The 121896-nt window shown below is 40.7% G+C and overlaps 2 protein-coding genes across 15 annotated transcripts; one reads left to right on the forward strand and one right to left on the reverse strand.

Annotated features, from left to right (window-relative positions):
• Positions 1 to 30996: 30996 nt before the first annotated feature.
• On the reverse strand, positions 30997 to 38954 carry LOC141941666 (uncharacterized). The gene is made up of 3 exons (XM_074864635.1): positions 37488 to 38954; positions 33198 to 33332; positions 30997 to 31939 (listed from the first exon to the last, which is right to left on the reverse strand). The coding sequence occupies exon 1, from the start codon at positions 38952 to 38954 to the stop codon at positions 37989 to 37991; it is 966 nt and encodes a 321-aa protein (XP_074720736.1). The 3' UTR covers positions 30997 to 31939; positions 33198 to 33332; positions 37488 to 37988.
• Positions 38955 to 39035: 81 nt separating this feature from the next.
• MAP4K3 (mitogen-activated protein kinase kinase kinase kinase 3) lies at positions 39036 to 121197 on the forward strand. 14 transcript variants are annotated; one of them, XM_074864200.1, is made up of 34 exons: positions 39036 to 39289; positions 49401 to 49458; positions 52567 to 52657; positions 58069 to 58133; positions 60419 to 60474; positions 64199 to 64246; positions 66333 to 66375; positions 67012 to 67084; positions 69049 to 69180; positions 69483 to 69545; positions 69629 to 69710; positions 69812 to 69922; positions 72541 to 72616; positions 73621 to 73679; positions 76347 to 76409; positions 85955 to 86013; positions 87196 to 87234; positions 87536 to 87589; positions 91290 to 91332; positions 92344 to 92506; positions 93504 to 93613; positions 95383 to 95424; positions 98447 to 98531; positions 100555 to 100634; positions 103307 to 103367; positions 103454 to 103571; positions 106178 to 106236; positions 108740 to 108843; positions 109616 to 109787; positions 112335 to 112403; positions 112516 to 112608; positions 114851 to 114921; positions 117580 to 117635; positions 119707 to 121197. In XM_074864200.1, the coding sequence occupies exons 1-34, from the start codon at positions 39179 to 39181 to the stop codon at positions 119792 to 119794; spliced, it is 2697 nt and encodes an 898-aa protein (XP_074720301.1). In that variant the 5' UTR covers positions 39036 to 39178; the 3' UTR covers positions 119795 to 121197. The 14 variants fall into 14 exon arrangements, 11 of the variants coding, with proteins under 11 accessions (XP_074720301.1, XP_074720294.1, XP_074720295.1 ...); XM_074864193.1 differs by lacking the exon at positions 119707 to 121197 and adding an exon at positions 117780 to 119700; XM_074864194.1 differs by lacking the exon at positions 119707 to 121197 and adding an exon at positions 117780 to 119700 and having other exon boundaries at positions 103460 to 103571.
• Positions 121198 to 121896: the final 699 nt, after the last annotated feature.

Here is a 121896-nt window from a genome sequence, read left to right on the forward strand (position 1 = left end):
AACTCCTTGCTTTGGAACCCAGAAAAAGTGAGTCAAATTTGGTTGCAGTTCATCATAGGCTCTTCTTTACCGAGAAATGAAACCTTTCTGAGCCTGAAAGGTAGGAAGTTTGGAATAGAGATCAGTGTTTGGAATAATGACCAAGTAAAAGAGCAGTGAAAAGGTAATCACTCTGTGGTGAGCTACTTGTGTTTACTTTTTGGTGACTTCAGTTCCTCTAGCTGAGGTTATGTGAAGGTCTCTTCTCATTTGTATGTACTGAAGACCAACGAAATGGCTCAGCTAGTAGAGGACATGGAAACCCCTTCTCTGTGCAGAGGAGTTCTGTGTCATGCAGTTTATAGGGGGGGGAAGAAACACGATCTGGTATGACTTCCCTCACTTCAGAACTGCAGATGAAAGCAGCACTGCTTAACACATCGTGTGGCTTTTTGGAACGCCACTGGCTCTACATGCCAGCGAGTGTACATACAACTTCTTCCCTTCTGCATCAGTTCAGAGATGTGGGGAATATAAGAAAATCTGCTACTGTGAAGTGGCAAGTATTATTACTCTTCATCTGCTCCACTAAAAGTACTGTCACCTCTGTGGCCTTCTGGTGGAGTGTAGAATAGCAGTGAGTCATGATCATAAAAAAAGTTGGGACTTCCATTAACTTGGGAGGTAGATCCTGATGTGAAGGACTAAATTCATTCTTCCATGACAGACAGCAAAGCAGCTTAATAGAGTATAGGGAAACTTCCAGTCATTGATAATTAATAAGGGGAAACTATGAAGGTATTGAGTAAGTGTACTCCCTCTCCTGTCCAAAGGTAGGTAGTCTTTGTACATGAAATACGTCTAAGTTCTGTGTGCCCAGTTTGTTCACAGTTGGACTGTACAAGAAGAGGTTGTTTCAGGTGATGATAGTTTCTAATTCTGCCTGTTTTACACACCTAAGTGGATGTGCACAGGTAATTTAGATATGTTGAAAGTAAACTCCTTACTGCCTTGTCAATTAGAATTCTTCATTCACTTTTAATAAGTGTCTGTACTTTTAACTGCACTGATGAAGAGAGGAGGTAAAAGTCATAAATCTTCCACTATTGCTGACACAGAGCAGGGAAACTTAATATCTATTGCTTATTTAAGATGAAACCTGTTGGAAGTTACATCTTATCTTTTAAAAAAAATAGTGCTTACTATTGCTATTTCTGAGAAAATGTAAAATAGATGTAAATAAATATTATTAAAAATAACAAAACATAGGCTAGTTAATAAAAAGTTAGGGACAAAGCCCCTGAATACATAATGAAAGTACACGTGTTTTTTGAGCCTTCAGCCATTTAAAAAAAAATGTTAGGTGCTGCCACCTTCTTGCATGTCAGCCCTCCTGCATTGCTTTTCCCTCTCCTGCTGCATACTCACACTGTTTTGCTGTTCTTCCCTCCACTTCCCTGCCTGTACATGAACATGGCTGCTCTAGAAATTGCTCCCATGTCCTCTGCCATGTGCAGCCATAACGCCAGTAAGGGTCCGGTGCTCTTGTAGGTAGTATCTTGCATGGTAGAAACCCATGCGTTTGTTTCTGTTTCATCTTTTTCCCATGCTATAGCTGTTCGTGTTTGCAATGTCCTGTGCTCATTTGTCTGAAGGGTTTTGAAGGAAAATGCTCCCTTGTTCTGTCCATGTAGGACATAAATAAAACAGTGCTTTCATTTTAGTATGTTTCTAGAGGTTGGGATTTAGGAGAGGTAGTTGATTTGGGGAGAAAGGAAGGAGAAATGAATAAATAATCAGAAGTTAAGAACAGCCTTGTGAGAGGATGGATGTAAGCAAGGGTGCAGGGGAATCTCTGGTGGGGAGGTGAGCAGTGAATGTACCTCAACGTTTTCAGCAGTTTAGGGGCATGTCAGGTACCTCTTAAGCTGACTATTAAAGAAAGGCTTTCTTGCTCCTGGGTTAGAAAGAAAAATGTGTGATGGGATGATCAACAGGCATTGCTTCAGCCCAGGAAGGAGCCGACTTGGTTCCTGTGCTTTCCCATAAGCCTGAACTCAGGCAGACACCAGCTACATGATCCTTAGCCTGCAAGCTGCTTATCCTCCCCACTTGCACACTCTGGGGCAAGACTTTCCAGTGTGGTGTGGGTGTGGGCGTGAGCATTTTCTCAACTCAGGAAAAAAGGATAGGAGTTTTTATTGAACTGTGTGGAGGCTGATGGTCCTCCCCTAGCTACTCTGTAGACCACCAATGAGATCCAGGGGAGACATGACTAAGAGTAAATCCAAATATTAGAGGCGAAAAAAATAAGATGGCATGTTTGTAGCAACAACTGGCATAGCCTCTGTGGATCGAGGAACAAAGGGCAGTCCCCTAAGTCTGGGACTGGAGCATTTATTGTGCTACTTCAGGGCTCTTCTTACAAAGGAGTCCTTGAGCTGTCTACAGCCTTGCAGTAGGGAGAGGGAATAGTGGAGGCTTGGCAGTGAGCTGAATTTTGGGTAGAGATCAGAGCAAGAACTTTTATCAGGAATGTTATGGGAAGTCTCTCACCTCTCGCTGAGCATAGTTAAATGCCTTATGAGAGTTGAGTGGACAAAGATTTTTAAGGGCAGGAAGCAACTTTGACGTTATTCTGGTGTTAGCGTCTATATCTTAAACAGCATGTTTAAAACCAGTAATGATAAATGGAGCCTGCCTGAAATAAGAAATAAGAAATAACGTATTTGAAATAAGTTCAGCCTACTGAAATTTGAAATGTACGTGTAGGTTTGTGCTGCTTTGTTGGATGCTTGCTGCAAAAGAAACCCATGTAGGTGCAGGTAAATGTCTCTCCGAGAACTGAAGATCACTTTTTCCTCTAAATTATGCTCCATTTCACCACCACTCAAAGCAAAGATAAAAAAATATAAGTGGGTGTAAAAGAGAAATCCAGAATTGTGATAAAGTTGGTAACATCAGGTATAAAACATTGCTCTCTTGGCCTTGAACAGACACACTTTGAAGCAGGAATACGGCATTTTCTGTAATGTGTTCCAGTCTCAAGAGGAGATACCTAGGAATGGTGAAATTCCATGGCTGTGTAAAATTTAAATTAACACACACACCAGCTATTAATTTTGGCCTCTGTGTTCATATACTTAAAAGAAAAAGCTTTTCAAAGTGGCCTTTGGGCAACTATATATTGCAATAACGTCATAAGGCAAGGCAGCTGGCTTGCAGGAACCAAAGAAGGCAGGAGAGCATAAAAGAGGAAGTTACCAGCAGAGAAAGCAAGATGCTTTCATGGCTGTCTTTGTGAACTATGTTATGTCAATTTGTCTGTTAGATTTCTCTTCCTTAATATAACACTTAATGAACCCTTCCGAATCTTTGCGGCAAGCATAAGTAATTCAGAATCTGGGCACCACAGGGATGTGGGAGGTCTCTGAGTCACCTTTGTAAGCATCAGTGCATATCTCCCTCCTGAATGTTGCAAATGCTCCCTGGATGCCAGCCAATTACTCCTCCTCTCTTAAGGTTTGCTAATAGCTCCCTTCTTCCAAAAAGCTGCAGAGCATTGCATGGCATTGTCTGGCTTCACTAAAGTTCTTCTCCTCTGGGTTGCACAGGGAAATATTACACTTGCTTTGCTGGAGGGGAAAACAGGAGGCCAGTGAGATTTAACTGGTCAGAGGTGTTGTTGAAAGGTGACGTGCAGCCAGACAAACCCCAGTATTTCATCTCTTGAGTAGTGTTGCCCTCTTCTGATCTATGAAGAGATATCAAGTTTTGGACATGGAGAATTTGTGGTTTGATGGTCACAGTGCCATCTCACTGGGCACACCAAGACTGCATGGCTCTCGGCCAGGTTAAACAAGGCCTTCCAGACTTCAGTTCAATGTCAGGAAGACTGATACTCTCCTGGCAGTGCAGAAATTATTCTGGAAGATTGCATTGGGTTAAAGATTGAGTCCCTTGCACCTGTTAATGCAGCATGGATGTGGCAGAGTGGAGGGCGTGCATGTCCGCAGACCAACCACAGCCTTTTTCTCTGGCTGAGTGCTTACGCCTGGAGCTGTAATTAGGTTTTCTCAGTCTAACTCTGTTCTCTGGGTACTGATGGTTCCTTACAGCCTGATACAGTGCCTCCTCCAGCTCTGACTATGCCTGATTGCTCAGGTGAGACAGGGTAATTTTTTATAGCTTTGCTATAATAAAACACTTGCACATGTTTAACTTTTTTACTGAAAACGTGTTTAACATGTTTTACTGAACTTGTGATTATAAAGGAAATGTACAGTAAAGCAATTAAATAAGCAATAAATTAAAGCACAATACATTTATACATAGTATTTCAAAGGGCTCAGATGACTATCAGATCCAAACACATTAAGACTTTAAAACAATATTAATATTCAAAGTATATCCATGCTTCTGCTTATTATTGCAACATACTTCAAGCCTCCAGCAATGTACATTTTTGGTTACAGTTGCCGTATACGCACAAGACCAATGAAGTGCTTGAGCAATTGTCCCATTGAGAAGAGCACTACACAAGACAGGCATGAACGATGTGCTGGAAGCTTCCTGGGGAATATGGGTTTTACCTGTAAATTGAATTGACTCTCTGAACAACAAATTGAAAGTGCTAGCATGCTTTCTGAAGTACATGTGTGACACCCTCAGCGGGAACGAGTCTCCATGTCACTTACTTAACTCTGTAGTTTCACAAATGTTTTAGGTTAGTGATGCCTAAAGAAATGCGCTACCTTTCTCTGGCCATTTGTTCCTGTGTGCATCTCATGCTACCCTTGAGCCAATGCAAAGCACTCAGTGAACCAGCCAGGGAAACTGATTGAACTTAACACTAATTCAGCAAACACACACAAAAGAGCGCTAGGTGTAATTCTCTTTGGTTTCCCTGGTCATGTTCACCGTGCAGATGCGCTGGCACCAGAAAGACACCAGCACAGGGGAGGGACACAGTGCCTGGGAGCAGGACTATTTATCTAGGCAGTAGTACTGTTAAAGACACCAGTTAAAAATGTGAGAAACTGTGGACTAAGGTATTGTTTATTAAGATTTATGTTAAGCTCAATGTAAAATTAGACGACAGAAATCACTCATGCAAACAACCACCGGACGCCGCCTGTGTGAGATAAGATAACTGTAATCGCTCACACAAACTGAACCAGATACTGCTCATGCAAGATAACCGCCAGATTTACAAGAAACAGGACAAGACAGCCCCATATAAGGATATATGAGTGAAAGGTCAACTATGAGACAAAGAGGGAAGACTTCTTACTTCAGCCTCAACAAATACCAGGAGGCAGGAAACGACCCCCCTAACAACAACTGAAGCGTGCGCGGAGTACCTCCACTACCTCATGAGCACGGAAGTAAAGATGTATAAAAAGGGGACTGTTTGAACTACTCAGGACGGCAGTTGGCGGAGCGCAGACTCCCCTGTCGTCCAGCGCTGTCTTTGCTCATATTCTATTTGCTATAATTAATAAAGAGTAAATTATAGTCCATTGTGGTCTCAATTTATAACAATTCCTGGTGCCGTGACTCGGATAAGGAACGGTGGGCTTCTGTCCTCCGGGGAGGCGCCCCGCGGCAATCCGCGGCCCCGCGACTGACAGCCTACCTCAACCTTACCGACGAACCTAAATTCTAGAATAGTGAGCAAAGGAGAAACCGGTAAAACCCCATAAAATTCTGTGCACGGGAGTCCGGACGAAGACGCAGGACACGTAAGTATATTGCGAATTTGCTCGCAGGTTTGCCGTTCGGGCGGGGCTGGGTTTCCTGGAATATAAGGAATGAGAGGTTCGATATACTGAACCAAGCGAGTGTGGACTCTTAAGTACTGCGTTTCCCATCTCCCGCGAGGGATTGGGCCAGGAACAAGGGGAGTGAGTGAGTGTATGTTTGTGGATATTCCAGAAGATGGGGGCGAAGGGCAGCAAGCCTTCGACTCCCATGGGAAGGGTACACACTGTACCTAAGAAAACCCCTTTGGCATATGTCTTAGACAATTGGAGATATTTCCCTGGAACCCTAGGGAAAGATAAGCAGAAAATGATAGAATACTGTACTAAGATATGGGGAGGGAAGAAGATTTCTAAAAATACCTTTTGGCCAGTCTATGGGTCAGAAGAAGATTGGGTAAGACAGCAATTAAACCTCTGGGTCAATAATAAAAAACCCCTTAACCCGGAGGAGAGTCAGTATGCGGAAGTATGGATAAAAAGACCGGGAGCTAAACTTTACCCACTGAATGAAGTAAAAACTAAACAAAAGAAAAAGCAGGAAGAGTTAGACGAAACCCTTCTAACCCCCCCTCCTTACATTCCTCCTCCTGCTCCCGTAGCCCCTCCCGAGGTCCCCAGAGCTCCCACTCCCCCACCGGAGTCGGAACAAGGGTCTTCCCCTCCTCCTAGACGCATGACTAGAAGTCAAAAAGGGGCAGCTCAGATGTATCCTCTAAGGGAAATGCCCATGGGGGGACCTCAGCCTATGATTGGATATATTTCTGTACCCTTAAACTCGGCTGACCTATGAGATTTTAAAAGAACTGAGATGGGAAACTTGATTGAGGACCCACTTGGAGTGGCAGAAAGATTAGATCAATTTTTGGGACCAAACCTTTATACTTGGGATGAGATGCAATCTATCCTTGGTCAATTATTTACTACCGAGGAAAGAGATATGATTAGACGAGCAGGAATGAGACTGTGGGATGTTCAGCATGCCCAGGGACCCCAAGCAGATATCAAATGGCCACTCCAAAGACCTAACTGGGATAATCAGGATCCGGTGCATAGAACTCATATGCAAGATCTAAGAACTATAGTAATTCAGGGGATTAGAGAAGCAGTACCCCGTGGCCAGAATATCAATAAAGCATTTAATGAAATGCAAAAGAAAGATGAGAGCCCTACTGAGTGGCTCTAACGACTGAGGAAAGTCCTTCAACTATACTCCGGGGTAAATCCAGACGACCCTTTAGGGCAAGCGCTCCTAAAAACTCAGTTTGTAGCAAAATCATGGGAAGATATCAGAAAGAAGATTGAAAAGCTAGAAGACTGGCAAAATAGAGGGTTGGATGAATTATTGAGGGAAGCTCAGAAAGTCTGCGTAAGGCGGGAAGAAGAGAGCAGCAAGCGACAAATAAAAATGATGGTAGCAGCTGTCAGAGAGGATCGCAACGGGCGGACTGGTGAACACAGATCTGCTGGAATAAAACAAGGGAACGCAGTAGTAAAGAAAGAACAGAGATGTTGTTTTTACTGTGGAAAGAAGGGACACATAAAGAAGAATTGCAGAGAAAGGATCAGGGATGAGGAAATATTGAAAGCAGAATAGGAGAGTCAGGGGCTCTATATTTTAGGGGACCAGAGTCATCATGAGCCCTTGATAAAGTTAAAAATAGGTCCCCATAAACAAGAGTTCACCTTTTTAGTAGACACAGGGGCTGAGAAATCGACTATTAGGCAAATACCTGAGGGATGTAAAGCTTCCCCTGAAAAAGTACAAGTAATAGGGGCAAAAGGAGAACCCTTTAAAGTAAGCAAAATCAAAAATGTGATATTCGAAACTGAAAATAAATTTGGAATGGGTGAACTCTTGCTCGTCCCTGAAGCAGAATTTAATCTGTTGGGACGGGATTTAATTGTTGAACTACAATTAGAAATCAAAGTAGAAAATCAAGAGCTAACAGTGTCTGCTTATCCCTTGACCGTGGATGATCAAAAACAAATCAACCCCGATGTCTGGTACTCTCCGGATACAATAAGTAAATTAGAAATCCCACCGATTAAAATTCAAATTTCCGAACCCCACATACCTGTAAGGGTAAAGCAATATCCTATATCCTTAGAAGGACGGAGGGGATTAAAACCAGAAATTGATCGATTGTTAACACAAGGAATCTTAGAACCTTGTATGTCACCCTTTAACACTCCTATTTTGCCTGTAAGGAAGCCAAATGGAAAATATCGGCTTGTACATGACTTAAGGGAAATAAACAAAAGAACTATCACCCGGTTCCCTGTAGTAGCAAATCCATACACACTGTTAAGCAAGCTAGGACCCCATAACTCCTGGTATAGTGTGGCTGATTTAAAAGATGCCTTTTGGGCCTGTCCATTGGCAGAAGAATGCCGTGATTATTTTGCCTTTGAATGGGAAGACATAGAGACAGGCCGAAGGCAACAATTGAGATGGACCGTGCTCCCCCAAGGGTTCACTGAGTCCCCTAATCTGTTTGGACAGGCCCTGGAAGAACTCTTAAAAGAATACCAGGTACAAACGGGAAACGTGCTGTTACAGTATGTAGATGATCTGCTCATAGCAGGGAACAATAAGGAGGATGTAAGAAAAGAAAGCATTCGACTCCTAAACTTTCTTGCACAAAAGGGACTACGGGTATCACAAGAAAAGTTACAATTTGTGGAGGAAAAAGTGAAATATTTGGGACATTATTTGTTTAATGGCAAAAAAATATTGGACCCAGAGCGCATTAAAGGAATTCTAGAATTACCTATGCCTGTCACTAAGAGGCAAATTCGGCAGGCATTAGGGCTATTTGGGTATTGTAGACAATGGATAGAGAACTACAGCTTTAAAGTTAAATTTTTATACGAACAATTGTCTAAAGACAAAATACTCAAGTGGACCCCTCGGGATCAAGAGCAGTTTGCTAATCTCAAAAGGGAGCTAAGTCAAGCACCGGTTTTAAGCCTCCCAGATTTAAAGCGGCCATTCCATTTATTCGTTAACATACATGAAGGAACGGCATTCGGAGTATTAACTCAGGAATGGGCCGGACAAAAGAAGCCGGTGGCATACTTATCGAAGCTGTTGGATCCTGTGAGCAGGGGTTGGCCAAGTTGTTTACAAATCATTGTCGCTGCTGCCTTATTACTTGAGGAAACGAATCGCATTACCTTTAATGGAGAAGTTGTCTTATATGCACCTCATAACATCAGGGGAGTGTTACAACAAAAAGCGGAAAAATGTACTAAAGGAAATTGTTAAACTCATGCAACCACACAATATTGAATATAGAAAATATGTTGATATAAACACTCTAGATATACGAATTAAGTATAATAATTTGAACTGCAATTGTTATCCATTTGCTTGTTCCAAGTGTATGGTATGCCAGGATAAATGGTGGACTCACTGTGAATGTGGATACCCTTCAATAGGGGTTTGCACACAGTGTTGGAAAATCCAAAGAACTCTCACTGAGTGGAAATCAAAGCAATTAGAGTCTAAACAAGAAATTATTTAAGAATCCCATGAGTGGTGGGAAATTTTTACCAAAGGAATAAACCCTCAATATTATTGTTACTATTCCAACGAACCAATCCCCTTTGTAACTGAAATCTTGGCTATAAAGTGTAAAAAGGGAAGTACAAACTGTGCCTTGCCTCATCCCATTAGTTAAAGCTGTAAAGTGGGAAGCCTATATAAACAGGCAGAAAGCCCGAAACAGCTGTTCTCCTGAAGAATTCCCTTGCTGCCGAGAAGATGGTACACCCCGTGGCTCGAAGCAACCGAGTCGACGGGCGAGGCAGAGGAGGAACAAACTGTGGAGAAAAGAATCAGAACAATGGGACACAAAAGCAACAATGGCTAAACTTCCCCAGGGATGATAAAAATATACTTAAATTGGCAAAATTGACAGACACCTTTTTTTCTGGTGTACTGCTATTTTTGTTATTGATAATAACCCAAGCAAATGGAAACCCCCATGAACCAATGCTCTGGAAACTATATAACTTACAGGAATCTAGAATAATACAAAATCAGACCTCTCCGGGAAATTGGAATTTTACTGTCCAATTAGTCTCAATGATTCCGGTCGATATCCAAAGAGGCTGGGAGGCGACGGAAGCCAACTCCAAAGCCTTCTATGTGTGTCCAGCTTCCAATCCTGGAAAGAGTTATTGCAACTATCCAGGCCATTTTTATTGCGGTTATTGGGGTTGCGAGACAATAGCCTCAGACTGGCCAACAAAAGGAGACAAATATATAAGTATCACTTGGGGACCTCCAGGTTGCATTCCACCACAACATGGATCTGACGGCTCCGGGGTCTGGGGATCCGTAAGGGGGGTGAAATCATCTCCATCAGAATGCGACAGAATAGAAATTGAAGTTAAACAACCAGAAGATGACACATGGTTAATTGGCCGTACCTGGGGAATTAGATATTGGGAACCTGGAGCAGATAGAGGAAGCTTTTTCAAAATAATAAAAGAAAGGATACCCCACGATCCTTTACCAGTAGGACCAAATCCGGTCCTGAATCCACCCACTTTCTCTAAAAAAAAGGTTGTCCCCGTGAACATCGCAACCCCCTCCCCAGACTCCTTCTTGAAAACAGCTAATGGTACCATGACTGAATTCTCCTTATCCAGGGATTTAAAGTTTTTAGAATCCAAAGACCCTTTATGGAATCTAATGCAAGCCTCTTATCGTACCCTTAATGAAAGCAAACCAAATTTAACTGAAGAATGCTGGTTATGTTATAATATTAGACCACCATATTTTGAGGCAATTGGAAAACCAGGAAGGATTCGATGGTCTAATGGTTGAAACCCACAAGAATGTCCATGGGATGGCCGGAGGAATCATACGCAAGGAATTACTATTCAATTAGTAACGGGTCAAGGAAAATGTATAGGTACAGTGCCCGAAAAGTATCAGCCTTTATGCAACCGAACAGTCACTAATACCAATATAGAGAAACACAAAAATCAAAAGGACAAATGAGCTATCCCGACACCAGGAGCTAAATGGGTTTGTTCAGACATCGGAATAATGCCTTGTCTATCTCTAAACGTGTTTGATCAATCTCAGTTTTGCGTGCAGGTAATTATTGTTCCTCGTCTAATCTATCACACCTCGGAAGAAATATTGCATCACTTTGAGGGAGACCGGAATAGACAAAAACGAGAACCAATTACAGCGGTAACCCTAGCTACACTACTGATAGCGGGTGGAGTTGGAGCAGACACAGGTATAGCCTCTCTAGTACAAGGTCAGGAATTACAAAGTTTGCAAATGGCTGTAGATGAGGATTTAGCGAAAATAGAACAATCTATCCAAAATTTAATCACTTCAGTAAAGTCTTTATCAAAAGTAGTACTACAAAATAGAAGAGGATTAGACCTATTATTTTTGAAGGAAGGAGGGTTATGTGTAGCTCTCAGTGAAGAACGTTGTTCTTTTGCTGACCATACGGGAGTCGTCCAAGACACCATGTCTGAACTTCGGAAAAGGTTAGACCAACGTAGAAAGGATTGTGAAGCGGGCAGGTCATGGTATGAAAACTGGTTTAATGTTTCACCTTGGCTAACCACTTTGTTGTCGGCTTTAGCAGGACCGCTTATTATGTTGATCCTGGGACTTATATTTGGGCCTTGTATATTACGCTATATTTTTCATTTTATTAAAGAACGGTTTGACACAGCTAAATTGCTTATTTTAAGCTCGAGAGTAGAATATGAAAGTGTATCTAATAATGAAGATGAAAATTATTGTGAATGTATTATGCCACGCGAAAATCATTATTGTGAGTGCTATAATAAATGTCAAAATTGTGAAAAAGAAATTGTTTACAAGAATGAAGATGAAAGTAGCACCTAATAAACAATAGGTTAAAAAGAAAAAGGGGGGATTGTGAGAAACTGTGGACTAAGGTATTGTTTATTAAGATTTATGTTAAGCTCAATGTAAAATTAGACGACAGAAATCACTCATGCAAACAACCACCGGACGCCGCCTGTGTGAGATAAGATAACTGTAATCGCTCACACAAACTGAACCAGATACTGCTCATGCAAGATAACCGCCAGATTTACAAGAAACAGGACAAGACAGCCCCATATAAGGATATATGAGTGAAAGGTCAACTATGAGACAAAGAGGGAAGACTTCTTACTTCAGCCTCAACAAATACCAGGAGGCAGGAAACGACTCCCCCTAACAACAACTGAAGCATGCGCGGAGTCCCTCCACTACCTCATGAGCACGGAAGTAAAGATGTATAAAAAGGGGACTGTTTGAACTACTCAGGACGGCAGTTGGCGGAGCGCAGACTCCCCTGTCGTCCAGCGCTGTCTTTGCTCATATTCTACTTGCTATAATTAATAAAGAGTAAATTATAGTCCATTGTGGTCTCAATTTATAACAAAAAGATCTTGTGGAACTACAGGGTTCCACTTTTTGATTTTCATTAATGCCATGCTCCACCTTCCTCCATGGAGACTCCATAGGACACAAAAGGATGGTAGAGTTTGAATCACTTGGCGTTAAGTCCACTATGATACCAGAATCACTGATGCGTCCAAGAGAAAATTCACCCAATTCCTTCAGTGAAGAAGGTGGGCTTAGAGAACAGGCATCTTGAGCTCTGAAGGTGTTCTGAATGACCTGCTCCACATCTAGGCCATATAGCCCTACATCAGTCTGGATGACCTGTTCCACCATCATATTGCTGATTTTCTCCTCCTCCTGGGAAGAAGTTAGTTTTTCACCCAGAATATTTTCAAGAGAACTGGAAGGAGGTTGATCACTCAACTCAGAGGTTGTGGTGGTCAAACTCTCTTCAGATGAATCAGTCCTGTTAGCTGTGTCCTCACTAAGAAGCAGCCCACTATCTGCCACCTCCTCCAGAGCTTGGTCCTCTGTGATGAGGCTGTCTGGCATTGTGGCACACAATGCTAACAGATTCCCCTCTGAGTCACACGTGTACTCCAGGCACTGTTCATCTCTCACAGAGCGGTTCTGAGCCATCCCCATGCTCTGCAGCAAAACTTCCAGTTTCTTGTTTTCAATACTTATGTCTTGGAAGTATTTCTGAATTTTTTTTGTCTTGCTCAGCCAAGCTGCTTTTCATGCTTTCAATAACTTGCTTGAGTTCTTCCATTTCCCTTCTTGCTTCCAAGAAGGCCAGCTCCACCTCCACATGATTATACTCTTCTTCAATCCAGTCTTCCTTCATCCATCCCAGCTGAGCCTTGAGCTCTTCTATTTCTGTCTCCCTGTAGCAAAGTAAAAATGTAACACTTCTGCTGACTGATCAGTTAAAGAGTCAGCGTGAGGCTCCACCACACTGGAATGGCCACACTGCATAGATGCTCCAAGAAGGAAGCCAATTCCTCCATGCACCATTTGCTGCCACCTCTGAGAGAGCTGGCAGAGATGCAACCAGCTGTCGAGACACACCATCTGATCACTATCTGGAGTCTCTGACCTCGCCACACAGCCAGCAGCCTTGTGGGCTGTGCCGTGATCCTAGACATTTTGAGGTACAAGTAGTGGCCTCTAGGTCAGGTCCAACCAGTACAGTGCTTAACATCTTGCCTACTGCCTTGCCCTGGAGGGAATGGGGGACGGCTGCCTGGATACATCCCCCATGTCTGCCAGCAGCTCAGTATGTGCAGCCAGAGTCAACACAGGCTGCAGGCAGCAGGATGACTCAGGACTGCAGGCACCCAGCTTGCTTTGTGCCCACCCAGCCCCTTTGTGCCCTAGCTGAGGCTCGTCTCAGCTTAAGTAGACCACATCATAATCAGATATTGCTATCGAAAGCATTTTTAGGAAGCAAGGCTTAATAACAGCCTCTCCCTGACCTGCCTGACTTGGGGCTGTCCCGATCCAATGTTGGGGGAGGTTTTGATACGATCCCAAGAGCAAGATTAAGACACAAACGAGGTCAAATGCCATATACCCGAAACAGGTTTTTTATTATTAAAGAAGTGAAGAGGGGTAGCGATAGGACAGAATGGAAGGAAAAGGCAGAAATAAAGCAAGGATGCGGGATAGGGCTGCAAGAATAGTCACCACCGTGGATCCAGCGACGTCCCGTTGGTCCTCAGTCTTCAGTTCTTCGGTGCTGGGTGCACACGCATCAAGCTTCAGTGGTAGATGCACACAGAGAAAATTTTCTGCCGTCTTTTTAAGTTCATCGGATCGGCTGATTAACATATCTGCTCGCCTTTAGTTTTTTTTCTCTGGTCCAACAGGTTTTGTTGCATCTGGCTTCAGGGCAGGAACCTTTGCCTCTTATCAGTTCATTAGCAATGCATGCGTGGTGTCTGGCCTACACAGTAGGGCCACAAATGGCTACAGGATGGGGCCAACTCAGTACACTCTGCCCCTTTGAGGCTTGTCTAAGGAGTCCCGATAATGCAACCACAAAGAAGTGGGGGGGTGCATCCGTCAATACAGTCCCGCTTCTCTTGGTGACATCCCCAGACCAATTCACAGGCCACAGCAGCTTCTCTTGGAGGTTTGCACAGACACAAGCAAGCTTTGAGACAGTCATAAGACATTTCAGTCTCTCACAGGGTCATAGCACTGGGAAGGGCTGCCGATCTACGCACTGCCAATAAGAGTTAGCAGAGCTTGAAAACAGAACCACCTCGAAGGCTGACCTTTCTGAGAGTATGAATTGCATCCAAGAGCAGGTACTGAGTCTGCAAAGCATGACTTAACCTGTCTGGCCCCAATTCTGGTAACAGCTACACACAAGCTTAACACTGAGCACAGGAGACTACTTATGCTTAAAATTAGGCATGTGGCTATAACAGGATCATCAAGAACATTTTAAAAATTAAAGGGGACACTGCTAGTATTGGTTCCAAGTGTGTTAGTTAAGCTCAAGCCAGATCTGCGTGTAGCAGAGCTCAACAGCAATGTAATAAAACATATATAGTATTTGTTATTCAAATCTCAAGGGGAAAAAGAAGTTGTAGTCAGGATGTTGTGGCCGAACAGTTTTGTAATTCTCTTATGTAAATAAGAAATAAGATATATGTATATAGTTTCTATTGTTAAAATCAGTTGTTAGAAGGGAGCTAAAATGGCCCCCATCTTCAAGCCACTACAAAAACACTTGTGCTGAGTCATCCCCCCCTTCTGGGACAGAAACCTGAGACAAGCCCGCGAAAACCTGAGAAAAGCCCGGGAAAACTTGTTTACACCTTTGCAGACCCCTCAGGGTACGCCCATCATGAATATGGATGAAGCCTACACTATAAAGGGACTCGGTTCTGCCGGGTCAGGTGTGTGTCCTGGTAGAGCAGAGACTCCCGGCACACCCAGCGCTGTTTTGCTCACTTGCCGCTTGCTAATAAATTTATTATTGATCACTAAAAATTGAGAAGTGGTTATTTCCCGCTAAATTACTTTTAATCTATAACAGCAATGTTACCAGGAGACTTTAAAAAAATATTTTCTCCCATTTGATAAACATTTCTAAGCAAAACCACATGGCATCTATCCATAAAATATCAAATGCAACATATTCTCCTGGGTACATTCCTTATATAGAGCCACACAATAACCACACATGCACACTGGTGTATGGCATCCCAGTCTGCTATTGCTAGCCATTACAGATGGTTGGATAGCTTGTTGTATGGGCTACTGGCCTCTATTAAAATTTTGCTTGCATTTGAACATTTAAGCTTTTTCCTTCTATAAGAATAAAGCTCAAACCTTCTTGTGTGCATTTTGTTGTCCATTTGCTATCTAAGTGATAAGATTACAATATGGAAAAAAGGAAAAAGTTCCAGTAATATCTGTGACAGGGACACTGACAGCTGAGCAGCAGAACTGAATTATCCAAAACTCATGAGGCATATGAGCTTATTAAAATCTAGTCTTTTTTGTGTAAGTCTTTCTTATTTGCAACTTCACCATTGTTTCATAACTGCCAAAGTATGGAAACCACAGAACTTAACTTACCCATCTTCATCCTGCACAAACACGACCTCTTTATATATATATATGTCAGTCTTGATGCTAGGTTTTGCATGTAGTCACGCAGTGAAACAGAGCTGTAAGTAAAACAGTACTGACAGAGACAACTTGTCCTCAAAATATAAAGCACGTAAATTTGCTGAGCTTCCTTGCCTTCAGAAGTATCCTGTCATATGACAAAGAGACCAAAATGTGAACATGTATGTTCACCACTCTGGTGCAGCAACCAGAGGAATAAGTGGCACGCTGTCTCTGTAGATGGCTTTATTTGGAGATCCCAGGGGAAGAGAGAGCACCTGACTGTGTAAAAAGTCCCGGGAAAGCCATTAGAAGCAGCTGGAAAAGTAGAGAGAATTCAGTTGTAATGCCCACTATTGAAAGGACTTGTATTTTTAAGAGATTTAGCTTAATTAATCTTAAAACCTTTAGGTCACAGCTACATCTCTAGGTCCAATCTTGAACAGCATAAGCAGTATATGTCCAGGAATCACTAATGTTGCTACTTTTCTATTTAATATGGGGTTGTTCCTGCAAGACTGTTTTTGTATGCCACAAGCAATCTAGGAAAGAAAAACACACTGCTCACATGCACTGGCAAATGTAAGAAAAAAGAAATTGAAAAGTGATGAAGTCTTGCTTTAGCATTTCAGGCTTTTCTTCAGCTAACACCCCTAAAAATGACCCATTTTGAGGGCAAAGTCTCCCAGTGGGGTCTGAATTCTGCACCTGGGATGGAGTAATGCCAGGCACAAATATAAACTTGGAGAGGAGTGGCTGGAGAGTAGCCCTGCAGAAAGAGATCTCGGGGTGCTGGTGGGCAGCAGCTCGACAGGAGTCAGCAGCATGCCCTGGTAGCTAAGAGGCCAAACCAGATCCTGGGGTGCATCAAACACAGTGGAACCAGTCAGTCAAGAGAGGAGATTGTCCAGCTGTATTCAGTGTTAGTGTGACCTCAGCTGGAGTACTGTGGCTGAGAACGACAGCATTAACTCTGACCTTTTTTTTTTTTGCTTCCTCCCTTACAACCATTCCCCATGGTAATTAGCCTTAGATGATCTCTCAGAACATAGAACACATACTCTACAGGCAACTTCCAATCCTTCTGGTAGCAATTAGACTGAAGATGTTAAAAACTAAACATGTGAAGAGTCATATAGATGGTACCCTTCTTTTCTTGGCTGTTGGAGTTTAGATGCACTTGTATGGAAATTGATACTGCTGTGCTTAACAGTGCAGTTGTGCCAAACAACATGAAACAAAGGTTATTGGAGCCATGTCTGGCTGTGCAGCCTTGCATGGCTTGGTACAACTGCCTCAGGCATGAACTTGCTGAGCCCAATCTTTTACAAGCTTTGCCCTCAAAAGAACTAAGCAAGCCAGTCAACAAAACAGTGAAATCAGCAAATATGAACAGCTCTTTAAATAAATTCCCTTCTTTCACCTGTCCATGGATTATCAGCTCTTCTCTGGTCCTTACATAGTAAGAGGAGCTGAATTGGACACATTACATTTCACTTCCATGTTAAAGTTATACACGTTGACAAAGAGAAGCACTTTTCCACCTGTAGTCATGCCTTGACTGACTGCCTGCCGTAAGATGTACACACAGGATCTACCATTCGGGTAAGGAAGGTGTTCTTATAAAAGGCACAGCTACAATATAAAACCTTCAAGATTTAGACTGAGAGCAAGAAGGACTTTAGATATGCACACAGTCCAGCTTGCTTCATTATAAAATCTTAACTCCTCAGTGCTCTTATAGTGCTGCTAACAATTCTTACCATGCTGTAATACACTTCCAACAAGGGAGCAGTGACCATGATGGGCCTGGTACCTGCATTATGGGGTGCAGCAAAACAGACAGGTAACAAATAAGCCTCAGAACATGCTAACACACAGATATAACCATATGGCACATTCAGTGATAGCAAAAGTGTGTGCATACATGATAAGGAAATGGGATGGGAAAGAAATTTCTCAGCAGAAAGTATAAAAGCAACCTTTTGCATCCAGCCTGAAGAGAAGTGGAGACCAAAACACTTTGCCTGGAAATCTAACTACAGCTACTTGCACTCTTATTTATTTTCTCAAGAAGGCATATCTCTCTGTTTTGAGGATTTTTTTAAGAAATGCCTAGCCGCACCTTGGAGATCTCAAGGAAGACAAGCCATCTCCCATTTCCACTTGATATGCAGCAATTCCGTGTACTCATGTCTTTTTCAGACCAGTGGAAGTTAAGACTGCATATCATCAGACTTCAGACTGCTCTTTAAAGCTCACTTTTAAATTTTTTTAGAAAGAATAGGAAGCTTCACATGTGGAAGCTGAAACACAAAAAAAGCCCGGAAACAGACCTGAAGGTTATTTAACTGGAGTCTATGCACACACAACATAGGAATTAACATTGTTGGCAGCAGCAAAGCAAGCTAGGTGTGCTGCTGGCAAGTGGAGAAGATATTAATACACAGTATTACAGTTTACATTAGCAAGAGAGACTACAGCTTGCCTGTGCTACTACATAATCTCTGCTGAAGACTTGAAACTGAAGAAGGATACATATGTAGCTTACAGTGAAAGCCCCCAAATCAGAGCATTAACCTTCTTCTACCCTTTGGTCCGAACAAGCCAGTGTCTTACCTGAAACATTGATAACTCATAGTAAGTGTAAGAAAAGTTCATCAGCACATGCACAGATGTTCCTTGAAAATTATTCAAAGATCAATGCGATGCAGAAGAAATCTCTCAATGTTTCAAGAGCAATCAAACTTTATCTGGCAACCTTAACCAGCTTATTTCATCCTTTCATCCTATTGTGACCCCTGTGTAAGGCAGGAGTAATTGATTTAGCCACATGTGTCTTTCCTTAAAATATTCATTTGTTTTCTTGTCTGCTTCCAGAGAAGAACAGGTGTGCTGACCCAGGAAGCCTGACACAAATTCTATTGCAACACAATCACTTGTAAAAAAACAAGCAGAGTTTTACTAAAATGAAATAATGACCTCTTTCTCCTCAGCTAAATATTATCAAGCATCTCCAGCACTACCAAATGCCCCAAAGCCAAAGCAGGTCAGCTGTGTCCCATGCTAATGTACTCATTCATCACCTAAGTACATATCATTCCTTGAAGTTTGCTGTCAGGTTCTTCTTTTGATTACTAAAACAAGGAAAGTTATTAGTCAGGACAGAGTACAGCCCAGCAGAAGCCTTATTCATAGACGGCTACGATGAAAGACTGACCTATTAAAATAAATGCTGCAATTATTGTGTTCTATTTACTTAGTCATAAAAACTACCCTCCCACTCAAAAAATCCCTGTTTTGTGTTGAATGGTTCCTGAAAGATTACCCAGATAAACTGTTCTTACAATTAAGAACCATTCCTTCCCTAGAAAAGTATCATGAAGACTGGTATTTTTATTTTTAAACAGAAAATTGGTGCATTTCAAAGCATTTAAATATTTTACACTATTGTTTCCAGAAACGCAGTTTCTCCTTAAGGATGTCATAATCCTGATTCTTTGAAGTAAAAAGCATTATCATTACAATTCCATGACTGCTCTGCTCTGAAGTATTGTTTATTGCACTGAGCTTTCAAGTGGAAAAAATCTCCAAGTCCAATAATCAAGAAAAAGCACCAAAAAAATCCAATTGAATTCTTGAAGAACAGGCAAAATGTAAACAGTACATCTCCCTGTGGTTTTCAACAAGTCTACTTACTGGAATATGAAAGACTAGAAAATTTTAGAATAAAATTTCAGATTCAGTTTTAATTATATTCCCTCCAAGCCTCAAGAGAACACACATGCAAAAAAAATAAAGTATTTCTCAGTAAGAAAATCACTGGTCCAAAGAAAGATTTTAAATAAATAAAGAAAGAAAGATTACATGCATGCTTGCAAAGTTTGGTTTAGGGCATCCCAAAACTTTAAAATTGTATGTTATGTGAGGATTTCCTATCAAAAGAAAAATAAGAATAAAAATGACGTATGAAATCTTAAGATCTAAATCTATACAGTTAAAATGTAAAACATTTCTGTGCGCACATTTTACTATGGGGATGGGAGAAGAGCTGTAGAAATAATTTACTGTAGTAGCCATTGAAGATGCTGAGAAACACTTTAGTAACACCTAAATATATTCCCAATATTTTAATTGTAATACTCCAGCTCTGAATGGGGGAAGGAGAATACAGAGATCTAGTAATAACACACCATACCATGATTCATTCTCTATAAAACCTACTAAACTCATGAAAATTTCCACTTGCCATACAGTATTATTGTCAATATGTAAGGCACAAGAGCATACAAACCATGTCAGTTGTGTCTCACTTCAGTTAAAAAAACATTTGACAAAGTGAGTGGAAGTTTGCAGTGGCCAAGCAACCTTATCACAGACAAGGGCAAGACCTCCAGCTAAACAAGAGTGCAGTGTAATACACAGGAATCTTCAAATACAGTCTTACTCGTTTACAGTAGATGAAAGCATTTTATTCACATTTTTTTAAATTCATTGCTGGGTTTGGGGTTGGTTTTTTCCCCCCACTTTGAGCTATATTAAACTACTTGGTTTACCTGGAGGTGTACTGTGTTTGTATTCTAGCTTGTGCTGCAGTTTGTTTCTGCAAAGAAGATAAGAGTAAAAGCTCAATTCACCACTGTGTCCCCTACTTAACAAGCCCTGAACTCCATGGTATTTTATGGATAATTTTTTCTTAAAATAAATCTCTGAGACCAGTGCCTTACCTCAGTCTCTCAGCTTATAGAATGTAGAGTGGAAAAAAAACAGGTTAAGTAAGAGTTCTGATTGTTTCTACATTAAAAAAAAAAATAGATGGCTGATCAAAACTAAGATATGAGAAAGTTTCCAAAGTTGTAAGATGAGATGCATTTGTTCAGTGTGGTAAGAACTGACGCAATTATTTACTCTCATTAAAAATGAAACCAGAACATAACTTCTGGTGCATTAAGTACAACGCTTGCACAGTGCACTGCAGGTCTCAGTGTCCGATCTAACAAGCTCAATTTACAAGTGTGTAAGTCTTCTATAAAAACATAGCATCAAAGCAATGAAAGAAAATTTAAAGTCAGCTTACTCTTGGATCTGCAATACATGTTCCACTCATTCAGGCTGTGATCCAGGTCATTAAAACACTGATTGATCCTCCCCGCCCAGTTATCCAATGCTGCTCTAACTTAGTCCAACTTATATTGTGCTAATAGGCCTGGTTAGTCCATCAGGGGTTTTTCTCAGGGCTGCAGGTTAAAATAGTCTCAACTTGATTTATTTCTGTGCAGAAAATTTTAAAAATTTCTAACTTTGGAAGAAAACTAGTTCAGTTGTCCTGACTTGGCTTTAATAAGCTCTTCTGCTGTGCCACTTCATACTCACTACGAGCTGAGCTCGTAGCTTGGCCACACACAACAGCTGTTCTGCCACAGCCAACAGGCAGTGCAGCGGTGATAGAGAGAACTGATGGGGGGGAATTATGTTTAACTAATATCCTACCAAAAATCTCCTCTTGTAAGGAAATGCTGTGGTGACGAGCAAAACCAGGAGTGTCCACCTGTATTGCTCTGTGGGTGTTCATCAGCTGCTGGTAAGCTTTATGCTGAAAGGGCCAGGGGTGAGCTTTATGAGACTTCATCTGAGGGGGGGAAAAATTATTCCTGAGAGAGTCGCCTTGTGGAATGTGCAGCTCTTTGAGGGAAACTGTGGCATTGCCAAAGATGATTTTATGTACCCTTGTGAAATTGTCCTATCCCTACACTGTCACATGAGCACACGGCTACCTATTCATGCCCAGCTGGAGTGAAGGCTCCTTGGAAATGCTGGATTTCTGCTGAGACTGCTACCAGCCCTGGCAGCTGCTCTCCTGCATGGCAGCAACAGTAAGGTAAGCGTGTTGTCTGGTGAAAGGCAGCTGTCAGTTTTCCTCTCAGTCATTGTATAAATCAGCACTGTATAGGTTGTTTAGTGCTTCCAGTTCCTCCAAAACCTTCTCCTCAACTCTCTCCCAGCTGTTAACTAGCTCATTTCTCACAGGCATCAAAACAAAAATAGTGAAAGATAGTGGCTTTGTTGAGGGACCTCTATTTTCCACTGAGTTTGATGGGTTTGGGCAACTGTCTTCAGACAAAGACGTGCCCAGAGGCTGCAATTTAAATAACCTAAATTGGTGGTTGCTTCCGGAAAGTGTTGGCCTTGACCACTTACATTGCAGGTGAACTCCTATTCCTCATCAGAGTCGCAAACCCCATTGCTGGACTCGTGCTGCAGTGGGGTCAACTGGTGTTTGCTTTTCCAGGGGTGGCCTAGAGTCTATCTACAGAGAAATAAAATGTAGCAAACTATCCCCGGCTGATTGAGGGAAGGGAACCAAGACAATAAGTATTTTTAAGTCTAAATTTTCTACTGAAATCTGTTATCTCTGCTGGTTTGTATCCTGCCACCTCTTGCTTTTTAGCACTTGTTGGAGACCAGTGTGGTCTGGAGCACAGATGGTTTTCCTCCAGCCACGGGACAGCTGCAGTTTTTTAATTTATCCAGAAACACAACAGCTGCAGTAGATGAGACAGAATTTCACTTTTCCTGCTGCTGGAGCATTCCCTTTTGGGCCCACCCAAAGACCCGTGCTACTTCAGACTCTATCTGTCCTCTGTAAATAAGTGGGAAGGGACGATAAGAACCTTCTCCATACAACAGAATAGTCTGGAGAATAGAAGTTTCTGCACGTGAGTGCTTGAATAACAGGGTATTTCATTGCTGTGATAAACCTCTGGTAAAGTTCAGGTGGAGCTGGGTACAGGAAAGGGAGTTAAATTTGTGTTATTAGAGACGTGGGAGGAGGAGTGAACCAGCACACACCTTCACAACCAACTTCTCTGTTGCCCAAGGGGACTGAATTTGTCTCTTGCAAAGCTCTGCTGCAGTAGCAGGAGTGTATTTGGCCCCAGGGACAGTGGTTTACCTACCACTGTATAGGAGGCTACTACTGATGGAGTTTGTGTTAACTGCTGCTGATGGATGTACTGGTGATTGCCCTGCATGCAGATCCTCTGTGTTTGTATTTTCAGTGGCTGTTCCTTCGCATTTCAAACCACTGATTTTCCCCAAGAAAACTGTCACAGGTACCTGCTGGAGGCTGCAGCGTGGGTATCTCTTTGCCCCTTCTGTGGCTAGTGCTCAGCCCCCAGCAAAGCAGCAGCTCTCACGCTGTTCCTCATTGCTGTACACAGGGCTGCATGTGAGCAGATAACATCTGACACTTATTTTGGATGAGGTTCTTCATCTCAGCTGACAGAAGGAAAACTTTGCTTGCCAGTCCTGTGTATGCCTGCTTTAGAGCGTGTCCCATGTGAGAGCCTGGGGCTGGGCTTTATTGGTGATGGGTGGTTTAACAAGAAGTGAAGGGAAATGTTCACTGGTGTAATGTCAATAAAATAACTGAAGACCAACAGAAGAGGGAGAAAAGTCATCTAGTGCCTTTTCCTGTGTTACCAATCCTAATGGGTTTCTCTAGCCTGCTTTAAGAACAGCCAAACCCTCCTTGACTTTGCCTAGGGCTGTTAGAATGACCTTCCTGATTTCCACCTGAACCTGCATGGCTGCACTCCAAGGCCACAACTTCCACGTTACCCACAGGAGGTGGAGAACGTGTTACTGCTACCCTGTTCTTCACGTCCTGTCACCGTACTTCCCCTTTATTTTCTTCAGACTAAGCAGCCACCAGTGCTGCAGACCCAGAGGTGTGGGGGAATGAGGAATGCCTGTAACATGAGTAACACCCTACATATCAAAAAATGTCTGAACTTTCTTCGAAACATATGCAGGGCCATTATTTGTTTTGATTTGGCATGGTACCCCAAGTATAGAAAAAGTCTTTTGGAAATGTCAAATTACATCTTTTCCTGTTTCTCCATTATGTGCTGTTGCTACCAAGGCATGAGAATAAGTATCAATAGAAACATGAACATATTTCTGTCGGCCAAACTCATGCACATGAGTAACATCAGTTTGCCAAATCTGTAAGGCTCGCATACCTCTGGGATTAGTACCAAAATACACTGGTGTGTGAGTTCCTTGGCAATCAGGGCAGGCAGCCACAATGGAACGAGCTTCAGTATGAGACAAGCCAAACTGCTGTCGTAAAGCTCGAAATCCTTGGTGAAAAAAATTCATGTGGTAATACAGCTTGTTGCTTTATGTTAGGAACAGCATTCAGAGCCATAGCAGAAACAAGAGCGTCCGCTCTGACATTACCCTCTGTATAAAACCCTGGTAAAGTAGTATGACTACGAATATGCATGACAAAGTAGGGTTCTTTTCACTGTTGAATACTCTTCCAGAGTTCCAGGAGTACTTTAAATAACAATTGATTGTCTGACATAGTTAAAACTACTTTGTCTAGTCGAGCAACTAAGTTCGTTACATATGCCGAATCAGTTACAATATTTACAGGAGAAGTGAAACTAGAAAAGACAACAGCCACAGCACGTAGCTCTACTACCTGTGGAGAGTCCTTCTGATATACCACCTTGTTCTTCCAGTCATGGTTTTCATACCATACTACTGCTGCTTTACTTGTTTTTCCTGAACCATCTGTAAAAAGAGTAAGGCCGTTCACTGGTTCTGGTTGGCTTAAATTTTTCTGACCAAATGGTACTTCTCAAGCAAATTTCAGCAGCGGGTGTGATGGCAGGTGATATGATATCTGTCCCTGAAAGCCCGCCATGGCTGCTTGCAGCTCATAATTATTCACCAGACACCATTCAAAATACCAATTTTGAACAGGTAAAATAATTGTAGCTGGGTCACGCGCTGTTAGTTCTGAACATCATTTTCTGGCTTTTATGATTACATCAGGAATAAGCTCAAACAGTCCAGGAGCAGTTTTTCGTGGTCAGAATGACAGAAACATCCATTCCAAAATATGTAATGGGTCATCCCACTCAGGATTCCACTGCACTAAAGCACCAAATGGCACAGTTTTGTTAATTAGTATAAAGAGTTGTACCAATTGAGACAGATCTATTCGAGAAACAAATTTCTCGTGTATAGATGTTCCACCATGTGAATTACATTTAATGCTTCCTTATTTAATATTCTGGGTTCTGTTGGATCACTGGAATTTTTTTAATAATTCCAATAATGGTTGCAATTGTGAATTGGTCAGTCTGAGATAGGGCCTGATCCAACTCAAGGATCCCATTAATTTCTGTACATCATTAAGGGTTTTAACTTCAAGGTTAAGTTTCACAGGTTGAGGCATTACCTGCTTACCTGTAACTGTCATTCCTAGATATTTCCAGGGTTCTACCTTTTGTACCTTTTCAGGGGCAACAACCAATCAATATTGTTGTAATGAATCTCTGACCAAATTCTCCATGTCGTTCAACTGCTCTTTGCTGTTTGATGCTAACAGGATGTCATCCATGTAATGGTAACAATAGCTAGTAGGGGATTTTTCTCTCACAGGTGACAAAGCCTGGGCTACAAACCATTGACAAATTGTTGGCAAATTTTTCATGCCTTGTGGTAAAACCTTCCATTGATACCTGTTTGAAGGTTCCGCATGATTTACAGAAGGTACAGAAAATGCAAATTTCTCTTTGTCTTGGGACGCCAAAGGTATAGTAAAGAAACAGTCTTTTAAATCCATCACAATAATTTCCCAATCCATAGGAATCAGGCAGGTGAGGGTAGGCCCGGTTGTAGGGCTCCCATCGTAGCCATGACAGCATTAATTTGCTGTACGTCATGTAAAAATTGCCATTTTCCTGATTTCTTTTTGATTACAAACACTGGGGTATTCCATGGGCTATGAGAAGGTTCAATATGTCCAGCAGCTAGCTGGTCTGTCACCAATTCTTGCAGGGCTTTTAATTTCTCAATTGGCAGGGGCCACTGATCCACCCATACAGGGTTATTTGTTAACCAGGTTAATGCAAGTGTGGGTTGTTTAACACCCTGCAACACAGTGGCCCCCGTCAAAAATCCGTAGTGATTTTTACGCCCCACTGGGATAAACAATCACATCCCCACAAAGTTAAAGGTGTTACTGTAACTTAAGGTCGAACTGTGGCTCTCTACCCCTCAGGATTCACAATCATGACTGGAAGAGCAGAGAGCTCACAATGAGACATTCCTCCCAACCCCACAATTTCTGTGTCTGCTATCACTGTGGGCTAGTTAAGTGGCCAGTCGGTGTGACAGACAATAGTTACATCTGCTCCAGTGTCCAGAAGTCCACGAACTTCAGCAGAGGGAGGATGACTGTCTCGGTTGTAGATGGTGCATTTCATGGACAGACAATGCACCTCTATGGGTTGTGACTAAAAGGCCATCGGTGATCCAGTTGATCCGAAGTTGTCATCCCCACGGAGGCGCTGCTCTGCTTTTGGGACACAACTCAGAAAGGGTGTAAGTTGAGCAATGCGAGTGCCTTTTGGAATGGTTACTGGTGGGTAAGGAGTAGAAATCATAGCACAAATTTGTCCAGTAAAATCGGCATCAATAATTCCCACATGCACAATTAATCCATTCAAAGTGCTGCTAGATCTCCCGATTAATAAGGCACTCAACCCCCATCCTATAGGTCCTTGTGCATCGAGCGGCACTTTAACAATGTCTTTTGTTAAAAGTGTTACTGTGTCGGCGGTGGATACATCCAATCCTGCTGACCTGACAGTTTCGGCTGTGAGCCGCTCACAGAGGGGTGGTGAGGAGCCCCTGATGTGCGGGAGGGATTTTGTATCTCTTGGGCTCTTTTTCCCATTTCCCTGGAGAGGCTGTCCACTGGCATGAAATTTAGACCGACACTGTGTAGCGAAATGACGGAGTTTCCCACAACAGTTGCAGGTTATTCCTGCAGAGCTGTTTGCTGTGCTTTTTGAGGACTTATTAACAGGGCAGCTGGCTTTAACGTGGCCTGTCTGGTTACATCTAAAACATCTTTGTGGCTTATCTTTTAGTGCTGTAGCAAGGGTGGCAACCATATGTTCCACAGTGACAACTTTAGAATACGCAGCAACCGTATCAGGTACAGAGGGATCTCTGGGTAAAGCTTCGATAATTTTTTGACAGTCCTCATTAGCATTATATTTTGCCAATTGCTTGCACAATATTTGTTGCAATGCCTCTTTTGACCCTTTAGAAATTGCATTCCATAACTTCCGCCCTACTTCTTGCCACGCTGATGCACTGGATGCAGTGGCTGCAGTAGCTTCAAATCCTTGCATCTTACTCCACATAAGCATTCTCTTTAAACCTTGGTCTGTGGTTTTTACCCATTTTCTTTTCAATAGGGCCTTCCATGTGGACAATATTGTTTCTTCCTCTTTTGTTATTTGTTGGCCCATAACTATAGTCCCGTTCTTGGTGGCTCCCCTTATTAGGTGTCGAAGTTCAGGTCTGGACCAGGCAGATTCCCACTGCTCTCAGCTTCACCGGGCTCCGTCTCCGCTGCATGTCGTCCTGCAGCCTACACAGAGTCTCTCTGTGTCAAAATCGCCTTCTCGCTTCTTTGTCAGAATCACGTCGGCTTATCACGTCGGGGTCACCATTTGTCACGGTAGAGACGGACACGACAAGCGATTGATGTAGACAAAATGTCCTAAACTTTATTATCTACGCTCTTCTTTTATATATGCTTTACAAAGCCGTGTGTTCATTTAATTGGTTAAACAGTTGGTTTTCAGCATTGCTATTGGTTGGCTTTTACTCTTCTTCTCTGCTCCTTAGTACGTGCAGAATTGTGATTCCTCCATCCTACTCCCTTGCTCACAGTTCCTTTTCTCTTGTTTAGTTCAGCAAACATCTCCCTTTCCAAGGGTACACTGGAATCTTGTCAAGGCCAAATTCTTCTTCAATCAGGCTGGTGGCAGATCCGCTGCCTTCCCCAACAAGAATCCTTTCTCTGCAGCTGACAGACATGGTTTGGGTGTCTAGTGCCAGATGGTGTCTATGGGGCTAGTCTTGGAAAGACAGATGCTTTCATATACAAATACAGGAAGATCTCTACTGCTGGGAATCAGCAGATTTCTTGCACTGTGCCAAAGTGAACTTGAATCCTGATACACTTGAAAAGCAGCACGGCAGTGATCCGGCAGAGGCCTGCTGATCCAAACCCTGTGCCATTTGGTAGCTCACCTCACTTTCTTTGGATGTCCTAAGGTGCTGCTTTTCTCTCTTTGGTTTTTAGGAGAGTTGGAAGATGCCTACTAGTGTTTCAAATGTTTTTACTGTAAAATATTGCAATGAGACGAGAGTCCTCAAATCCTTGTTTAGGCAAAGCCTCTCAGTATTGGGAGGAGCTTCTCTGGGAGAGAAAGACTTCATTTGCAGAACTGCAAAATCAAACGTGGTAATATTAAATGTAAATGAATTTTCACCTTCAGCAATGTTTTTAGGAATCACTTCTTGTCTGAAGAAGTCTCCAGCTGTTTTTGAGGGCTGGATGTATGCTTTATCATGTGCCTTGCAGTATTAATCTAAAGCTAGTTTCTGATGAATTTGAAATGTCGCTATTCAGATCTCTTGGAGTGGAAAATAATCTATGTTCTGTGTTAATTCTTTGCAGTGTTTACAGTGTCTAATGGGTATGCTTTAGCATTTTAGGGTGAAGAGACTTATTTCTATCAAAAGTAATGCTTTTCCTTACTTGGTAATGTTACTCCAGGGGCACAGTGTGGATGATGGAAAAACTTGCCAAGTGGATGAACAGTTAAAAGTGACTTCTACCTGCAAAGAAGCATATGCAAAATTTCTCCTGAAAAGAGAGCAGTCTTAGCAGTTCTTTTAGTCTGTGCTAAAGGTATTGGTAGGGGGGAGGATAGTCTAATTCAAGGCTTTCCCTTGCTGAGATGACAGTGAAGTATTTTTATAGAGAATTACTGCAGATTGCTTTCAGATGCTATTTTGAACAAGCATTTGCAACTTGGCAAGATGGGATGGACTCATGCATTGTGTTCCTCTGCTGTGACTAGTCCAGAGATACTATTAGTAGTGTGTCTGGGGTTTGGGTTGGGTTTTTTTCCTTTCCTTTGTTTTTTCTTCTTGATTCTGACAAGGTGCTTTGGCTGGGTAAGGAAAGAAACTTTAATCTTAAAGCTAATTGTATTTCAAGAGACTAAAACTTACTGTTGTTGAGAACTGCTTGTGGAGCCCCCCCAACTTTATACAAAGGTGTCACACGTGTGGGAAGGTGCCTCTGGTGGCCTCCAGCCTTCCTTTTGAAGCAGACCTATTGCCAATGCTAGATCACGGCAGCTGGGGCTTTCATATACAAATACAGGAAGATCTGTACTGCTGGGAATTGGTAGCTTTCTTGCACTGTGCAAGAAACCTCCAAGGATGGAGATCCTTGACTCTCTCGGTAAATGTCCCAAGACACACCACCCTCCTGGGTGAGAAACTTTCCTTATGTGTGAGCCTCCCAAGCTGCAATCCGTGGCTGCTGTCACTTGCTGCATTGTCTGACACTGCAGGAGTTTGGCTCTCTCATGTCTGTAACTGCTTTTCAAGCAGTCACAGGCTCCTGGCAGATGCCCCCTCTGCCACCAGACTACCCAAGCCCAGCTCCTTCCCCTCACAGGCACTGTTCTCCAGGCCCCTAACCATTCCTGCAGACTCTGCTGGCCCCTCTCCTGTTTCCTCACATCCCTCCTGAACTGGAGGACCTAATACTGGACACAAACCCTGGTGAGGCCTCACCAGCCCTGAACAGTGGGGATAAAAATCACTCTTCTGGCTCTGCTAGCCACATGGCTCCTAGTGTAGCTCATTTGTCTTATCTGCAGTGAGAACACGCTTCTGGCTAGTGGTCAGCCTCTTGTCTGCTGTAACCCCAAGCCCTTCTCAGCAGGGTTGCTGCCCAGCTTGAATCTCCCAGCCTGGCTGAATGCATTGGTCTGTGTCACCCCCACGCAGAGAGCTCTGCTCATCTCCTTCTTGAACACCACAAGGTGCTACTTCTCAAGTTGACTGAGGCCTTCTGGGCAGAAGGTCTGTCATTTGTTATGGTAGCCATCTCCCCAGCTTAGTGACACCCATGGCTACTTGTGCTCTTCACCTGAGATGGAACCAAGTTAAACTCTTGGTGTTATAATAGATGTATAAACCAAGTGGAGAGAGTATTTCTGTCTTGATCTGTGTATGACAAGACAACCATGTAAACAGGTTTTAGGTGACTCCAACAGGACTAACTGTTTGCTGAGAGATACTGCTCTGTGCTCGGCAGTGAAACCAAGCACAGAAATGCAGGGAAGGCTGGCCCTAAAGCCATGCTTAGTGCTGATGCTGATTTCTCCTGACATTGCTTCCTGGTGCCTTGATTGTTCCCAGATCAATAAATTGATCTGTTGGGTTTTAGTGTACTTTGTATGATTGTGTTTCTTAGCCTAATTTGGCACTGACTTTTTCTGCTGTCATTCAATTGATGGTTATTGCATTAAGGCAATACTTCTCTGTTCCACCACCCTTGCTTCTCATCTCCCCTTCTTTCTGTCCCACCCCTTTGGTCTTCAACCTTTCTTTCACATCTCCCTTCTTCACTTCCCAGTCCTATGCTCACAATACTCTGTATCTGATCCTTTCCTTCCACCATTCCTTTTTGTGTTCATCTTGCACCATCCACCCTTACTGCAGAATTGGCTTCTCTGATGGCTTTGCTCCATCAGCAGTGTCTGCTCCATTCCTGACAGAGCCTGTGCCCTCTGCAAGGCAGCCTGGGGGACCTTTCTAGGGGCCTGGCCAACTCTTTCCCTGTGCCCAGCAGGTGTGAAACACTGCTCTGGCAACAAATGTATGGATGCTATGCATCAAGGGCAACACTGTCTTTTAGGTGATGGCAGAGGATTGCAGCTTTGGGTGAGTTGTGACAGATGCATCAACATAGAACTGAAGTATCTTAATTGTGGGGACAGGCTCTGTCAGTTTGAGTGCTGTCTGACAGACCAGCATGGTGCTCTCATCTGTTAACTCACATGTCCCTGCCATTAAGCACCAGAAAATGCAAAGCCGCTCCCCTTCTAGCATCTCCCCATTCCTCTGTTGACATGGGTGGCTTCTTGGCCCAAGCAGGGGAGGTTCTTTGGGGCTCTCACTCCCCCATGCTGCACTGCCCCATAGGGATGCTTGGTGCAAGCACTGTCCAGGTTATGACCCTCCTTGTTTATGAACTTTCTCTGCTTCGCAGGAGACACCATTTCCAAGCTGTGAAATTGCAGTTGACACAAATGCTTTTGACAGAGACAGGTATTTTATTACAGATACTGTAGCCTGACAAATGCCTCATAACCAAGAGACCATCCAGGAATGTACAGCAGTAATTTAATCCTCCTCACAGTGCAGCTCGGGTGCTCAGACTGGAAATCTTGGTTATTTACAAATCACCCAGGAACTTCATGTACAAAGGATACACAAAGAGGCACAGGTACATGCTGATTTAAAAGAGAAAATGTCTGTCTGGGCATTTTGGGAGGAGAGGGGCACCAAAGCCTTCCTTTAGGGTCAAGCGCAAAAGGTTCTGAATTAAAACACTACAGATGATGCCGTGGGGAGGGGGGTATAATTCTGACTAGGATTCATTTGACAACAGTGACTTTTCCTTAATTTCTTTATGTACAGATCCTTGAAAAACAGAAATAACCCTAAACTCTTACAGCAACTTTCCTCCCCCTTTTACCTTCCAGTGCAAATATCTTCCTCTGCATGGACTTGGCATGCTGAACTGAAGCATCTGATCCTGAGCCATCTCCATTCTCTGAGATCTGTTTCCTTTTCAAATCTCTCTGTTGGGCGGCATGGGAGAACAGCTTGTTGAACCGGTAAAACATGACAGTCAGATTTTGAAGAATCAGACTTCTGTGCCTGGAATCCTGACTTTAGTTTTCCCTTCACTTCTGCTTCTTTGAGTAAGTAACTGAAGGGTGTTGGTGGCAGGTGGGCAGTCATACAGAGGAGTCTTTGGTGGACTTCAACTGCATAATGTTGCCCCTGCTAACAAATGGGTAAGCTGTGCAAAGACACCCAGCTGCTACTGTAAATCCCAGACTGTACCAAGCACAAAATAGAGACCAGCTGTATCCATGTTGGGAAGATTATAGATGGATGTGGGAAGGTGGTTTAGGTCATATGGTATGCTGGCTGCATAAGCGCACAGAGACATACGTGCAACATACCCCTGTAAATTAAATAATCATGTTGTTATTTTGAGATGTAGCATAGAGTGAATAACAAAATAAATGTTAGGCCTTACTAATCAAATAACTTGCACCCAGATTTATTGGTATAAGTTATCTTGGGTAGCACATAGGTAATAATTACTGGCATTCATAAAGTTTTCATGTATTACCTAGTCATGCAAGGCCCTAGCTCTGTGGTTGTGAATTGCATCCAGCAAACCTCTTGGTTGTTACTTTTAAGAATAAGAGAGTCTCCTCTGTGATTTCAGTGATGTCTGCCCTTCAAACAGAAGCAAAGTAGTCGAAGCCTTCATTTGTGATCAGATCTGACCCATGGTATGCAATTATATTGTGCAAGCTGGCGTTGTGATGCCAAATCCCCTCTGTGAGAGCAGAGCCTGCTGCACACCTCAGAACAGCCAGGGGAAATTGTTCTGTGTGTGCTGTGTGTAATCTGATCTGGAGATTATTAAGCACCTCCACGGGTGGCCCTCCACATACCTCTGCAGAGGAGCTGTTCAGGCGAAATCACTCCCCAGCTCTCTGCCAGCACCCTTATTCCAGCCTAGGTTTTCTGTTGGGTTATTTTTCCCCAACTGTTTTCCATTAGGCTGTGTTTTTCATTAAGCAGCTAAATTGGCCGTGCTCAGTAAGCCTTTCTGCAGGCCTTTGTCTTCCAAATGTATTAAAGAAACATAGCTGTGCTGTGCATTACAGCTGCTCAAATAAAAATATTTCCTGTGGCACAAGAGAAGGTGTTGTGCTTAGCCTTGTGAGTTTGGATGGTTCAAACTCATGCTGGCTTCATGTTTGCAGATTTTACCCTTCCTCCCTCTCTAAACAATCTCTCATTTTATAACTAAGATTTTTTTTTTTTTTAAAGTATCCCCTTTTCCTACTTCAGTGTTAAAAGAAATATTTAGTCCACCATCAAGGACTGCAAACTGCAGCAAGGGACCGTTCTGTTCAGAAGAAGAGAGAGATCACTTCATACATACAGAAGAGGGAGCAGTTGTTTAAGCCCCGTGGTCCTTTCCTGCTGCTGTAGGAGGCCTAGAGCATTTTTCACAGGTTTTTTTTGTTTCTAATTATTGGTTATTCCACTTGTATGAGTAAGCAACTCACTTCATGTAAGGCCCAGGTAACTGGAGATCAGAAGGAAACGCATGCTCCACTTAGTGGCAGTGCATGCTGCCCACCCAAGTGAAACCTAGTGAAGCCTTCATCCATAAATAGCATGCTAGAACAATGCATTACCTGTCATCAGGAACAGCAGACCTGCAATGTGCTGAGTGAGGCTTTCCTCGCAAAAGCTGACTGCTGCCACAATGCACCCTCAGAGAAGAACAGCTGCAGTCATGCCCAGGAATCCAGCCATGATCCTTCTCAAGTCTGTTTCCACCAAACCCAAGAAACGAAGAGTGGGTGTTACAACGGACAAGCCTTCCACTACAGGAGGAAGTGGAGGGACACCTAGAAATAGCCACGAGTGCAGCTGGCTGTGCCAGGTGGACCCACAGTAGGAGTAATCCCAGATTTAGGAGTGAAGAAAGTGATACTCTAGCAAGGCTGTTACAAACTAGCAGTTTTGTAGTTGTGCTATAAACTTCCCACTGTCATATGAAACATATTCAAATGGCTTCAGCCATATGACCTTCAGGATATGGGTGCAGCATGATTTTATGGAGAAACACTGTGATACACTCTTTGTTCTCTATTTCCTTCTAGAGTTTAAATTTGAGTAACTTGGATGGACAGAAATGATCCAGTTTCTAAATGCCAAGGAGTTTCCACGCAGACAGGTTCTGCCATAATTGTTTAGCATGTGGCTGCTGTCATCAGGTTCTGACACATCTCCTGCTGGATTTTTTCCAGTGACACTAGAACGCAGGTTTTCAATCTGGTTGCTACTCACCCCTGGAGAGGCAAGGGGAGACGTGATCTGCCTGTGAAAGGTGACTAAGAGCAGGTTACATTCAACAAGCTTAAAAACCCTTGTGTGTTGGTGTTCCCACTCTCCTAGACCAACTGTAGTGGCCTGCAAGTAAAAATGAGGGTGAAGATTGTTGATGACTGAGCCCTGGTGGGATCCTGCCTCCTCAGCTCCCTCCTCTGCAAACTAGTGTCTCATTGCTGCATTTTCCACATGAAAGGGAGAGCATGAGCCACAGTCCTTGACATGGAAGAATGGGCCATGCTAAACACTTACAGAGCAGACACCATTCATCCTGGTGGATCATCTTCATCAGGTTGAAGGGGACACTGAGAAAGTGTACTGGCTGGGAAAAGTGGTAGCTGATAGCAGCGCACCTCTGAGCAATGCCTGCTGGAGAGGAAGATGAGGCGTTCCCATACCAGGTAATGAAAACCAGCACTGGTTTTCCCTCCCAGCTCTGGGAATTACCCCCCTTTCCTGCAGCTAGTCCTTGTTGCCTGCCCACCTCCTCCCCATCCTTTTGCCATCTGCTTGGCTCCTGCCCACCCTTTCTCCTCTGAGTAATCAGCTCTGTCCAGCTTCTCCCAGTACCAGCACCCATGTCCTGGATCCTCCAGAGACCACCGATGGCCATCAGCACTTGTAAAACATTACCTATTACACAGGAGCCTGACTTCTTCCCTCCCCTTTGCCCCTTCCAAAAGGGTACTGCTTCTCTCTGAAAGACACAGGTGAGCATTTCCACACAGAGATGTAGAAACATGGGGAATACTTACTACTAGGCTGCCAAGCAAAGGCAATCAATGTTCTTCCTCTCACACTATACTCCTGTCTCTCCTGGCAAAGACAAAACCTTTCCAGAAAAGGCTTGCACTACATCAAGAGAAACAATACTCTGACTAATGCAAAATTGCAGGCAGGAACCCTGCCTGCTGGGAACTGGCTATCACTAACTTCTCCCAGGCAGCCCGTGCTGGCTGGCGGCAGTGCTGGCTGAGCCATGGAAGTGGCAGGGGAGGGAGAAGAGGGGGAAGGTGGGCTGGAACTCATGCAGGCTTTAGTTTCTGCAAGAGGAGAGGGCAGGAAAAAAAAAAAAAAAAAAAAAAAGAAGAAAGAAAAAGCAGTGCAGGGCTCTGGCTGGATTCTAGTTGTCACATGCTGTACCACCAACCAGTACCCCTAAAGGGCCACCATCTGGCATATGCCATGGAGACGTGCAGTACTGTGCCCCTGCAGTCATCACTGCCCTGGGGCATCATTTCCCTTAAAAAAAGGCATTTTTGCCTTGGGCATTCCTTACAGAGCAAATGCCAGCATGAGCTGTCACTGGCACCTTGCTCCTTGGTGTGACACCATGGAGGTGGCTGCTTTAAAAGGCAGTCTTGGGCCATGTATCCACTTACAGATAAATGAAGCATGCAGTGCAAAGGGTCTTATCCTGCATGGGTGTCCCTCTTTGAGGCAGGGTGCTGGGTGCTTGGGAGGGTGCAGCTGGGCTTGCTCAGCTGAATGGGGAGCAACCAGCAAAAGACATCCCAGAGCAGATGGAGTTGATGTGGGATGCCACAAGGAAGTGGCACCCAAGAGATGCCGGCTGTGGTCAGGAGGGGCTGAGGAATGGACAGATGCTCTGGGGAGGTGTTAAAGCGGAGGACAACATGGAAGAAACCAAGTCTTCAGACTGTTGACATCATTCTGGAAAGATTTATTTCCTATTTTCTGTGAAGCACAATGCAAAAGCCTCATGTCTGAGGAGAGGGGAAAGATGCCCAGGCTGCACTGCTGCTTTTTTACTCTCATAAGTGTCATCCTTAAAAGTCTGAGGCTTAGCTCTTCTCCCTGGACATCAGGAGTGACTGGAACAGGAGTGTACCATTATGGAACTTGTGTACATGGGCCTCCCACATCTGGAGCCAGCTGGACCCTCTAAATTTAAACTTCCCTTCATACACTTTCCTTGGGGCACATCTTACAACCACAACCAATCTGCCCTGGGACTGACACAAACCACAGCTGTTCCCCTGACCAAGGTAGCCTTCAGCATTCCTGAAAGCACTTGCCTGCCTCCATGTCTGATCCCACTGGGCTCGAACATGTGCTCTGTGGCCACAATATGGACACTCATCCTCTCACAGCGGCTCCATTCCCATAAGTGAAAGGGACAGGCTGGCCCCAGGCCACACCTTCCCCTCACCCCAGCACTGGCAGATGCAGCGCTTCGCCCTTTTATCTGGCATGAAAAGATGACAGAAGGGTAAGAAGAGGTCTCCAACTGCAGCAAATTGCATTGGTGTCACCTGGCTGGAGCCAGCTGGAGCCGGTCAATGCATGCCAGCTGAGGAGGCAGCCCTCCCGCTTCAAGCAGTGGCCAGGATTTAGGGCTGTAGAGCACAAAGTGGCACTTCGGATCTATGCAGCAGGATAGATGGGTTGTGAGCACAGCTTGAAATAACAAGACATCCAGCCTCAGCAGGGTATTTTCTGTGGCTGTGGGGTGCCACTGACTACACCTGGGGCTTGTGATCCCTGGAGGCAGAGCAGTCAAATGTCACAGCTGGTCCCCCACCATCACCAGAACTCTTAAAGCAAGAGCATTGGCTGAACTGCCACAAAAATGTTTAACACCCAAATTATGTTTTACTGAATTCATTTGACCTTTCTGAGCTGTGCTGAAGGCCCAGTCTGCCTCTCTGCAGAACACAGCTCAACTGTCCTACTGTATTCACATCTAAGGAATAAGAGGAAAAAGAGAAAGTGGGACGAGTTGCCCCAAAGCTTGGGGAAGAAAATGATTTTCAATACCCATTTGATCCAACCTGTTTCTGAAGGCAGTGGAGGGCCCACCTCTCAGCTCCATCTGTCTCTCTTAACAAGAAGGGACACAGACACCCGTGGAGAAACCCGTGGGCATTTTTATAAGAACAGAAGCAGCACAGGCAGCTGCTATGGATAGAAAACAGGATTTAAAGGGAAAAATAACCCTGCTTGCCTCATTCATAACCATTTCAGAATTTGGCAAGGACATAACATGGGAACAATTATGTCCCATTTCCCCTCTAATGAGATAAAAATGAAGACTGAGGGGCAAGAGCAGGTGGGTGACGAGGTTATCGGTGGTCCCCAGCAGGATGTCTGTTATTCTTTCTGGACAGAGCTCAAACTCCCTGACATTTCCTTCTGTAACTCATTCAGAGCTGCTGCTACTCCCATACTTGTCACAGAGCCCAGTCCCCTTGGATCGGCTCTCAGAGCATTTGTGTCAGCCCTGTCCAGCTAATCTATACCTGCTGCCTGTCCTGGCTCTTCTGCAGGAGAAATCAGCACAGCATGCACCCTAAACCTTGGTCGCATGCCAGGAAAAATCACAGTAGCCTGAATCCAATTCTAGCAGGTTTGAGGCCGTTTTACTTGTGAGAGAAGTCATAAAAATGAAGCCAAGGACAGGGATGCATGGCCTGGGGCACCTGGCGGGACAAATGCACCGACAGACACTATGCAATTTCACAGCCATCACTGCTACACCTGCCAGAGCTCAATCCCCTCAGCTCCTTCTCTGCTCCAATAATCACAAGTTGAAATGAGGCCATGCCCAGCTCCCCATCCCCACGCACCTTCTCAATGGAGAGGATGGTCTCCCATGCCAACATCCTTGGAAAGGTAGGCAGCGGTGGTGAGCAGACGGTGCATCTTTGTGCCCAAAGTCCCCCCTCACTGCACTCTTTATTTCACCCATCAGTCACTGGCATCAGGAGGTGGTGGGAAAAGCCATGCCTGGTTCACCAGCCCAGAGCCCAAGAGGTGCCCTAGGACCCACACACCACAGAGCCGTGCTACAGGGGTTGCACATCTGGGGAGAAGGGTTCCCACAGCTGTCTGGCACTTGTTCCCTGCACAGAGAGGATGGGGGGCACGGCCAGGGATGGAGGCAAGCACCCACATGTCTCCGCCACTCTGGAAACCTGTGTGGAGGACAGCAATGGAAGCGGGACTGGCAGCACTAGTGTAAGAGGAGAGGGGATGCACACTTTATCCTGCAGGGGCATGCACAACACTCCAAAAAGTCACAAAATAAGGCAAAGTGGTCCTGCAGGTGAGTGGAAGGTGTTGCCCAGTCAGGCTGTGCTGGATGGGTGTGCACAAATGATGCACCAATGGTGCAGGGGACTGGCAGGTGCACAGCATAGTGCAGGTGTGGGGACACCTGTAACACACGGTTTCCATGCCTCACTGGGGAAGGACAGATGCCCCACAAAAGCCAGCAATGGCCCCAGGAGCTCCAGCAAGAGCTGGCACAAGAGGCTGCAGGCAACTGGGCAATTCTGGGATCCCAGCAGGTTCCCAGTTTTGTGCACTGGGGCAGGGAGCCCCAGGTTTCCACGCACCAAGGTGTGGGGAAGTGCCCTGTCCCAAGCTAGAGACCAGGGACTGGGCACTAGCGGGAAGGGAGGTGGTCCTCGGTGCACGGGGACAGCATGGGGGGATCCTTGGGCTCCGGGTGCTGCAGGGTCCCCCAGCTGCATGCACAGAGGGACTGGCTCTGAGGGGGGTCCCCAGTTGGTGAATTTGCGGGTCCTGAGCTCCATACGCGGGTCCGGGGACGGACTGCGGTTCCCGTGCCAAGGGGCTGGCTCTGAGGGGTGCCGGCTGCATGCTCGGGCGCTGTCTTTTTTGGGGAGGATCCCCGTGAAACGTCCGTGGGGCTGGCTTTTAGGGTCCCCGGCTGCAAGCACAGGGGCTGAAACCGGGGTGTTCCCGAGCCGGCAGCGTCGCTCACCCCTGCGGACGAGGCTGTCAAGAAGGGAGTCGATGCACGGGTAGCAGCGGGTCCGCCTCAGCCCGGCGTGCGTGGCGAGGAGCGGGGAGCGAAACAGCGAAGCGGCGAAGCGGCAGGGACGGCCGCTGGGCGCCCTCGCAAGAGCTGTCGGTGCCACCGCGGATCGTTCTCGTACAGTGATCAATGCCGTGTGCCGCTGGCAGCAGCCCCAGGGCACCGCCCGCTGCCCCGGTTGGGACACCCTGCCCCCCCAACCCGCCGGACCTCGCGTGGGGCGGGGCGGGGCGGGGCGGGGCGAGTACATGCGCCGGAAACGCCGCCACACCTCGTGCCGCCACTGCGCAGGCGCAAAGGTCGCCGCGGAGGGGAGGGAGCGAGCGGTAACCCTTGCGCCTGCGCAGTGTGTAGATTCGGCGCCATGTTGCCGGAGCGGGCTGGGGGGAATCTGTGAGCGCTCCGGTGTCGGGTTCCCTCCCCCTCTCCTCCCTCGCGGGGGGCCGCGGCCGAGTGGCGCCTTCCCCCAGCACCATGAGCGGCGGCGGTGGCGGGCGGGTGTGCGACCTGTCCCGGCGCAACCCCCAGGAGGACTTCGAGCTTATCCAGCGCATCGGCAGCGGGACCTACGGTGACGTCTACAAGGTGGACGCAGCACCGCGGTTTGGCGGGGGGGGTGTCGTCTCTCCACACACACACCGCCCACACCCTCCAAAACCTGAGGGGTGTCAAGCGACGCTGCCCCCTCCCACTCCGCCCCGGCCCCGAGGGTGCTCCCGCCGTTGTGAGCAGCGAAGTCGTTCCATGTCCCCGCCTCTAGCGGGGTCTGCACCGGCCCCAAGCCTGGTGGGGGTGGGTGGGCGCCCGGCCTGGCCTGGCCGCCTCCGGCTGCCCATCGGAGGGGCCCTGCCCGCCTCGCCTCTCCCTGCCGCCAGTCTGACTGCGTCCCCGTGGCTTGGAGGCGGCAGGGCCCTGCAGCCGGCGAGGGACCGCGGCCCTTTCCCGGCTTTCCGCGGTCCCGGAATCGCCCCGATTCTTCCCGCTGCTGGGTGCCGGCTCGGGCGTCTGTTTCACGGGCGGAGCCTGAGGGTCGGCTCCCCTCTGGAACGAGCCGGGGACTGTGGGGTGATGGGAAGCACACGCTTCCTCGCTCGTTTCCAGGCCAAATGTTGCTTTAAATCGTGAGCTTAAGGGCGAGCAGGACTGCTCATCCCGGCTACTGCTTCCGTCGCTGTCTTGGGTTGGAGATACCAGCGGTTTGGGTTTGTGTTTCTGTAGAACGTGAAGCTGACCAGTCGGAGGGCAAACTAGGGAGTCAGGAAAGGCGTCGTCACGATCAGAGTATTTCATGATCCTGTTCTAAAAATTCAGAAACGTAGGAGAAGCAAAGCTAGAGCAACAGCAGCCGAATATAAGCTTGGCCCTTTCAGCTTTATAGCATACTTTGACGTTTTTCTCTGCTCTGCAACTTATGTTGTTGTTTGTGTAGCCAGCTGAACTCTTGCATGGGAATGTGGCAGTCTGTCTCTCAGGTAGGATGACTCTAGTTCCTACCTGCTCCTGTTTGGTGGCGGAGCAGAGAGGAGAATTGTGTGCAGCCTGTTGGAAGCATCACTTTAACAGTGTGCTTTCCAAGTGTCTTCTGGTCCGTTTTTGTCATCACAGGGTGGACATGTGTGTCTAAGAAAACTTGTGTTGGTGGGCAGGACTGTAAGGAAACATTCCAGTTTGAGGCGCACAAAACTAGTGCTGATGCTGCCTTTGACTCTTAGTGAATATGCCTAGAATTAAGTCTTGTTTGGGTTGGGGCAATTTTGGTTTAATCTCAGCTTGCTTAAATGTTACGGAAGTTTCACAACATAAATCCTCTTGTTACTGCGATCTTAGTGTGCTAATTCCCTGCTTTATTGTATAGTTCAAATGGGTTTTTGTGTTGTTTTCCCTACCTTGTCAGCTTTCTTTAAGTATTTGTGTACTATGCCGATATTTTAATTATCCAAGTCTACCTGCCATATGCTTTTTTGTTTGTTTGTTTTTCTGCAAACTGTTATCTTGATGTGCTCAGCTCTATTTCTATTGCAGTTTAACTGGCATACGGGCTCTATCTTATCAGATTTTTTCAGTGCTCTCTACATGATTTTGATGGATGTGAATTAGACAAGTCATCTGTGTTTACAGTTTAATTTTAAGGACACTACCTCCAACCATAGGGTGAATATTTACATTTGCAATTCCACTATGCATCTGAAACCTGTTGAGTTTCATTGGATTTATCAAGGTTTTCTTGATGATGATTGTACTTACATTGCAGTAGCCTTCAGTTTGGTGCTTTGTGAGTGGCCAGTGTTTGGCATTGCTTGTGACTTCTTTTGTTTGGGGCTTTGTTTGAGTAGATTTGTTTAGGCTTACAATCTGCCCGTGACAACCAAGATAGAAGGTGATCTATCAGGACCAAGATACACTAGGCTGGTATTAGATTATTTTTTTTTTTTTAGATGAGAGAGAGGTAAGTGTTTTCTGATTATGTTGTGGACAGTGTAAGGAGAATGAGATGTGCTTATCTCCTGGATGGTTTTATTACCTGTTCCATTTTGAGGCAAGGTCTTGCCCAAGGCATCTTCAAAATGGAGCATAAAAGTAGCCCAAAAATAATAATGAAAGCTGGTTACTTTCAACATGACAAAGAGGAAGTAATGCAGTTCTAAGTGGTATCCATACATGAGCTTACTAGGGCTTCATCTTAAATTTGTGAGGGATTTCATAAAGCCTCTTTCATTTGCCTCATGCTGTCATCTGTAGGTGAACTTTCTGGTTGACGAAATAATCGTGTGAAGTTGAGATTAGCCATGTGATGATGGTGCTCATCAGTGGTGGGATTTCAGCAGAGTTGAATCCAAGCAGTGGATATACTTGGACAGCTTCAAACTATTCTTTGTAAACTGTGGTTTTTCCTCCTTAGCAGGGAGAGCCATGTAGGGAGGTGTTTCTGCTCTTAATAAGTAGGGATTATTGCCTTAATAAGATGACAATTTTGGTATGTTGACATTCTTGCTGAATGCTGACCTTTCTGTAACCTGCTTTCCTGGCAAAGTGTTGAGGAGCTGAAAGCAGAACGGACTGGCATCTGCTTCCTTGCTCCGTTTTAGTTGAACTGAGTTACAACAGGGCATGGGTTAAATGTTTGATTTTTTTTTTTTTTAAATATATATATTTAAAAAAAAAAAAGGCAGAGTCTCTACTAGGAAGATTTCTAGATTTGAAGTAAGAGCCTGTGGTGCAGACTGAACTATGAAGACTCTAAGGGAATGAGGGTATGGGTCAGATTGATACAATCCTGCTTCTGTGAGTCCTGCTGTGTAGATGGTACCTGGAAACGTGCTAGTGCACCACAAGTATGGATTTTTGGCTTGAACCAATATTTTAGAATTATCTGCTGTCCAACTCAAGTTCAGCTTTCAAAGAGGCTTTGGAGAAGATGTTAGTGAATTCATCACAGGAAAGGTAGTGGGTTACTTGTTCATGAAATTAGCTATCAAATACGCAGAGTCAACAATAATGTGTCTCTTCTAACTAGCACCAGTGTAAGTTTGTTGTAGGAGATGAAGCTTCATGTAGGTTGCTTAGTTCTTAGTATATGCAAGGGATGTAACGACTGGATGTAACACTCTTTTCAGTGAGGGCCTGCAAGAGAGATGGTGTTTGGGTTTTTAAAATTTTTTTCAGTGAAGCTACATGCTTCACTGCCACAATAGATAGCTAAAACATTACTATTACAAAGTTCTTATTAGAAGTTTAAGTAAAACACAGGACTTAAAACCTGTTCCTGTGTCCAGAGATGTCTCCTCTCAAGACTGCTAAAATTAATGGTGAAATCAGGTTACTACTTTGTTGAATGGTTGATGTATCTGTAAGAAAACACAGACAGACAATCTGCTAATAATGTTTTTTTGGAGTTGAGTATTATGAGTGTTGCATAGCACTTCTTCGTTTGTGTGGTTTTGTTTTCTGTGTCTCAGTAAACGTGTCAAGTAATTTAGCTTCATCTAGTTGAGAGACTGATAACAAATTGCTTTTCTGATTGCATTTATGTGGTAGGGAAGTTCTTGAATTTCACCTTCTGTGTCTGTCAAATATTCTCATCCAAAGTGACACCCAGCATGAAAAGGTGAAAATTAGTTATGCTGCTGTACAAGTAATTTCTGTCTTTTGTGTTTCTGAATTTCAGTTGCAAAGAATTTAACTGTGTAGGGTGGTCAGCAAAGTGTAAAAGGAGAGTTATGCTTTTTTGGTTGTGAAAAAGAGACACTATTCTGTCGTGCTCAGTTGCAGGAAATATTCCTAGAGTTAAACAAGGTGTTTGCTTACTTTTGTTTGCCCTGTCTTTACTCTCTCTCTTATTTAGAAAGAATTCTTGCTCTCTTGGTATGAAATTGCCATTCTAATTGTCCCTAGTCCCAGGCCCTCTGTAATTTATGCCATTCTTTTGGGGTTTGGGGTTACAAGTGCTGCACATGGTATTCTGACAGAGACTTACGTTAATATTAATGCTGTAATTTTCCTTTTTGCCCCCATCCTGATATCTTTGGTTTTGGTAGTAACTGCACATAGATTTGAAGTATATTCTGAGGTGATTGCAGGTCAATTTCTTTTGTTCATGTGATTAATTTCTATCACAGTGCATCTTAGAAAAAAAAAATCATCGCTTTTGGTTTAGTAAAGGTTGAACTTCATTTGCCATCTGACAGGTAATTCATCTAGCATGGGTGGACCCTTCCAAAGATTTTCAGCATCTTACTAAAAGAAAGGGCCGCCTTTTACTTTTCCCTTTACTGAAATTCAAATAGTTGTGATAATTAGTGAGATTATTGTTCCTGCAAATGTATCTGTCATACCATGTCTGCCTTAATTCAGTTTTTTTGTCATTTATGGCTTCAGTCAGTTAACAAATGAAGACATGGAAGTTGGTAGAGCGTGCTTTGCCTGGGGTCTCATTTTGAAAAGGAAAAAGCCTGATTTTCTGCTCCTCGACCCTTTCGCATGGGAGTTGGTTTTGTTGAGGGCAGTCATGTATCTATCAGCTCAGGTTTCTTCACGCAGAAACTCTCAGATTCTGTGGCTATCTCTGGGGGGCACCTGGTGACTGTTACTGCTTTCTTCTGTCAAGTGTGCTTTGGAGTTTCTGGTTTCTGATAGGGCTTCTGTGTGTTCCTGGAAGAGAATGTGTCCAAAACAGATGAACCTGAATTTTTATGAACTCCCACTTTGCAGAGTTCTACGCACAAATCTCTTCTCTCCATGTCCATACTCTTGCTGCTCTTTCTTGGGGTGATCCAGTAAGGCATCAATTCTTCTACAGCTTTGCTGCTTCTGAAATATTGAAACTATGCCTTTTAGTTGTGTGGTTTTTGATAGGTATTTCAGTCTTCCTTTCTTTTTGATTGACCTTACAGCTGTTGAAGCTCCTTTTGACTTTGCTAGGAATTAATGTCTTATGTTTTGAAGGCTCTCTATTTCAGTTTTAATTGTCTTTTGAAGCTTGTCAGGCAGGCAGAGAGGGGTGGATGTTTTGCCATCCCGTTTTTACTGTGCTGAGTAAGTACTGCAGGGCTTAGTTTCTGTGACTGTGGTTTCCTTAATCAAGAATCCATGCCTTGCGTAGGGATTTTTGTTTGCCTTCATTTCAGATCTTTTTGTTTAACATCGCCTTTATCAAAGCATTGCTTTCTAAAATTGTAGCTGTCGCGTTTTGGTATCACACTTCCTACCAGATTGTGGAACCTAATTATTTTTAGCATAATTTTCGGTTCCAGTTAATTACAGCTGTGATTTCTAGGATGTGCTGAATTGATTAAACATCTCACTGTTGCCCAAGAGGGGTGGTTCCCTACCCTACTTCTGGCTGTCTTGCCACTTACCTTGCGTTAGCTCTGACACTCAGCATGATGCCTGGGCTGGCGCAGTTAGCTAACCTGGCAGAAAACTAGCCCAGAAAAGGAAGGCAGGTGGATTTCTGCTGGCTTGGAAAGTTGAATCAGCTTTTGGGGGAGTCATGTAGGTTTGAGAGAGGCTGAAGGGGAGGACTGTAGGTCTTGGAAGCAAGGAAGTTGAGAAGCTGTTCAGCTGCCTTTCCTGAAGAGCAGAGCTAATCCAGGTCAGGAGGCCTCTCTGTGTCCTGGGACCAGTTATCTCGTAAAGTAGCAACTTGTTTAGAGATTACTTGTCTACATTTTGTTCAACAGTTCACATAGGAAGTAATCAAAACCAGAAGCGCCTGGTTGTTACTTAGACCTTGCTTTTTGGCCTAGTTTTTGTGGCAGCATTTTATGCTTTATATTACCAGTTTCCATTTGAAGGACAAATATAAACTTGGCAAGAGATTTACCTCCTTGGACCTTGAATTTTATGTGTATACTGGTTCAGCTGCATAGACTTCTTAAGAATCTGCTGTTGTGGCATATATTAAGGCACAGTGCTAAATATTAGCCTTCCTCCTCTTTTTCTTCTTTCGCCTCCTTTTCTTTTCAGACACACACCATGCACACATCTCTTGCTTGGCTGATGTTTCCCAAATAGAGCCCATCCAAATGCTGCCCCACTCCATTGCTCTTTCTTTCTCTATTTCAGGGTAGTAAGGTCTTTCCAATCATGAGGCATTTTGGCTAATGAATTTTTGTATAATGTAATAACAACAAAACCTGGGTTTTTCTAGTGGGTGGCAGTTTTTTATATAACATTTTGATCTGATATCCTGTTATTGTCACAGAGATGCTATTAATTATTTCCTGTTTAATTAGGTAGTGCTTCTCCAGCTTGACTTAGTGGTTGGTGGATTTTTTTTTTTTAAACTCCTCCCTACATGTGGCAGTCTAGATCTCTGGAAGGGTATTGTTCTTTTAGCTGCTGGTAGAATGAGGATCTCTAGATGGTTTTCCAGAGCAGACATTGCATAAATGTTGTACACTTTTAGTGAAGTGACTGCGTGTAGGTGCAAGCATTGTAGGCTAATCTTTGCTTCTGGAAGACCTGACATAATGAAATCTGCATGCGAAGGAATTAATTGCAGACTCCTGATTGTGGAAACAGGGATGGGAGGAAAAACTCCTGGCTATTGCTGTTAACCTCATCATCAAAAAGACTGGGAGGTAGAGCAGTTAAGGTGCAAGAGGAAAGAAAAAATGAATGTGTTTTCTTACATGAGCCTCTTTGAAAGTTTTGGTTGCATTTGCTAACTCAAAAATACTTGTTTGAAATTGTTCTTCAGCCAGCTATTCCATACTGATACTTCAATCTCAAAACCTGTAAGTAATTGACAACTTTAATGTGATTATGCTAAATGAAAGCATAAGGCAGTGTCCTCAACATTCTGAGCTATTGTACGTATACAAGCACCCTCAAATTAAGAGTCGGAGCCAGCTCCAACACGTGTTGAAAAGCATACAGTACTTCCGTCTTTCTCAGTCTCTCATTCCTGTGAACTTAGTCAAGGAATTGCTTCGTAACTGGTGAGTTGATGGGATCTCAGGGGTGCTTGAATCTTCATCATTTGCAAGGAACCCTTGTGTCACTACAGCCAGAATAATCTTTTTTATATACTCAGATTAACAAAGGCAATTAATATTCTTAGTTGTGACACCACCTTCAACTATAATAACCCAAATGGAATAGGATGCAAAGTGATAATATTATCAACCTCAATTCATATTTTCTTAAGTAACAGTTTATGGCCTTGAGGAATTGGTATCCTGCTGTTCCTGAAGGCATTGGTGACCTGCATTAAATCAGATTTTGTTCCTCCTTTCTGCCTTTCATGAGCCCGGGCAGATACTGGTCCAGAGAATGGCCAGCTGGCCAGAGAGTCCCACTACTGCTGGTGTTGAAGAAAGGAAGAAATGGCTAAGACACAATGTCTGTTCTTTCCTGCCCATGATTTTGAACAGCTCTTTTGAGAACATGAGGTTGAAGAAGAAATCCCTTTGGAGTGGGAGGGGGCCAAATCAGCCACGGGGTGTGGAGAGCACAGGTTTGGCAAGGCTGCCTGCTGCTCAGACTCTTATTCCTTTGGCTGGGATTTTGCATGTCCTGTTCCAGATGTATCTATAGATTTGTCTGTCTACTATTGATAAATTTTTGGCATCACAATCCCATAAGAATTTGTGATTAGTATCCCCATATGTTTTAATCAAATTTGTTCTGAAATTGTCACTAGCTCCTACCCCCTTCTATCTTGCTTTAGTTGCCACAGCACTCTTGTAGACCGTAGTGACCTGTGGAGCCATAGTCAAAGAAAGAAATTTTTGACAGCTGGACACAGTATTGTTAAAAATAAATAATAAAATGGGAAAAAATTTCCATTTTTTCTTTGACTAGCAATGTTGTTGAAGCCTGTGAAATTTTTCCACCTTGCCTTGCACATCCCAGCTGCATGCAGGGTGTATAACTTCAGGATCTGCTCACTTGTATCCAGTACAGTTGTGTCTCATTGATCACCTTACTAGTACAAGTTGCCCCAAAAGTTGTCTTTAAGTATTAACAAGACTCCTTGATGATCTCTGATCTTTGTTAAAGATTCAGTAATTTTTCCTGTTAATCTCGGAGGTTAAAAAATGCTAACCTTTGATTCATGAACATCTTGCCTCTGTGTTTGTTTCTTGCTATGACGAGCATGTGTTGGGAAGAGAAATAAGGAATAAAAATCTTAGCTTATGCTTCAGCGGTGACACTTTCTCATGTGTTGCCTTCATTCTCTAGTACAGTTAAAAGGAGCTCCTATTTTTGCTGTTAATGTTTTTAGTGTCTTTTTTTCCACCATAGTGATGAGTGGAGACCTTGCTGCCATCGGTGGGGTGGGCAAATAATGATTTACAGAGAGGCTGCCAGAGAAGATTCATTTTTTAACTGTTTTTTTCCACAATCTATCAAGTTTGGACGACTACTTGACTTTTATAGGATTCCCACTGGTCTCAGGATCAATCCATAACCATCAGCTTGCAAATTATTAGCAAAAGCTGGTACTCCCAGGGTTGCAGAAGAATACTGCCACACCAGGAAATAGTGAGAGGTTTGAGATTGGCTGTGCTACTAACGACCTGGGTAGATCTCTAAACACAGGAATACACACTGCATTCATTTCCAGACTGTATCACTGGCTATTTTTTATAGTCTTAGGGGTTTTTTTCCCTCCACTTGTGGTTCCACAAGCAGCGCTCAAGCTGCCATGTTACAAATCAATACCTTATACAGTATTTGGTGAGTCGCATGGCCAGTCAATAAAAGGTGTGAGCCCTTGGGCTCCTAAGGTGACTCAAATGAGGCCATTAGCCACTGCAAAGTTGGGCAGCTATCTGCATCTTTAAGTTCTGTAATTCTGACCTTTTTTGATATGAAAGTTCATGGGGGGAAAAAAGCAAAAGCAGGACTGCTCTCGCTTTCTGTGCCCTGCGTAAGGGGTAGAGTGGGCATGGCATTCAGTGCAGTGGTGATCCAGCACTGTGCGGTTCCAGGTACTGAGACCCCTGGGGTGAGGAGAGGCTATTGCTGAGCTTACTTAGGACCTGCTGCATCTGTGCTGGGAAGCAGCTTTGCTGCCCCCTCCCCATAGCTGGGTGTGAGGCACGGAAGTATCCTGAAAGCACTGGGCAAATGGCTTCTTGGTTTGCAGTTAGTAGTGAAATGCAACAACAGTTCTGGAAGAGAAATCATTGCTATCATCATTTGTGTTGCTTCTTAATGGCTTTTAGAAAGTTTAGCTTCCTTTGTTGTTCTGTAGAACGTAGGCTATAGCATGCCAGAGCCCTGTGCAAAATGCAGTTAAGCTGCTGAACAATTGCTGCTGCAGTTGCCACAGAGCTGCTGTGGGAATGCTTTCAAACTCCATTGTTTGTTAGCTTGGTCTTTTGCACCCTTACAGCAAGGGGAGGATGCTGTTGCTGGCAGAGAGTAAGGATCAAGTAGTGAAATGAGCAGGAAGCGTTGCATCGCTCTCCTTGGAGTCTTGGAAGCAGTCACATGTGCTGCAGGGTACAGCCCTTGATGCTCCCTGGGCCCTGCTTGTCTGCATGAGATCCATGTATGTTATAACTGCTTTGCAGTCAGTATTTCAGTGATTGGTTTGTTTACGGATTTTAATACGGAAGTACAGCACGGTTGAGGACTTGCAGAACTTAGGACTGTTGTGTGGCAGAGTAATTTCCTGAGCATCCTTAAAGCTTTCGATCTTGGTATAAATTAGCTGCCTAGTGGGTTTGGGTTTTTTGGTTTTTTTTGAGATAGCTTGCTTTGTTGTTAGAAAATAAATCCAGGATGAGAAGTTTTGACACGTACTTGAGAAGAGCATGTTAGCTACAGAATCCTTACTGTTTGGTTCACAGTCATTGAGCGCAGATGTGAATTATTTTAGGTGGTTTGAGTATAGCAGAACTCAATAATGATGTTTATCTAATGAAAATATGTGCTGTAAGCACAAGAAAAAATAAATGCATGGTGTATTTGGGGAAAAAAATTTCTAACCTTGAATGAAATATAAATATACAAGATGTTTTAATTTATTGGCTTCTGCTGAGGTGGTTTTTGCTTAAAAAAAAAACCAAAAAACAAACCAAAAAACCAAAACCCAAACACCAGCAAGTGGTTTCACTGGTTTAGACCCTTGTGTATCTCAGCTGCTCTTTGACCCGGTGTTGTCAGAGAATGTCAAGCTGAGAACGCAGAGCTGATTGCTGTGTTCTGTTCTCTAAATATTCTTTTTTTTCTTTTGTAGGCTCGAAATGTCAACACGGGTGAGCTAGCAGCAATTAAAGTAATAAAACTAGAACCAGGTAAGTGTTTCTTAACTGAAATAAGCTATGGAAACTAAATATTTTCATGTTTAAGATACAATTGTACAAAATCAATTTAGTCCACTTACTGAAAGAAGGGATAATTGTTGCCTTTCCATGTAGGACAAAATACACTGTTCTAAAAAAGAACAAGCATGACAAGTGATGTGCAAGAGGAAAAATGTAACTGGAGAACAGGTAAAGGAAAGCTGATTAAAATTTCAGCAAGAGTTGGGTTTTTTGGTCTTAAGTACTATGTTTTCAATCTATGTGATACAAAAACCTGTACAGAACAAAAGAAATGAGGAAGATGACAAGGCAGAAGAGAACTCATCTGGAGAGAGTGTAGAGGGAGAGAGAAAAAGGAAGGGTGAAATAATAGCTGAGCCTTAGTATTTGGGAGTTGAGTACATTTCCTGAAATTCTCTTGGAGACTGATTAGAACTTCATTGTATGCTAGATTGGTGCTTGAACTGTGCTTATGTTGTGATTTTGCGAAGTACATGTGCCCTACGGATCAGTTATCAGCCTGCAGGTGCTGCTCTATCAATATGGCTAGACTTGTTGAACAATCTGGGAAGTAAAAGTCCAGACTCCTTGTTTAACTCATAACTGTTGGTGTTCCCTTTCAAGATTTAATGTTGGGGGTGGGGGAGAGGAGGGTAATACTTTAACTACTGCCTGCTTTGATCCTTAAGGTCTATGTGAGCAAGAAGGGAAAAAAGTTACTGGTTTCTTCCATTTTTTCTCTTACAATTCTGGAAGTGATTAGAAATGTTGTGTTTATATAATGCGTGCACACTTAAAAATTCAAGACAGGACAGTCTGTTCCTATGTAGCTCCAAAGGTGTATGTTCATCACAGTTCTTTTGTTCACACTGAAAGTTGTGGTCCCAGATTATCTTGTCTAGTCTTGTCTATTCTTTGGCTTTTTGTGTCAGTTCCCGTTGCTGGAGTACTTGGCTGTGCATGATGTGGGTTACCAGCATGGCTAAGCTGAGCAGCCGTGCTGTGTCTCCCTGTGGAACTGAAAAGATAAGGAGATTTGCGTAGTGGGTAGAGAACCATAGGACTCGGCAGACTCAGATGATGTCACCATTTAAAATAATGCAACTTTTTACTTAGCTGACTACCACTCTTGAAAGTATGAAGTGACTTGGTTGAAAAGAGTGTTGTATGGGTTGTGCTGAGTAGTACTCAGAGAATGGTGCTGTGGACAGGGCCTGGGGAGGCACTGCATCTGGGGTCATTTGCCCTCATGCTGTGCTGATGGGGATAACAACTGGCATCTTGCAGCTGAATCGCATATTTTTGGCAGCCTTTGGATACCCAAGTGGCGCACAGAGAACATGCTTTAGCTACCCTCTGTTTGCTCAGCGAGCTCAGTTTCTCGCTGTAGTTGTCCCTTCTAGTTCAGTAGAGGCTTGACTCCCTTGTCTTCAGACAGGCAGCATCCACGTTCCAGAAGTGTGGCACTGGCTTTCTTAGCAAGTTTTGCAGATTAGGGAAGAGTGTGAAAAATGCTAATAATGTTTAGGTAGTTACTCTAAATCTTATGCTACTTTAATATTTTGGATGCAATGAAAACACTGGTCAAGTACTGGAGGAATCATATCCTTTCCCAGAGATACCTATCCATATGTGAAAATAATTACTTGTGTGCTTTTCAGTGTTTGCAAGTTTAAATGTCTAGCCATGATACAGCAAGCCATCAGCAACACACCATGGAGAGTAGACAGCGTGTTGTGATGTTAATTTGCAGCTCGTGTTTTGAAACTTGCTATCAGTTAAATACATGTGAATATCGGATTTCTGGTTAAAAAGAACCCAGTGGATAGTTCACCAGTATGTTAATGTGTTGTGAGAAAAACATATTTTCTTAGGTAATAGCTTCGCCAGTTCTGTTGGAATTTGTTGTGTTACATTTGAAATTTATTAACAGCCGTATTTGAGAAGTGCTTTTGGGTTGTGACCATTGATAAAAATGAGCTTAGTGTCTATATTGACTTTTTAGACAATGGCTTCAGCTTCTGGTTTAAAAGCTCTTTTGAGTTATGCTGAGGTATACTGAAAGGGGAATTTTGGCATACTTTGAATTTTCCTGTTTTTTCAACTTGCTTATAAAGTCTCTTAAGTTATTCATGAAGTTAAATGGTTATTTTAGGTCTTCAGGCTTGTTTCACCTATGAAGTCCTTGAGGTTGGTAAGAATGAGTTGGGTTTTGTGAACTGTGTATCTAGTAACTAAACAAACTTCAGAACTTCTTTAGAAGTACTACCAGACTAGCTATAATTTGCCCTTGTGACTTAGGAAATTTCAGAGGAGCCCCAGTGTAAGATACTGAACTGCAGAAGAACATTTGACATGTATTTCTTCAAAAAAAATTCATTAAAAAGGCTGTCAAGTATCTGTTACCATCATTCTCATATATTTGTCTTTCTTGCCTTCTCTCTTTAACTTACCTATGAAATCCCTCACAACACCCCCAAAACAAAGATGTATCTGTTGGGTTTTCAATTTCATGCATAAATTTCTCTGTGTACACATCTGGTAAGAGCTGTTTGTAGAAAGACAGGGACAACCGAGGCACCAAATAGTAAGACTCAGATAAATGCCACATCTATGTCAGCGTTATGTGCAGTCTGTAAATTTATGTGCTTACTGAGTTTACTGAAAAGTTGCAGCAGCAGCGTGCTATTGAATGTTTTTTGCTCAGAAAGGTGATCTAATGGGTTTTGGACATGTGGCCAAAAATGGTAAAGTTTTGTCATGTTTTTAAGAACCTGGGCTATTGACAGGCTATATGCAGATGGACACAGCACGGAGTCTCAGAGAAAATAAAGACTTTAGAAAAAGCTATGGCTGATGTCATAAGAGATAGCCAATATGAGGTCTATCTGGCCCAGAATGAAACTTCGTAAGAATATAGTTACTTATTGCTAAGTTCTTGATAGTAAATATTGATTTACAGCTGCTTTATAGGTCTGTGAAACTGGCAGATAATTAGTTTTAATTACTCAAAATGTTTATTTTATAAACATGTACTGAAAGTCTAGTTGAGATGTGAGTATGAACCAGGCCAATGAAAATATTCATTCTGCTTTTCAGGAGAAGATTTTGCTGTTGTGCAGCAGGAAATCATTATGATGAAAGACTGTAAACATCCAAACATTGTTGCTTACTTTGGCAGCTATCTCAGGTACAGTTTGTTTCTTTTGCTCACTTAAAAATGCCTCTCTTATCTCCTTGTAAAGGACAGGTCTAAAGTGACTTAGGCAAAACATAATTTACCAAATAAGTATTACGCACCTGTATATTATTTTTTTCATTTACCTTAAAATCTGTTCTGTTTACTACAGGGTCTCACTATAAATAATGTTTCTCTTAGCAAAGTCTTTCAGTGACCATATAGTCATGTTTCCTTGGAAATGAGTTGTTGTTTAAAAGGTTGGAATTTAATACATAAATGAAAATAGAGTAGAAGTATGACAAACATGAAGAAAAATTCTGTAGTATCTTTTAAATGTTTCAGTAAAATTTCTCTTAAATTTGCAAAACTTTGGGAAGTGTAAATATTGCCTAATACAGATGGAGTTCTCGGAAATGTTCTTACTTAGCTGCTGTTGGCATGTAAAATTGTCTGAGAAACTCAAAATTAAATGTTATGGGTAAATAAGGAGGAAAAAATTTGTTGGGTTTTTTCTTGCTTAAGAGTAGTAGTGCTCTGTTAAGCTTTAAGAACAATTTCATGCTGGAGTACCTAAGAATGTAAACCGTGCAGCCTTTAAAAAGTTCACTGGTGATTTGTGTTTTGGATTTGTTTTGAAATCTAAAAGTGAAATCTAAAAGCTAAAATATTTTAGCTTTCATCTTTGCTTTTTTTCTCTTGAGCTGCAGAGTTGTTCAGGACACTTAAATGTAGTATATGTGAATTGTTCTGTCTTATTCTTTTGTGTAATTCCTCTCAAGATATTATGGCTACTTGTTAAAAGTACAGTAAACTCGAACTCCAGACAAAGTCTCAGTTTTGAGAAAATTGATGGCTAGTTTCTAATAATGTTTGCTATTATAATTATTTTTAATACATCCTGACAAATGTTTTATGCTAGGTAAAGCAATGGCTTGATATTCAAGGACTAGACCTGGATTTTGTGAATCTAACGTCATCATAATTTTAGGCATATAATGCCCAGTAATAAAAAACTTTGAAAAGGCTCTGAAAAGTCATGATGCTCTTTATGGCAGAGGCTTCTTGTTCCTTTCAGGTATTCCTGTATCTTCTGTCTGCTTGGGGACAGTATAGGTGGGACATGGTAGCTCTGTATGTTGGAATGTTACTAGACCCTATTCATAATGGGAAGATGCCAAGTTGAGTTACACATATGTGTACTAGACTTCAGCAACTCCAGCTGAAATTCTCCATGATGGCTATCTGCTGCAGCCAAAAGCTTTTCAGCAATATCAGCCAAGTGCTTCAGGATTGGAGGGGGGAAGATATAGGTGGTATTTTCACATGAAAAGTCTTGTTACGTGAAAGCCTTTCAACAAAAAATTACCATCTTTGAAGCAGGAATTTCGCTCTTGTGTATGGAGTGCATCTTTTCCTTGTAAAAATCCTTTCAAATTTGACCAAGTTGTCTTCTGAAATACAGCATTTCTTTTACTTTCAATCTAGATCAGCCAGACCTTAGGAAATCCCAATTACTGTTTCTTTTCTAGCCAGCAGTGTCTGGTCTGGTAGCATGTTTGCAGTGCTACAGAGGAGCTAACTGTTCCCTGGCTTGTGTGGCCATTTTTGAGCATTCCTTGTATTGCTCTGGGGTGAGCTAGGACAGGATGTTGAAATGGCAAGTGTGGAGCACTTTGTGGTGTTCTTGGTGACCTCGATGCTGAGCGTCTGCATAGTTGGAGCAAACTGAAATCGGACAAGTTGATTGTGCCAGAACTTGGAGGCAGTGTTGGGGAAGCAAGAAGGTCCTGGCAATAAATGCTAGAGGAGAAGGAGAGGTCTCATGCAGAAGCTCGGCTGACTAATGCTCTCCTGAGGAGTTTCTTCTCCCTGCCTCTTGTATTCAGTGTCCTGAATAGCCCTGGATGCTCACTAAAACCATGTTCTATCACAGATGGGGTTCACCGCATCTTTTTCAGTATGAGTATCCTGTTAGCTTTTGTCTGATGAGTGTATGAGTATTGCATGCTGACAGATGTGATTCAAGTCAATAGAATTTGTGTTTTGAATTATGTTTGTTTTATAGTAATTTCAAAGGTCTGTAGTGGAAAAGCTGGTCATATTAGTACTTCACAGACATAGTTCAGTGTGAAGCATGAAGGAAGTTTCCAAGAGCAAATGTATTTTCAGAATCAGATTAAGTGGAAGTGCACTGAAAGTATGAGAACGAAGAGGAAAGCAAGCTGTTGACTAGGCCGTTAGATGAACAGCATCTGCATGCTCACTGAGCAAGGCTGGGGGTGTGTGATTGTGTACTGCTTGCAGTATCATGTATACATGTGCAGGCAGGGATCAAAGTCTGAAGATAAAATCAACAAGCCATGCTGTTCTGGCATCCCACACCTTGAAGGGTTCTTGTCTTGGCAGCCTGAATGCTTTTTTAACTCCAAGCTGGTCTGTGAGCTGCATTATGCACAAGTTTGTGCGGGTGTGCATACAGATACAGCATGTGTACGTGTAGGGACTTGGTATTCCAAACTAGAAGTGTCTGCACTTCAGCTTTGAATATTTAAGGTTAATTTGAAGGTTAACCTAAACTGTATGTTACTTCCATTCAGTGATAGCTGGCAGGCTTCTTGTGCATGAACAATCAATGCTGCTGCTGAGAATTTGTGGATACTGCTACTTGAGAATTTGTGGAGTTACTAGTCTGTTTGACATCAGCTTGCAGATTGTCAGGTGGTAAAGTTGGCAAGGGATCTTGTTATCTCCGAAAGGCAGTATTTGGAAGCTCCTGTGTTATGCTGACTAAGCTTCTTAAATGGATGTTGCTTATTCTGAAAGTCGGTGACTGGGACCGAATAGTGTTACACTTCCTTAGTGTTCTTCCCAACCTCAAAGCCTGCCTTTGTTTAGGAAGAGAGCACCTTGATACATTTAAATGTCCTTCACTTTACGTGATGACTTTTCTTTGTCTGCAGTACTGGGAAGGAAGTTAGTTACAAACCTTTTCAGAAGACAAAATTTAGAGGAAGGAAGCAAGTGAGGAATGGCAAAGGAGATGGCTGGGGCTCTGCAGTGCTGTTGAAGTTACCCCAAGCTGTTTTTCTAACATAGGAACTTCTGACCAGAATGTATGAGGGTTCCATTTGTGTTTGTTTCTGGAAGTGAGATTATTTGCATTGTAGAAGCACTGACAAATGTATCCAGTTGTCTTACCAGCTGCTTCTTTTAACTAGTCCTAGTGGGAACAGATTGCTTAGTATAACTAATAAAAAGCTGTTTCTGATGACTTAAGATTTCACATGAAAACAGACTGTGAACAAATTATTGCATTCAACTTTCTTTAAAACTTTTAGATTGAAATGGTGCCTCTTCTCATGCTGTATTCAGACTGGGGATGCTTTTTCTTTAAAAAATTTTTCTCTTGATTCAGGGTATCAAAATGCGCCTTTGTAGACCCAGAATTAAATTTTGGGAAATATATTTTTTGGCAGTCTTGTGCTCTTGCTTGGTCCTCTCCCCTTCCTTCTCTTTTGTCTGGGCAGTCAAATGGCTGTGTGACCTTTTGCTTTCCAAGTATCTTTCAATGCTTACCATATGCTCTGGAGACACAGACAACTGTTGATTACATGGATCTTCACCTGTCTGAAAGCTCTTAGGCACAATAATAAAAGGCTAGATAGCAAATCAGAAATGCAGTCTCTGCTTTTGATCCTCTTACGTGTTTTTCCTTTTCTGAAGGGATTTTCCACACTGGGAAGTTAATGCCCAGTAAGGGAAGGTGTGAATTTACAGCATTTACCTACTTCATGCCTCTTACTTTGTGGGTGTTTTGCTGCTGTCCCAAGGCTGCTGGGGTTTACCTGGCTTTTTCACACTTCCACGTTGCTGGTGTTGGCATCAAACAGGATGGGAAAGAGTGGCTTTCATGAGGCCAGTGCCCCCAAAAGTGTCCCTGTCTGAGTCCTGCATCATTGTGGGGAATAAACAAGGGACTTGCAGATGTCTGTCTCTTCAGTACTGCTTTCTCACTCTTGTTCCTCTGCTGCCATTGCCAGTTCTCTTTCACAGGTAGTCACATTGCTTCTGTGTCTGACTTTGATCAGTTATTTCAGTGAAAAGCCTTCATATTTCAAGCAATGCTTTAATTAACCCCTAGAAATGTATGGAGTTAACAGCCAGGGACTTGCATGGCTTAAAACCTCTGTAATGCCTGAATAGTATCTTTCCCACCACTAGAGGAAGCAGACAGGGTGTAGCTTTGAGAACTGTGTGCACTGTGGACGTAAAAGGGGAGGACATCCAAGAAGGACAGTTCTTCCTTGAAACAGTAGCTATTCTAGCTGTTACCTGCTGGTGAGAAATACTTGCAATTTGCAGCTCAGGGGATAAGCTCAGCACTTACACCATTGCCTTGCAGAACACCTCCACGAATGTTGGCATTGCCGACAGGGGTGTGTCAGCTATTCGAACAGAGCCTTATGAATGAAAGAAACCTAACACCATGGGTCATGGGCAAGCTGCATAGCAATCATTAGTCTTTCCTTTGTCCAGTGTCCCAGTCTGCCCTAACGTGGTTGTTTGCGATTTTTCTTTCCTGCATGTTTTGATGGCCGGGAATGACTAGGCAAGTCCCAGATTTTCTGCTCTCCAAAATGCCTTTCTGCAGCCACATGTGGTACATCTGACTTACCAGTGAAAATTACTAAGTGAAAATAGACTTTAGTGTTCATAATAGAAGATACCTTTGAATCCTTCAGCCTGTTGTCTGTTCTTGGAAGGTACCTTTTATGGAGGTGTGGTGAGTCACACTGAATTGATTCCCATAGTAAGACGAATCTAAAAAACTTACCTCTGACCCCTGACACCAAAAATATCTGTAGGTATTTTTTGAGGGAAAAGACTCCATCTGACAAGGCGCTTACCCACACCATGGACTCCACTCTGCCTAGCTTTGACTAAAGCACTAGAGTTTCACTCCATTTGTTGTGGAAGAAATTGAGTTGAGAGATATCCCTAAGGCTTCTTGGTTTGGGTTTGTTTCTTTTTCTTTCTTTTTTTTTTTTGGTGTTAATTCCTGTGCTCTGAAAAAAGTGGAGGAGAAGTGAAAGTGAGGAATAAATAAGAACCCACATCTGTTTTCTCTTTACTCTCAGTAAAAATAGATTTCATTTGCATAGTAGGTCTTGAACAAAAGTTGTTGTACACGTTTCACTGTTTCTATTTCTCCAATAAACCCTGGAATATTTTGAGTATTTCATTAGTTACTAATCTGACAGTGAAGTATCACATAAAGATTAAATCATATTCACTGTTTGACTTGTACTTTTCATAATACAGAGCTTGTTATGTTGTGCTTTATAATGTTTGAGTCCTGAATTTTATAGGTGCTGTTTTCAAATCTGACAGCTAATGAATGGTTTTGTTCATTTTTTTAGACGAGACAAGCTATGGATTTGCATGGAGTTTTGTGGTGGTGGCTCTCTACAGGATATTTATCATGGTATGTCAAGAGTAATTCCTTAAAGTCTAAGTAAAGCTTATTTTCAAAAATGGAGATGATTACAGTGTTTTAGAATCGGGGAGGAGGAATCCTAAATTTAGTATCCATAATAATACATTGAAGGTCAATTTCAGCTTAAGTTTTTATACAGCAGGTTGTGTGTTGTGGTTTTTTTAACAAAATTAGCTATAGTGGGAGTTTTTTGAGCAGCAGAAGTTAATTTCCTTCCTTCGGTAGCTTCTGTACCCATCACTACTTTTCAAAGGCTGTAAAAATAGACAATATTGTATTGTAAAAATAAAAAAAGTATATACTGATGTGCTGTCTTCATAGCCATTTTGTTTCTGAACTTTTGAACTTTGCTTTAGTATAATCTATACCACTGCCTACAGATACCTAGATAAGTGGATTGATTAGCATGGATGCTCTTGTCCTTTGTAAACAGTGATCTTTTGTATGTTTGTATAGCAGTAATGCAACAAGGGTCTTCTTTTTTTTATACTGCATGAATGACATGTGAAAAGCAGAGGTGGCCTGTATATTTGCTTTAGGCTTAGGTGCAATGAGTGGTCAAAGAAACAAGGGACGTGTGCAGATCTATTGCATAAAGAGAGGATCAGTCAATTGATTGCTAGTTTCCAAGAGACAAAATCAGTTTTGAGGGATTTTATTGCCCTGAAATTAAAAATTGCATAGGAAAGGAGTGTGCTGTGAGTAATGGCTCTGTGGTTCTCCGGTGATGTTTTTCAGATAGGAAATCCATCCATATTCTAAATTGTGAAGATTTTACACATTAGGATCTTCACATCCTTCTCATGTGCATAAACGGCTTGTATACATTTTTACATTTAAATTGGGTGCAATTAAAACAAGGCACCAGTTCATAAGTTCACACAGTGCTCATGTCATAGTTCCTTGAGCATGGCCTTGTTGATCCTTTACATTTTTGCTAGTGTTGATAAAAGCCTCGTGTCTAACAGGCTTTGTTATGTGGAACACATGTAGAGTAGGAAATGAGCTCATGCCACATAAATGCCTGAACAGACATTGTACAGGAACAGTTTCCTGTTGCAGCTGATTTTTTGCTTCTCTGCTGGTAGAGTGGAAGGTTCTTTTCTGATCTTATTTACATTCCAAAGGGTCTTATTCCAGTTAAACTATAGGCCTCTGTAATCCTAAATCATTTATTAATCAGAATAAAATTTCTCAAAATAAACATACATGCCTAGAAATATATACTCTGGGTGCTAATATATTTAGTTGTATGTGGGTTTGGAGCTTTTCTTTCGGAAGAGGGAAGATGGATCTAGACCTGTTCTGAAGACATATATTGCATGATACTAATTTATATTGTGGCTGTGGGTTTTGTAGAACCTAAGCAGTTAGGTGGTTAAATCTTGTTTCATTTTTAACTCCCTACTCCTTCAGTTTCTGTTGAGAAGCCCCATCCAAATTTTCTATTTGTTTTCTCTGTAAAACCGGAGAAGCTTGCAGTGAGGACTGCATTTCCTGGTCTTAAAACCCTTTAATTTCAGGATCAAAGTCCAGTGACTGGAGACAAGTCACAGACCATTCCTTGCTTGCTGTTCAGTGTTTGGTTTAATTATTTGTTCAGAATTTAATTGTTTTCCTTTGAGACTTGAGTGAAGTGGGACCCTGGAGGGAGAGGAAGACTCCTCCTTTACTTGGTAAGCTGCTGAGACTGCTCAGAGGGAGCATTTGAGAAGGTGGCATGGTGTGGCAGGCCCAGGAGCAACAGTGCTGGTAGCTCATGCAGGAAAGGGTTGAGCAGCTGCAGAGAGCACGTTGCATGGCTGCATGGAAGAGAGAGCAGGTTGCACAGCAGCGGAAAGGATGGAAGGAGAGAGCAGGTTGCAAAGGGCAGGAGGAAATTCCTAGGACCCAAAGGGGGCTGAGTGGAGTTTGCTGCAGCTCTGAGTCACTGGGTTGGAAGTCCAGGCCTGCATAAAGGACATAATGGGTTGTGCAGGGGAAAGAGTTGTGCTTAAATCACTGCTTCTGTTTCTTTTTCCTCTTCATTACTTTGAGATTTGTATATGGAGGAAGTTAGTAGTTTCCATTCCTATGGGACTAGACATTTTTGAGTTTAAAAAATGTTTGGTGTCTTTGGGATGCTCAATCTGAGGGAAAGTCTAAGCACATTTACTTTGAAACTTCTAGTGTAAGATCCTATCAGTGTGAATGGAAGTAATGGAGGTGTGGGTTTGGAATGGACAGTATCTTACCTGATATTGAGAATTACTATTTTTTCCCTTCCATTTCAGTGACTGGACCACTTTCAGAACAGCAGATTGCCTATGTTAGCAGAGAAACACTACAGGTAGTGTGTTCTCAGGTTCTTGTGGTTGACTTTTAATGTAAAAGTATTAAAAGCTATAAATAAAAGCTACAAGTACATGTGATGCCATGGAAGTACAGTGTTTGGGTGGCTTAGCATTTTTCTCAGACTTCTGAGGAGGTCCTGTATTATAGCCTAGAACTGATTTGTATAATTGCATAACCTCAAATTATCCTGAATCATTTGAAGAAAACTGTCATCATCTTTCTGCAGTTAATATTAATTTTTGTTTTTTTTAAAGGGGGGAAGCAGCATATTTATTAATTCATATCTGTGGTACAAATTAGTTATTGTAAGTTTGAAGGAAAATTTATAGACTGAGTTTCGCATATCCAATAGTTGATCTGTGCCAATCAAAAAAAAATTGCCTGTGTACTTGAGATGTTCAAGTTAAGGTCACCAGCCTCTCCTCATGGATATGCTAGCTTTCATTTTTCTTTCCTAAATTAAAGGTTCAGTTCACCAGTAAAACTTAATCAGAAACAGCTTTTTTGGTGGATGTCTTGCTTCCATGTGTGAGAGCAGTTCTTGGCTTCTAGTGAATGCAAATCTGTTGAATGCCATCAGTTGAGAGCTGCTGCCTGTCTCAGACACTCTCTCAAGATAGCTCTGTCCCTGAGCCAACTCCCTTGCATACTACTTACCATCTCTCTGTGCTGTGCCAGAGACAGCTGACTTCTGACTTAGAGGACATGGCTTTTTTTTCCTTCCAGTGAAGTCTTACATGATATCTGGGAATGTTTCAGTTTTTGAACTTTTAAGCCCTTTTGTTCTTATAGAATCATAGAATGGTTTGGGTTGGAAGGGACCTTTACAGGTCATCTAGTCCAGCCCCCCTGCAATGAGCAGGGACATCTTCAACTAGATCAGGTTTCTCAGAGCCCCATCCAGCCTGACCTTGAATGTTTCCAGGGATGGGGCATCTATCACCTATCTGGAAACCTGTTCCAGTGTTTAATCACCCTCATTGTAAAGAAGTTCTTCCTTATATCTAGTCTAAATCTTTAAATCTACCTCTACTTTAAAACCATTATCTCTTGTCCTGTCATAACAGGCCCTACTAAAAGGTCTGTCCCCATCTTTCTTATAAGCCCCCTCTAAATATTGAAAGGCTGCAATAAGGTCTCTCTAGAGCCTTCATTTCTCCAGCAACCCCAATTCTCTCAGGCTATTCTCATAGGAGAGGTGTTCCATCCCTCTGATCATTTTCGTGGCCTCCTCTGGACCCACTCCAACAGGTCCATGTCTTTCTGTGCTGAGGGCTCCAGAGCTGGACACAGCACTCCAGGTGGGGTCTGACCAAAGCAGAGTGCAGGGGCAGAATTGCCTCCCTCGACCTGCTGGCCATGCTGCTTTTGATGCAGCCCAGGATGCAGTTGGCTTTCTGGGCTGCGAGTACACATTGTCAGCTCATGTCCAGCTTTTCATCCACCAGTACCCCCAAGTCCTTCTCTGCAGGGCTGCTCTCAACTCCTTCATCCCTCAGCCTGTATTGATACCAGGGGTTGCCTTGATCCAGATGCAGGACCTTGCACCTTGACCTTGTTGAATCTCATGAGCTTCACATCAGCCCACTTCTTGAGCTTGTCCAGGTCCCTCTGAATGGCATCCCATCTCTCAGGCATATCAACTGCACCACATAGCTTGGTGTAATCTGCAAATTTGCTGAGGGTGCACTTGATCCCACTGTCTGTGTCATTGATGAAGATATTATACAGTACTAGTCCTAGTACAGACCCCTGAGGAGGTGATCACTTGGCACTGATCTCCATCCAGACATTGAGCCATTTACCACTACTCTCTGGATACAACCATCCAGCCAATTCCTTATCCACAGAATAGTCCATCCATCAAATCCATAATCTTCTCGGAGTACGGAGGTGTGTTTCAATAGTCTACAATGGAATTTATGAAGTCATTATTTATTGTGTGGGAAGATTTCTTGGTTAATATGTGTAAATTGCTTGTGAGAAGGAAACTTACTACTCAGTGTATTTTCTAAGTGTTATCCATGGACCCATTTTTGTATATTTCAAAGTTATCTCTAAATACATGCTTATAACACTCTGACCAAATATTATATATATAGTTTCTTGCTGTAGCTTATAATGCAGCAATCACTTTTCCTAATAAAAAGTCATAAGAATATAGGCCATCTGTCCATCCATAAAAGTAGTTTGTCCAAGGTTAATTTTGCCATCAGTTTCCATGAATCCAGAGTTTCACTTAATGCCTAAAGTTAGTGTTTGATCTCCATATTTAGAAGCCCATTAAATGGTTTGTTTTCAAAAAACACTTGCTATCAGTTTGGTTGGCATCAGTGAGACTGATTCTGAAAATATAGGCCCTTTAAATATGGCCTTTAAAGTACCTGCCTCCAGGCAATTGAGTTTTGAAAATGGTGACCTCAGATTCTTCTAGGGCAGTGGTAAAAATGAGTGAGTTGTTGGGCTTTCTGTGGCGGAGCATCCAGACGTTTAAATGCAAGGAGTGTACAAGGGACTCTTCTAGCTAATGTCAGCTTTTGCAATGGTCAGGTCGATGCTCTGTACCAAAAGCAAATCGAACCCAATTTCTGGGCCTGCATGCATGCCTGCAGTGAGGACTCTGAAAAGCCATTGCACCAACTGGGTATTATTAATCATTTCCCTCAGAGAAACAGCTTAAAACATCTGTGAGTGGGTTTTTTTTCTTTTTTTAGTTTATTTAAGGAGTTGAATTTCATAACTGATTAGCACTTCAGCTGCATTGCATTCAGGTTTTCATGAACTGGCAAAAAAATACCCCAAAACTCTATCATCAGTGGTACTGTTGTCTATCTGTACAATGTTGTTCACTTGAAAATCTCAAGTACCAAGTCATGTAAGTAGTTGTTTCCTCATTTTTTTCCTGTTGGTATGTTTAGGACCATCCATGAACATGCTGATAATTGAAAACAATCCTAATTTATTTTTGCAAGCAACTCTGTGATGTCCTGCGTGAGCTGGAAAAAAAAAATCTGACATGGGTATCTCACATGAAAATGTAGTCTTTATGGAGATTCATGACTGCAGAGTGAGGAAGATGTTTACATGTCATTTTACCCCTGGAAGAGAATTTTAGAGATAAGCCTGCAGTGTCAAAAGTAACATGCTCTGTGATCTGTCATGCAGAAATTCAGTTTCATAGAATTCTTCCAGAATTGACACTTGAAGCTTCTAACTTGTATTGAGTCCTAAAATGCTTTGGTACTGTCATCAAGACCCATAAAGACAGACTAATTCTTCTTCAGAAGTCCACAAATTGGAGTTGAACTCCTGTGTCAGATCGGAAGTGCTGCCTTCTAGACTTCTCTGAAGTGTGTAATGATATAGTAGATAACTGCACTTAACATCCAGTGATCTGACTGCTGAATAGAAGACTGTTAGGCAATTTAAAAGTAATTAACTTCATCTGAAAAGGTGACAGTTACCATGTCCAGAGGAAAACTTGGTCAGGGAATGCTTTTCTTACAGTAGATGTGGTGACTAGTATCCTTCTCATCTATCCTGTGTTTTAGATACTATGTTACTACATATATGGAATTTGCAAATGCAGTACGGATACACTGAAATATAAGAATGTTCTTCAGTCAGAGTCATTTAGATGATTAAATTGGATCCTAAATGTGCCTAGTAATTAAGATGAAAAGTATTGGACTAAATTATTATCTAAATATTTTATGCAGGGACTGTATTATCTTCACAGTAAAGGAAAAATGCACAGAGATATAAAGGTAAGTAAAAACTGAAGGGAATTTTGGTGGTTTTAAAAGGCTACATCACCTCTGAGTCTTTACTCTTATGTATCAATTTGGGGATATTTTTAAATCTGTAGGGGTTTTCTATCTATTAGAATAAAATTTTTCTGCCAAAGGGAAGAAAAATAACCTTACTTTAAAATGCATGCATGGAAATAATGTGTTCTTTTCATTGGAGACAAACATGTTGGTTATTTAGACCAGTGCTGTAAAATTTAGACATCAGCTAGTGTCCAGAGCAACATGTGTTCAGGTGGGTGTAGGGGTGTGCTCTGTGCAAAAGGAAAGGTCTGGTCTTTCCCACGCCTTTCCAGGAAGCTCAAGGTACCCTTCTCTTTGAACCAGCTAGTGAGCAGAGCTGTTGCTTTAGCTTCATGCAGCTTTTCTTGGTGAGCAGATTGCAGGGCAGTGTCTGCTGTTCAGTGTGGCTCTCGGAGACTACTTCTGTCCCCTCCCTCTGATGCTAAAATTAGAGAAGGTACCGCAAGTCAGGCTCTTAATGCTGACTTACTTAAATTTTCATCTCAACACAGCTGTATCAAAGACGACTTGTTCAGACTCTTACACTATGTTACAGTTTCCTTCTGATGCTTCCTGTTGACTTTCTGTCCCTGGAGTTTTACTACCTACTCTCTATCTTTCCAAACTCTTCCTTGCTCAGACTGCAGCTTAAACTCTGCAGGCTTCTTCCTGGAAATCTGTCAGTTTCAGACAATTACTTTGTGTTGTGGGGGGGTTGGTTTGCTTTGGTTGGTTTGGTTTTTTTCAGACTAGGGATGCAGTGTACATAGTAGCTTCAACTGTAGATGCCTTAATGCAACCTGATTCCAGCTTGTTCTCATTGACTGCAGGATATTTAGGTTTTGAGCAATCATAAAAATAATTTCTTAATGAAAAATTACTTTAGACACAAAAATTAAACGCTTTTCATTATACTTGATAGAATGCAAAATGATGCTTGTAAGGATACAGTGCACAGATACTTGTTTCTAAACAAAACTGCTGATAAAAAATGCTTACAGTGCTTACACTGAGAATTATTTTTTTAAAAAAAAGCTGTTCTCGTGAGTATGGAAAAATACTATCTTCATCTGCAGATCTTCTGACTTGAATTATGTTTGTTTCCCCCAGTAACTAAGTTATATATTTAGAGTATCTGTCCTGTTAGTCTTGAAAGGTGAACAAGGTCAAGAACATGTTAACTGGACTGTCACACTATTTACCAAGCTCCATTTGTAAAGCTCATTAACTATACTTGTGCAACATTTGCCAAAGTAAGCTGCATTTTACTGCAGGCCTGACTTTTCCTTCTCTGTGAAAAGCCATAATCTGTAAAAACATAGGGTTTTTTGAAGCCTGATCTATGCTGCCTTTCTATCTAGTTTATGAGCAGTGCTGACATTTGGAGCTGGTTTCAATCTTCGTATCAGGTTTGTTCTCACTCCTTTTATGTTGTAATTTTATGGTACTGCTATGATACTACCACTTTGGGGTAGTTTTGATTATTGAAGTGAGTGGTACATACAGCCACACAACAGCAGACTCTTCAAATCTAGCACTAACAGGATGGAAATAGTTTTGCTAAACACTTGAATGTGAAGGCAGGTCCTTAAGGCTATAATTATCATGGATCTCAAAAAAGACAAAACCAGCTCCTACATATGAAAAGAAAATCAAATTACTTCCGCTTTGACCTTTAGAGTTCCTATTTCCCTTCAGTCAGTGTAAATAGAAAAAAGTAGGAGTTATCAGCATAGGCAAATCATCATATTCTGCTTTTTGAGAGGAGTTTTGTATACAATGGAAGCTCTGTAGTACCATAGACTAAAGAGTACTAAACTAAAAATTAATGAGAAACCGTGTATATCCAAGTTTCTTTATATAGCAGAATGGCAACTTGCTAATTTCATAAATGTTACCTTGGTAAGGCTGCAGATTTCTTGAATGCACAATCCTTGGTTTGTCTTGTCCCTTAGTTTGCCTTAAGATCTTACTTTTTTTTTTAATATGGTATCGGAGGAATCTTCATATTTTAATTCAAGTATGCTTACTTTTTTTTAAGGGAGCAAACATTCTTTTAACGGATAATGGACATGTAAAATTAGGTGAGTTAATACAATTTAGTGTTATTAACATATTTTAATGTGCTCTAAGAAGCAGTCTTCTGCATTTTGTTTGATGATGTAATGATTCATCTAAGGAATTAGTGAATACCAGAATTCTTCTCTTGCTGGTAATATCTAACTGCACCATCCAATTAGCGTCTGAGGAATAATTGGAGTAGTTTTAGAGCACTGAGGTAAAAGACTGTCTGGTATTGTAAGGGGGAGGTAAAAATCAAATCACAGGTTTTCATAAATTTTTAATAAAATAATCTAGAGTGCTTAAGTGTGAGATGTACTTTGAAAAGTTATCTGAAACAATTTCTTGGATAATACTAAATTACGTATTTTATCATATTAAAACACTGTATGTAACTATTAGGACTCCTATGCTAGCTTTCTTGTGTTGATGAGGGGCTTGTTTGTGTGCAGCCTGCATATTTGGCAGGTGACTGAGAGGAGCTGACAGATGGTATCTGAGATACACCAAGTTTCCATTATTTGCTTTTGTTATTTATTTTTTGTTAAATATTTCCAATATATGTAAGAAACTCTTACAGTAGAGAAACCAAACTTGTGTTCATTAACTATTAGCAGCATAAAATCAGTTATTAACTGTTGTTTTTGCTTTTTTAATAGCTGATTTTGGAGTATCTGCACAGATAACAGCTACAATTGCCAAAAGGAAATCATTCATTGGCACCCCATATTGGTAACTGTGTTTTACTCGGCCATTAATATAATAGTAACATATATAATACTGTTGAAAAATTGTGATAAAAGTATACTATGTCACTTTCTGGGTAGACTAATCACTAAAGGCTGTGGCAGACTTTCTAGTGATCGTATCTGTATTACTTACATTAAATCCTGAATTAGCTGAGTATCAGAGAAAATGCCCTAATGCTCTGAAAAATTGAAAGTCCATTTTCTAAAGTTCAGCATTTTATTTTCTTCTCTTTGTAGTGAAAGTGGTTCTTCCCTTTTCGCCTTGAAGTAAATGACACACATTCTTCGCTGTAAAATAGTGCTTTTGTTACACGTTTCCCAGAAAGATATTCTGTTGTCTGACAGCACTGTAGGTACAAGGTATAGTGAAAAAAACCCTACATTCAAGTATTCAGTCTTGAAATGGTCAAACATAGCATTTTTAGCATTCTTCTGCAGTGTAAGTCACCCAAGGCATGGATTCATTTCCCTTTCAGAATAACACGAACACCCATCAGTCATGATTTTGGTTTGTGTCTCTCTTTCCTAAGATGTCTGGGTGACTTTAGTCCTGGCCTGTATCACTGTGTAACTTTGAAATTGTGCCAGGCTTCTCAAATGACATGACAATAACTTTGGAAGCATTACATAGGTTAAATGCTGATGAAAAGCATCAGTTTTTCATTGCAAAGCTTCTCAAAGATTTGAGAGGAGAAGCAATAAAACAGAATTGTTGAGATTGTGGAGAAGAAAATTTAGTTGGAAACAGGCAGTGTGAAGGTTTTAGTGATCGTTAGAAGTGTCTGGGCAGGTAAGGCTATGGTGCTTGGATGGGAGAGGAGTGAAGGGCAAAACTGTTGTGCAGAGTCTAGATCTAGTAACCCTGCTGTTTATGCTCGTGCTCCTCCTCCATGTCTTTCTGAAGTTAACCTATGTTCCCCCTCTACCCTGGTAACTCCTTTCTTTTTGATTTAGGGCGGGGTGTTTTGTGAACTCCTGAAGAAATTTATGTAAATATAGTTTAACTATGCAAACTTCAAATATTTTGTACCACCAAACCTCATCATGTTTTCAGATCTACAGATAATGGATGTCTGTGTTTTAAATAATGCATCATTTGAGATGCTGCCTGCTGTGTTACAGGAGCACTCATTAAGTGTCATAAGACAGATGAATGTCTTACCTATATTGAGTTAAATCTCCAGTTCCACTGCTACTTTTTAGGTGATCTGGACTAATACAGTTCAAAGCTAAAAAATATTAACGTTTGCCATCTGATATGACTATGTAGGACAATCAAGTCCATAATTCACTTTGGCCATTCAAAGCATGTGGCAATGCCTAATGAATCATTTTCTTTAGGTATTCCTATTTATGTGTCAGTTCTGTTTGTTAATTTTTTGTCACCTGAGGATGTGAAACTACTTTGTTAACTTAAATGAGGTCTTCTGACATACAGCAAGGCAGACTTTACAAACAAGGAGAGCTCTGTGCAGAGGTGACAGTGAGTCTTCAGGTCTCATGCTTTCGGGATACAAGAATGCTGACATTTTGTTACTTTTTTATGTTAGAATTCTTCAAAGTCACTTGATCGCTTTCTGGAACAGCGTGTGAATTTGGATATTATTTGGGTGTTACTGTAGTTGAATACCTTAGGCTCTTTGGTTGTTGAGTGGTAGTTCGTTGTGTGCCTGCAAAAAAATCTGAGACAGATTGGTTTCATCCACTTACTGCTAAATAGCCGTTTTGGAAACTGCCTGTTAGTTACTAGAAGATGATTGAAGAAAACTTCATGTTTACATTATCTAACTTTTTACACACACGTGTGTGTTTGTATATAAATCCACATGTATATACTGTGAGCTTATAGATTGAGAGCTTTAGGGAAAAGAGTAGTAAACTGCTGCGTACAGAAGAATGTTTGATTTGTGGTGAGAAGTTTATCTAAAAATGTATTTTACCCTTTAGGATGGCACCTGAAGTTGCTGCGGTAGAAAGAAAAGGTGGCTATAACCAACTCTGTGATCTGTGGGCAGTTGGAATAACTGCTATAGAGCTTGCTGAACTTCAACCTCCAATGTTTGACCTACATCCAATGAGGTTAGTAAGGGGTTAAAGCTTGGTGTGTAAATACATCTTCCTAAATAATCCATATGGAGTAGTGGCTGTGTGCACTTGTGGTGTCTGGGGGTACTGCAAGGGTATTAGGTTGTAATTGTTATGTATGTACATGGTAGAAATTGTAACAACTCTTTTTGGTGCATAAATGTATAATGTTGTCCTGGTAGCATCTCTTAAACTGATGGACTTCTTTCTAACAACTAAATAATGTGTTTAGTGATTCTTCTTGTATATGTACTGATTGCAATGTTAAACCACAGAAATGCTGTTGTTTTTTTCAGAGCACTTTTTCTAATGACAAAAAGCAACTTCCAGCCTCCTAAATTAAAGGACAAAATGAAATGGTAAGTACTTTTCTGTTTCAGTAGATAATGATCATGTATTTCACCAGGCAATCGATTCTAATGTTTACCACTTCATTTTACAGGTCCAATAGTTTCCATCATTTTGTGAAAATGGCACTTACAAAAAATCCTAAAAAAAGACCTACAGCTGAAAAGTTACTACAGGTATAAATTTATGTATGGGATTTTCTTTAAGTTATAAAATTAAAATATGCTTAATATAAGTGGTTGGAATTTTAACATGTGTTTTTCCTTCTGTCTTTCAGCATCCTTTTGTTACCCAGCCATTAAATCGAAGTCTTGCTATTGAACTTTTGGATAAAATGAATAATCCTGATCATTCCACTTACCATGATTTTGATGATGATGATCCTGAGGTAGCAATATGTTTTAATAGCAGAATCAGATTAAGTTTTAGTTTGCCAACAAAACTAAATGATTCTGATTTACTGAGCCACAGAATGTTTTGTTATCTGGGAATAGTCTCAAGGGTTGCTTTTACTTTTGGTTGTGCTGCTCTGTCACATGTACAGACACTTACTGAAATACATTATATTTGGGGGAGAGAAGCTCAAAGAGAAAGAGATGTAAGCACTTTGAAATTCTGTTTATTGCTGTCCTTCAGCAATTTTGCAACAGTAAATGTGGACAACTACTCGAGTCTGGAGTTCTGTCATGCACTCTGCTTTCTGGTTTTGTGGAATTATGTTTCCATTCATCTGCAAAGAAAGCATTCATAAAAAACATTTTATACCTCTGTAGAACTTGTTCTTTTGTTCCTAATTTACGTTCTTATGAGAAGAGAATAATTCTGTAGTTGTTTTTATCAAATGGTTTGCTATGTGTTTCTTGCAGATTATATTTGCTATCTTAGAATACTCTGAAACTTGATTTCATTTATGGTTTTCTCGAAGGCAAAGTGTCTGATTTTCTGCTTTAACAGCTGGGAAAAAATAGAATCCTTATATAAGATGATAAACAGCGCAGGCCTAAAGTGTTCCATAAATGAGAGAACAGATACTCTGTTACTGCATCCTGGCCTCGTACTTAACTGTACGTTAGTGAAGACTTTCCAAATGTTTATAGTCCCCGAACTGGTGATCTGTTTTTGGTGAAAAAAATTTAATCCTTTCAACACAAATGCCATTGATTCATTAATTGCATACTTGTGTTTTACTTTTTCTATGGATAAACCAGCCTAAAAATGCCTTCAAAGGAAAATAAGCTTAAAAGAAGCAACTAGTCAGTACCTTTAAAAGCAATTGCAAATAGCAATTATTAATTACAATAAAATTTAATTACAACTAAATTATTACAATAAAAATTAATAAAAGTGTAAATTAGTAAATTTTTCTGTTAAAAATATTTAGGAAAGTGAAACACATAAGAAATTCCTTAATGTGCTTGACTTTCACATCAGTGTTAAGAGAAAGGTGTCTGATTTCTGATGGAGACAGCACTGAGGAACTTGGGTCTTCTCCTCACCATAAGCCCTAAGGATCAGGCATCCTTTAGTTCTCTGTTCAGTGATTATAGAGAGCTCTGAAGGCTGTTAAAGCAATATTTCTGTAGAAACCAGAAAACTGAAGCTTTCATGAGCGGTCATAAGAAGAAAGGTAGCCGGTTTCAGTGTGCTTCCTGCATGTGAGCTGCTCAGATCAGAGAAACTACAAACTGCCTGTGAGATGTGGGAGAAAATACATACCCATAATCTGTAAGTCTCTTCAGTTTCAAAAAAGATCAAAGTGAACATAAATGGGAGGTGAAACACTATGTACGTATGTGTTGGATCCTGATATAAAGCAAGGAAGTAGTGTGCGACGGAAAGGGGAGAAGGGAAATAATACTTTCAGATAATATTTCAAGGATAAGCTGAGTATTCGTGACTCTTTGTGATAGTAACAGCAGTTGAAATTCTCTAACTCTGTCACTGCTTCATAGTCAAAAGTTGCCAAGTGAAGATTATAATTAGTGTATATATAAAAGCAAAGCTAACATACCAGCACATCAAACTTCTGACACTATTGTCAGATTGCTTTAATTAAAAATTGTGTTGCTGCCACATATTTAACACAGAAACATAGCAAACATTCACTTTTCAGAAATTACTTGGTCTAACATCATGGAGAATGAACTTTTTTTTCTAATGAGTAAGATTTCATTGCAGAGGACGTACTGAGAATGCACTGTTAGTATTCATGTTGCTAATTTGGGGGCCTGATTGTATACAGCAGTCATCTCGTCTTGTACTCTCGTTAAGAAACCTTAAGTTACAGTTTCTAAGAGAACCTGTGGTAGTGGTTGTAGAAAGAAGAGAGAAAACCCGACAGGGGCAAAGAAAAGAAAGTCTTTAAAGTTCATGACACTTCATCCTGTAGAGAAATAAATGAAAATCCAGGGAAAAAAGTAAAGTGGAACATAAATATGAAGATGAACTTGGTAGAGATGATGGCCTTACTCTTGCCACACAGCACAAGAGTACCAGGAATACTCATTTCTGTTCAGCTCTGAAAACCTCAGGCTAACTTCTTATCTACTTAAAGAAACTAACTGATGACTTTTTAGGATTCAGTTTAGGTTAGCAGCTGGGAAGATGACTGAGGTATCTAAACGAAGTAGATGCTGCCAGTAAGTCAGATTTAGTCTTGCTGCTTATTTTGGAAACTACCAATACCCTTAAACAGAAAGGCGCGCACAAAGTAAATGTTATCTGAGCAAAGATAAATGTTGGCCAGCATTGGCTTTATTTGCTCATATCCAGTGTTTTAAAAACCCTTATCCTGAAGTTGAAGACACTCTATAGATAAAATGTCTCCAAATAATTCTAACTTTAATGTACAGAAACATACATGCAATCTTTATTTTTAGCTTCTGCTTGATTTCTTTCTTTCTTTTTTGATATTATGCTAAAGAAACCCGCTAAAAAACGGGTACATGATACTGGGTTTCAAGTGAGTATATTTTGGTATTGAAGTAGTTTATTTTTCTCTTCTAGCCTCTTGTAGTGCCTCATAGAATTCATTCAACAAGCAGAAATGTGAGAGAAGAAAAGACACGCTCTGAAATAAACTGTAAGCATGTATAATGTGATAACATGAAATATTCTCAAAATAATCATTGATACTTATTTCAACTAGTATCCTGGGTATCTGGCATATATAGAAACATTTTAAATGATAAATAGGAAAATAAAAACATACACTGTTTCACTTATGGATATACATGACTATGCAAAGAAATATTAGTGTAAAATATTTGAATACACCTTTTGTCAACACTTCAGCAAATCTCACTATTGCTTCATCTTAATTGGACAGGACGCAACCTGAGCTCTACTGAGAGCTGATTGGTATAGCTTCATATGCCACTTCAGCAAGGGTATTTGGAGTGATGCCAGATTCTGCTGGGTAACAGAATGGCAGAGGAAGTTTCTTCTTCCTTAGTTTAGTATCTTGTAGCTTTTGCTTTTGAATTGAAACAGTCATGTACAAATCAGGAAGGGAGGAAGATTGAACACTGGCCACTAAAAGCAGGCTCCATCCCCCCAATTGTAGTAACTCATTTGCTTGAATTAGAGAAATACTTGGAGATTTAGTTGTCTTTTAAGCTAAAATTGAAGGAAGGAGTGTAAACGAGTATCTTCAGAAGGGTTGTAGTAGAAGATGTGATTAGCTCTCTGCAAACTTCATTCAAGGCTCTTCAGTGCTAGTGAGTCTTCCAGAAGAACAGCTCCAAGAGTGAATTCACAGAGTGGATATGTTTTTTCTGTAAATTACAGCTGTATTGCTTCTCTAAAGAGGGCACTTCACTGCCCTATTGGCTGAATGGCTTTCCTTGTCCTAATGAGCAGGTGAGACAAACAGTGATTGTGCTGCCTTTGTGATCAAAGAGTACTTCCTGTACCCATTAGTTTCTAGCAGGCACAAGTTCCATATGTCCATGTGTTGGAAGTTTCCCTCAGTGGGGATATGATACACTCATGAAACTGTTTTTTTTCTGTTTTGTTAGCCTTTGGAGCTAAATTTTGTCTAATTCAGTCCAACTTAAATTCTTCTTTTCCTTTTCTCCTCTTCAGTTGGTCAAGTAAAATTTGATCCACCCTTGAGGAAAGAGACAGAGCCACATCATGAATTTGTGAGTAACAAGCAGCATGGGCTATGCTCTGCACGTTATTCCTTGCAGATACCTGTGGAGGAGAAGAAATCCAAGATGTGTAACATACTTCCTTAGCACTACTAAACTTGGTAGCAATTTTTCTGACAAGTAGTAACATACTGGTTCCAGATTTTTGGTGCCACCACATATATGCAGCAAGACCCTTATTTGTGGACTCTGCCAGGTGTGATGTATGAGCTAAGCAACAGCCCTTTGTCTTGTTTCTTCTATACTTTATATCTCATTGCCAAGTATATCATTTCCTTTTATTGAGTTATTTTTAATTGTAGAATTACTGTGCATACTCAAATGTTTATCTCCCTTGTGTTTGTATTGACAATGATTGATAATGGAAATAATAAAATTGAGAGCCTGGGAAAGAAGTATGATGCATTTTAAAAAAAAATGGATTTTTGTGGGGTTGTTATTTTCCCATGCAAACAATCTTTCTGTGGCCTTGCATCACACCTGAGTCATTCTGAGTCTGGTAGTTGATGTATTCTGGAAAGGCATATTGCCAATGTTTTCCTCCTATGGACCCATCAGTAAAAGGGGTATGAGAACTCAAGCAGTGAAGGAAAAGGCATCGGTGCTGTCTCACGTACATGACTGCAGTAGTTTCCTCTCTTCTACGGGGACTGTTGCTTTCCAGATGTGTGCACTTGAGCAGTTTCTTCGCATTCCTGGATAAAAAGGACACTCCTTTGCTTCCTTACTGCAGACTTCTGTGTTCTCTTTGTTCTTCTAAGGCAGGTGTTAAGGTGAGAAAGTTGGCTTAGTACATAGGTGGAAGGGACATTGGCTTTGTTCTAAGTTGGTTTTGGGAAGGGTGTGTACCTAGGAACTTACTACTTCTTCTAGTCTACAAACTATACGTGAGCGGGATTTCTGATGCAGAGTTCCTTGTTCTGTAGTTGTACTGAAATATCCTTCCTGCTGCCTTGTCCTTTGGTAGTGGGTCAGCTGGCTCTGGGTGTATGAGGTTGTGTATAATCTTGCTCTTAGCATCTGTCTGGACAGGTAGTCTGCAGTTTCTAGTGCCTGTTCGAGACAGAGGGGAATAGCTTACCAAATCACACGTAGGACTTAGATAATTATTTCAGATACGTTATTTAGACCTTGATATAACTGCATAACAACATCATTTAGGAGCCCTAGTTATACAAGCGTTTATTAAATATGGTCATGAAGTCAGTGTTGCTACCATAAGCTCATCAATTGCCTCAAAATTATTTTTGAACTGATTCCAAATTAACCCATCTTTGTTTCCCTGTCACATTGTCTGGATTATAAAGAAAAACGATTGGTAGCATTGTATAGTTCAAATTATAATGCTTTTGCTCCTTAAGAAATTTATTTCTACACACACAGAATCATAATTGCAAAAAGATGTTAATGGAGAAGCTGAAGTTTTAAAAATAAGTTTTCCATTTCTTTCTTGTTTTTTCAGTCACTGACTATATAAACCAGTGAGCAGACAACTTCATGGGGCAGAGAAGTGTTTTCATTGCACTTTAGGAATCCGAGTTGCTAAACTGGGGAGAGAGATTTTCTGCAGGGGATTAAAGCAAACTTTTGAGAGCGCTTCTTTGGCAGGTGTTGTAGGAAGGGAGGAATCAAACCTTTTCCTACTTTGTGTGTTAGCAAACAGGACTTTTGCACTTTGGAATCTCAGAAGCTCCTGCTGCTCCAAGAAGGGACTTGAATGATCCACATTAGTTCTGGTGATGAGGAAATATCTTAGTATTGTCTATTCCTGTCAGAGTTTGAATATTTGAAACCCGTCCAAAGAACTTCCCTCATCTCCCTGTCTATAAGGAAAACCTGTAACTGTTTGTTTGGATCTTTCTGAAAAGGGAAATTAACTGCTCCGCTGCTTGTATCAGAATGAAGCATGCAGACTTGATGTGTCCTTTACAGACGAGATAGAACTATGATTTTGAAAGAACTATGATTTTGAAAATGATGGTGTTTGATCTAGAGACCAAAGAAAAACCATATGCTGTCATTAGATATAGAACCAACAGACAGTTTAAATTGGCATATCAAATGCAAACGAGATCTATTCAAAGAATGGATGTTGTAGCAAAGAGTCTTAGCACAAAGCAGGCAGAGGGAGAAGTTTGTAACAATCTACATGCTCTGGGAGAAGGAGTCTTTTAAGTGAAAGCGGGAGCAAGAGGTGCCTGTCTTTCTCCAGCAGTAACATTGTGGATCCCTTTTCATTAAAGCAGTTCTGACCCATTTGCTTCTGTCTCACCAAAGCATGCTTAAACTTTATGCTTATTTACTTACGGGTATGAGTGCACAAGCCAAAGGACTGGACTGTTGCAGCATGATGAGTTATTGTCAGTGGTGCACTGAGATGTTGAACTGGTACATTCTTGCCTCTTACTGAGGCGGTTTGTCACTCATTACCACAACTCAGGTGATAAACAACAATTTATTATTTTGGTGTGATTTGGTAGTGTTTGGTAATGTGACCATACCCTTAGCTGTGTTTTACCCCCATCCCTGGAACTGTCTTAACATAGTTTGGGTTTCAACTAACAACTTTTTTTAGCAAGAAAATTTCCCTTTCTGTATACCTGGCTTGCAGTCACAATGTTAATAACTTGAGTTTCTTGATCTCTATTTAATGAACAGCCTGACAGTAGCGATTTTTTGGATGATTCAGAAGAAATATACTACACTGCAAGATCTAACCTGGTATTTTTCATCTTATGCCTCTCTTTGTCAGTGTTAGTTTTGTCTTTGTTTTCCTTTTTCAAAGCTCATGTTTTGTCCTGTTTTACTGCTGTTTTCATCTGTAAAAGCTGTTCAATGTAAAGATTAGTCTATATGCATATTTCTGTAATGTAGGAAGGAATTCTTAGTATGTACAGTATTGAAAGTACTTAACCCATATTTGTGTTTAGTTGAATCACTTTTCTAGAACGGGCTCTGTATTATGCACTCATTCTGATTTCTTCATTTAACTGCCTTACAATGCATAACTTGTTAATTTTTTGGAGGGTGATTAAAAATGGAAGAGACATTCTCTTCATATTTTTGTCTGATAGTTCCTTTAAATAGTCCCATGAAAGACTATAAAATTATATAAATGTAAGTTTCTGAATTCTTCAGAGCATAATTATATTACAGAATGAATATACTTTTAATACAAATAACAGCAAGTGGAGTCATAAGTGTTTTCAGTGGCATTTGGTATCATTTATACTCTTGATACATTTTCCATATTTTCTCTTACTGCACCTGCTAAAAAATGTTTGTTAGCATTGCAGTGTAGAAATTACTCTAGAAAGTGAATTTTCTTATTTCTCTGCTCTTTACACACTATGTAGTTAGAAAAGTAATGCTTTTAAATCTTGGACATCTTCATATACTGTTAAAAAAAAGGCATTCTGATGATACTAGATGAAGAGCATTATTCTGCGAACTTTCTTTGATTTGTGAGATCTTTAATACAAGTGCACTGAGAGGAAAATGGAAAACTGGGGTGTTTGGGAATGTCTTTGGTTTTTTTATGTGATTTTGTTTGTTTGTTTGGCTTTTTTGTTTGTTTTGGCATCAGTTGGATTGGTGTGACATGAACCTGCCAGTACCATATTTACTGAGAGCTTAGACTGTCTATCCCATTCTTGGAAGGAATTTCCTGTATTGCTTGATTATAAAAATATTTCACAAATTGTTTTGAGATCAGTAGCTTAGATTTCTCTGTATGCAGTGGGACCACTTCCATCCTGTGCAATCGCTCTGGTTTTGGAAATGTGTTTTTCAGTTTGGTTTGGTTTGCTTTGCTTTTGGTTTCCCCTTTTCATTTTATCACTTTTTAAAATCTGTCCTTTTCAGGTTACTTTCAGTGTTGTCACATATCTTGCTAGCCTAGTATCTGTGGGTCTAAGAGATGAATGAGAATGTGTTTCCTAACTGGACTGTCCTTTCCCATCCTTCTTTTGAGCTGTGCTGTTCAGTACACTCCTCAAAAACAGTTACTATGATAAAGCTTATAAAGTACTATTGTCACAATTGTGAGGGGGTTTTTAAAGTTAATGAACAGTACTTTCTGTGGTTCACTGCTTTCTTCACAACCTCCCATGCTCATTGTGTGTGAAATCAGAGGAGAATTCTGATTTGGTGGTAATGCTTCACCCGTTTGTGAGATTTTTGCAGTAAGACCTAATCCTTCTGGAAATTAGAAGAAATATTTATTAGTTGGTTCACACTTCTGTTGTGGACCAGGATATACTAATCAGACTTTCTGTCTTTCTCCTTCCCCCCTCCTGCTCTGACAGTATTGGCTTCAGATATGTTCAGTGAGAAGTGATACATGGATTTTTCAAATGTCATCAAGAGGAAAAGATTATACTTTTTCACAAGCATAGTATATCACTTACTACTGTTGGGCTCTTTCCCATGGTGTTCTACTGGTTTTATAAAATACCTTACGAGCAGCAACTCTTTTGCAGAGCTATGCATCTTGTAAGATCCTACAAAAAAAAAAAAAAAGATAAATTGAGGCATATTTTGGGCAGCATGAGTCATAAAAGATATACAGTTGAGGCTGAAAGCAAATTTGGGGAGTGAGTATTTTTACCTATCACCTAGCATTTTCACAGCTGAATGGATCATATGGCAGCTTATGCAGTCACCATGCATGTTACCTTTTAAAAATTTGACACCTACAATGTGCTTACCCTTAAAAACAATTCCTCTCTTTTTCCTTTTCCACCTCTTTCCACCTCTGGTCCTGAAATAGCTACCTGGATCTGCAAGAAAAATGGAGAAATTCAGTACAGGTCTTGTTTGCAAAGAAAACTCTGTGTCCAAACCGTAGTATCCCTTCATGCAAATGTCAAACAGACAAGAAGATAGTACTTCTCTCTGCTCTTTTACAAATATACCCCTTTGATTCATATCTAATTAAATAACAGAATATTTTGCTCTAGGTACAAGGCTCTTTGTTTTTTCAGGATAGATCTTTTTTACTTTTTCTGCGACTAGCCAACAAGTTTCTTGGGAACTTACTTTGGTATCTTCCATTGTTTGAGATCTTGTACATGCTCCTTCCTGTCATTTTGAGTTCCTCATGTTTTTATTCTGGTCATTGCACTGTGTTTTGGCAGCTGTTTTCTGGCAATCTCCTTTGCCTCAGGAGCAGCAGAGGTATGCTGGACTCTATTAAAAAAAAAAAAAGTCTTATCTGCGCATTAGCCTTTACAGGGTAGACATCAAACAAATGCTTCTCCCATATTTTTGGCTGTCTTTCTGTGTACAGTTTTTTGAATACAGACTCAAATATGGTTTAAATCAAAGTAATCTTCTCTAAAAATATGTACACTTTTATTCTAGAACAATTTTTAAGTTTTGTGCTATTGATCCTGGGAGAAGCACCTGAAAATCCAATGTCTAGCTATAAATGTACAACTGTTCATCTTGTATTGCAGCAGCCACCACAATGACAGTCTCAGGAATCTACATGAGTTGGCATAGTAGGACCAAATTTCTGTCAGTCTAAATGTTTTTGCTATAATTAAGCATATGTTCAGCAGTAGTCTCAAGTATATAACATCTTGAGGAAAAACGTACAGATTCTTTCAGGTTATTTTTTCCACCAAATCAGCTCCCCATTTGGGTTCCCTGTGTGGCATAGCAAATGGCTGTGTCAGTGTAGTGGAGGGAGGTGCATGGGGTAGAGAGAAGCCAGGAGTAAGGGCTGTTAAATCCAGCTTCTGCAGAGTTGTTGCTGTATGTGCAACTGCATCCACCTCTCAGAGGTGATGTGTTGTACTTATGAGTGGTGGGTTCTGTATGAGAATTTGGCTTCTGGTCCAAGAAGCCCCATTTCTGAGAAACAGAGCTTACTGTTGTTCAGATTCAAAACAAAAGTTCTTTTTGAGCAAATAAAAATATTTCACTTAAGTTGCCCTGATGTGCAATGAAATATTGTGGCAAAAGATCTTTCTTCCCTTTCATAGTGAGCTGAAAAATAATTCCAGTTCATATATGGTACTGAGCTGCATACCTTGTTAAGTTATAAATACCATCAGAGAATCACCAGAAAAAAATGAGGTGGGAAGGGAACCCCTGGAGATCTCTAGCCTCCTCCTGCTTAAAACAGTGGCAGCTTCCAAGCTAGATCTAGAGATAACTTTGGTCTTGTCCAGTTGAAGTTTGGCTTCTAGGCCCTGTCCCAGGGCTGCACTGCTCCCATGGCGAGGAGTTGGTTTCTTATGGCTGAAGTTTGCATTGCTGGCATTTGTGTGTGTTGCCTCTTGTCCTTTCACTGTGCATCTTGAGAAGAGTCCAGCTCTGTCTTCTCTGTTATAGAGATATCTGTATATTTCTATGTATATATCCTACCCTGTGGGATAGCTGAAGACAGCAATTACTTTCTCCAGGCTACAAAAGTTCTGTTTGTGACATTTGCTTCATCACTTGAAAAATCTTTGTGGCCTTCTGCTGACTACCCTCTAATCTGTCAACCTCTTTGTCCTGGGAAGCCCAGAACTGGACATCACATGCAGATGTGGCCTTCCAGGTGCCAAATAGAGGGGGTAACCTGCCTTGGGCTTCACTGTGGTTGGCCACCTGTACCACAAGTGCATGCTGCTGATGTGTAGTCTCCTCCTTTTCTGCTGGGACCTCTAAATCTTTTTCTGCAGAGTTGCCCTTCCTGCCCCCAACCAGCTTGTCTTCAGCCTCCTCTTGTTTATGTGGCTGGTCTGTCCTAACTGCAGGACTTTTCACTTGGCTATGTTAAACCTCATGGAGTTTTGTTGCCTACTCCTCCAGCTTGTTGGGGTTCCTCTGACTAGCAGCCCACTCTTTTTTTTTTTTTGTTAGATGATAGTGGTCTCATAATGATGTTGGCCAGCTACCTCAGCACCTTGGATGCATTCCACCTGGTCCTAGTCTGCATCATACTAGCTGATCTGTAACAGTATAGCTAGTGGGTTTTTTTTTCTTTGTGTTGGGGAAAAAATTAAATGTTTCTGCATTGGACGGTATTGAATTTAGCCTGGAGTATTTAACACAGAGTGAAGTGTTGAATTCTACCCTTTTAGAAGGTGACGGAGGAGTTGAACAGAACTTTGGTATGTCAGGTTCCAACCTACATTTGTTTTCAGTTGTTACAAACTTAGCATTCATTTTAGACTTCATTAGCAAAGAATTCAGTAAGAGGTTCGCAGTTACCGTGTAGTCTGCACTGTTGTATTTGCCAGATGCATTACACATTTGGTCCTATTTAAATAATTTGGTCATGATTGCGTTTTGGTTTATAAATATATTCTGGGTTTAATAATTTGTACTAGTTTTTGGTAACAATTTTAGGAATGCAGTGTTTCAGCATAGCTGTTCTGTGTTAATTATTTGTGGCAGAAAAACTAAAATATTAGGAGAAGATTGCATTAAAAAGATTGACATAGATAACAGAAAACTTTGCCTAGAGCCTTTTTCTTTGGTTTAAGTAAATTTTCTCCACTACACATGCATACATGTGCTTTGCCTTTGTTACAACCATGAAGATTCCTATCCTACTTAGTTGCAATGTGTTTTTAGAGTTACGTTAGCTATCAACACCGAATTTTAGAGAGAGTCTTCATACCTTGTTCAGCTTTAGATAATGAAATGATGCATGGTCCTTCTGATCAGCAGAAAGTAACTGGAAATTGGGGGAAAGTGCCTAAGGGTTTGGGATGTGGTTTTTTGCTCTCTTTTTCTTCCCTGTATGTTTTGAGTATTTTCTGCCTTGGCAAACGTAATTGAAAAAATGAGATGTTCAATATTATTGCTAGGAGGCAGTTTAAAAATGCTGTGTACAATTAATTGGCTGTTGCATTGAGGCCTTACTGTAACTAGTTACGGTAGTGATGTTCTATTATATGAGTATGAAATAGTGCTGTTTGTGCCAAGTGGACATTCATAGGTGCATAGAGTGCATAGAGAACTGAAATACAAAGGAAGAGGTGAACAGTGATAGTATAGCAGTAATGCTCAGTCATTCACCAGGGAATAATTATATTTAGCATGTTTAAAAAAATACGCATATAACTTGCTATTTCTGATGTGTTAAGCTAGCCAAAGAAGTTAATGCACTTTTTAATGAAATAAAGGCATTAGCAGTATAGCATATGCATTAGGTATTATTGGGCTCTTTTAAAAATTAATATCCCCTTTTATGAAGCAATGTGATAGGAATTGCTTAAGCATTTTACTAAGACATGTGTATGTGCCCCCTTGTTTGATATATTAGTAGTCCAAAGGTGGCTTGTATTCTTTCAAATTCAGAGTTTATTCCCCATCACTTTGTGGATTTAAAGTCTTAATTTTGTCACTTCAAATGGTCTTGTTTCTCACTAGATTTCAGGAACGGCAAATGTAGGAAGTAACGGTGAACTGCTGGTTCACTGTACACATTCAGTTTTGGTTTTTGAAGGGCTGATAAAAATATATTTCCAGTACAGCTCAGCCCTGCAGAACAAATTAGGAACATAAGACTGTCAAAGTTACAATAACAATTAATTCATCGTGAAATTCTGCAGAAAATAAATAGCAGTTTTTGAAATTTAAACTGCAGAAGGTACTGTAGATTTGATCATTCCTGGGGAATTTGTTTCATAGCATAGCCTTACCACCAAATTTGTCTTTGCTTTTGAGGAAATCTTTATACTGTTTTTAGTCATTGATTACTTTGCACACGTGATTTATCTGATGGTGAGATTTGCCTTTCTATATGACTTCGTCATTTATTATTACCCAGGTTGCTGAGAAGAACTGGTAATTATTCCCTGTATTACCTCTTTTCCAAAGTGGTCATTGCTAGCAAATAACATTCTGTCTTGTACAGTTGTGTTGGTTCAGGAATGAGTAACCTGAGGCTGAATGCAGAATAATCTGGGGTTACATCTTTGATTTAATGGCAAGATTATTGACCTCTTCTCATTCCTACTGGCCTGTAGATAATCGAGATTCTCTTGGAAAATGTCTGTCTAGTCAGATTTATTCTGTGTGAATGTTCTCTGATGTAAAAAGAATTTTAATTAATCAGCATTGTATGTATGTTAAATAAAAATATTAATGTAGATTCATAAAGTTGTTGGGTTACTTTAGGGAAGTAGGAGAAGTAACAACTTTTATTAAGCTGGTTGTTGCATCATTTAGTAATTAATGCTAATCTATTCTTCCCAGGGGGAATCCATAACTGATAAGATTTCTGTTTTGTTGAAAAATACCTTTATGTTTGACTTTATCAGAACAACCAGTATAATTAGTTTTTTTTAAAGTAGAACAGCTCACTGGAGGCTTTTCAGGATACGTGCAGCATTTACTGATGTTCTTATATCAAATATGTAGCTAGAAGATTTATAAAATTATAACTTCTGGATATATTTGGAATAGAAGGTAAAGGAAAAATGTGTTACACTTCTTAAGAGCTCTCTAACTCAGTATTTATCTATCAAGAATCCAAAAGAAGGAATTTCACTAACAATAGATTGCTTCACATTTAGAGTGAAAACCAGCACTATTTAAAGGGCTTAGAAGAACACTAACAAGCCAGTTAAGGCAAAAAATATATCCAATTAGAATCCTAGTCAAAAAATGCTAATAGGCAGCACAATAGTAAATTGAATCAAAAAAAACCTTTTGTCCTTTTAAAGCATTTAAACATAAGTAATTCTGGCAGATGTCATTTTTCATAAAGAAAATTCTAGTAAGGGTTAAAAAGTCTGGTAGCAGATGGCGGCTCTTTGTTTTATGGGGATTTGCTTATTTTCTCTTATTAATTTTCCTGTCATTGCTGTACAATATATATATTGCACAGTGTGTAAATTAAAATGGATAGATGTTCTGGCTCTGCCCAGCATAAGATCTTTGTTTCCCATTTTTGATTAATGTGTTTTTGCAACATGTAGACAAAATGCTTGTCACTTCAAGGTGAAAATCTCAGATTTCATGATACTGACCTAGGGTTATTTTTTTCAACAACCTCCCAGTCTTTATTCTGTCTTCCTCTTACATAGACTTGCACAACCTGTTTAACCTCCTTGTTTGTGTGTCTGGTGACATCTTATGTTTCTGTTCTTGTTACTTTCTGCTCTAGAGCCTGAATCATCAAAATACCTATGCTTACATGTGGAAGTTTTGGAGATTGCATAGAAGTAATATAAGTACTCACAGCAAAGAAAGTTAAATCTGTTTTTCTGTGTGGTGGATTGGAGTACATCAATTGGTGTTGAGGACCAGCAGAAAGGAATTGCCTGGATAAGGAGACAGATGTTGGGAGTAATAAAGAGACTGAAATTGTGGAGGGCCTAGGATGGCCCTTCTTGAGGGAAGGAGACTTGCTGAGCTTGTTTGGAACAAGGAGCAGGAGGAGTCAAGATTGGGGCATAGGAGAAGGCTGAAACTGTGAAGAAGGAAGATAAGGCAGCAGGAGGGGTCAAAGATACCTGTGACTGAGGCCTGACTCTTTCCACCTGCTGCCTTGCAGAGCCTGGGACATGTTCCTGGAGAGGAGTGAGCCTTCCTCCCCACCAGCACAGCCACTTGTGAGCCCTTCTTTCCTGTCACCTAACTTTCTAGGTCTGCTGACAGATGTCTAGGGGCAACATTGGGTGGCCCTTGTGAGTCAGCTCCATAGAAGTGGATGTGGTTTGGTGGTTTCGGGGTTTTGTCTCATTCTGGAAAAAAGACGTGTAATAAAGTTGTTACGAAGATTGAAAAGTCAGTCTTTCCACGTTTCAGGAAATTCCAACATCAGGATTGCCTTTGCAATTTTTATTTGACCCTCTGATCTGTGCATTCTTTTACATCAAGTAATTGTCAGTTATATACTGGTTTTTCCATAATATCGCGCTTCTCTTGGAAGAATATGGAAAGTCACCGAAGCAATCAGATGCTGCTGGTAGCTGTGGTAGAAACACCCATGTGGAAACTACTACTTGGCTTTACAGAGCAGAATTGAGGGTGCAGTAAACCACCTGGACCTCCTCACTGAGCAGAAAACAATATACATAGCTTTGTATTAAAGTGATTGCCCCCTTCAGACTGGAATTGAAAGCTGCAGTGGCTTCTGCTTCATTGGCTTGGAGCACTGGCAAATCTAGTGAGACCGTTCCTCTGATTTTTAAAAATGCCATTTTGAGATCAGCCACATGACTTGTCTAATCCAAGTTTATTGCTCTCATAGCTTGGATAGCTGGGCATCTTTCTGAAGGATGGCATGCTTTTGATAGGGGTTGTAGCTGAAAGAGGCCTGTTTGACAGAAGATGTTGGGAAACCTTTAAAATGTTTCCTGGAAAGGAGCAACATAGCTCCATTTATCACTAACTTAGGTGATTGATACCTTATTTGTCCTGGCGAATACACTTGGTAATGTGGGAGCAAATTTATGCTCAGATTTTTCCTGTTGTGATTCACCTAAAATAAAAAAAATACCCTGCAATTATAGCATTATCCTCCTGGTAGATGCAGATTTGATGGTACTTCAGTATGGTCCCTGTATTCCCATTAATGCATTAAATTCATATGCCATATGGTGTCTATTGAATAATAGTGTTGGAGGCCTATTGCCAGTTTTTTTAAGTAGCCCTTGCTCCATGCTTGCTTGAGTGCTTGACTTTGCTGTTGGTACTGTATTTTTCTTTTTGATACAAAAGGTGATATTAAAATATACATGAGAACATATATAGTTATCGTTAAAATACATATTGCTATAACCAGATCTATAAAAGCACTTTCACTGTCCTCTCTGCTTATTTATTTAATGTCCCCATGTGCTAAAGGCTTTTCAGACTCTCTGCCAGAACTACTCCCCATCTGAAATGAATATTACAGTGTGCCACTGAGGAATGGCTGGTTTTTCTGCGGGGACTGGTAGATCACAAGTTGTTGTTTGGTGGAGGTTTTTTTGTTGTTTTGTGGGGGTTTTTTTTACTTAATATTTTTGTTGTTGTCTTGTTTCCTTTTCTGCAGCCAACTTTATTTGAGCAAAGGATCTGTGTGTCCAGGGAGGGGGCTATGGTCAGAGTTTTAAAAGGAATTAGAGATGCAGCAAACTGGCAGACAGGAGATTTTTGGGTGCAGTGGCCCTGAGAGTGGTGTTAGGGGCCAGGAAGGCCAGAGGAATGAGCTTGTTTGGTAGCTCAAGTGTGGCAAAAACCACTTGATAACAGCAGCATGACACAGGGCATGTGTTTGATGCTCACCTGCTAGTGTTAAAGATTGGTTCTGTTTTATCTATTTGTAGGATCTACAACTAGAATATGGTCATGGTCCTCAGTGTGGTTACTTCTTGGGTGCAAATAAGTGAGTAAGCAATAGCATTTTCTTTTAATTCATTCAAGACTGTTTTAGTATAAAAATCACAACTGTGTGTTAAACACATTAGCTGAAACAGATGTAGTAAAATGTCGAGCTTGTTTGTATCAATTACAGTTCCAAAATCACTATTTATTTCTAAAATAATAGTAATTCCAATGATATAGAATTACAGCACTTTTCAGTATTTGAGGCTGTGTTGACCATATAGTGTCTATGGGGCTGTAAGCTTCCTTTTAAGAGCAGTTATCTTGGCCTGCTTGTTAACAAAATAGTTCTGCATGATAGGTCCCATAGAGCACAATTTTACCCCATCTAGGAACTACCAGTGCTGCTCTTTGACATTGCTTTATGCCCTTCTTCATGTTGTAGGGCACTAGGAACACTCAATTATAGATGCTTTAAAAAAATAAAATTTACCTGTCTCAGCAAAGTCTTTTGACTTCATGTTCATACACTTAATAATTTTGTTGTACTAATCATATGAAAGTTTTCCATGTAATTATTCCCTTTCACCCAATTTCTTAATTACATTTATGCATGTCAGAATTAGGATGCCTAGCTTTGCTTTGCTAAATTAAATCATGTTTTAAAAATGCACAAAATCTAAGCATAGAACATGATATTTTTAGGCAATCTTTTAGTTGGAAAAAATACAAATACTGATATTCTCCAAAATCTTTTTGTCACTCATTCCTGTGTTTTGCCTGCTATTTGTCCCTGTCTGTTTTCAGACAAAGGACACAAAAATGAAGACGTTCAGAATGTTACACAAATTAACTAGGGAAGAATGAATTTATTCCAATAGTAGTTTAATCCTCTTGTCAGTCTGATTTTTTTTTTTTATGATTATGATTTTCTTGGATGGTGTGGGTTTGTCCTAAATTGAATCAGGTTAAGACAGTCCTTGTTTTACCGTACAAGGAACAAGGATTACTGCATTTAATAGCAGTACATAAATAATCGCATATGAACGTGTGTTGTGTATTAAAAAAAAAGGCAGCTATGTTCATTCGTATGTGGATGTTTGATGTATGTTCTGAAAGTCAGCTGAAATAACATGCTTTGGATTATTTACTGATCGAATCATAGGAGCATTTGCCCTGACTTTTGATAATTAAGTTTTGTGCCACAATTAAACTGTGTTCTTATTCTTATTTAATGCTGAAGGAGTCTCTTAAAATCAGTAGAAGAAGAACTGCATCAGCGGTAATTCTATTCTTTTTGTTTTTTCCCATCTTGTGTGTTTCAAAGTAATTTGTGCATTGATTTCTTATGTCTGTCACAACTAGTTCTTGTTTGTCCCTGTGCTTGCTGAGAGGATATGGGAAAGGCTTAGTTGTCTGGATTGCAGCTGTGCTTTAAAGAATAATAATAATGATGATAAAAAGCTAAGAGACAGTAAAATTCTGTAAAAGAGGTAGTAGCCCTTGAGCTCAGAATTTTTCACAGTAGCCAAGGTAATTTTAGTACAACTCACTCAGCAATAGTACCTTGTTCATTTTCTTAGGGGACATGTGGCACATTTAGAAGATGATGATGATGCAGATGATGACACTAAACAGTAAGTCCTTTCTTCTTGTAAAAATAAATCAATATATATAAAAACTGATTTTTTGAATAGGTAAAAATTTTTTTAAAAGTTTAATCATGTTCTGTCTCTAATAGCTCAGGATTCTTTTTCTTCTATAGCAATTTTAAAGATAGGCATTTAATGTTGTTCCTAGATTACATCACCAGAAGCTTTTTTATTTTGCAGATAAACCTGTGATAAATTAGGGGTAAAAAAGTCTTGTTCCTTGCTTGATACAGTGGTCCTTTTATCTTCTACTAATGAACAAAATCTTGGTGTAGTTACATTTAGCCAGTAATTCATCTGACCCTGGTCCTGGTGTCTTCTTTAGAACTGATGACTGTATATTAAAATAAATCTCATTAAAAATACATAAAATATATACTTAACTGTCTTCTCTAGATGATTGAGTTTGTTCTGTCCACATTCTCAGTTAGGAGGATGCTTGTATGGGTGTGTGATTTTGGAACAGAGCTGCATCCCTTACCACAGAGAGAGCAAGATTATGTGACTGCAAAAGCAGTATCAATAGGCATGTGTTAAACTAATTATGCTCATACTAATTTCCACTGGTATAAGTATTCTTGGGCTCTTTTTGATTGACAGGTGAGAGATGAAAAAATTTAAAATGCACAGCCAGTATGTGGAATTCTACATTCCCAAATAAATCCGATGTAAAGACCAAAAAGAAAGATGCCATTGAGACAGAATTTCTGTTGACTTTCTGTTAATGGATAATTTTGAAACCTGCTGCTTCGTACCAGAAACCTGTAAAACATCTGTTAGCTATTGTTGGCATCTATCCCTTACAGAGAACCAAATATCTCTGTTTTTTTTCTTGAGTTATCTTACTGCTGTTCTTTTATGACAAAGGCAGTGTTTTTTGTCACTGTACTGAGCATGTGGGACAGCCCTCTTCAAGAAGGGTAGAGCTACTGATAGTGTCTGATGTCAGCTGGATGACAAGTACATTAAAATTGCATTGTTTAACGATGAACGTCTCAAAACACAAATATAGTTGCTGTTCAACATGAGTGATATTTATAGAAGAAAAACTATTTTTAGTCAGTTTTCGGCAGGCTTTATTCCCTTGCTAATTCCTTAAGAAAGTCTTCATATTTCATTATTAAGTGTTTGTTTAAATGCATGATTGATTACACAGTTCATCGATAATATGATAATACGATAATATGAAGTTCCTGTGTCTTGTCTTTGAGAGGAAGAGGTTGATAATGCTATTCATTGATTTGCTCCCCTGCAAAGCTGAGAACCCACTTTGCTCATATCTGGATAGACCTTGGTAATGACTCGGGCTTCCTGCACTGCAGGACGTAATGGTCCCCTATAGCTCCATAACTGCCAGCTCCACTCTGATGGCCTTCAGCGAAGATGCTCTGAATATCTGCACTGATGCAAACCAGCTCAGCTTGGTTCCTCCATCCATACTAATCTCTGGATGTTTTTTGTGTACAGTGCTCTGTCCATTTTTGCTTAATGTTTCTTTTCCCCCCCTCCATTTCTTCCTCTGTTTGCAGCCAGTATCATCAACTTCAGTAATGTTCCAGGGCTTGGAACCTTGGATCCCTGCTGTCTTGAAGTGCTTGCGCCGATTTCTTTGTCCAGTGCTTTGAGATCCTTGTTCCTTGCACAAGCTCCATCAGAACTTTCAAACAGCACTGGCTTTAGCTGTTTTTGTCGCTGTTATGTTTCTGTGGATTTTCTTTTTCAGGTTAAACAAGAAAGACTCTGATAGCTTCTGGAGAGGTTCCAATTTGTCTGACCCTAAGGACAGTCACCAGTGCTTTTCCAAAAATGCCCTGGTGTTTTTTGCTTCTTCCTGTATTTCATCCTAGGTACTCTTGCCCTACAAAGAGGGCCTGACAATTTCCTGTAAGCACAGGGGTAAGCCTTGAATGCCTCAACCTTGGATCAGACAGATTCTGCATCTGTGCCTTTCCTCTTGGTATTTGCTTGAGCCCAAAGCTCTGATGCAATATGTTGGTTCATCAGCTCAGTCTTGGATGTCTTTCTCTGGAGCCCACTGAAGATTCAAGGCTTCTGTTTGATTTCTATTCTGTGAGATGGAGCTGCAGTTGAAGAGCACATGTGACACCAGTCACTTCTCCCTTCAGATCCAGAACAAAAACAATGAAGCAGCTGTACATCATCCAGTCCAAACTGATGCCACTGCATGACTCTGAAGCTGGGTGACTCATAACAGCAGAGAATCCACACGCTTCAGAGAACAATGTAAAATTCTCTCTCTTTGTTCAATAATTCTGATTGTTTTGATATTTCTTTTTCTCTTCTGTGCAGCACAGCTGATGATGCTTAAACTTCTTGGTTATGGAAGCTGGGAAAGCAGAAATTACCGTGGCACTGCCCTGTGCAATCAGCAGTGACAAACAGCAGTAAACCTTGCTGTTGAAACCAGGACAGACAGTCTGTCACATTTGTGTCAAGTTGTTGGCTATTTTATTTTGTTACGTTTGGTTGACCAATAACATATGTGATAGCTGCCTGAGATGCAGGGAAGAATGTGAAAGAAAATACAAATGGAGCTTGGACACACATGACTGAGGACATAAGCTTGGTCCCATGTTATGAAAAGAAGATAATTTCCAACACCATAGCCACTGAATTGCACAGCACAGAGTAACCCATTCTCAGAAGTCCCCTTCCAACTTCTCTGAAATAAAAGCAACTGATAAGATGCCAGGACAGAAACTCCTGAAAAGAATGAAGCAAAGCAGACAAGTTGTTGATCCGTAAACCAGTAAACAGATATCATACTACTTGATTTTTTTTCCCCAAACTTTGGAACATAATTTAAAAACAAGGAAGATATTGTGCACAAATGTCAAGTTTTCACAGCTGTATTCCTGATTTATTTAATGGAAACAATTTTCTGTTCAAAAATATTGGGAAACAGGACAGTGTAAGAGTTTCTAAAAACATAAATTTAGGAATTTAAAATTTTTTTTAAAAATGCAGCATATTCTTTAAAACACAGAACCATCAGAGGAAGAATGCTCCTCATGCTTCAGCTTTCCTGTTTCCTGCTGATATCTTGTACTGTTGAGCCAAGCTATTGAATTGTTCTCATGTTAAAAAGCTCTCTTTCCCAAGATTTCTGTGAAAAAAGAAACTCGTGGAAGAAAAAAAACCCAGAACAAGCCAGACAGTAGGCTAGCTGTCCATTGCAGATGGGTTTTGCTTTCAGGTGTAAGGCTGTTCTGAAGAAGTCAGTGGTAAATTTTTCAAGGAATGGTATTCATCAGTTTTCTTCTAACTCCCCTTTGCCCTGTGTACCTACAGATAGCCCTTTAGGAAAGCTCACTGATACCCTAAATCTTTCTTCTCTCAACAGAGTAAATACCAGGCCTGCTCTGCATCTCCCTACTTTTTTTCTGCACAAGTATGTGCATCTTCAGCAAATCAGTTCATGTCACTTTGTGCTCTCTGGGGAGGTTCTGTGATACTTGAGTTTTTGGATAATAGCTATGGTATGCACAGCAATAACAAAATGTTTGAAAGTATTCATGATAAAGTTACTTGGATATAATAGTGCTGTTGACAAGGTAATGGTGTTTATTCATATGGCATTTATAAAATCCTGTGTCCTCTTGAACACTGCAATAAGAGGTTCAAAGAGCTACACTGGATAACAATCTGTTTCTTTTCTTTGTAGTGCCACTATGAAACCTAAAGTGCCACCTCCTTTACCACCAAAGGTAAGTGAGGGGGATTTTGTTGCCCAGAATAAAAGGGTACTTTAAATAAATAAACAAATGCAGAAGAGTCTAAATGACTATACAGATGGTTCTCTCACTTGAGCCATGACTTGAAGACTTGAATCAAGTTTTAAGACAAGGGTATATCCAGGGGGTTGACCTAAATATACATTTGTAGCCTTTAATTGCAAATCTGCACAAACTCTTGCACTGTAGGGTATTTGTCAGTGTGAAAGTGCTGTTTCTGACTAATTGCACTTCTGATACTTCAGAAGGAATAAATTGGGTAGTTAAAAAAATTGTGCCACAAATACTTTATTTGGCAGCTCTTAATTAAAAATTATCTGCTTGCTAACTTCTGATGTCTGAATGGTGATCTTCAGAGGCCTGCCTGGATCAGATTAGGTTTTGCATGCTGCCACTTGAAGAGTAAGTGAATCGTTTCCCACTGAAGTTACCTTAATATGAGTAAAAAGAAAAAACAATTTACTTTTTTTTTTGTCTGATTGTTAGTTCCCCAGGCAAAACCTGCACGTTTCATTACTTACTCTCCTGCACAGACTATCTTTGCATAACTGAGAAAGATTTTACAAGCAGATTTAGCGCAGCCAATGTCTAAACAATGTTGCCCTTTGTGGTTGCATTCCCTATTTGGGATTCACTACACAAAGTTCTGACCCTATCATTGAATGTTCACTAGTTTCTACTTAAATGTCTTGGTTTGGTTATCTGTAGTCATAAACAGCAACATTTCCACATGCCAAATAATGGTTTTGAATTTCTCCTTTGTCAGTAACAAAGTTTTCCTTATTGATATGCATTTCCTTCTAGTTTGGTTTTTGAAATGAATTTGCATGGCAGAACATGTTTCTTTATCAATTGACTTACGAAAATTCCAAGATCCAAATATTGCATGTGCTGTTTTTTTCTTACTGAGAAGTGAGGGTACTGAGAGTGGAGGGTACTTTTAATCTTTTAAAATTATGTTTTTATTATTACTCTGTGTTTCAGCCTAAATCCATCTTTATCTCCCAAGAAACTCATTGTTCTGAAAATGATAATCAAGCAACAATCAAGAGATGCCCAACATCAGAGAGTCCAGCAAAATCTGCATCTCATGTTCCACCCAGACCACCACCTCCTCGGTTACCTCCACAGAAATCTAATGCTTTAGGTAATAAGAGTGACACCAAGAAGTATACAAATATTTCTTAAATAATCTAATGTGATTTTATTTCTACGTCCTCACCTCTGCACACATTAGAACACACTATGGTAGTTTTTCTGTGGTGGGCAAGTTACAGAAAGTGCTTGAAAGCCAAAATGCATGAAGAAAGCATGCTTAAACTCTTATGAGGGTCAAATGTACCTTCTAGAAAATGTCACTGACACAATTCCTGCTGATGCCATTGGTGACACAGTTGCTTTTCTAAACAGACTTATACTGTAGTGTATCAGGATTGTCATAGGGAATAAAAAAGTTTTCCTGTATGTAGATTTTAGATTCTGGCACTGTGTGTCAACTGCTGTTGTCATTTGACATGTCAAGAATAGAGTTTTGCTTTCAAAGTTTGCTTTTATATGTAATGACCTGGGTTGGGTAGTATAGCAGGTAATTGTGTTTATTTACTGTTTGCTCAGGCTGTTCATTTTATGCTTTTGTTAAGGTCTGATGCTTTGAGAGTTGTCCTGGACTGGCTTGTTTTAAGCAAGCTTAATGTCTGACTCTTAATTGATATCTTGCTAGCTCTTCCTTGCTACATATTTAGTACTGCAGCTGATGTGTTACAGATTTGGCTTGTAGTGCTTAAGCATCCAGTGCTAAGAAATGTCTTAAGGCTACTTATAAAGAGTTGATAATTGAAGCATTAGCTATAGCCAAGTTTTTCTTTAGATATGTTAAATACATTTTTTCCTCATAACCATGACTTCATCTCTTTATATGCCCACATTAGATTTGTTATATTAATTAGCAAAAGCCATGGACTGAGATTGAATGTGGCTCTGTAGATGGTTCTATGTGCACATGTAGAAACAAGTATGCTTTAAAATAAATTAGGGTATTGGAACGTTTTCTGACATAAGTGGAAATTTTGGCCCTTCAGAATTTTTTTTAGGCTAGACTACTGTTCAAGGGAGAAGAATACATTTTTAAATACAAATCTTTCTAGGTAATGGAGTCACTTCTGTACAATTAAATGGTGAAAGAGAGGGATCACCACATCAGCAGAACGAAGCTAGAGACACTAATTTTTCAAGGAAAGAAAAGAAGGAAATACTGGTAGGTATTTAAGCTTCTAGGTCTTATTTTAAAGTTTTCTCAACTGTTTTACATGCACAATGAAAAGGAGCGGGCACACTCTTTAGTATAGAAATTATGCTGGATGGCATCTTGTTTACTTTGAATCAAAGCATGGTTTTGCTAGTTTGTCTAACAGTCTTCAGCTGAAGTTTGAGTTGGTATTTAATTTTCATTAGAAGCTAACATAATCATGGATATACAAGATTTATTTGCTTGTATTCACATACTTGAGAGACAAGTAATGAGAGTGAGATCCTGTGAGAGAGCTGTAATGTGTTGTACTGAGCAATGACTAAGCAAATAAGGACATTAAGGAATATGCTGCCACCTGATGGCTTGCTGGAGGATTTGGCTGGCCCTGGAAAAGGAGCTGAATCAGGGCTGTTCCCAAATGAGTCCTTCTGTCCCAGATGTAGGCATACTGACTTCTTGCTGTTCAGGAGAAAAAAGATGGAAATACGGAGACTGATCATCCAGATCTGCAAGCTGTTTGCCTACTGGCCTCTGGAGCTCTGGGTTTCAGGGTTTAGCAGCTTGGTTTTACTGTCAGACTTAAGCTACACGTACTGATAGGAAGTTGCAGTCATGGAGGGAATGTTTTACACCACGTGTAATCTGATCCAGCCATGAGCTGAGGAAAGGGAATATTCCTGCATCCCTTTCTCCTCCTCCAAGTGAGTTTTTCCATCAAAGCAGCAAATGGCTTCCAGAGTGGTCACTATTACTGTGATGCAAAAGCGAAAGTGGGAATGTGAGACAGGAGAGAGTGGGACACCTGTAGTTAGATCAGATTAAATGTAACATGAAACTGCACTCTTTGGGGGCTTCTTCTAAGGATGAGGTTGTAAATGTCACTTTTTTAAGAGAAGTGAAGAGGAAATAGAGCAGATACTGTATGCGGTTTTGTTTTAAGGAATACTGGAAATACTTAGGAAAGTATGACTTCCTGAACTGCTTTGAACTTGGCATTTGAAATTGTGTGTTTGAAGTTTCCTGTGTTACCTGTTAAATACATGTCTTCAGAAGCATGTTGTTGCTAGGAGAAATTGATACTGACACAGGAAAGTGGGTCTAGTGTTGATTGATAGTTTAACGCTGCTTGTAATATTGAGCAGTTGCTGCAGCATTGCTTAAACTCTGTATTGCTGGATGTAGCATTCTTTCAGGCATCATTGTAATGTGAAAATGTTGCACAATAGGCTATGCAGATATTCAGTGAGGAGATATTAGGGAATCATAGTAGAGGTTTAAATGAAAGAAAATTATACTGGTAGTTTGTGGTGTGTCGTCACTAGAGACCCGTGGTTAGCAAACTCATACAGAATTATAGAAGTGTTGGTTGGAAGGGAGGTCTCTAACCTAACCTCATGCTTAAAAATGGGACTGTAGCCAAAGCTCAGCCGTGGCTTTCAGATCTACTACATGTGGCACTGGGCACAGCGGAGTGTCCAAGCAGATGCCTAGTGCCTTCTATTTAGTGTAGTGTGGAAATATACAACATTTATTGTCTTAGAAAATCTGTAGGAAGTGTTTTGTATCTATTTCTTATATAGATATAAGTATTGCCTTTTTATTTTCTCCTAATATATTTATTCGCAAATATTTGACAAGTGCTTTTAACAGTATTATAAAAAAAGTTTTTTAGACTTGTATTTTGGTTGTATGCTGTGGTGTGGAGAGAGAATATGTATGTTCATGCATATGTGTGCATGTAAGTGTAAACATACTTTTTAACTTTCATTTTCTAGAAACCAATTAGTAATGGCCTTCCTCCCACACCTAAAGTACACGTGAGTATTACTGAGCCATACAAATACATGTTGTAAGCAAGACATGTTTTCTTACTAAAACTGAGAGAGTACATTTTTTGAATGTTTGTACTATTTTTTAAAAAAATTACAAAACCCAGTATCTCTTAGAAATGTTAAGCCACAGGTATGGTATTTCAGAAATCGCCCTTGATTTTGTGCTCTTGAAGTAAATTTTGGAAGGTTTTTGTTTGCTTGCTTTGTTAAAAAGTGGATGAGAGTTCTGTGACTTTAGTCACAGAAGTTCTTTCAGCGTACTGAAGGTACTTACTGATCTGAGGAGCTGATACCTATCAGGAACTGCAGATAGCTCAAAGTTTTTATACTTTGCAGCTCTACATTTCAAAACTTCTGAAGATAGGATTTATAGATGCCTTATGCCTGGATGTAACTGTTACAGACATCTCTGTGCATAAAGCAAACTAGGATTTCATTGCAATATCTATGTGGACTTGTCAGTGTGCTTTTAGCCAGCACTGGGATTAGAGGAGCCAGTCTTTCCTTCTTGACAGTTTGTTACTGCCCTCACCACTCTCCTCCTCATGTGCTGGAGCATGCATTGTAGTTGTGCTGTGCACCAAATGGGGAATTCATCTGATTTTTAAACTAACCTTTTTGATACATTATTTCTAAGCCAGATCAGTTTCTCATCTTTAGATAAGAAAAGAGAATTGCTACAAGGATGTGTAAGTGCAGAATTGTTCCAGATCTCTGAATTCCTGTTATGTTTAGCATCATTTATTGAGGTGAATCCTGTTTCAATAAACTAAATATTAAACTAAATGCATGGCTAGGAGTGCGTAGTTTAAACTAGTGGATGACTGAAATTTGGAAGCACTCCAGGCACTCTTAGTTGCCTGTGACTCTAGAGATTTTGTTCAACTTTCTTAATAACCCAGTCTGGTAGCGTGTTTTTTCCCTGCTATTTTAGATGGCTTGCAGCACAGGGAGACCTGTTAGATCCTACCAGTGAGGGATCCTGCTTGCTGAAATTCGCCCAAGACTTAAATGCCTCTATGGCAGTGGTCAGATCAAACAGCCTTGCTTCAACCTTCTATTTCATGTTTATGGGTTTTTTTCCCCAGTAGCAACTCAGTTTAGTGATTTATCTGATTCTCAGCTGTATTCTTGAGATTTGTTTGGTATTTAGAGATGATACCCTCAAGCTCCATTTACCCTTCCAAGGTATTTGCAGCAGCATCTTGGCTCTGCAGGCTTCCTGGAGATCAGGGCTGAGAATGGCCAGAGGAGAGTGATCAGTCTCTTCTGATTTCCATCTCCTCCTTTCTTACCCAACATCACTAGAGAGCTCAACTAGGTCTTAGCAGTGAGCACAGCTTCCCTCCTCAGTGCAGCATCTCTCTTCAGTGCTTGGAAAGGGTCAAGGAAGTTGCATAGCTGGTTACACAGCAGCAGCAGAAACACCAGTATTCTAGGAGATCAGTGCTTCAAGTGTCATCTGGTGTGTTTTCTATTGAGTGTCTTTCAGTGCCCTGCGCACTTGGGAAGAGGCTTCCATAAAACCACCCCAAAAATCCCTTTATTGTTTTTCTTTATATCATCCCTCCTTCAGACTCCTTGCTGCCAAGGAATTTGACAACACTGAAGTTGTCGGTACCTTGAGGTCGCTCTGTATCAGTATCTTCTTATGTTCCTGCCTCACATATATCTTCTATTGCTTCTGTTCTTATGCCTACAGAAGGATCATCTCATTGTCTAGCAAGCAGCCAGCTCCCTGCCTTGGTACTCACGCTTCTGCAGCGGTGCTAGCAGTGCTGAAGTCCTTCCCCTTGTCTTTGTCCAATGGGGTCTTAATTGTTTTGCTGATTACCTTAATGAATATGATTCTTCCTTCACATAAGTATATATGGACAAACTCAGACTTCATTATAGTGATGTGAAGGGTCTAATTTCTGCTGCTTTTCATTTTAAAGGGTTAATGATGAAGTTCTTATTAAACTAAACTATGTTTAGAAGTTACTGAAATGTGTGCAGACTTTCTTATTTGGCATCAGGTTAACAAAAAAAGTTTGTCTAAATGTTAAGACAGGAGCTATTTGGTTAATTCAGTTTATAGATCGATAATAATTCACAAAGTATTAATATAAAGTGAAAATATAGCCATTCTGTAGCTTTGTGTAAATGTGATACCTGCTTATATTCAGGATGGCAACCCTTACCTATGACTGGTTCTTATGTTTGACCATAATCTGATAAATGGTAACATTTCACTTTACTAATTGTTGTTTACTATTGTGTCATTCCTTTTCATCTACAATACTGTCGATCAGCTCTGTTCCTTAACAAAGTAGGATGGGTAATTGTTATGTTGATGTTTGAGGGCAAAGGAGGAAGCCGTGGCTTTTGCTTTTCTGTCATCTTGAAGCAGATTTACAAAGTATTCTTATAAATGCCTACAAATGTTTGCGCTTCACTAGCAGGAAAATAGATTAATTATATTATACTATGTAAGACAATAGTCAAACTGAGTTTATTACGGTTATGCTGAACAGGGAGTGGGATCTTCTACCAGGTGTTTTCCTTTGGAAAGCAATCAATTTTGAAAATAAATTAATGCAAAACAACTAATAGAGAATCTGAGACTAAGATTTTGATAGTTGCATGACCTAGAGTTTTATTTTAAATGTGTAAAATACAGCAAGAGTAAAGTTTCTCTGCTGAGACTTTTCTAAAGTCAGAAGATTCAGGAACCTTTTTCAGGTTTGTCATCTTTGTAGTAAGTTTGTGCTCAGACTGTTAATTTAAGAGCTAATTCCAAAATGCTAGTTCTGGTATGTTTGTTCAGAATGGTCTTATGCATAAAGGAAAAATCATTTAAAAAAAAAAAATCCCTTTGTCAACTTGTCTGGATAAGGTTATTTTCCACATGGCAAATGAAACTACTCTTAAAATTTTCTTACTATTTTAAGTAAAAATAATTCTATTAGAAATGTCACGTTTTAATTTTCCATATGTATATTTTTAATTGTTTTTACTTCTACAGATGGGTGCTTGCTTTTCAAAGGTTTTCAATGGCTGTCCATTAAAAATCCATTGTGCAACATCATGGATAAATCCAGATACAAGAGGTAGTATATTATGTGTATTTTACCCATTTTGTACTCTCCTCAGTTTTCAAGAGTACTTAAATGACCAAGACTATTCCTTTTAAAATAAGCATATTATAAAATAGGCTTATTCACAGAATCATCTAGGTTGGAAAAGACCTTGAAGATCATCTAGTCCAACCATTAACCTAACACAGAATGTTCCCAACTACACCATATCCCTAAGTGCTATGTCAACTCTACTCTTAAACACCTCCAGGGATGGGGACTCCACCACCTCCCTGGGCAGCCCATTCCAACGCCTAACAACCCGTTCTGTAAAGAAATGCTTCCTAATATCTACTCTAAACCTTCCCTGACACAACTTGAGGCCATTCCCTCTTGTCCTATCACTTATTACTTGGTTAAAGAGACTCATCCCCAGCTCTCTGCAACCTCCTTTCAGGTAGTTGTAGAGGGCGATGAGGTCTCCCCTCAGCCTCCTCTTCTCCAGACTAAACAACCCCAGTTCCCTCAGCCGCTCCTCGTACGACATGTGCTCCAGACTCTCCACCAGCTTTGTTGCCCTTCTCTGGACACGCTTGAGTAATTCAATGTCCTTTTCGTAGTGAGGGGCCCAAAACTGAACCCAGTAATCTAGGTGTGGCCTCACCAGTGCCGAGTACAGGGGTAAGATCACTTCCCTGTCCCTGCTGGCCACGCTATTTCTGATACAAGCCAGGATGCCATTGGCCTTCTTGGCCACCTGGGCACACTGCTGGCTCATGTTCAGCCGGCTGTCAATCAACCCCCCCAGGTCCCTCTCTGACTGGCAGCTCTCCAGCCACTCCTCCCCAAGCCTGTGGCGCTGCTGGGGGTTGTTGTGACTGAAGTGCAGCACCCGGCATTTGGCCTTATTGAAACTCCTACAGTTGGCCTCAGCCCATCGCTCCAGCCTGTCCAGGTCTCTCTGCAGAGCCTCCCTACCCTCGAGCAGCTCAACACTCCCACCCAACTTGGTGTCATCTGCAAACTTACTGAGGGTGCACTCGATCCCCTCGTCTAGATCATCAATAAAGATGTTAAACTTCATATAAGCAGAAGTTCTTTAATTATGCCACTGCTGTCTGAAGTTGAATGTTGTTTTTTAAATTATGTTAAGATATATGGGGCACAGTTTTCAGCTTTGATTAAAAATAATAAATTATGTATCAAAGGTAAAAAAACCATATTTTTTCGGTTTTGATTCAAGACTCTTCTCAACATTTCAGTCCAAAAGATGCCAACCCTAATCTATTTTTTTTAAAATCTGACTTCTGGGGGTCCTAGTTGAGATCGATGTCTTTATCGTTCAGTTGATTATTTTTTTTTTTCTGCCCCAAAATCTTTCTGGTCCTACAGGTTTCTGCAATTCTCTTTATTTTTGCATACATTTTAGTGTTTTATTATATAGTCTGATGAAAATGATAATTGCTAACATTGTACTTGCATTGCCTGCAATTTCACCTTTTGATTTAAGGCATGCTACTGAGCCAGTAAGCAAGAAAATACTTAAGTTTTTTAGAAACTGAAATGACAGAAGTCAGTCTTGCAGTTGACATCTCAATATGAGATTTCTGTTGTGTACACATGCCTAAATGTTTAAGAAGTGAGACACCCCCAGAGTACCGAGAAAACATTCCAGTCAGTACTGTTGTTGAAGTACTCCGAAAGAAGGCTATGAACATGTCATATACGGAAATGTCCAAGTAGGATAATCTATACATGACGAAATTATTCACATGTATTCTTACTAATGGTTGTATCCCTGCTGAGTTTTATTCCCATTATTAGTCACAAAAGAATAAGACTGATCTTTCCTAATGTCTTAAAATGGCTCCACTCACAAATTTAAGGTTCCTTAGCAAGATTAATTTTCCATGCTTTTAAACACCATAACTATTACGGGTTGGTTTGTTTCAATATGTATAATTGTTTTAAGTCTTTTTTTGGTAAAGAGCTGTATACTGTTGTTATAAAACACATCTTCCTTAGATCAGGATTTCTAGATACTTTGTGTTTGCAGATCAGTACTTGATATTTGGTGCAGAAGAAGGTATTTACACACTGAACCTCAATGAACTTCATGAAACATCAATGGAGCAGGTATATTTCTGTTTTGATAATTTGGAAAAAAAAAAATCTTTGTCCCTTTCAGCCACTCAGATTAATGTTGTATAATCCTTGTAAAAATTGTCTTTACTACAGTTACATAGGCACTAGCTGTGTATTACCTAGAATTACCGTAAATGTTTATGACTGCGGATAGCTTTCAGTCATATTTAGGTTTTTTGTAGGCTGAAACATGTTGTAAGTAGGAGATATGCATATATCAATGTGTTGAACTTCATCATAGTGCATTGTTCTGCAGTTAAATGATTTGTTAAATAGTGTGGAGTTTCCCTGATACATTTTGGATGAAAGTTTCTGTTTTCTTTAAAGCTTTGTTACAAGATAGAATATTCTGCAACAAACATTGTGTTTCACCTACAGGGAAGCAAGGAGATTCTTTGTACACTATATTTCATTCTTTTGGTCTTAAAAGCAGCTTTGCTGATGAGACTCAGCTTACTTAATCCCAGTTAAAATTGTTTTTGCAGGATCTTATAAATAGTAAATTTTTTGAGGGGGTACTGGGGAGGGGGAAATGCCAATTGCAGGCGTTTCTGTATGGTGTCTTCTCCAGCTCTTTTGTTAATCTCTAAGAGGCTTGTTTCCTTTCCTGCCTTCTCCCTAACTTAGGGAGCTATGCATCTGCCATCAAGGTGGAGGAATTTGCAAGGACAGCCTTCGCACAGTAAGCTGGAGGCACTGGTGTTTGTTCATCTTCTAGGGTCCAGACATAGCTATGTCTGTTGTGTTGAGAAGAAGACCTAGCTAGCTTGCACTGAGCTCCATGTAACTCGTAATCATACTGGTGCTTGAGTTAGCTAGTTTAAACTTAGCTCAGGTACCTCTCAGCTGCTACACTGCAGTTGTAAAACCTACCCTGAGAAATATCACTAATACAATTCTTGTAGGCCAGGTAGACCAAGGAAGGTTTTGTTTGGCTTTTCTTCTGTGGTTTTGTTCCTGTTTTTTTAAATTGGTGAGGAGAATAGGTGTAACAAAACTCACGTTCTCATACCTGTCCTTGCTTTCTCTAAGCACAGTTCTGTAGTGCATTGCCTAGTGAGACGAGACTCACTCTAGTGCATTGCCACTTAGAGATGAGAAGAGATGCTTGTAAAAACAGCCAGTCATGTGTGGAACAGAAGGCATGAGTGACAGGTCAATCAACCTGCAGATCTGAAGTATTGCTGTTCTTCTCTAATCCTCAGATCCAAGCCTACTAAGTCACAATATACTTATGCAGCTTCAGAAGATCAAATTTGCTCATCAAATTTGGATATAGCCAGGCTGTTGGATATTACCGTTGGTTTTTCTTACAGTGTGTTTAGGTTATGAGAAGATTTCAGGAATAGAAGCACACCCTCTGTGCTAACCATTCATTACAGCATTATTTATTATATCAGGCAATAGGGCTTTAATAGCATTTTCAAATTCTGTGTTTCACTTCATTGTTGACTTTCTAGGTCTGATACAATTCAGTGTAAAAGCAGAAGTAGTATCCTTGGTTATTTTTCACTACGTTCCACTTCACTAATAGACAAAGCAGAAATAACATACGTTTCCAGGAGTTAGCACACCTTCAAGATTAATCACTTGCTCTTTGGCAGAAAAATTTTTCAACTAATTTACAGATGTCTTCAGATATTTCTAATAAAGCAGCAGTGAGGAGTGGGGTTTTTGGGATTTTTGGTGGGTTTTTTTTATTTGGGGTGTTTTGGGGTTTTTTTTTAAGAGCAAGAGAAATGTCCTCCTGCGTGGTCTGTCTACCCCAATAGTCTGTTTCCTAAAGTGGCAGTAGGAAATGTCCATGAGCTTGGCCACTGTCTACTATCCCTTCTCCTCAGATTCCAGTACAGTCATTAAATCAGGGATGTTGGAGGATCCTTGCCTATTTGCTTTTTGTGTCCATTTATGGGCCTGTTGGGCACGAGTATGTCTAATCCCTAGTTTACGCTGTTGATACTTTCCACCTCCATGACCTGTGTGGCAACAAGCTCCAGAAGTCATGTGAGAGGGGAAAAAAATTACCATGTTTGTTATAATCTTTTTTTTTAAAGATGTTTTGTTGGTTTCAGCCCCATCTTTCTAGTAATTGTGGGATGTGACAACTAGCCATTTTGCCTTGAGCATTTGTTGCATTCCTTGATCACTTAAGTGAAATGTGTAATCATACGCAGAGGAAGAGTCCCTTCAACTGCCCCAGTTTTAATTGTTTCAAGAGATTTGGACTATCACAGGCCTTAGAATGGCTATGTTTTGTTGACCATTCTTTGTTTACTAAAGTTAATGTTGTTAAGCTTTTCTCCCTTGACAGAGAAAGTTTGGTGGCTTTTAAATTTTTTTTTAAAAGTATTGATTGACCTTTATAATGATGTCTTGTGGGCTAATTATAGTATACTTGAAGACCCAAATATAAAATGTGCTAATTGTCTAAATGTTAATGTGTATGTTAAATATAGTGTGTGTGCCTAAGATTTACTCTGAATTAACTCTGGAATCCAGGTAAACATTACTAGGCTTAAGCTAATTTCTGCTACAAAAAGCAAGTCAATATTAGTTTTGTCCTGTTGTCTATGCAGATATTAATTGATCAACTTAATGTGCTCACATTTTGTGTATATCAGATTGAATGCTTTTCTTTCTTTGTTTTTCCTTCCCTTTATCAGCTCTTTCCTCGAAGGTGTACGTGGTTATATGTCATGAACAATTGCTTGTTATCAATATCTGGTAAGTTACTGCGCTATCTTTGAGTGGTAGTGCTGGTAAACGTTTGGTTTCATATTTGAAGGGTGGTTTTGTTTTCTGATTTCCAGGTAAAGCTTCTCAGCTTTATTCCCATAATCTACCAGGACTCTTTGATTATGCAAGACAAATGCAAAAGCTACCAGTTGCTATTCCAGCACATAAACTCCCTGACCGAATACTTCCCAGGTAAATACATGACATCAGATATATCAGAACATCTTAATTCTGAGAGTTCAGGATATGTGAAACTCTGGGAATACCAACTAATGTGGAGCTCTGTTCACAAATTACCATGAATAACTCATCTGGGCATTAATCAGAGGGTAGACCCCTAAATTTACATGAATCAAGATGTGAATATACTCTTATTAGAGAAATGGGGTTTGGTACATCTTCCCTTCTTGTCATGAAACATCTTTCTGGGCATAGCTCTTTTTGGGTATGGTAAATCCTGGTTGTACTTGATACTAAACAAAATCTAGGGTCAGTATTGTACCTGTGATATTTCAGGCAAGTAGAAATTGCGATCTTACATTAGTTACTCTGGGCACTATCTTTCCATTCTATTAAAAAAGTGGGAATGTGTAATCTCTTACCGAAGAGGAAATGGGCTCGTGTTATTTTGAAAGCAGAGAAGAACAGAACGGGAGTACAGATTTGACATTCATTATTGGCTAGTCATTTTTTGCAGGCCAGTGTAGAAGGTACTTTTGTCCCCAGATGCCTACAGCACATTGTGCATGCGGTCCCTCAAACTTTATGTACTAACAAGAACATATAAAATTCCAGAGATTGGGTACAGTGCTGGCTGCCAAACAAGCCTTGGGAGCCTTTTCAAATCCAAGAGGAGGTGGTAGTAATGCTAACCTAGTTTGCAGAGAAACCTTTGATTCTTAAAGTGCATAGGAAATCACTGGTTCTTCTCATATAACAGGCTTTCTGTTAGGAAATTGTATTATAGAAGATCTGATTCTCTGCTACCTTTGGTTCTATTAACAGCCTATTAACATTTAATTCTGGTATTCAGGAAAGGCTTCTTGTTCAGCCATCTGTGAACATAATGGTGCAACACTTGTCTGAAAATTGTATTCTTCCTAGAAGCTAAATTCTAATTACCTAAGAGATAATTTGTGTTTGAATTATTGTCTTCTGTGTGCCTCCACCACCGTTCTGCTCCTCTCTCTTCCAAATTAACTTGGCCTGAGATTCTGGCTTGAGGAGTGCATCAGCGGTGGACTAATAACCATAACTGTCATAAGGATCATGTGAGGAAAACCTTCAGACTACATTCAGCATGGAATGAAACCTCACCTAAGTTGCAGAAGGCTCAGAAAATTTCTTGTCTGGTCATGTCACTTCCCAAGAAAAATGCAGCACAACCTGAATGTGCAAGTGCCAAGCCAGTTATTCAAAGGCAGAAGAGATTCATTTATATAATCCATTTTGCTGTTTTATCCCTTCTTGTAAGGCATAAGGGTAGTAACATTTAGCCAGGCAGAAGTAGTACATTTGAAGTATGTAGAAGAGCATAATTTTTTGTCCTGCCAGATCACAAACTATTCTTCACCAAGTTCCTGGATAGCATGATGATGAGCGCTACATGAAAAATGTAGATATGTTAAAAGCAGTTTTTGGTAGAGAAAATGCAAAGCAAAATAGAATTCAGTTATTTGTGAGGTTTGTATATTCATCTGTGAAATGGTCTAAGCTCAATTTATGATACTTGGTAGGCAGACACTCAGTGCCAGAAAATACATCTGTGATAAGTCTCCTTTCCAGCTTCTTTCCCTTGAGTGTCCTTGAGCAGTTACTTTCAAACCTTCCATGACTACTTCCAACCAAAATTTGTGACCAATACTCAGTTTTCATGCTGCTCAGTCCTGCTGCATTATCAGTCACTTCTGACAGCTTCATTTGAAATGCTATGGAAGTATTTTCCCAATTCATAGCTTTGACTGCAGTGTCTATCTGTCTATTGCTCCACTTATTCTCATCTATTCTACAGTACCAAACTATTTTTTATTGTCAAGGCTACTGTAGCCAATATCCATATTGTCTGTCATTTTATAGTCTGTGTAGAAACACTGATTCCCACTATCATCACAACATTTTCCCTGGCTTATCTGATAAATTTTCAAGTAATTGTTTTCATGATTTCTCAGGGAGTGTCCCCTGCACATCAGAAAAGATCTTGCAAAGCTGCCTTGCAGTCCTCCTTCAGACCTCCTCTTGAAAAGCATGCTGTGCTGCCTGTGAAAAGTTTTGCAAAATTTAAGGTGTTGGTTTTGCAAGGACTGGACCAGCAAGCTATCCAGTACAGCATCTTTTCCTACACCGCTTGGGTCCATGTGTCCTGTCTTTGAACTATAATGTCCTTGGGACAAGAGCGGCCTTCATGTTGTCTGTAGTATCCAACACAAGATGCAATAAGTTACAGCATTACAAAGAAGAATGATCATGGGAGTACCAATAGACTATCCAGGCATGTGTAGAAATACATATAATAGCAAGACATAGTGGTAAATGATGCTTGCAGGTACTGAGGCACCTATTCTTCTCCATTCCTGACTTTTAACTGCATTCATAATGCTGTATAACTGAGCAGCATCTCGGTGCTAACAGAGGAGTCACCATGTATGTTCTAGGCATATCGTTTTGAGAAGAAATACACAAATAAATACAGTTTTAGGTTTTTGGGCGGGCAAATATAATTTTCCCACCACCAACTCTCTAAAAAACAAATTCATTCAATTCTTTTAGTTGATCAATAATTCTGTATTTATATCTTGTAGGAAGTTTGCAGTGTCTACAAAAATTCCTGACACTAAATGGTGTCAGAAGTGTTGTGTTGGTAAGTAAAGATCTGAAGACTAAATGCCAAGAAACAGTACAAATGGTGACAGTATTAAGATTACTGAGTCAGGTTTAAGAGGTAAAGGGAGAAGAGACTTGTCATTATTATGAAACTATGCATCTGCAGACAGTGAGCTTGTTTAGGTTAGTCCTTGCATTTAAGCAGTGAAAACTTTCCCATTTCGCTCTTTATTTATTTGTGTCTTTAGACAATTCTCAAGAAATGCAGAGAAGGAGAATGCATGTCAAATTTCAACCAGCCCTCAGGAAGAACCTAATCTCCATGGATGGAGTGACTTAAGTTACCATCAGGTTTAAGTAGCCTGATTTCCTAGCACAAGTTCCAGTTACCAATATTGGATGATAAAAAGCGAGGAAGATCTTCAGTTCTTTGAGGACTGTGTTGTCTCTGAAGCCTTTATAGTGTGTTCAGAGTGCCAGCTATTGAAGTGTCAAAGCTGCACTGTGTTGAGACATGTTTTAAAAGGGGGATGGGGCAGATAGATTCAAACAAACAACTGAACGGAAAAACACAAAACAAAGCAGGAAACAGACCTATGGATGATCTCTTAGGGTCAGGCTCTTGTCCCTGGAAATGTTTCACCTGGTGTTCCATAATCAAATGTACAGTGTGACGAGTTGTATTATACAGATTTTTCAGAGACTCAGTGGTAAGGGAGCATCTGTCATTTATCCTCCCACAATTCTCCTCGGTATTGCTAAAGCATCTGATGTTTGTTATCACTTCTTTGTCCAGCTCACCCGTTAAAACTTGGCTTTTTCTGGGATACAAATTCTCTAGGGTGTGGTAGGGTGTTAACAGTATGTACTGTGTATGTCCAGGCCTTGCCCTAATTGAGGCATCTAGTCAAGCTGTGAGTGTTAATGGCTGCTGAAGTGAACACCTGAAGGGGAGGATTGACAGAGATCAGAGTAGGGACAAAGGCTGGCTTTCTGATGTGAAAATTAATTTGGAAGTTTGTATGTTTTCAGGTCCGTATGAAATGAGAAACCTGGTCATGTGCTCCTCTGTAATCTTACAGTTTCTGTACTAACAGGCACAGAATTTAACAAGTGGGACTTGGCATATATTAGGGGTAGTCTGCTGTCCTGGCATTCAGAGATAGCTAGCCTAATAAGCCTGGAGTCCTTCTTGCATGATAGGTGTAAGTGATAATTTGTGATGGCAACAAGGGTGGCTGCAAAAGGCAGGTCCAAGGGGAGAAATTATAGATTCCCCTCTCCTGCCTTACTTACTATGTGCAGCCTGAGCCTCCATTCCTGCTGGCAGTGTAAGTATCCCTTTGGCCTGGGGGAAGCAGCAGTGCCACAGGAGGCAGAAAAAGACCAGGGCTTCTGGTCTTGTTTCTCCACCTTACGAGTGTTGCTAGTTGCATGTTTTGTGGTTTCTGCTGCTGAGTTCAGCCTTAACAAAGGTCATGCCAAGTTATGTGCTGCAGTTTGTAGTCTCTTTGATTGATGATGAGTGAGAACTTGGATTAATGAAATTAAGCTTTGATGTTTAATGTGCCAAGCAGTTGCTAGTGGATTTCCTTGGCAGTAATGCATGAGCATATTTCACTTAGTACTGGATTGTAGAAGCTCGTTATCTGAACTGTTTTGTTAATTGCCGGATGGCCCACAGTCACTTTACTGCACTTCAAAATCTGGTCTTTAGTTGTAATTGTACAAAGTAGCACTTGTTCCTCTTAATGGATATGCTGGCAGTGCTTAAGGAGTAAAATTTTGTCGATACTGTAGAATTAAAGTTGTGAAATTTCAGGTATCACAGTGCCCAGTTTTGCAACTTTATTGTTCTCTTCCCATTTTTAATTGAGTTCTGACAAACAATGGGAAAAGCAGTTGAGTGGAAATAGATGATGTCACTTTAAAAAAACCTGGATTTCCTGCTGATCTAGAAGTGTTCAGCAGAAATATAGAGCTCCCGGATTTCAGACTTGCTGTGACAGTGCTTGGAAGGCGGCTGAACAGTTCCCATGTGACAGGGATTGTTGGGTAACTGCTGGATAACTGTGTCATAGAAAAAGCCATTCTTTAACAGCTTCCCATGATGATTTGGAGATAGCTTAGGCAAACCAACATGGTGGAGTAAGATACTTCAAGTGTGTGTGGCCAACTATTTTTTTTTTTAAAGACTATCTAAAATAGTAAATCCCACCTACCAGTCTAAAGAAACAACAATAAACTTTGAGTTGGAGAGGTACCACAGTGCTCTTGTGGGAGTCATGTTTATTATGGCTTATTTGGCATCAGCTACTAGTTGTTCATGCCTGGTGGAAGGGCAGCCCCTGCTCCAGCATGCTCACTGTCGCCATTTTCATAGTGTGGATGTTGACTTTTCAGCAGCTTCCTTATATAAAAATTAGAGTGGTGGTGGTGGATGTTTTCCAAAAGTGTATGGACTGTTACTTAGTTGGAAATTGTTTGTAATTTGTATTTGCTTAATACACTAATGTACTCTACCTCTCCTTTTTTGGCAGTGAGGAATCCCTACACAGGCCACAAGTACCTTTGTGGAGCGCTACAGTCCAGCATTGTTTTGTTAGAATGGGTTGAACCAATGCAAAAATTTATGTTAATCAAGGTAATATTACAATAAGCTGAAATACTTTTGTGTTCAGTTCTATTTATCTCGTAGTGACTTGTTGAGAGTAAGTATTAGCCATTTCTTGAGTCATTAGACTTTTCTCTTGGTTTCTGTTAAATTACACTGAAAATAGCTATTTAAATATGTACTAACTAACTCAAAATACTTATAGGAATGTTCTTGGTTTTGTGGTGCACTTCAGTTAAACAACAAAGCCCCTCTCTCTGTGAACATGTTGCCTTTTAGTTTCACAGTAAAAAAATGGCTGACAGAGACATTGCAGAGTGGAGTGCTAACATCAGTTAACAGGGGGCTTGCTCCCATACCAGAGAGAAGGTGGCCACTTATTCGATGCTTTGTGACACTGGAGATGCCCAGAAATGCTTGTTATCTCCCTATCTGACACCACCTGAAGAGATGGAGCTAGGGTGGACTTGTGTTTGTAGAGAGGCAGCTGCTGTAACTTCATTGGCCTGGGAAACAAGGCTTAGAGACTCCATACCGGTATAGCACTCTTGTCACCTGTAAGCAGATGCACAGGACACAGGTGATGAAAGACATGCTGTCTTATTTTAACTGAATCGGCATGAAGACTCTCTAAAGCTTCTTAACTCAGGCTTTTTGTATCTATCAATTACTGTTACCCGAAGAAGTAAACATAATGTTACAAAATGTATGGCATAAAATTTGCCATACAGTTTAAATAGCTAATAGCAATTCAGACTAAACTTGTTTCCCTTCTAATATCTATTTTGATTTCTTAATCTAGCACATAGATTTTCCTGTACCTTGTCCGCTGAGATTGTTTGAAATGCTGGTAGTCCCCGAGCAGGAATTCCCGTTAGTTTGTGTCGGTGTCAGTAGAGGAAGAGACTTCAACCAGGTGGTGAAGTTTGAGACTGTCAACCCAAATTCTACCTCTTCGTGGTTTACAGAAACAGGTTTGTGTGCTGTTGTAATTGCATTCAGAAGTGTTTCTTGCTCTTGTATTATAGCTGAAGCACTAGAAAGGTGGTTTTATCTGCGGAAACTAATGGTTAAATCATTAAGGCTAAGTGATCATTCTAAGTTCTCCATTTAAAGGGGTATCTGGTTGTTTGGATGTTTCTACTTGTTGAATTCATTTGATTTCTTGATATTTTTGAGTATAGCAGAGGGTGCACTTGTGGTTTCTTGCATTTTCATAAATCAGACTGTACTTGACTGTTATCCACTGTGCTGTTCTGTGCTCTACCCTGGTACCATGACTTCTGTTTTCTTTAATAGATTTTAATAGAATCCGTTCTGAGTAATTTTTTTCAGCATCTCTGTAGATGTGGTTTGGCTCTCCTGCAATAAGCCAGTGTGTTTAGAAATGGTGTTATCAGCCTTCTGCTGAAAGAGAGCATATTTCTGTTCTTCCAATGTTTATGGAAAGTGAAATGGATTAGGTCCGCTGGTAGCAGGAAACCAAGTACCTGTCCATCACTTTTATGGTGCTATGAATAAGGAGGCCACTATCTGAGCAACAGTAGAAGTTCTCTTTTAAGAAGGAAACGTGCTAAGAATTACTATTTTAGAGTTGCAGGGTTCCCCATTAAACCTAGATACAGTGGTGAGGTGACCCCAGTCATAGCTTGCAGGTTTAGAAGCAGTAAATAGCTTTGTTATTACCAGGCATAGAGCCCCTTTTGATCCATGAGGAATTATACATGGCCGTGTGCTGGCATGTACATGTGTATGAGTCCAGCCAATTGTATACCATGGAATTCACTGAGAACAACAGTTTCCACTAGAAAGGTGCCTGCTGACTTCCTTGCTGCTGAAAAGTGCAGCAGATTTTGACATAGTTTAAAGCATAGTTACAAAAAGCAAAATGATCAGTGGATGGCCAATTAAAGTGCATTTTATTTGCAAACTCTTATATATATTTCTGTAACTGTGTGACTTCAGTAGAGTCCATAAAATAACATGCTGAAGAGAAATTTTTTGACCCATAATGTCTTGTTGTCATTCTTCTCACAGTATTGTCAGCATCAGTGTGTAAATACAAGAATAGTAATTCCTTCCCGGTTCCTTTTTTATTAATGTGGAAAACTTAACATTGCATTGTGCCTTCCAAAATTACTTCTTTAGCTTCCTTGAATCATTTGTGTGTTATGTGTATGTTGTTATTTTCTCCTATTTGTTTGACTCTAAACCCTCCTGTTGTATTGGTTTATTCCTGTCCCCTGCTGGCAGAAGAGCAATAATGCAATGAAACAGATTTTTCAGTGGTTTTTAAATGAGGAAAGTGTACTATATGGTCACAAATAGCTTCCATCAAATAGTAGTTTTCATTGTTTGACATTTGACATTTTTTTGTAAATGTCTGATAAAAACGTTTTAAAAAAATTAGCTGGCAGAGACTTACTGCAGGGGTTTTTTCCCCTTGCTATCCTTCTCCTGTTAACTCCAGCCAGTGCAGTGCATGTTTCCACATTGCATAATGTGGTTGCACAGATGTATATCCTCTAGTCCTTCTGTTGCATGCTTTCATCATGGCTGTATCCACCTTTGGTTAAGATCATGCATTAGAAATTGATTAAGATCATAAATATATACCTTCCAAGACAAACTGCAAAAAAGAGTTGGAGGGACCATCTCAAGGACCACACTTCTGTCATCATCCTTGAGTTTTTTTGCTTCTCAACAGAATCACGGATTTTATTATTTAACTGAAAGCTGCTTTCATATTTTAGGTAACACGCTCTAATTTCTCATCTCTAACAGATGTAACGAGTGTCTCTTTTCTGTATGAAAGAATGCCTACAGAATCACTGGCAGTAATGCTGAATTAGTATGAGCTGCTTTTTTGTGTAGTTTTAGCAAACAAATGGTGCAAAACTACACTTCTCTTTTGATTTGACATGTCCACTAATCACTTGTGGGTCAGATCCCCCTGTTTGCTGTGATGGAGACTGCTGCAGCTGTAACCCAGAAGAGAGTAAGGTAACCCCTTTTTTTTTTTTAAGAGTTTGGAGAAGAAAATAATTCCCTATTTTTGGAAAATCTGAGAATGGAGAGTCTGCAAATAGCAGCAAGAATTAAATACTGATATGAAAGTTCCTACCAAGATTTAGAAATAAAGGCAGAAGAAAAATGCAATGAAACAGCATTCAGGTTTAGTGTGGACAGTGTCATATATCGGCCTTTTTATGCAACAGCAATATTAAATGACACCAAGAGAGAATAAAGGGAGAACAATGTACATGTGAGTTTGCTTTTGTGACATGGCTCAGAAAAGGCTGGATTAAGTCCATACTTTAATATTACAGTTTCAGTTTTCCTGTCACAGCCAACATGTTGGATAAGTGGACATGCCTCTCTAAGAGAAGAGAAATGTCACTGGTGATTATTTTAAGTAGATAAAAACACACTAACCCATTAAATTGTTTCAATCTCTAGAACTTCCATTTCAAATTTCATGCTAATTTATGTTATGAACTAACACTGTCATTTTTTTATAGACACTACAGAGACAAGTGTTGTACATGTAACACAGCTGGAGAGAGATACCATTTTGGTGTGTTTGGATTGTAAGTTTTAGTATCAACTAAATATATATGTATGCATGTACTGCATACTGTCTGCCTTCAAATTAGATAATATATTGAAGATTCTTTATGACATATCCTGTTTATTGTCTAGGTTGTATAAAAATAGTGAATCTCCAAGGCAGGTTAAAATCCAGCCGCAAACTGTCATCGGAGCTCACATTTGACTTTCAGATTGAATCAATAGGTAAGTTGCATTTCATCATTAATATTGAATATCTGGATAGACTAGATAGCTGGGCAATTGCCAACCGTATGGAATTTAACAAGAGCAAATGCTGGATTCTGCACCTGGCACAAGGTAATCCTGGTTATACGTATAAATTGGGGGATGAGAGGCTGGAGAGCAGCCCTGCAGAAAGAGATCTGGGGGTTTGGGTTGATGGCAAGCTGAAGATGAGTCAACAGTGTGCCCTGGCAGCCCAAAGGGCCAACCGTGTCCTGTGGTGCATCACGAACAGCACAGCTAGGCAGATGAGGAGGGTGATTGCCCCACTCTACACTGCACTGTACTGTGTACAGTTTTGGACAGCTCAATATAAGAAGGACATCATACTACTAGAGCATGTCCAGAGGATGGCGACCCAGGTGGTGAATGGTCTCAAGGGCAAGACTTACAAGGAACAGCTGAGGTCACTTGATTTGTTCAGCTTGGAGAAGAGAAGGCTGAGGTGTGACCTTATCGCAGTCTACAGCTTTCTCAAGGTGGGCAACAGAGGGGGAGGTGCTGATCTCCTCTCTCTGGTGACCAGCAATAGGACATGTGGAAATGGTGTGAAGCTGTGTCAGGGGAAGTTCAGATTAGACATTAGGAAAAGGTTCTTCACTCAGAAGGTGGTCAGTCACTGGAACAGGCTCCCCACAGAAGTGGTCACAGCACCAAGCCTGTCAGAGTTCAAGGAGCGTCTGGACAAAGCTCTTAGTCATTTGCTTTAGTTTTAGGTGGTGCTGTGAGGAGCAGGGAGTTGGACTCTGATTCTCATGGGTCCCTTCCAACTAGAGATATTCTATGATTAACTTGTTTACTGTTACAGAACAGAATTTGAGATGCTAACTGTCAGGTCTTTACATTTGGAACACTCACACATTTCACTTTGTGGGAGAAGGCTCAGGAAAGGTTCAGCACACTTCCCTAGGAGCAACTGCAATAGAGGAATAACCCTGGAGTCTCCCCTGATTAGGCCAGTGTCTTGAGAATATAATGGAAACCTTCAGCCTCTAAAGGAGTACCTTAACACAACCTACATAAACTCTGTGAATCACTCATGGCTAATTCATTCTGCATGTGTGTTCACGCAGTCTGTTTTTATAAAGCAGCTCAGAGACTAAATTATATGATATGTTACACTTTACATAAACTTTGTTTTTTTGTGAAGAATCTGAATGAATTAGATTTGTGAAACAGAAAGACAGAACACGTTTATTTTGACAGTGCTCTAGTGGTTACATACCTGAATTGCATCGCATGCTTTTGAAAGAGGGATGAGGAACGATGTGTACCCGGATGGAGGGTAGCACCAGAAGAGGAGGAACAGTGGGAACAAAAATAATAAGTTGGAGGGAATTTGCTTCTGAGGAGAAGCTTTAAAGTTTCACACACTTCAAACATAATGTCCCACAGAGGAGAGGACAAAAAACCATTGTCATGGAAAACATTACTTTTATGGCTTCTGTTGGTTAGGAGTATGTGTACTTGAAGCTGCTCACTGTGGGACCTCTGCATGTACTGTAGTTCTCTCTGCTCATCACAAACGAGCTACCAGTGTCCTGTTATGGCCTGATAGTGTCTCCAGAGAGCTCTGCTTTCTTTCCTGCATACCTGCCCAGAGACAGGATGCTGGATGCAGGTGGGACAGATTCGTTCTGGGGACCTACATACTTGCCCTCTCTTTGGGGAAGGCTATAGACCCATTTCCTTTCACAGGGTTCAAATACAGACTTCTCACCACATTTGTGGCAAGGGGAAGGACTGGGAGGTAGAGGGCTCTGTGAAACTTTGCATTGCTATTGCAGAACTGTATTAGCCAATAGTTGCTGTGAAAGTGAAAAATGTCACTGCAAGTATCCCTGTAACTTTTCTGCTAAAATTCAATATATATTTTCTGCTATTGTTAGAATGAGGTGGGGTTTCCCATTCAAAGGAAAGAACATGTTTAGGACTAGACAGAAGGACAGTTTTGGAACTTTTTCTGGTTGGGTGGGAATATTTTTAAACCCCGCTCATTAAACAAACAAATAAATATATAAATGCACCTACTTTTGAGGCAGGTTCAGCAGTTCCTGTGAGACGTTTTGCAGTCTGTGTAGGTGAACGTGATACAATAAAACATACATGTACAAATTTCAAAATTGCAGTCCTATGCGTTTGGCCTTAAAAGCATGAGTTGACATTATGCTCCAAAACTGATTACAGTGTTCTTTGTTACCAGTCTGTCTACAGGACAGCGTGTTAGCATTCTGGAAACACGGCATGCAAGGAAGGAGTTTTAGATCAAATGAGGTGAGTATTGCATTTTGCTTCAGATTCTGGCTTCTAATATAAGGCAAGTAGAGCATAAATGCATAATGCTGTGGTCTGAAAAAGAGTAAAAAATTTCAGTAACTTCCTAGCTTAGACCTGGAAGCTCAAGTCTCATTCAAAGCATGTTTCATAAGCCCCTGTCAAGTCTAACATACAAAGCAGAAAGCGACAAGAGACCAGGCTATGATGCCATAAGAAATATCCAAGCTTAATTCTTGATAACATTAATCTTCACCTTAAATTGCTTTGAAGACCAGTGAGAGTCCTTTAGCTTCTTGCATGTGGATACCAACATCTGGGCTTTGCCAGTGATTGCACGCTCCACTGCTGAGCTTTAGATTTTTGTTGAATGAGTTGCCCTTTTTTGTTTAATTTCTTCCATGATCCCTTGACTTACGAATACTTCGAAGGTTTTAGTGCCCAGCTTTCATAAGAAGTGTTTTCCATTCTCTGGAGAAAAATGTCAGATTGACCTAAAGATTTTTTTCTAAAATTTCTGTGTAGTCTGTTTTTTCAGCCAGTTCGATGTGATTTTTAGACATAGTTAAACCATTATAAGTACCTTCCCAACTCCTTTTTTTTTTCTTGCTGCAAACCTTGTGCATCTATGTGTTAGTGGAAATGCCTTGCTTTGTGGGATTTTAATGAGTCTTTTAATTTGGTTATTAAAGAACGTTTACAAACTTCACCGGTTGTTTCATCAGTGTCACATTGGCTGAGAAATTGAGCTCATTATGACTAATTGTATTTTAAGGTACACATACAGTCACACCATGACAAGCTTAGATATACTCCACATCATTACACAACTACATCTGCTTGCACAAAGCCACAGTTGACCTAATCTGTGCTGACAGTCTTCCCTCTTTGTGGGAAGTTGGACCAAAGGCTAGAGTCAGACTACGTCTTATTTCAAAGTCTGCAAATGGTTCTTGTGGAATTTGCGTATGTTTGATCCTGAGGCATGATTGTCCTTCTCCCAAGAACTCATAATGGTGAACTGCAGCACCTTGATGTTTAGCACAGGAGGAGATGACACAGCTAGGCACTTCTCCAACTCCAGACTCCTGCTAGCAGCATTCTGCAAGGCTGGGTGGATTACTCCGCTCAGTAGCTCTTATCCGGTTGTTGGAGGACATGCCCCAGAGTGCTGCAGCGCAAGTGGATGCTTTATATTGTTTATGTAAAGCATAAGGAACACTGTCTTCTTGCTTTGTTACTGTCAAGCCAAAGCCAGCACCTAAATGAAGAACAGAAGGCAGAACTGAGCTGTTGTCAGAAAGCAACCCACTCAAAACTTTTTCCCTGTAGAACATCTATAGGGTAAGCTCTCAGACCTTTTTAAATCTCTTCTCTACTGGCTGTCCTACTAGCCGTAGCAGTTAAGAGAAAAAATAAACTCATTTTCATCTGTAATGAATCTGAAAAACCTGCATTACCAGGCATTTTTCTTGACTGTATTTTTTTCTTTTTTTCTTGACCCTATTCATTACTTTGGGGGAATTTTATACTATGTAGTATGTAGGAAGTGGTTACATGGGACAAAAACCTGGCCAACCTAACTTTGCAGCACATTTGTCTTTGAAGATATTATTAGTTCAGATTCCCTAATCTAATAATAGTTCGCCTAACTGGGGATGATTTGAGCTGCTTCCAAAGTTATTTCTTTCCACAACCATGACCTTCCACGGTGGTTTGATTGAGTGAGAAGAATGAAACAGGGAACTGTGTGAATTCTGAGACAAGACGCTCAAAATTTGGGCCAAGATTGTACAGACTCAGCCCCACAACAAGCAGGAAGTAATTTTCTTAACAGAATGGGGAACTTCGTTTTTGTGAATTAAAATTCTCTTGCGAGTTCTCTGTGCCAGAAGTGAATTCACTAAGTCAGCTCACACTACAAGGATCTGGGAAGGAAAGAAGAATCTATTCTTTCCTCAAGAATGTGAAATGTGGCTTTGTAGAAAAGGAGCTTTGTAAACAGTGCTGCCTGTTCACAGTGTGACTTTGGAGTACGCGGTGAGCTTTGTTTGACTTTATTGATTAATATATTTTCTTTGGTGCTTTGGTATTCATGTGATCATAAAGATGGATCATACAAGTACAATTCACTCACAGTAAACAAAGGTTTATTGCACTAGTCTGAAATGTCAAAATACTATGTTTGCTTTTCACAATGGGCATAAGTACCACAAATTAGATTATGTCTCTCTTAAGGTTTTCAGAATGTGAACTTAACTGCATCATTACTATGATTCAGAATTTCAACAAAATGCATTTTATATGTAATTTACCTGACCCATTTTGGATATGTAGAGTGAGACAAATTGCAACCTACAGCTACCTATTTCAGTCATGGTTGTAAAAATAATTGCACCGGTAGCTCGGATGCTGTGCAATGCTGAGCCTTGCTGTTGTGCTTGCAGTTTCTACCAGAGGAATTCACATAGTGCGGCAGGATTTATGGAAAACTGTTAGATCTCATTTAAAAGTGACAGTTGCATTAATTTCTGTAGTGAATTTAAATCAGCAGTAAATTGGTAACATCATAGTCAATTCTTTTCTCTAGGTTGGTTTTAAACACAAAAACACTTGTGTACTTAACCTTTAAACACTTGTCTTATTTTTATTGTCTAGATCACACAAGAAATTTCTGATAATACGAGGATATTCAGGCTTCTGGGATCTGACAGGTATGAAAAGAAGTGAACATGTCATGATAAAATAGAAGAATAATGTGTGTTCATCCCGCCTTGTAAAAGTTCTTTTTGCTTGTTTCTTGTGATTCCTTTTTTAGCCATCTTACTTATTCCTTTATGTACATGTTTGCCTTTCAGCCCTTCAAGTTTACTTCTCCTTCTTCAAAAAAAGCCCCCCAAAAAGTCTTCTAAAAGTGTTTGTGGGCTTCCAGAAGCACTCAGGCATGCTAGCAAGCTTGTATTTGGCTGCAGTCACAATCTCCAGGAATGTATTCCTTTTTGTGCTGTAATTGTTATGATTAATTTGGTGAAAGCTTTACTTTCAGATGCTCTGCTGCAGTAGCTTACCAAGATCTACTTTTTGAGACAAATATAAAAAAATATTAAAAATGTAAATACCTCACTTTCACCCCCAGAAATGAACTCTACCAGTTGTCCTCCCATCGTGACAGCTCAGGTCTTGTAAGAGCTCTTAATAATTATTATTGTAGCTGTTCTTTGGCATCTGCTTTACAGGACACTACCACCATGTCTGTCTGACCCATCAGATACCAACTTGCCAAGTCAGTAACTGCTATTTTAGGAGTGTCACTGACTTCCTCAACTTTCTCTACCCTGCTGTCAAACTTTGTACTTCTGTAACAGCCACAAAAACAGCCAATGTTTAGTCTTCTGGGGAGTGCATTCTGACATGATGGTTTCACCAGTAATGTATTCATATGAGGTGCAAAGATAGGCTTTCATTTTTGAGAATTGTCTCCGTCTTACGCCATTCACAGTAAACTCACTTTCTTGTGGCATCTTAGAACTACCAAAAAGGCTTCACATCAACCAGAGGTTTTCCCCATAATCTGCTTCTCCAAGCTTGATGCTTCTCCAAGCCTTGTAATTACCCATAACATCAACAGCAGTGAATGGTGCTGTGGATTTATCAGCTAGCTACCAGCAATTTTTGCCACTTGGGGGTTGAGGATTCTGCCTTACGTGCAATCCCTGACAGCTTTTTGGTGATGGGTAGTTGTAAGTAATACTCATCTCTGACCCAAGGGTTTTACTCTCTGTTCCAGTGATGTGTGCATTGAGCTCAGCTTTATTATCTCATTTCTCTTAGTTGTTGAGAGGCAGCACAGCTTAATTTAAAAACAAGTCTGACTTCACAATGGAGCATGACATTGCAAATGGAAAAATAATGGAAAAATAATGGAAAATTAATGGAAAATTAATTCAATCATGAACATCCTGGTCCATTTAGCAGCTTTTGCAGTTCTTGCCTGATTAAAAAATGTCAAATCATTTGTGAAACAGAATTGTGACTGCTAATTTCTCTCCTTTGAAGAGAAAGGTCTGATCTAGGACATTCCTTATGGTCTTTGCAGTTGTAGTGTAAGTCCAGCTAACCCAGTCTTCTGTCTCCAATGCTGGACAAAAGTGGGTGGCAAGAAAAGAGTAAGAGAGAGGATTCTGCACATAGCGATCTTTTCCTTGAGGACTCTCTCAACCTGCAAGTCTTTGTCTCTGGGACTTCAAGAGCTAGAGGAAGTTTCTGTGGATTTAGGTTACCTGGGCTCAGGGAAAGACTAGAAATGCTCACAGAAGAGTCAGCTTTGGTCATCTGTCATGACCAATGGCAGAGGGCAGACTTAACAACTTCCAGCCTGGTTAGCTTTGCAAAGCTTCTGGGGAAGCACAAGCCCGGGCAGTAGAAGAGTGATGGACACTCTTCAGAAGCCCCCACTGAAAGGACAAGAGGCAACAGGCATACGCTGCAGCAAGGGAAATTCCAGCTTGATAAAAGAGGGTAAAACATCATGGTGAGGGTGACTGAACACTGCAGTAGGAGCCCAGAGAGGCTGTGGGAGATCCTTGGACACCTTGCCTGTACAACACCCTGAGCTAGCTTTGAGGTTGGCCTTGCTTTGAGCAGCTTTTGGACTAGAGGCATCCAGGGAAGGAGAAGTGACCACTCATCAGATGGATCCTGGGAAAGAATATTTACAGTTATATCCAGGGATGTGTTTTAAATGAAGGCTTACTTGACATTGTGGCTTTTTTATTTTCATTTTAGGGTCGTGGTGCTGGAGAGTAGGCCGACGGATAACCCAACAGCCAACAGCAATTTATATATCCTGGCAGGGCATGAGAACAGTTACTGAGATCAGCATATGGCAGGCAGCTAGCTCACCATGACAAGAGAATGCTCCTGCTGCAGCAGTATTTATGGCTAAAATTGCACAAAAGCTGCAGTAACCCCACTTCAGTTACTTTATAATTTATTGTGGCATGAGAGGAAGACAACAGTTGTTTGTGGTATGGACACATAAGCATTATGATACCACAGAAGTGCTTCATTTACTGTTATGTAATCTTTGTACATACGCAGTATTTTTCAGTGAAACTTGCTGAAGACCTACACTGACTTTCTGTAGATAGCGGTCCTCCTGTTAAGTACAAGTGTCTTACCTGTACAGATGTAAAAGTCACTGAGGATGCAAAAATTAAATCGGGGTACTATTTTAAGGACTTCTCATGTGTTTATTATAAAGTGGGATGCTAGCAACAAATATAGTACATTTAACAACACTATTGTATTTTATTATATGTAATTTACTAATACAAATAAATCTTAACTTTTAGAAATTGTAACCAAGGCTGTAATCAGATTACAATCTTGTTTTAATTTTGATGCAACACACTGGTGTTCATGTTTGCACAACGTATTGAGATGTGATGTATTTAGTCACAAAGGTAAGCTGTGACTTTGTGGAATATGACTTGGGCTTCAAAGTTCCTTTAGTTTATTTGGGTAGTTTTCTTTGTGAAACAAACCAGTTAAACACCTGTATTTTTATATTTAATTAAAACTCTCCTTACGATTACTTCTCTGTGCTTGAAAACAATGCCTTCTGGATGGGTGTCAGTCCCAGACTAGTGGTACCTGGCTGTAACACTCCAATAGGTGTTTGAATTATAATTGTACACAATGATAAAAATTAGTATTACTGTTTGTCTTACTAAGTAATTTCATATCATAATGAAAAGTAGCAACATTCCACATTGTGGAAATGGCTCAAAGATGTTGCCATTTTGACTTTTTTTTGGCCTTACAACCATTTTCATACTTTTCTTGATTTATGATGTTAACACATGGCCAAAATAATTTAGTTACTACCTCATTCAAACAATATAATGGTTACTACGCATCACAGGAACTCAGTTTTGATCAGAAGTATTTTTGATTGCTATTTTCCAATGGAGTATGTAAATGCCAAGTTTTAGCAGAATGCAAACATTTGACTCCTTTTTTTGTATATGTTCTTTATATTTTACTGTGATAATATATACTAAAACCAAACTAAACGTGATTTATGACCTGCATTATTGTTGTGATTGGTTATGCTTTGAAATATGTTCCCTAATGTATATAATGTAAAATAAACTTTTTTTAACATGGTGTTGTAAAATTAGATTATCACCTGCACTAATTTACCACGTAAGACTAAAATGGAACATACTGAGTTTTGAATTCTGCTATTAAATGTTTGTGCCAAACACAGAAGCTGGGCATTTGTGAGTGTATGAATGGTCAGACTGCTGGAGCTCAACTCAATTTAGGCCATAGCACTTCAGGGTAGGCATTAATACCCTTTTGACATATAGGCAGTGGGTACATGTATTTGAGAGAAGTCTTTCCAAATTCCAGCTTGTTTAATTTCTTCCTTCCATTGCTAAACCTGCAATTGCCATGAACTGAAAAAGCACTGAAAGCCAGCAGAGGAAGGCTATCACCTGGTGCTGGTGGTTCCGGGTGGAGGGAGAGCTTGGGCCCAGGCTGTACTGTGGCCTTGCTAAATGTTTGAACCAACTGAACACAGTGCCTGCGATCTCACATTACTCAATGCTGCTTTGAAGGAAAGAGATGCTATAGACCATTCACTGGTATTTAGGAGTCCTGGCACTTTCATCTCCAAATGGAATCTGCTGGAGAGCAGAGCAGTGATGCAGTTTTACACTGTGTGTTGCACATACTTGGGAGCAGCTGAAGCTGAACAGACTGATTTTTCCATCATAAGGCAGCAACTGCAACAGCTCCATAGTCTCTCTGATGCTGTGATGGTGTCCCTGAATGCATACCATTCCTGACAGGTGTCTGCACAACCAGCCCTTGAGATGAATGGAGTATCAACACTCTCTCTAAGCAATCTCTGTGGGTACTTTGCTCTCCTCCCTTAGCTGGTTCTAAACCTTGCTTCCAGTG

Source organism: Strix uralensis, chromosome 3, assembly GCF_047716275.1.
Source record: "Strix uralensis isolate ZFMK-TIS-50842 chromosome 3, bStrUra1, whole genome shotgun sequence".
NCBI lineage: Eukaryota > Metazoa > Chordata > Aves > Strigiformes > Strigidae > Strix > Strix uralensis.

Excerpts from the sequence above, each read along its gene's own strand:
- LOC141941666 (XM_074864635.1), bottom strand. The coding sequence starts at position 38,954 with ATGTACTCGCCCCGCCCCGCCCCGCCCCGCCCCACGCGAGGTCCGGCG.
- MAP4K3 (XM_074864193.1), top strand. The coding sequence starts at position 39,179 with ATGAGCGGCGGCGGTGGCGGGCGGGTGTGCGACCTGTCCCGGCGCAAC. Across the intron at positions 52,658-58,068 it reads TACTTTGGCAGCTATCTCAG|ACGAGACAAGCTATGGATTT; the intron begins GTACAGTTTGTT and ends TCATTTTTTTAG. Across the intron at positions 67,085-69,048 it reads TTCATTGGCACCCCATATTG|GATGGCACCTGAAGTTGCTG; the intron begins GTAACTGTGTTT and ends TTTACCCTTTAG.